The sequence below is a fragment of the Miscanthus floridulus genome, chromosome 4 (assembly GCF_019320115.1).
Source record: "Miscanthus floridulus cultivar M001 chromosome 4, ASM1932011v1, whole genome shotgun sequence".
Lineage (NCBI taxonomy): Eukaryota > Viridiplantae > Streptophyta > Magnoliopsida > Poales > Poaceae > Miscanthus > Miscanthus floridulus.
Window position 1 is genome coordinate 115943341 of NC_089583.1, and position 110258 is coordinate 116053598.

General features: G+C 47.9%; 6 protein-coding genes and 1 non-coding gene across 11 annotated transcripts; 3 read left to right on the forward strand and 4 right to left on the reverse strand.

Moving 5' to 3' along the window:
* Nucleotides 1-2908: 2908 nt before the first annotated feature.
* LOC136552774 (uncharacterized) lies at nucleotides 2909-7530 on the forward strand. 2 transcript variants are annotated; one of them, XM_066544341.1, is made up of 14 exons: nucleotides 2910-3301; nucleotides 3826-3872; nucleotides 3966-4022; nucleotides 4133-4205; nucleotides 4760-4815; nucleotides 4924-5103; nucleotides 5198-5343; nucleotides 5433-5572; nucleotides 5671-5813; nucleotides 5896-6077; nucleotides 6161-6314; nucleotides 6393-6574; nucleotides 6662-7023; nucleotides 7144-7530. In XM_066544341.1, exons 1-14 carry the CDS (start codon nucleotides 3182-3184, stop codon nucleotides 7246-7248), a joined length of 1947 nt encoding a protein of 648 aa, XP_066400438.1. In that variant the 5' UTR covers nucleotides 2910-3181; the 3' UTR covers nucleotides 7249-7530. The 2 variants fall into 2 exon arrangements, with proteins under 2 accessions (XP_066400437.1, XP_066400438.1); XM_066544340.1 differs by having other exon boundaries at nucleotides 2909-3301; nucleotides 3826-4022.
* Nucleotides 7531-8542: 1012 nt separating this feature from the next.
* LOC136549158 (uncharacterized) lies at nucleotides 8543-20489 on the forward strand. Its single transcript, XM_066540439.1, has 10 exons — nucleotides 8543-8690; nucleotides 8995-9404; nucleotides 10969-11287; nucleotides 11384-11388; nucleotides 12845-15621; nucleotides 17541-17625; nucleotides 17822-17914; nucleotides 19335-19414; nucleotides 19792-19857; nucleotides 19960-20489. The coding sequence occupies exons 1-5, from the start codon at nucleotides 8624-8626 to the stop codon at nucleotides 14969-14971; spliced, it is 2928 nt and encodes a 975-aa protein (XP_066396536.1). The 5' UTR covers nucleotides 8543-8623; the 3' UTR covers nucleotides 14972-15621; nucleotides 17541-17625; nucleotides 17822-17914; nucleotides 19335-19414; nucleotides 19792-19857; nucleotides 19960-20489.
* Nucleotides 20490-21122: 633 nt separating this feature from the next.
* Nucleotides 21123-22571, reverse strand: LOC136552775 (uncharacterized). The gene is made up of 2 exons (XM_066544342.1): nucleotides 21699-22571; nucleotides 21123-21605 (listed from the first exon to the last, which is right to left on the reverse strand). Exons 1-2 carry the CDS (start codon nucleotides 21992-21994, stop codon nucleotides 21413-21415), a joined length of 489 nt encoding a protein of 162 aa, XP_066400439.1. The 5' UTR covers nucleotides 21995-22571; the 3' UTR covers nucleotides 21123-21412.
* Nucleotides 22572-23452: 881 nt separating this feature from the next.
* Nucleotides 23453-24364, forward strand: LOC136552776 (auxin-responsive protein SAUR76-like). The gene has a single exon (XM_066544343.1). The coding sequence runs from the start codon at nucleotides 23546-23548 to the stop codon at nucleotides 24041-24043; it is 498 nt and encodes a 165-aa protein (XP_066400440.1). The 5' UTR covers nucleotides 23453-23545; the 3' UTR covers nucleotides 24044-24364.
* Nucleotides 24365-30624: 6260 nt separating this feature from the next.
* LOC136550443 (developmentally-regulated G-protein 3-like) lies at nucleotides 30625-43639 on the reverse strand. Of its 4 annotated transcripts, XM_066542018.1 has the most exons (11): nucleotides 37004-37474; nucleotides 36765-36922; nucleotides 34461-34514; nucleotides 33551-33724; nucleotides 33079-33150; nucleotides 32942-33001; nucleotides 32107-32216; nucleotides 31451-31750; nucleotides 31162-31353; nucleotides 30988-31039; nucleotides 30625-30900 (listed from the first exon to the last, which is right to left on the reverse strand). In XM_066542018.1, exons 2-11 carry the CDS (start codon nucleotides 36834-36836, stop codon nucleotides 30850-30852), a joined length of 1137 nt encoding a protein of 378 aa, XP_066398115.1. In that variant the 5' UTR covers nucleotides 36837-36922; nucleotides 37004-37474; the 3' UTR covers nucleotides 30625-30849. The 4 variants fall into 4 exon arrangements, with proteins under 4 accessions (XP_066398115.1, XP_066398116.1, XP_066398113.1 ...); XM_066542019.1 differs by lacking the exons at nucleotides 36765-36922; nucleotides 37004-37474 and adding an exon at nucleotides 43418-43639; XM_066542016.1 differs by lacking the exons at nucleotides 30625-30900; nucleotides 30988-31039; nucleotides 31162-31353; ... (5 more) ...; nucleotides 34461-34514; nucleotides 36765-36922 and adding exons at nucleotides 37947-38065; nucleotides 38340-39566; nucleotides 39667-40217; nucleotides 43418-43551 and having other exon boundaries at nucleotides 37006-37863.
* Nucleotides 43640-43779: 140 nt separating this feature from the next.
* On the reverse strand, nucleotides 43780-43851 carry TRNAW-CCA (transfer RNA tryptophan (anticodon CCA)). The gene has a single exon. It is a non-coding gene; the product is annotated as a tRNA-Trp (tRNA).
* A 2363-nt stretch (nucleotides 43852-46214) lies between these two features.
* On the reverse strand, nucleotides 46215-51704 carry LOC136552777 (4-alpha-glucanotransferase DPE1, chloroplastic/amyloplastic-like). Its single transcript, XM_066544344.1, has 16 exons — nucleotides 51240-51704; nucleotides 50187-50249; nucleotides 49994-50082; nucleotides 49815-49875; nucleotides 49414-49492; nucleotides 48924-49060; nucleotides 48676-48834; nucleotides 48501-48577; nucleotides 48270-48409; nucleotides 48124-48155; nucleotides 47956-48030; nucleotides 47304-47376; nucleotides 47129-47217; nucleotides 46974-47018; nucleotides 46740-46892; nucleotides 46215-46642 (listed from the first exon to the last, which is right to left on the reverse strand). The coding sequence occupies exons 1-16, from the start codon at nucleotides 51633-51635 to the stop codon at nucleotides 46538-46540; spliced, it is 1773 nt and encodes a 590-aa protein (XP_066400441.1). The 5' UTR covers nucleotides 51636-51704; the 3' UTR covers nucleotides 46215-46537.
* Nucleotides 51705-110258: the final 58554 nt, after the last annotated feature.

Genomic DNA, 110258 nt, shown 5'->3' on the forward strand with positions numbered 1-110258 from the left:
GACACAGTGATGGTGACCTCAGTTTCTGGATTAGCCGTTGCAGCAGCTTTTGAAATGAGCCTTGTTCAAGCTGGAAACAAATGGCTACGACGTCGCAATCACTCACGCGTATAGTGGCCGAACGTTGATTTTCACTGACAACTATGCTGGTTAGGTTAGGTTAGGTTAGGTTACCCTACTCTGCTCGATTCAAACTGCTAATCCTATTTTTCAAACCACGGCATAAAAGGTGCGTGGACAATTGGACAGCCGCCAGCCGGACGGATACGGCAGCACTTGTCGTGAGGCATCTTACGTCAACCTGTAGTGAGTGTCTAGTACGTACGCACTACTCTCGGTGTCAGTGTTCAGTGTTCATCACAGTTTGACAGCACTTCATGATCGAGGACGCCAATAATAAACAAATCAAAGACCGCCGTGTTACAATTTCTGAAATGTTAGCATTTGTTTGGCTATAAAGACTGTGAGATAAGACGAGGCGATCCTTTGTTCTTAGAACCAGAATACAGAACACAGGTTGAACGTGCAAACTGGCCGGCTGGCGCGATGTACGTAGGGGGGGGGAAAAAAGAGGATCGGAAGGCCTCTCTCCAAGCTCGAATTTCAAAATTTCAAGCAAGGCAATTCGCGAGTGTACGATTTTGTGCGCAGCGATGAATCATTTTCACAAGATTCTTATGCTAGGCATGGCCTTTCAGGCTTCAGAGAGTAATCGATCCTTCAAACTCTTGTTCAAACGTACAGGAGCGGCCTAGCAGGAGCGTGGACCATCATATGAGTCACACGAACTCACCGCTCGCATGAAGCATGCATGATGCAACTCATGAGTCCCATTCATGTTCATCGAGAGAGGTTGAGGGATGAAAACTCAAATGGAGAAATACAGTGTATTTACAAGCTAGGAGTAGGCACCTTCTTGCCCTGTTCGTTTGGCTAATAAGTCATGACTGACTAATTTATTACGAGAGAAAAATACTATTCTTTGGCTGAAAAAATATGACTTATGAGTGAAGCGAACGTGGCGGTGTCCTGTCCATCCGGGTCTCTCGCGGAGTTACGGTCGTTGGCCATACAGCACCACCCGACGCTCGTATATACAGTATACACGATGGGAGTATTACCGTATACGTATGTGGTGGTGGAAATGGTGACGTCAAATCATCTACCGTCTGTACACGCAACTACGCAAGCCAAAGCATGGGTTTAAACTGGCATATACGCCCATGTTCATGTGTTATTAGGTATGTAATTTATAGTCCTAACTCGTCAAAGAAAAAAAAAATCCCGAAAAACGTAAATGGGTGAACCATGACTAAGTTAACCAACCGAAATTTGAGGCACAGATGCGTGCGTGTGTGTCTATACATTTAGGTTGATTTGGTATACGGAGTAGATCCAGATTCCTGTAAAAATATTTTGGATTCATATTTTTTAGAAAATGTTTTTATGACAAATTAGAATTGCTTTATGAGACTATTTAGCTGGTAGTATGGACTCTGATTCACAAAAATAAGTTCCTTTTATTAAAAAAAATCATATAAATGAAAATATGTTTTTAAAAAATAATTTTTATGGACTAAGAACAACTTAAATACAACACATTTTTTTTGAGGAAAAAAATACAACACATATTGACTTGTTACACTTGATTCTTGGCAAATCAATAGAACAGGTACGCGGACTGAGAATCGAAACCGTGAGAAAACTAGGTACTAGCCGTTTCTGAGTTCTAACATAGAAAACATGAATCGTTTATGTTCTGATTCCTAGTCCAGAAATCTCGTTTGGCATTGATTCTTTTGATTTTCAAGACAAACAGATTTGTTTCAAATATCAAGACACACTCTTAATAATATAAATATTGTTATTTTTTACTATAAAGTTAGTTAAATTTAAAAAAAATTAACTTATGGTGACTCTAGGATTTATTTACTTTGGAACGGATGGAGTAGCTACTTAAGCCTAGAGAGACTATACATTATATTATACAGAGAGAAATATTATCTGAATCTATACGGCTACTACCTTCCTCTAGAAAAAAGGTTGTGATTATAGCTCTATCCCAAGTCAAAAATTTAAAGTTTGATCAAGTTTATAGAAAAATCATCAATATCTATAACACAAAATAGATGTATTATGAAAATATATCTCATACCAATTTACTCACACTTGTTATGTATCAGCAAAGCCAGAATAGATTTGATAAAGTCGAAATAATTTGACTCAATACTATTTTAGAATTGTAACTTTTTTAGACGGCGGTAGTATTACTTTATATTTTAATTTGATTTCATGGTTTCCAGAGCGGTTTTTCTCTAATCGTTCTTTGCGGCACGTGTTCCAGTGACGAGGAATAAACACTCTCCAGCCTGTGCAGTGTGCACCCTGCACTCTGCAGCAGTCCAAAGTCCAAACGCCAGGCAGTCCCACGGTTCCGTTCCGTTTTGTGCCAGCAGTCGCAGTTCAGGGTCGGTTTAGTTTCTCATTTTGATCAAATTTTTTGCTGTTTTATTATATCTTTTGGTAGAATGGATCTAAAGGCCTGTTTAGTTCTCCATTTTGATCAAAACTTTTGCTGTTTTATTCTATCTTTTAGCAAAATGAATCTAAACACTATAGGCAAAAACAACAAAATTTGGGCGGCAAAACTTTTAGCATTTGAAAGCGAAGAGGCCCAAAACTGGATAAAAAAGCGTCTTGGGAGCACGTGTTGTGTCTGTATGGCTAAAGTTTTAGCCTACATCTAAACACCAAATACCAAAAGTTTTACGTCAAAAGATTAAAGACAAAAAGTTTTGTCATTTGAAAAACAACTAAACACCGCCTCAGTTCCCAACAGTACTTTCCCTTCCATTCACGCCACCGCCCGACCTTTTAAAACCCACCACACCTGCAAAAGAAACTCCTCTCCTCAAGTTCTCACCCACCCGGCCCGGCAACCCAATCTGCCAACCATCACGTCGCGTGCCGTGCGTCACCGCCTCCCTTCGCCTCGCTTCTCCCCGCATCCGCTGCGTTGGCTGCTTCCGGCCCTCCGGACCCCGAGTTCAAAAATTCCTCCATTGGCGCCCAAACGCCAAACCCTAGCCTCGCCCCGGCCCGCCCCCTCCAGCCGGCCGGGCTCACCAGTCGCCGTCGCACGCGGCGGGGCCCGCAGGCGGAACATGCGGTGTTCCGAGCCATGGCGTCCGGGCCCGATCTGAGCTCCTCCTCCGGCGCCCCGGCGGCCGCGGTCGTACCGGACGCAGCGCCGGCGGCCGCCGCCAGGAAGGACCGCCACATCGTCAGTTGGAGCGCCGAGGTTCGTTTCTAGTACTACTGTCAGTCTAGGCGTGTTTGTGTGCTCCGCAAGTTGCTCAATTCTGCGCCGCGTGCCTTTTCTCCCCGATTTTTGGTGCCTCGGGTTTGGGATTGGACCCATGTATGCAGGAGTACGCAGCAATTATTGCGCTTCTTTTTTGCTTGAGGAGAGAAGGCGACTTTTTCGCTTTGGGGCTAATCCGTGTAGAAAGGATTTTTCTCTTTGGTTTCTAGATTCCGTACCTAATCTTGACTGTTCAAAAAACTATCCCGTTCCTGACTACCAGGACGTATGTTCAGTCTTAATCCTACTTAACTTTCTATCGGCTTGTGATATCTCGTTTTGAATTTTGCGCATTTGCTCAGTACGTATGTTCAGTCTAAATCCTACTTAACGTTCTATCGACTTGCGATAACTCGTTTTGAATTTTGAGCATTTGCTCTCTTCTGATCCTCTTGACGTTGCCTTGGGCTGTGTCTGCGGTTTCTCCTCTACGATTGAATTCTTTATCTTTCTACCTGTAGGAGGATGGCGTGCTTCGTGCTCAAATCGCGCTTCATGGCACTGATAAGTATGTATTCAGTATTCTCTGCAGACTCAAACCGCGCCTTCTCGTTGCTTTGTTTAAACTTTTAATCACTGCGATTTACTTTCCTTTTGGTAGCTGGACCATTATAGCGGCACAATTCAAGGACAAGACGGCCAGACAGTGCAGGAGAAGGTGTGCACCACTTTCTTCTAATAGAGGAAACATTGGTTAGGATTGTTGCGTTCCTAACTTTGTTTGGATGTTTGTTTGATTCCATTTTATTTGTTTGGTTGTTGCTGCAGATGGTACAATTATTTGAACTCAGAGTGCAAGAAAGGTGGGTGGTCCAGGGAAGAGGATATGCTTTTGTGTGAGGTGAGATCTTGATGTCTTCTAACTGCAGCTTAATTGCTAGATCTGGGCAGTGAATTTGCTTGAAACTAGACACTGTTGCATCAAATGCTTATGGTTTCCAATTTCCATGGAATTTAGATGCTAGGCTTCTCTGTTGTTACTTCTTTAGCGACCTTTGACAGTTCAACACAAATGATTGTGACTGGAGTTGAAAAAAATTACAGGCTGGACCGCTGGAGCCTATCCTATGCTGCATGATCGCAGGTTAATAATAGGTTTATCTTGTGCTTTACCAGGACACATGACTGATCTGCTCTTTAATAGATTAGGGAGCCTAGAAAGGATCATGTTGTAGTGTATCTTGAGATTGTGCATTATATCATGATTTGTGTGGTATCAGTTCTAATCCTTTAGTTTTTCTGCACTTGTATTTTGGTAGATTTTGTGGTGGCACATGGGAATTAGAAACCTCCTGTACAGTTTGTTTTGCCGTTATCTTCAAAATTGTTTGTTCTTGCTGTAAGCTTCTAAACTGTCCAACTGTATATTCTTATCAGCTTGTCACTGTTATGCAGGCTCAAAAAGTTCTTGGAAACAAGTGGACTGAAATTGCAAAAGTTGTCTCTGGAAGGTGTGTTTTTCTTATTGGATTGCTGTTTATTGCAAGGTGAAAAGGATAAAAATGAGATTTGTGAACTAAGGTTTATGGCTTATGTATTTTTGGGTTTGGCTACAACAGAACTGACAATGCAGTGAAGAATCGCTTTTCTACCCTGTGCAAAAGGAGGGCCAAGGATGAGGAGCTATACCAAGAAAATGGTGTGCCATGTTCCAACTCAAATGCAAAGAGGGTTCTCACAGAAACAGAAGGCCTGACACCAGGCGGAGTTGCCTCCTTGCTACATATTAAGCAGATGAGGTATATAAAACACAAGCTGAACTTACATTTTCTAACTGATAAGCATCTTAATGTCTACATATTGTTTGACCTTTTTTATCGATTCTGCTACAAGGTCTTCCAGTTCTGATTTAAAGGAGAACCTTGTACCAAATGTGAGATTATTTGAACAAGAAAAGAGCACACAAGATGCCAGGCAACCTCTTGCTACCATTTCTTCGAACAACCAAGATAACGTGGATACAGTTAAATCCCAAAACTGTGAGTCCATTATCCTTGATTCTGAACATTTTATTTTACTTGTATGTCTTGTGTCAGTGATTGAATCATTTCTGTGCTGATAATTTCAGGTGTGAAGCGGGAGGGTAATTTTCTGAACAAGGATGATCCAAAAGTTGCTACTTTATTGCAGCAAGCTGACTTGCTTTGCTCCCTTGCAACAAAAATCAAAAGTGACAATACAAGTCAAAGCTTGGATGAAGCTTGGCAGGTATGTATGGCTGCACCAACTTCCTGTTACGAAGTTCTCAGCTTAAAACTCTTGGTGCTTTATTGATAGGTAACTGTTTTTATCCCTGACATTTTCAGCAACTGCAAGATCATTTAGTGAAAAAAGAGCACAACGAAGTGCCAGAAAATAGTGGGTCTGAAATAGGTTCACTCCTAGAGGAACTTGATGATTTAATTGTAGACCCCTATGAGAGTAAAGATGAAGATGAACAAAAGTTAAGGTAATTTGTGAATAAACGCCCTTCTTTTTTTTGTCAAATATGTCGCTTCAGTTGTTGACCCATCATTATTTCCAATGCAAAGCGAGCACATTGGACAAACTGATGTGGACAATGATCAGTGTAATGGTTCTTTACAAACTAGCATAGAAGTAACATCAAATATGGTCCCAGAGGAAATGATGGAAGATTGCCCAGTAGATAACTGCAAAGAGGATAGTAGCCTTTGTAGAAACGTGCTTTCTGGAAGTACGGAACCTTGCCCAGGTAACTTATGCTATCAATCGCAACTTAGGTAGATTCTTATCTACATCAAAGAAAGGCTATCTAAATTGTTGATTATAAAACAGGTGCAAAGATACCAGCATGTGGAAATTTGAGTGAGGACCAGGTTGCTGAAGATAGCATGCTTCAACGTGTAGAATCTACATCTGCTATTACAGATATTGATGATTTAATCATAGACCTGTATGAGAGAGAAGAGGAAGATGAAGAAAAGTCAGGGTAAATGATGGATATTTTCTCATCCTTTCATTCATAATATTGCTTCAGATGTTGATGCATCATCATTCCAATTAACAGGGAGCATAATGGACAGATTGATGTTCATGACGAGCAGTGTTTTGGTTCTTCGCAAACTATCATGGAAGTGATATCAGACATGGCCCCTGATGAAGTGATGAAAACTTGTCCAGCAGATAACTGCGAAGAACATAATAGCATTTGCCAAAATGTGCTTTCTGGAAGTATGGAACCTTGCCCAGGTAACCTACACTATCTATCATTACTTATCTATATTCTATTTCATCCACATCAGAGAAAAATTATTGAAAATTTTGAGGCTCAAACAGGTGCAGAAATACCAGCATCTGAAAAATTGAGTGAGCTTGCTGAAGATAGCAGACTTCAATGTATGGAGTTTGCATCTCCTGTCCTGACAAATTTTGAGAGTAAAGACTGTGGAGAAACACCAGCACCACAAAATCTTAATGAGATTGCTGAAGATAGCAGGCTCCGATGTATTGAATTCACCTCCCCAGCTCACACAGTTCTCCAAGATAAAGCCGGTGCAGAAAACTTTGCATCCCCAAGTTTTGCTGTGGTTGCAAAAGATAGTAAGCCTCCATCTTTGGAATTCACGTCCCCTGCTCATACAGTTGCAACATTCCAACCATATGCAGACGACATGCCTACCCCAAAATTCACTGCTAGTGTAAGCTTTCGTTTTCCATGACCTGTGCCTGAAATTCATATTTGGAAATATTGTTGTACCTGAAGTAATAATAAATATGTTGTTAAAACTGCTCACATTTGTATTTTTCAATCTTTTCAGGAGAGGAATTTTCTGCTGTCTGTGATAGAGCTGACCTCACCAGGGTCAAGGCCTGAAACTTCTCAGCAGCCATCTTGCAAAAGGGCTCTTCTTAATAGCCTTTGAAATGGGTTTGCATAAAATCCCAACACCAAGCCTTCTATGCCCCTCAGCATAATTTGGCTACTCCTACATGCATGAAGTGTGCCTACCCTCAAGGGTTTCATAGTTTGTTTTGTTTGTTGTGTATATAATGATGCATTGGTGTGGTTGTATTAGCATACAGGAATGAAAGGGTGGTGGTAATATTCTTCTCTGGGTGCGAAGAATAAGTAATATTCTTTGTGTAATTAACTCTTGTAATTCTTCTCTGGGTGCGAGTTATCAGATTGCTGTGTAGTGATGTAATGGCTTTCCTTTGTTGAGCTTTTGAGTTGCAAGAACCGACATACAGGGTATGGCTGTATGCTTTATATGGTTGGAAACTTGATATTCGGTTGATAGACTGCGTTCCCTGCAGCTGATCAGACACTAAGTTTGCTGTCCATTCAGAATGAAACTCATATATATATTGTCCAGACCTCCAGATATGTTCATCTTGTCACGTGCTTTGTCAACAAAGACCACAGTAATCCGATCTGGTACACTGGCTGTATCATACTTGCCGATCTGGCAAACTGCCTGTATGGCTGTATCATACTTGCCGATCTGGCAGACTGGCTGTATCATAATACTAGTTGGCTGTTAATATTTGCTCTAGTGAATCAAAACGCCTTAGTTAATAGCTTGAAATGAACTATTTAACTAATGAAAAGTTATTAACTGGCTTTCCTTCAGCTACCAGCTAACAATTAGCTGTCTGGATCCAAACGACGACTAGCATTACCAGATTCAAGCCCAAGTGACGCATTTTGATTTGGACTGTGATGTTTCTAGCCCATGTAAAATGAAGTGCAGGCCCAACTGTCCAAGTAACTGCCAAGCCCAAGTAAAAGGAATCCGAGGAGGAGCAGCAGGGCCACGTGTCCTTGACCTGGCCTGCCTCGCTTTCCTTCGTATCCGCCTCGCTTCGTCTTCACTTCCCAAAAACTTCCCGCCCGGCCGAAGCGAACAAGCAGCCGCCACCAATGGCTGCCTGACCTTGCGGGCGAGAGCGGCGGAAAGTAGCGAGGACTGAGGAGTGAGGAGGCCTTCCAGAAGCTGCCAACGATGCAAGGTGAGCATCAGCCTCGTATCACCGTCCCAATCCCTATCATGATCTGAAGTTTGGACTTTTTTCTGTGCCTTTTCATTTATTTTTTTATGCTAATAATAATAAAACTTCTGGAGCTAGTTCAATCAATGCGCTCTTACCGAGGTTTTCTTGTGGGCAGATTCTGTCCATTTTTTGTTGTTTGTGCATGAGAGATCCAGGTTGCTCTGTTTTTTTATCCGTTCCTGGACTCGTTTGAATCCTTTACATTATTAGATCTTGATCTGCCAGTTTGTGCTGCACTGTTCAATGGTTTGGACTTCAGGAACTGCTAGCTCCTGCTGCAGTCTTTGGATGATCCGGTTTCGTAGTCCATGTATCAACTCCTTTTATTTTTTCAAAGTTTATATGATTTTTATGATTTTTTTTCGAATCCCTCGAGCCCCGCGAAAGGAATTTGCTTTTGCGAACGCAACCGCGGATTCATCGTGAGTCGTCCGCAACCCTCGTTGGCCGCGTGGGCGTTTTCGGGGGAGGATTTTTTTCTTTCCGATTCGGAGTCCCAAAATTTCGAAGGAGTCCAATTTTCTTTCAAATTTCAACCCGCATCCGCGAATCTCTCGCTTTCCCAATCTCGCCCCCTCTCCAGGCGTTAACCCTTGCGGCGATTTGGTGCGCAGCTCCGCGTGAGAGCTACGGGCTCGCGGCGATGGACTTCGAGTACGTCCCCGCGTCCCCCGGCAGCAGCAGGTGGGCTGGCGAGTCAGCGGCGCGGCGGCGGCAGCGCCGACTCTCTTCGCCGTCGTTGAGGACCTACCTCACGCCGGCCTTTGACGCCGTGGCCGGCGGGGAAGGCGGCGTGTCTGGGTACTCTTCGTCGTCGTCTTCCGGCGGTCTCGAACTCGGGTTCGACGCCTCGCTCCTCCGCTACCGCCGCTCCTGTTTCGCCGCCTCCGCGGACCTGGACAGCCGCGTCCTCTACTCCCCGCAGTCGATGCCACCGCCGCCGCCGCAGATGAGGGCTTCGTACCTGGTAGCGGATGATGGGGTTTGGGCACCTGGTGCCGGCCACTACGGCTCCAAACATGAGGTACTTGTGCTGCTCTCCAGATCTAGTTTCATTAACAATTTGGGGTCTGATTAGTCACTAGCTGAAGGGTAGTAAAGATTTGTGATTGGCCCTAGTGGTTGGATCATAGGTAAGATTAGTTTGGTTAATGCCATGGTTGCATGATTCCTATGCTTTGCTTCAAGGAATTTCCTGTTAATTATAGTGTGGAATGTAGTTGAACTGAGTCCTTGGAGTTAAGGGTTGCTCAAAGCGGTTTGCCGCAAGACATGGATTTAATCAAGCCAACTTATGTACATGTGGACCACATTTTTGCTGAGAGAGTACACATGTTCTAATGCAATATCTCAGACAATTTGCTTTTGCACAGACAGTAGCTTTTGCTGTGGTTACCTTAATTCTAGTTCTAGATATACAGATCGACGATTTATTAAGCTATTATGAGAATTAGTTCATTATCATTGACTAACGACTTCGGATTTTAGGGAATGCGTCACAGTGAACATTATTTAATTTTACTATGACGCACTCTTGTGAATAGTTATGGATTTGCTTTAATTGACGCACCCTACTTTTCAGAAAAGGACAGAGTGTTATTTGCAGTCCCGTTGTTTCTGTAGAGGAAGCCACATCCCCGAAGTGTTGCTATCCACCATTTTACAAACTGGAGATCCCATTACATTTCAGACATACATGACTTATGTGTAGACTTGCTATTTAATATTACTGTGCAAACTAGTTAATCCAGGTGTCAAAGCTCAAGTGTAAATTTCTTCTATCATTTCCTTATCAGGCCATTCATGTTAGGTAATGTCCTTTGAGGTGCATTACCAGACAGATAGGTCCGTTATGGATCCGTCCGTTACTGGCTGCTTTAGTTGGAAACAATCTATGAGGGCATGTACAACGCCGATGCTTGCTTGCAGGCGGTTACTGCCTTGCTGGTTTTATGTGCCCTGGTGGACAGCGCCTCAACTAGCTTTTGCTGTGGCATCGCTGCTTAAGGGCATTTACAACGCCGATGCCTGCTTGGTGCTTGCAGGCAGTTACTGCCTTACTGGTCTCCGTGCGCTGGTGGATGAAACATCAACGAGCTCTTGCAGTGGCATCACTGCTTGCTCAAGCACCAATGCCTGAGGCCCTTTTTCAGCAAAACAACTAACAGTTGCGGCTTGAAAAAAATTGGAGATTTATGTGAAAATATAGTTGCCATCGTAAATTAGGATTCACATGTAGGCGCTTAATTGTTCTGTCTTTAAACGTCTATTTAAACATTCTTGCATTGTACATGCCCTAAGTATGCAAGTGGCAATACAAAGAGAAGAGTATGTGGACTAGGCATTTTATAAGATCCAGTATCAGCATTTCAATGCCCTGATGTGCTGAGATATTTTCATTCTTTTAGCTGTCCTGTCTGTCTTATCCAATGGTTAGCATGTTTTTCAGAATCAGTGCATCATTGTCAATCAAAGCAACCATAAATAATGCACAGTATAGTTCACTAACATCATTCTTTTGCCCAATTCCCCTGACTTGAATTTATGTTAACATACTTTTACTTGGTTTTATAATATATGTTGCACAGGCTGGCCGGCTTACTGGCGCACCAGGTTTTCAGGATTCAGAAAACCGCATTTCTTTCGTCTCCCCGCCGCAGACAAGTAGCAATCTTCCTACTACAGTTCTTGGTGCCTCCACCTCCGTCAAGCTTCCTGCTGAACTCCAGTTGCCAGAGGGCAGCGTCGTAGCGACCAATGCAGAGCTCCCAATGCCAGGACCAGAAGCTACGCCTTCAACTCTCAAGTCATCTGCTGATCCAGAACCAGCCGTGGAGGGCGATGAAATCACTGAAGCTCTCTACGGTGACAGTGGTCGTCGCAGGCTCCCCATTTTCAGGGAGATCTGTCCAGAATGAGTGTCATCCTCAGCATTCTCAACGTTGCTGATGGATGCATTTCGGCTCTAGCTGTATATTCTGTTTATCTATCTTTTACCCATAGTCTTGGTAGCAATTGCTCTGGAGGGTCATTTCTAGTTTCCTAAAGGAGAATCTCTCTTCATTACCGTTTTGCTTGCCGTTGGTTGGAGCCTTGGAGGTGAACCTTGGCATATATTTGAATTTAGCCTTGTTTTTTTTTTGGACCTCTGTAACTGAGTTCTAGGGTTTCCATGCCCACTCGATGACTGCCTCGCATCAAACGCATGCGCATGTGAAGTGAAACAACATGCGCACATGTGAATCAGCTTACTGAACGAGGGATGACAGATGTACTAGCTGCTAGCGTAAATAAACATTCCAGCAATTGATTTTTGCCATCCAACAAGGTACACTCAAACTGTGTTTCAAGAGGTCAAACAGGAGCATGTATCAGAAATTTCAGAATAGTACGGGTTAATTTGAGCCATGTCATGATTGAAAAAAATGAACAATGTCAACAATAATAATGGTCTAAGGACCGATGCCAGAGGTCCTTTTAACAGTCGTGGCTTGAAAAAAGTAGAAAATTGATGTGAAATTTTAGTCATTGCCATTGCAAAATTAGGACCATTTTGAGTGCAAGTTTGAGGAGAGTTTCAGTCTTATTAAATAACACACTACATAGGCAAAACTGGTGATATAACATGAAATTTATGAGCAGTGGAAAGAGTTGGGTTTTATTAGGATAGAACCTGGTGTACACAGTTGGAAACTTGACTGAGAGCAATTTGTTTCATCTTCAAACCTTCTACTCTTAGCATCATGAAAAATTTAAATGCTTTGGCCTAGCATGTGAAACCGTGAAATATAAATACACATTGAGAGAAGTGACACTTTTGGAAACCGCATAACGAAACACTCGAGCTATTGAAGATGAAGTGGCACTTTTGAAAGCATAACAAAATATACTATACTGAAAATATCTTCTTCTTTTCGAGAATGTACATTAGCACGTGTTTCATTAAAAAAAAGTTTAGAAAAATACAAATCCTAGGAAGCACCCGGCACCCTAGAACGACCTAAAAACACGAAGGACAGCGCTATGTAAAAGTTTAATTATTTAACAGTCCTGCACTGAACATGTCCTAACTTTTCAAATTGCAACACGAACATTACGTGGACTTGCATTCTATAAGCCCCAGGTACTGGAATTTAAACGCACCCTGGTCAGAATCTTCATTTCATTGTCAGTCAAGGCAACGAAAGATAATGCACAATATTGCCCTGTTTAGTTGCTCTCAACTCCCAACTTTCGCACTGTCGCACAGTAAATCCGGCGGCGCCGAATCCGTCGAACTAAACGTGGCCATGGTTCACTAGCATCCTTCTTTTCTTTTGTCCAATTCCCCTGTATCTTTACCCTCCCTTCTCCACGGCACCGCCCTGCCGGTGAGCCGCGCCGGCGGGCACTCCGGCCCCGGAGGCCTCCGTACCTCCCCTACCGTCCTCTCCTCCTCCCTTCCGTCCAGGGGCAGCCTGCTAACCTCCCCGCGCACCACGGAGTTCGACATCGCCCATATCTCCGTCCGTGCACCGACCCGCACCGCCGTATCCTCCGCCGGGTGGTCCTCCTCGGCGATTCTTGCCGTCCGTCATCGACTTTCGCCGCCCTGGTTCAGTTTACCTCCTGCGCGTGTGGATGGCGCCTCGGGTGACGCGGGGGCCACGGCCACTGCCGACCTGGGGTGGACGCCGCCGCAAGGGGGCTCCAAGATGCAGTTCCATGGGCTCGCCATCGCGGGCTGCCGCCGTCGCCGGGGCCGCGGCCGCTACTGCTGCCGTCGCACCCTCTTCCTGGAAGCCCCACCGTGAGCCCTCGTCCCAATTGCCGGTTGGCCACGACGCCTCAGCCGTCGTCGCCAAGGTCGCGGTCGACCACTCTTCGGCCAGCTCCAGTTCCGGGTACTGCTCGCCGCAGGACGAGGTCTCCACCAGCTCTCTCCAGCCTCCGTGCATGTCCTCGCCGTCTGGGTGCTCTCCCCAGCAGCCTGGGTTGGCCACTTGTGTGGCTGATGCGGATGGGGCGGATGCAGTTGTCGACGCTTCTTCGGGTAACCCATCTGCTGCCCTCCAGTCCTCGTTGCCGGAGGAGGATGAGCCTCTGTCGCCTGCACTTCGAAAGGAACGTGCAATCGAGATTTTGTTTCGCTTCGATTTGGCACGTAAGAAGAGAATACTCTCCGCCGATGAGCTTGATCTGATCGATGATCTGAAGTCTCTATTACCCCGTCTTGAGGCAGAGATTGCAGAAGCCGATGGGGCGGATGCTGTTGAGGAGGAGCCCTTGTGGCCTGCACTTCAAATGGAAGCTGCATTGAAGGTTATGTTTCGTCTTGATTTGGCACGCGAGATGAGAATACTCTCCCCCGATGGGCTTGAACTTTATGATGATATGAAGTCCCTATTGCCCCATCTTGAGGCGGAGATTGGAGAGGATAATGCCGATGGGGCGGATGTTGTTGTTGAGGAGGAGGAGGAAGAGGAGGTGGTGGAGGAGGAGCCCTTGTCACCTGCACTTCAAAAGGAATGTGCAATCGAGATTTTGTTTCGCTTCGATTTGGCACGTAAGAAGAGAATACTCTCCGCCGATGAGCTTGATCTGATCGATGATTTGAAGTCCCTATTGCCTCGTCTTGAGGCGGAGATTGGAGAAGTTAATGCCGATGGGGTGGATGCTGTTGAGGAGGAGGAGGAAGAGCCCTTGTCGCCTGCACTTCAAATGGAAGCTGCGTTGAAGGTTATGTTTCGTCTTGATTTGGCACGCGAGATGAGAATACTCTCGGCCGATGAGCTTGATCTTTATGATGATATGAAGTCCCTATTGCCCCGTCTTGAGGCGGAGATTGGAGAGGATAATGCCGATGGGGCGGATGTTGTTGTTGTTGAGGAGGAGGAGGAGGAAGAGGAGGTGGAGGAGGAGGAGCCCTTGTCACCTGCACTTCAAAAGGAATGTGCAATCGAGATTTTGTTTCGCTTCGATTTGGCACGCAAGAAGAGAATACTCTCCGCCGATGAGCTTGATCTGATCGATGATCTGAAGTCCCTATTGCCCCATCTTGAGGCGGAGATTGGAGAAGTTAATGCCGATGGGGCGGATGCTGTTGAGGAGGAGGAAGAGCCCTTGTCGCCTGCACTTCAAATGGAAGTTGCGTTGAAGGTTATGTTTCGTCTTGATTTGGCACGCGAGATGAGAATACTCTCGGCCAATGAGCTTCATCTTTATGATGATATGAAATCCCTATTGCCCAGTCTTGAGGCGGAGATTGGAGAGGTCGCCACTGCTCCTAGCATCGCCTTAGAAGACCCTTCGACTCGCCAGCTGCATGCGCCATCGGTTGCTCTTGCTGGTGCGAATAAGGTGCCATCGCCTATGGTTCTCGGCGCCTCTACCTCCATCAAGCTTTCTGCTGATCTCCAATTGGTAGAGCGCAGTATCATAGCGACCAATGCAGAGCTCTCAACGCCAGGGCCAGATGCTACGCCTTCAGCTCTCAAGTCATCTGCAGAGCCAGAACCAGCCGTCGAGGACGATGAAATCACTGAAGCTCTTTATGGTCACAGTGTCCATCGTCGCAGGCTCCCAATTTTCAGGGATATCTGCCCGGAATGAACGAGTGTCACAGCCTCATCATTCCCGACGGTCGCTGATGGATGCATTTGGTTTCTCTCGGGGTCATCATATCATATCATATAAGATCCTCTTTCTGAGACAAACTTTTTACTGTTGCCCTGTTCATCCACGGTCCTACCATCCCAGCTGTCCACGTCTGCCTGCCTCGCCTATAGTCTTTCCATCCCAGCCGTCCACTTCTGCCTGCCTCCAGAAACGTCTCCGCCCCGACCCGATCACGGCTGCAGCCACCTCTTCCTCTCCACCAGGCCTGTCAAAGTGAAAAAAAGAACACGCAGCATTGCACCTCGTCACATCCGCCTCTTGTTCGTCCTCTTCCTTTGCCGCTCCATGCGCACATGCCACGCCCGGCAGCCTCGCAGGCTCCACGCCTGCTCCTCTGGTTCTCCATCGTCTCCTGCACCTCGCCCCCTCTGCTCCCGACCGTCGTCCAGCTGTCATCTTCGTCCACGAGCCCGCTCGCTCCTCCCTTTCATCACCGGATCTGCCTGCCGCGAATGGTAGTGGGCCAGCGGTGGAGAGCGTTCTCTGCTGGCGACGACTGGGCAGCCGTTGCCGCCGCCTCCGCCCTACGCCACGTGCCCAGGCCTCCATCTTCGGCGCTTCTGCCGGTGACAGCCACCAAACAGGTACGCGCACCCCTTCTCTTCCATCCGGGACTTTGGCATTTTACCCATCATTAGAAACGGGTTTCGCAGTTTTACCATCCCTCAAAGTGGTTTCGCTAGTTTGCCATTATGAAACTGGTGTCACCCGCTGAAATACATTTTGGGTAGTTTTAATTCGTGGAAAAAAAGAAGACGCCTCCTTCCATTCCTACCCCTGCCTGTTACGTTCATCAAAACGGATCGAACGTCAAAACGGATCGGCCCTCTCTCCAGTTACTCCCTCTCCTCCATCCCCAGCGGCATCAGCCGGCATAGGCCTGCCACCACGCCGCCCCCCTCCCGAGGCTCACACGGTCGCCTACGCATGCCAAGACGCCAAGACCATTGCCATCCTGGAGGTCAGGCTAGCAGCGACAAACCGGGCACAGGAAAGAGTTCGCCGTAGACGTACACGATTCAGGAGCAAGAAAAATAGCCAACTGTTCCAGTAGGCAGCTGAACCACGATGAACAAGAGGGCCGATTCAACTGTGGCTGGCGGCTCCGGCGGTTGTGAATACCGTATCAAGTGAAAGAAGTAATTTAATACTCCAAAGATTTGTACTAATTCACGGATGCAAGAACCAAGCTTTTGACCAAACAAAATCAAATCACTCAAAGACAGGCAAGGAAATCACACGCACAGCAACAGAGGGGCTGCTCTCCAACCTGCTGTTGAACGAACGCAAGCACATGAACCAAGAAGGCCACGCACGGCCAGGAGCCTAGGAACGAGCACAGCTCGGTGCAAGCACGCACGGTGCTGATGCGCTCAGTGCTGGGCTCCGGCTCCCACCGCCAGGGCTGGCGGGTGGACTGGACACCTCCGGCCGGCGGCCTCTGCCGTCACCCGGCCGAACGGGAGCTGGCGCACGGGGACGTCCTCCTCCTCGTTCCCTCCCGGCAGGAACGCCGCGCGTCGAGCCGAGCCAGCGGCCGGAATGCCCACGCAGAAGCGCCTGCTCCCGTCGTCTGCCTCGCCCGGCCCCGACGCCCAAGTCGAGGAAGCTCCTGGCGCCGACGCGGACGGCTGCGGCGGGGGCGACCGACGGTCGCCGAAGCTGCCGCTGGGGATGGAGGAGAGGGAGTAACGGGAGAGAGGGCTGATCCGTTTTGACGTTCGATCCGTTTGGATGAACATAACAGCGCAGGGGTAGGAATGGAAGGAGGCGTCTTCTTTTTTTTCCCCATGAATTAAAACTACCCAAAATGTATTTCAGCGGGTGACACCAGTTTCATAATGATAAACTAGCGAAACCACTTTGAGGGATGGTAAAACCGCGAAACCCGTTTCTGATGATGGGTGAAATGCCAAAGTCCCCTTCCATTCCTGCTGTGTGAAATTGAGCACACAAACCATAGCTATCTGTATTCGGATCTGATCTAATCTAGTTACAAGTGTGGATACATGTATTATGCCTACAAACTTTTTCATTTTCTTTTTTTGCGGAAAATATTGATTCTGACCCAGTAAAGGAGAGAGTCCAGTACAGTTTATTTGGTGATCATCAAAGTTATCCCAGCAAGTAGCAGAAACTATTTTTCTATCAGCTTCGGTTTCGTCAGATGCTGCGCGGTTTCAGGAGGACTTCAAGGACGATCATCAATGTCGACCTCCTTGATTTGTGGCTGAAAAAGTACGGCTTATAAGCCAAACAAGCCCAAGCGAACAGGGTATCATTACCCTGATCGCTTGGGCTTTTTTTGGCTTATAAGCCGTACTTTTTTAGCCAACGAACAATATTTTTCTCTCACACCAAATCAGCCAACAGTACTTTCAGCCATGGCCTATCAGTCAAACAAGTCCAAGCGAACAGGGCGAGGTCCGCCACTGCACCGCGGTGATCCAGGCCAGTCCGAGGCCTTGATTGCTGATATTGTTGCTTGTCTGCAATTTTTCAGTTCGAGGCTCTGCATTCTTATAAATCCATAGCCGAGCGCATGATGATAGAACAAGGACATCGACCTGAACATCCATCCAACCAAGGTCAAGATGCATTGTGTTTTCGACAATTCTAATTAAGCTGCATCTTCTAACTGCGGTTCTCATTGATCCAAATGTGTTGTGTGCTCCTCCACCTGCACCTTTGGTCCCTGAAAATATTACTAATTATTAACTGTGGTAACCTACTGTAAATGTTGCTATCGAGTCATTGTCTTCATAGTTTACTGTTTCTTGGCAGCCATGAAACGCCCGAGGTTTCAGGAGTCTCACGGAGACACTGTCCATCAAGGAAATGCTTTAACAGGCTACACATAACTCGGAACTTCGTGAAGTAAGTCCTTTTGGATACCGCTTTATGTGTTCATCAGTACACAGCAATGGCAAATCTGTACAGCTATGTTTCAAATTCCATCTTTATTCTGTGTAATTTCCCATGCAGAGCTATCCAAATATACAGCCATATCAACTAACCTATTCGATGCATTTTGCTTTGAGTTGCATTATTTGTATTCAGTAATTGCATTTTAGACCAAAGGTATTCACCCAGCTTTATTAGAAAGCGTATCGAACACCCTGATCCAGCACTGGGAACACCAGCTTACAATGACGAGCTTAAAAGAAGACCGACTACCTCAACCAGAACTAGAGTTTATCTCTATCTGACTACTCAGGATACCAACGCCTACCTCAACAGGTACCAGACTAAAACCAAAAGAACAAGCAACAGCGTAAGCATTACCCCCATGGGGTTACAGGATTAAAAGCAGGCTACATCGCCGACGCAGCATTAGCCGAAATCAGATTGATCATTTCCTCCGCCATGGGCTTCAGCTTTGGTTTTAGAAAGGGACGCCAGGTCTTGGTCAGCATCAGCGTTTTGTAGACAAGCGCCACCGGCGACGACAGGACCTTCTTGTTGAACACCACTTCATTCCTAGTCTTCCAGATTGACCATAGAGCTCCTGCACATTATTCAGTAATTGCATAGATGTGTTGTTCTATTCTATGCACTACCTGAGTGAAAAGCCCTTTTCGTTGCATATGTAATTTGCACTATGCGGTGCATCCAAACACATTTACAAATTCACCTTTGCACGTAGTGCCAAATAGTATTGATTATGATCCGTACTGCTAGATCAGTAACATCAGTAGTAGAAGCATAAGCAAGTGTACAGGGATGCTTGGCATGCATGCATATTTTGAATTTTTTAACAAGATGCTATTTCCTTATTGTAAATGGCTCCACTGGAGAGAGGGTGCTTTAAAAACTGCCTTGGCAGTGCTCATTGTTAATGCTTGCTTTGCTCGATATGCCTTTGATTTTTTCAGGCTACCACAGTAATATTGGAACTGCTACTACTAATATTTGACGACAGTATGATCTGCTAGATAGATCCATTGAGAAGCTTAATAACACATTATGGATAAGCTTGGATCAGTTATGTACTTACATTAATATTGACCTTTAGGTTTCCTTCATGGGTTATGAGCATGTCTCCCAAGCTAAAACAGATGTTCAAAAAAACAAAGAAAAACAATCTTGCATGGTTATGATGCCTGAAAAAATTGCCCTTATATGCTAAAGAATACTACCTCTGGATTTTTCTGCATTTTTTCTGTCGCGGGTCTATTAGGTTTCCTATATCTCTCAATCGGTTTCAATGAATGTCTGTATTGGTTCAGAGTTCCCTTTGAGGTCTTGGACCACCGGCTTGCCACATAGTATACTTATTTAAGCTACCTCCAAACAGGATCTGTGGTACTGCGTAAATGGGTTCTGCAGTTTGGCTTCCACACTTCCAAACACAGGATTTCAAGGAAAGCTGAAGAGGTAATTCAAGGAACACCATCTTCTCAGACTCTTTATTGCTCACTGTACATGTTGCCTCTAATTGATTTGCATACTCTCATGTCCCATCACTAACTTCTTTCCAGATCATTATATTTATTGGTCTGCTATCCTACGGCTAGCTTTGCATGTGATTCATTGTCATTTTATATTCTTCGGAACCATCTTAAGATTGTCTGCATGCTGAATCCATCAGTTCTCCATGTCATTCACCATCTTAGACTTCATGCTACACGATACAGAAATAATTGTTAAGAGTAATTCTTTTCTAGAATAAATGTTTCCGGCATGCTCAATCCATCAATCTTGCAGGTTTCCTTTGCTGACCAAACTAAGATTGTCTTAAACTTTAACGACAGCCCTGTAGGATATGATTTTAGTGATGCCTTACCTGGAATAACGCATCTTTACTGGGCCATATTAAGGTTTGTGCTATGTAAGCCTGTAGCTTTCCTTTCTAACCTTGCTGTACAGAGTATGAATCGATCTGAGTTATGCAGCCATTTTCTAAAATCTAAAATCTGCAGGTGCAGCTACAGTTCATGACATGGTGGCATTTGCGCGACTGCATATAGCAGTGTTAGCTGTCCTCTCCAAAAATTGCTTGGTCTATGAAATTTTAGTTGCAAACTCACATTTATACTACAGCGGGTAATACATGCCTCCTATTACCCTCTTTTCATACGAGGAATGTGTTGTTCGTTATATATCTTCGTTCACTGAGATTGTTTTCAAATGTGGATTCTTTTCGCCTGCAATGGCAACTACAGGAGAACTATTTTTTTCCAATGTACAATGCGTGCAAGTGAAGACATGTTTGGCAAATTGGAAGTGGCAAACTATAGCTTTTGATCTCACTGATTTCAGTTGTGCACAATTCGTGTCATTTTTGTACTTCTTTCACACTCAATATAGGTTTGCTTTCAAATCAAACATGAATATACATGGCGTTCAATGAGTCCATACATTCATATTTATTTATTTATTTTGCAAAGTGTGCGTGCCGCATACAAATGAACCACATCAACTTGGTCTGGGGAGGGTGTGCTTACATTCATAAATTTAGCATTGCGGCCTGCAACCTTTCCTTTTTCCGCTTTTGTTCACGGACCATGTTCAGGCTACATAAAAACCAACCACTTATTCCTAACTGTATTACAAATCATCAATCGTTTATTTTGCCACAGCTTTTAGTTACATGCATGATCTGTACACTTATCTGAAAACAAGTGCCCTGTTCGCTTGGCTTATAACTCGTACTTTTTCAGTCAACGAACAATATTTTTCTCTCACATATTTTTAACCATGCCTTATCAGCCAAACGAATATAGCACTGCTAGCTACGGATTGCCACTGTGTTTATATTCGTGTGTGGCGTTAACTGAAAACGGCGGCACGAAAGCGCAGCAAATCGTTACCCTGCCCGCAGCGAAGCGCGGGGAACCATCTAGTTTCTTTTTTTCTAGTTCCATAGGGCAGAATCTAATCTCTCTTGTCATGATCTCTTCATGAAGCGAGAAAGCTATGCTATACTACTACTTGAGTAAGCCGGCAATTGACCCGTTTTGCTTGCCGTCGGTTGAAGGTGAGCCTTCCTTGGTTTATGAGTTTGTCTCGTTTTTTGCCCCCAGTTTTACTTAAAGATAAAGAGTTTATTAAGCCGTGCGAGCTTGGCATGGTATCTCGTCAATGAGCAGTATTCCATGGTACACCGTACACTTGACATTTCATCTGCATTCTGCATGCCATGGTACAGTACTGGCTCACTGAATTTGCAAGCATCCAATCGATCTGCATCGCAATACGCTTAGATCTCACAATCGACCTGGTACAGAACACGTTTACATCGCAAAACGTTTTGGACTGACTGGTGATACAGCACGTTCTTGACAATTTTACACGCTACAGGCTAGCTAGACGCTACAGAGTACACAGCACTGAAGCTTTAGAAAAAGAAGAAATAAACAGGAAAAGTTGTGCTCAGAGGTCTCCATCAGGGCGCTGCGCCGACGGCGAGCGCGAGAGCGAGACCTTCCTCTTGACCTTCTCGGTGGTCCTCTCCAGGGCCTCCTCGGTGGCCGTGGCCGCCGACTCCGCCGAGTGCTCCACCGCCTCCATGCTCATCTCCAAGGTTTTCTTGGTCACCGACGCCGGGCTCCGCAGCAGATGGTACCTTGCCACACACACGGCAGCCGTGAGAACACACGTCTCCCGATCCAAACGCAAAGGACACAGCGCGCGCGCGCCAGTAAGCATAACCATCTACCGCGGCTCGGCCGGCCGGAGGTTGAAGCACGCGAGCTTGGCCCAGGCGCGGAGCGCCTCGAGCCAGCGCTCGTGCCCGGAGAGGCCGATCGCCAGCTCCACCGGCTCGCGGGGCGGCCCCTGCCCCGGGGTCCCCGGCGCCGGTGGCGACAGCAGGAACAGCAGAACCGACGCCGCGACGAGCAGCACGACGACGGAGACGATGGCGGCGGCCATGCAGGTCGCCACAGGTCGCGCGGCGGCGTGGGCGCCGGCGCCACCCTTGCCCTTCTTGCCGTTCCTGTTGCTGCCGCTCATTGCCGCGGGCTGCAAGCTGGTGGTGATCGAGAGACGTCGTCGCCGCGCGCGGCTGGAACCGGTGGAGCGAGCGAAGTTAGGCGCCCCCCGGACCCATGGCCATGGATGGATGGATTGGCCGGGAGCTTTCTTCGTTCGGGCGGACACGTCCAGAGACACGTGTTGGGCTCAGGAGCCCGGCGGCCCGGAGCGCGGTTACGTGCCAGCGCACGTGTCAAGCCACGTCGGCTGCTCCTCGGTAAAAAACGAGCAGAAAAGATGTATGTCATGGGAAGAAAATTCTGTGGACCCTATGTCATGACGAGGCGGGCGCGTGGCGGAGGAGTTGATTGCACGCGAGTGCCATACGTCGCCGGGCTGTCGAGTGCACGACGCAGGCCGACGGCACTGCTGCGTCGAGAGACCACGCACGGGCACGGCAGTGATACTGATTCGTGGCGGCCACTGCGCGCCGGTCGCGACGCACGACCCATCGGGACGACGAGGCCTGACCTACCACTGCCACTACCACTCTCTCTACCAGACCGATGGATCTTCTCACTCAAAGTACGTACTACGTGGAAGCAAGTACTCCTACCAAGCTTGCTGAACGACCACTGATCTGAACACACCTGGATTGGAGACCGTTCAGCAGACGTGTTTACTTACTCCTGCTGTCCTGCCCTGATGACAGGGAATAATAATCGGCGTATCGTTCCCGGCAACTTCGGCCTTGGTTCAGTTCACATGCGACTGCGAGGAACCAAACCTGGCTAACAACCACGGCCTCTGCTGTCTGCTCTGCTCGACGCTAACCATTGAGCTAATCCGAATTTATAATGGGGCAGGTTTGTTTACACACTTGCTAAAAAGACAAGGGGAGAAGGTGCGTTGTTAGTGCCGTGCCGGCGGGGGATTGGAATGTAGTGCGATCGATTAGGCTAGCTACCAGCCTCGACCCGTGTAGAATACCGAACCGTCACTGTGTGTTTAACCAACTCACTCATGGAGACACGGGTTAAGATTTGGCATTACAAACTCGTTTACATTTCTTGTTTCTTTTGTTATTAAGAAACAGTTAAATATGACTGTGGACATGTAACACTAGTTCGTTTGTCCACTGCAAGGAACACGAACAATTGTAATGTAATCAGCATGTTCGCTTGCTCGTATACGATCGTGGATTATAAGCTGGAACATTATTTTTCTCTCGCACTAAACCGGTCAGCAGTAAATAATCCACGATCGTTTACGACCTGCAGAACAGGCTGAATGTCTCGAGTTCAAAATTCAGTGGGACACCACACAATTAACTTTTGACTCACAGTCAAAACCTGGTGAATTCAAAGATGGTTTTATTTCCAGAAGAAGAAGAAAAGTACAGTAAAAAGCAGAGACACCCCCTGGCTCCACCGACCCGCGATCCGAAGCCAACACGGTAGGAAACCCGCCGGCCGCACTGTCCGACCGTTAGTTCCAAACCCTCCCCAGCTTAAAACGCGCCGATCCAAGAAAAGCACCCCCACCCAAACGCGCATACAGAAACGAGCAAACGGCTTGCACGCGCGCGCCATGCCCCACCGCCATCACGACGCCGCCAGCGGCGGCGACGAGGCCCCGTCCCCGCGGCCCTCGGCGTCCGGCTGCTACGCGTTCCTGACGCGCTCCCACCGCGCGGGCGCCTACCGCCGCCTCCACTCCGCGCCGGCGCTCGAGGCCGAGTCCGAGGCCGAGGCGGCGGCGGTGAGGGTGGAGGTCCGGACGGCGACGAAGGGGAGGGCGAAGAAGAGCGTGTTCCACGTCGACCCCGCCGTTCTGGAGGCCGGGCCGGTGCGCCGGCTGCTGGCGGCCTCGGGGCGGCGGGCCCCCGGCGGAGGCGTCGCCGTCGACGTCGACGCCTTGCTGTTCGAGCACCTGCTGTGGCTGGCCACCAATGCCCGCGACGGGGTGGCCGGCGACGGCGAGGAGGACTCCGCCGCTGCCGCTGATGACCTTTCCGAGATCGTCGAGTTCTACTCGCAGGACGACGACGACGACGACGACGACCGTGACCACGAGTTAAGCTTGTAATAATAAATTCCCAGTGGCTGGCTAAGTTAAAAGCAATCTGTATTCTTAATCCGCGTCATTTAGCTCTTGTCCTTCATGTGTATAATGCTATACATGCAGTATATAATTATGATCAAGATACTACTAATGTAGTAACAATGGGAACGAATAAGCTACGTGCTCTGGCTGTCTACAACTTAAATTTGTAAGCATGCATGCTTTATATATGAAGAAACTTCGTTTCCATGTGCCAATCAAAAATTAACTCTACAGTGTTAATCTCAGATTAACACTCTGGTTTTCCAAAAAGAAAATGTCTACAATTTGTTTTTTTTTTCATACAAGATTTTTGTGGACTTCTCCTGTTACTAGCTAGCTTATTCGGGCTATCAGTCAACATCATTTTAGTAAATAGCCTGGCGTCGCGCATGGAGAGAACCTTGTCGGCCTCGTTAAAGAGCGGTTGCTTCAAGGCTTGAGCTGACGACGATCCAGGCGACGATGCGTGTGTGCTGTGATGTGCAAGATGAAGCGGATAAGCTAGGCAGAGCACACGGGCGGGCTTGCGCGACGGAACGGACTGGACTGATTCTGATTCCCGGGAACAGCTCTCCGGTGATGAGTGATCTGACACTGACAGCGAGAGCAGACGTGGCAATGCAACAACCGGCGCGCGCGGGGACACATGCATATGCCACCCAAGGGCCGGCGTGCGTCGTCGTCCCTGTTGGTCCGGTCCGATCCGACTCCGAGCGCTGTTACCGTGAGTCGTGAGATGACAACGAGATTTGACAGGCCCGACCGTGACAGCTGAGCGCGCATGTGTATGTTTCACGGAAGGACACTGGACACGTACGTTCGTCGCTGCGAGCCGACGAGCGGAAACAAGAAAACCGAATGGGAAAGTCACGGGGCCTCCTCGGCAGTGTAGGATGGCGACTGGCAGCAAACAACGCATGGATCGATCGTGGCCAGCTCGATGAGTCGATGCCGGCCGAGTGCGAGAGCGAACCCCACGTAATGGCTAGCTGATCGGGGGCAGCACGACACACTTGACACTTGCGCATCGCAAGATTCGCAGCTCGCACCAGTGTGCCGCCGCGGCGCCGCGCACCATCCGCCCGGTTTCCTCCGAAACACCCGCGCTCCTCGAGTGATTTCGCCGCTCGCCGTACCGGGTCCTTCGACTCCTTCCTCTGCTTTGCTTCGGCGGGGGTGGGCTGAGTTCCAATCCAACGGGACCACGGCCGAGCGTGTTCGCCCATAGGTCTACAACCACAGACAACTAGTCAATTGGTCACGCGTGCTATTCTGTTCTGTGAAACAATACAGTAGTGTATGTGCTCAAGACCAGAAGCATGACCAAGCCATTTCAAAATACTGCTTGCTGAACCAAGGATGATGTATCTGCTAGCGAACCTAAACATTCCGGCATTATTTCAGGCTTTGAGCCAGGACAACAAAGTACAAACCATTTCGAAGCAGCGTACGAGTATGCGACTGATTTATGTGATATTTGTCTTCCCAAGAGCCCGGAGACAGTACTATTAAGGAGAAGAAAGAATGCTATAGACGCTTGTATTATGATAGGAGTGTGGACAACCTAAAGAAGTACATGGTGGCAAAGAAGACTGCAAAGCGAGCTGTAAGTGTGGTAAAGGGTAGAACGTATGAGGATCTTTACCAACATTTGAGATGAAGGAAGGAGAGAATGACATTTATAGGATGCCTAGGGTTCGTGAGAGAAAGATAAGAGACTTCAACCAAGTTAAGTGCATTAAGGATGAAAGGGAGCATCTCTTGATGAAGGAGAATGAGATCCGACATCGATGACAAGAGTATTTTGACAAATTGTTCAATGGTGAGAATACGGACACAACCTTTCAGTTGGATGACTCTTTTGATGACACCAATTGGCGCTTTGTGCGGAGAATCCAAGAATCTAAGGTCAGAGAGGCGTTGAAAAGGATGAAAGGAGGTAAGGCAATATGACCGGATGGTACCCTAATCGAGGTGTGGAGATGCCTCGAGGACATAGCTATAGTATAGCTAACCAAGTTGTTCAACCATATTTTTTAATCGAACAAGATGCCTGACGAGTGGAGGAGAAGTATATTGATACCGATCTACAAGAATAAAGGGGATATTCAAAATTGTACTAATTACCGGAGAATTAAGTTGATGAGCCATACTATGAAGCTATGGAAGAGAGTTATCGAGCATTGCTTGAGAGCAATAACGTGGGTCTCTGTGAACCAATTTGGTTTCATGCCCGGAAGGTCAACCATGGAAGCCATTTTCGCAATAAGACAAGTTATGAAGCGGTACAGAGAGAAGAAGAAGGACCTACACATGGTTTTTATTGACTTGGAGAAGGCTTATGATAAAATACCAAGAAATGTTATGTGGTTGGCTTTGGACAAACATAAAGTCCCAACGAAGTACGTCGGGCTCATTAAGGACATGTATAACAATGTTGTGACTAGTGTTCGAACAAGTGATGGAGACACGGATGACTTCCCGATTAGGATTGGACTACATCAAGGGTCTGCTTTGAGCCCTTATCTGTTTACCTTAGTGATGGATGAGGTCACAAGGGACATACAAGGGGACATCCCTTGGTGTATGCTTTTCGCGGACGATATAGTGCTAGTTGATGAAAACCGGACATGAGTGAATCAGAAACTGGAGTTATGGTGGGAGACTTTGGAGTCCAAAGGTTTTAGACTCAGTAGAACTAAAACTGAGTATATGAAATGTGACTTCGGCACTACTACTCGGGAGGAGGAAGATATTAGTTTGGAAGGTAAGCAGTGTCTAGGAAGGATACCTTTCGATATTTAGAATTAATACTACAGAGAGACGGAGATATTGATGAAGATGTTAGCCATAGAATCAAAGCGGGGTGGATGAAGTGGCGCCAAGCATCCGGTGTCCTATGTGACAAAAGGGTACCACAAAAGTTAAAAGGCAAGTTTTATAGGACAACGATTAGACCTGTTATGTTGTATGGTGCAAAATATTGACTTACGAAAAAACGACATGTTCAACAGATAAGTGTCGCGGAAATGCATATGTTGCGTTGGATTTGCGGTCATACAAGAAGGGATCGAGTTCAGAACGATGATATATGTGATAGATTAGGGGTAGCACCAATTGAAGAAAAGCTTATCCAACACCGGTTGAGATGGTTTTGACATATCCAACGAAGACCTCCAAAGGCACCGGTGCGCAGTGGAATCCTAAGCCAGGATAGTAACGTGAAGAGAGGCAGAGGAAGACTGAAGTTGACTTGGGTAGAGGCAATAAAAGGAGACTTGAAAGGATGGAATATACCCAAAGACTTAGCCTTAGATAAGAGTGCTTGAAAAATAGTTATTCACGTGCCTGAACCTTGATTGCTTCTGCTGGATTTCAACTCTAGCCTACCATAATTTGTTTGTGACTTAAAGTCTTTTTTTTTTTTTGTTGTTGTTGTTGGACTGAAAAGGTACTACAGCGATAGGAATGTGAGCAGGATGCACGAAAATACAGTGATTTGCTGATTCCTATTGAAGTCACAAGCTGCTGCCCATTATGTTGCAAGTAACACTGACTTCTATTAGATGGTGACTAATTTTCTTGACTACGTTTTTACCGGAAAATAGAAAGATTATGGATTGTTATTAAAGATGCAAGTGGATAACCGATGGTGTTTTGTGGGTCAGCTAGCCTAGTTCATCATCATCATCATTATCAACGACAACAACAACAAAGCATGTCAGTCCCACGCAAGTTAGGGTAGGCTAGAGTTGAAACCCACCAAGAGCCCCTAGTCACAACTCAAGCACTTTAATAGCTGCTTTCCAAGCACTCTTATTCAGCTAGCCTAGTTCATCCCTCACCTTAAATTAATTAGGTGGAAATGACATATTAGTTCATTTTAGCAAGTTTTGGGTCGACCCAAACCCCAAACATATGGGAGTTGCATCCCTAGTTGCTATCCCATCTTCAGTTAGTAAACTTCTTTCAAGGAGAAAACAAATAGCTTCACTCATTGATATTTGTTTGACATTATGAGATAACACATTCAAGGTCCAAAACCCTGATACCATGAAAACTGATGATATTTAACACATTTGACATGTCTGCCCCTCCTATCCAATTTGTTAATGCAAGATGAGCCATCACAACTAACCAGCAGCCCTCGTTCTTTTCTTTTCAAGCCTATACTACTTAATAGCCATTGCCAAATAGACTCTACATTCTGAAAGTTTCCTAACACTCTTGAGTTGCCGATCATTCACCATATGTATTCAGACATTAATGGTAGCATGCTGGCAACTATATCTATATATGGTCACTGGCTTAAATGGCAAAAGTACCTGATAATAGCAACAAGGACGGTGAACGATTTTAGCAAAATCCAGCACATACCTAATAATATCAATGCTATCTTTATAACATAGTTGATATCGACTGACTGACTCTTAACTCGGTTTTGTTTATCTCAATGGCAGTACCACTAATTGAACTGAAACTCTGGAAATTAACTAAAATGCCAATGGACCAAGGCTGACTATCTCCTTACCATGAACAAGATCATCGCGACGATGGCCTGCACGAGCTGCTGCAGGAGTAGGCCGCGGACGACGGTGGGGAGACTGACGAGGTTCTTCTCCTCCTCAGCCCGCGTGTGGAGCCTGTACCGCTCAAGCGGCCGGCGGTGAAGGATCAGCTGGTAGCCGCCGGCGTACACCCAGTAGAGAACGATGGGCGTGAAGGTGTCCATCGTCTCGTCGCTGATGTAGCCTTCCCACGGAACCATCTCCACTGGTGTTCGCCTCTTCCTACCACCACAGGAAGAAGACGATGGGGGCACTCCAGCACGGGCGCCAAGATTGGGTTTTGACGCCGGACTCCTGCGCTCCTCCCAATCAAACCGCGAACCCTTTTGCCGGATTCGGGTGTCTCGCCGCCTCTACGCAGATATAGGGAATAGGAACCGGTCGTGTTCTTGTTTTGTGAAGCCAGAGGCCACTCGGTTGGGGAGAATGGGGATTCGAGTCGGTGAGAAGAACAGAGATGGCGGAACAGCAGAGTGCATAAAAAGGGTTTCTCTTTTGCTCGGAAATACGATGAAAAGGATCAGCTGATTGCAGAAGATTAAATCGTTTAAAGAGGAATCAAGAGGAAACCAAATGGAACAGAAGAAAAGCTGGCGCCTTTAAGGGCTTCGTCTCCTCGCCCCTATTGATTTGGGAATGTGCCAGAACAGAACAGGACAGAAGATTTATTGCATGTGGATCCTTGTCTATTGATCAGGGATTTTTTCCCCTAAACAAAGTAAGAAACATGAAGCAGACCTCGCCAACGACTGCAGTGGAGAATTACAAATGGATACGTTTTTAGTTACAGGTGCACAGTTCCCAGTTCATAGAGTCCCCGCTCCACAGGACAACCGTGGTCCGTGGGATGTGTCGAATAGTGCAGGACCAACGTATACCTTTTTTTTCTCCCCCTTTTTTTTATATACATCACCAACAACTGTTGAGGAGGGACATTCAAAATTCTGTTGTTGTGTTGCTGTCAATTTTCCTCATCCATTTGGTGAAAACATTAAACATATACTGGCCATTTGCTTATTTACCCCAAGCTGTAACATCAATCCATCATCAGAAATTTGTTTAAAATGCACTTTTACGAGGCGTCCAATTTTACGAGGCCTCCAATATGGTAACTGCTCATGTACTCCAGCTTTAGACATGTTCACTTTCGGTTGTTCGGCTTACCCCATATTCGGTTTGTTCGGTTTTTTTTTAGCTGGAACAGTATTTTTCTCTCACAACAATTCAGCCATAATAGTGTTTTTTAGCCAGTTTCAGCCAAAATTCTGCGAGACGAACAGGGCCTATGGTTCAGGTTAGCGATATTTGCCCAATTGGTTCAGGTAGGACCGTAGGAGCTGGACTGCTGGAGTACCACATGATGCTTCGCTACCCTAGCAACCAAACTGAGATCTACGCACACGGTACACGACTACACCCAGGGTCGCCCGGCACGCAGAACCCAATCATTCATGGGGAACATGCTCCAACAGCTCGTTTCGCAACCTACCCGACGCCCACGCAGCTCGAGAGCTAAACCAACCGCCACCGTCACATGCCAAGGCCTCCGTACAAGCATCTATTTTGTTGCATGCTCGCAAGTCGCAACGCATTAAGCATCCTCTTCCTCTCCGATTCTCCATCGAACAGGACATGATCAGGGTCAAATGAGTTAACATTTCTTTTTTACTAGCACTGCAACGATAGCCACCAATAAGCAAAGAACAGCTCGATATAAGCTGCAATTATGACCAAATCCAATATTGTTGAGACAATCATGGCCAAGTTGTCCTCACGTTGATCGCCACCAATGATGATTAGCAATCTATAATAATAGCCGTGTTATGTCCCCATCACTAGAAACGAGCAGCCAACTAAGGCAGAACACTTGCAATACAGGAATCACCGAATCATCTTATCATCATCCTCTAAAGATATAGAGAACATCTCTCCATGTGTTCAACGGTTGGGGCAGACACTTGGTACATTGGTGACTCCAGTCCACATGGCACCAAGTTAAGAGAGAAGAATATCACAGCTACATGACTTGTTGTATAAGGAAATGTCAACTAACATTGTCTTTGGATCAAAGCAATTTTTTCTGTGAGCAGGGAACATTACATATGAGCATCACCAACAAGCAAAGGCCGAGTTCAAGCTCTTCTGACGAGGCTACTCAAAATCCTCATTGCTCCTTCCAGTTTTGCAGAAAAACAGGTTTTGTTCCACCATATGATATGCCTATATTTTCTTAATGATCTGAACAACGTCCTCATCCTCAAGCTCATGCTCCTGCACAGATGGACAATGAATCAGTGGAAGGAACCTAACACCCGGTGTGAGTGTGACAATGCAACATCATGCTGGTCTAATGCACACCTTGCCAACTCTCTGAGGCTTATGCTTGACGCTGGAACCCCATACCAGAGCGCTGGAATTTTGGTAACAGTTAGCAACGAGGGCCGAAAAAAGAGTAAAAAAGTTATCTGATAAATAGCCAATCAAAGATTCCATGCCAGTGATACGATAACAAGATAATTATCTGGCACTCACTATTTAAACTGTTTGACCATGTCCTTGTGGATTCTGTTGCAGAAATCTTCCACGGTTTTCTTCTTAGATGATACGATAACAGGATCCTCATAATCTGGGTTCAGCCCTTTAGGTTTTGTGTATATCCTAACCAAATCCAAGTATTCCCATACCTTCTCCAGAAGTCCATCAAGATTCCATTCAAGATGAGCACTGCAATATTATTTTTTATAAAGAAAATAAAGTGCTTTAGCTATTAGAGGGAAATCAAGAGAGAGAAATACAGCAGGATACTACAGTACATGCTCACCTAACTGGGCAGTAATGGGGAAGTTTGTCCAAGATTTCCAGCTCTTCAAGTGTTATCTGATCAATCTTGTTGACAACATATATGCAAGGAGTGTAAATCCTGCTTCCTTCAATAACATCTATGAGATCATCTGCTGTAGCATCAAATCTCAGGGAGACATCAGCATTATGTATCCTGTACTCGCTACAGATTGCTTTTACTGTATCAAGGTCCAAATGTGTGTTCGTAACTGTTGATGTGAAGTTGATTCCGCCCTTGTCCTTTCGTCTGAAAGTCAAATTGGGTGGTGTCTTGTTCAACCTACCAAGAACAAAAGGAGCAAAGATCTTAAAAACATTTTAAAATAAGAAGCAAAAACTCACAAAACGAATGGAACTAGTTTTAAGGAAACAAAGAAGACACAAGCCGCAAGAGAAAATAGAACATTGTATTAAAAAGAGCATGATAACATAGAGGATAGAATTCAGCATGATTTAGTATAAATAAATGAGTGCAGCATCTAGGAAATGGATCAAGCCATGTAGGTAACTGATAATAGCTAAATGATGTCTTCCAGATTGGGAGCAAAGAAAAGATCACAAGAGGACTGATGGCCAAGCTGTGTACAAGTTTCATACACTAGTGCCTGCAAAAGTATGGATGTAAACAAGACTTACCTAATGCCAAATCCTTCAAGCTCCTTCTCGATAAGACGCTTGTGAGTTATTGGTTTTATAGCATCAAGAACAATCAAAATAACATTGCATGTCCTAGCTGTGCTGATAACCTGTTAAGCCACAAAAATAGTAACTTTCAAGCCAAGAGGAAATGGTCCTGAACACAAAGAACAGGGAATAACACAAGAAATCCAAGACTGAAGTGTTACGAGCAGCTATTTGATTTGGAGAACAACTACTGGGTGTGAAGTGTGAAGACAGCTAAAAGCCTAAAGCAAGTTCGGATCATAGAATAGAACTGTTTCTTAGTGAAGCATATCAGTGTAGTATGCATAAAAGGGTAAATAAGACCAGATGATGTAGCCTTAACAATCAACAAATTAGCTTAATTTCTCATCTATGATACAAGAAAAAATTGCTTAAATTGTACAAATTAATATTCAAGGCTAAAGAAGTAAGAACTCATTTGAGCCTCCAGCACTTTGAGGAACATAGCTAGTTAGTTGCCCAGGTTCCCCTACATATTTAGTAAAGCTGTGCACTCTTAGCTACAAAGTGGAAATTTTTTATAAAGTAGACAATTTTGAAGTAAGAAGTACTGGTGCAGGTTTGTGTAAAAATTGTAGTTATGGATGATTTTACAATAGATGAGAGCTCAGAAGAGTTCCAGAATATGTGGATGGACACTGTTCATAGAATACTATGCAATGACCCAGTTATGCCCATATAAGTAAGGCAATTTTACCAGCAATGCAAAAAGAAAAGTTTTTTGTTGAAATCATGTCGATTTCAAGGAAGAAATTAGTGTCAGGAAACTTGTAGATGTTGAAATGACCTGTCTTCCTCTGCCCTTTCCATCTTTAGCACCTTCAATGATCCCTGGGAGATCTAGAAGCTGAAATGAAAGCCAGATATTACTCAAGATGAAACATGCTCAGAAAAACTTGTAGCTTTCTGAATGCAAATGGTTACCTGGATTTTAGCACCCTTATACATGATAACTCCAGGAATACATGTTAAAGTCGTAAACTCATAGGCAGCAACCTTTGAAACAGAAAAGGAACAAAAACAGCGCATTAGTAATTTAATATACAGAAATCAAAGTAATAGCGTAGGAAAATATTCAGCTGTATGAAGGTCCAAAGAGCGATCAATCTGAAAAGCCTTCTTTCTAATAATTCCATTTCAAGGACAGGCATAAAAGACTGAATTCAGAACATGCATGCATCACTGAAACCAAAATCTAACTAGGCTGCTACTCAAGCTAATATGTATGTGTAGTCCTTCGGAGCATACCATAGAATTAGACAGCGTATATCTTAAAAACATTGTGCAAGGTACGAACATGAGGTTTTCCCTAATACAATATAGATGATGAGCAGCTAAATCTGGACAAACCTTTATTAATTACTAAATTTAAACAAAGAGCATTGATGCGGCAAACCTCTGAAAATGTCCCTGTCAGCTTGTTCAATAATGTTGATTTCCCGACCGAAGGAAAGCCAACTAAACCAACACGCGCATCTCCACTCTTCGTCACATCAAATCCATCACCTGCACCACCACCACCTTTGGATGTCGGAGTGAGCAACTCCCGCCGCAATTTTGCAAGTTTAGCCTAACCAAACGAACAATTAAGAAGACATAATCTCAGTCGACATACAATAGAAAGAGTATCAGCTCAACAAAGTACAGTCTCATAATAAATATCAAATATCAACATGAAGCTTAATATGGAAACTACTTAATAGCAAAACATGGCAGCCTTAAAAAGGGCGTACCCAGTGCAGAGAGCTCCCGCTCTGTGCGGGGTCTGGGGAAGGGTGTCAGTGGCAAGCCTTACCCTCGCCTGTGCAATGCGAGGAGACCGCGACTCGAACCCGGGACCTTTCGGTCACAGGCGGTAAGACTCTACCGCTTGCACCAGGCCCGCCCTTCGCAGCCTTGATAATTCAATTGTAGAAAATAGCTTAACTGTCCAAACTTTCTTAGGAGTTACAACCTCCAACCGCAAATATAAGTCCATTTAGGTTTGCCCTCAAACATCTTTTAACTTTGGCCATCAATATCTAAAAAATCGTATAGACTGGCAACATATGGCGTTAATGGATTCATAATGAAACATAGCAGGAGCCCTGCCTTTCAATTAAGAGGAGCAAGAGAGTCTAAAGCTTTTAAAGTTACAGATTGCCAATTGCCTCTGGACCAAAGGAAAAAAAAAAACTATATGCACCGCATTAGCAAACAGACGCAAATGTCCTAATGAACTCGTATGGAGTGGGAATCTTAAGACTCTGGATGACAGAAATCAACCAAGTGTTCTGGATAAAGATAAGAGTATTGATTCAAGTTACCTTCAGAAGACCGAGATGGTGAGCAGTGGCTTTATTCTTCTGTGTCCTTGCCATCTGCATAGTCAAGAAAAGCAGGCAACATCAACACAGGGGTAAGAAACTGATCAAATATTCATGCCATCCGCTCCTTAAGTTTTCCAGTACTTTTGCAGCAATAGAAGCTCAGAAGATAAATGGGAACAAATTTCCAGTTTCAAAGTCTACAACAAGTCAACAACAACAACAACAACAACAACAACATAGCCTCCCAAGCAAGTTGGGTAGGCTAGAGTTGAAACCCACCAAGAGCCCCAAGTCACGGTTCAGGCACTTCAATAGCTGCTTTCTAAGTACTCCTATTCAAACATAGATCTCTAGGTATATCCCAAGCTTTCAAATCTCTTTTTATTCCCTTCCCCCATGTCAATTTCGGTCTTCCTCTACCTCTCCTCATATTATTAGCTTGGCTTAGGACTCCACGATGCACTGGTGCCTCTGGAGGTCTCCTTTGGACATGGCCAAACCAGCTCAACCGATGTTGGACAAGCTTTTCTTCAATTGGTGCTACCTCTAGGCGATCACGCATATCATCGTTCTGAACTCGGTCCATTTTTGTGTGACCGTAAATCCATCGCAACATACGCATTTCTGCAACACTCAGTTGTTGAACATGTCGAATCTTTATAGGCCAACATTATGCTCCATACAACATAGCCGATCTAATCACCGTTCTGTAGAACTTGCCTTTTAGCTTTTGTGATACCCTCTTGTCACAGAGAATGCCAGAAGCTTGTTGCCACTTGATCCACCCTGCTTTGATTCTATGGCTAACGTCCGCATCAATATCTCCATCCCTCTGTAGCATCGATCCCAGATACCGAAAGGTATCCCTCTTAGGCACTACTTGACCTTCCAAACTCACATCTCCCTCCTCCTGTACAACTCCGCCAAAGTCGTATCTCATATATTCGGTTTTAGTTCTGCTCAATCTAAAACCTTTAGACTCAAGGGTCTGCCATCATAACTCTAGTTTCCTATTTACTCCCACCTGACTTTCATCCACTAACACTACATCATCAGCGATCAACATACACCAAGGGATATCCCCTTGTATATTCCCGGTAACCTCATCCATTACCAAGGCAAAGAGATACGGGCTTAAGATTGACCCTTGATGAAGTCCAATTTTAATCGAGAAGTAATCTGTGTTACCATCGTTTGTTCGAACACTAGTCACAACATTGTTGTACATGTCCTTGATGAGGGTCACGTACTTTGATGGGACTTTATGTTTGTCCAAAGACCACCACATAACATTTCTTGATATCTTGTCATAAGCCTTCTCTAAGTCAATGAAAACCAAGTGGAGGTCCTTCTTCTGCTCTCTAAACCGCTCCATAATCTGTCTTATTAAGAAGATTGCTTGTGTGGTTGACCTTTCGAGCATGAAACCAAATTGGTTTGTTGATATCTGCGTCGTTCCTCGCAGGCGCTGCTCGATGACTCTATCCCATAACTTCATAGTGTGGCTTATCAACTTAATTCCCCGATACTTAGTACAACTTTGGATATCTCCCTTGTTCTTGTAGATTGGTACCAATATGCTTCTTCTCCACTCCTCAGGTATCTTGTTTGATCGAAAGATATTGTTGAACATCTTGGTTAGCCATACTATAGCTATATCCCCGAGATATCTCCACACCTTGATTGGGATACCATTAGGGCCTATCGCTTTGCCCCCTTTCATCCTTTTCAAGGCTTCTCTGACCTCCGATTCTTGAATCATCCGCACAAAGCGCCTGTTAGTGTCATCAAACGAGTCGTCCAGTTCAACGGTGGTGTTCTCGTTCTCACCATTGAACCATTTATCAAAATACTCTTGCCATCTATGTCTGATCTCATCCACCTTCACCAAGAGCTGCTCCCTCTCATCTTTTATGCACTTGACTTGGTTAAAGTCCCTTGTCTTCCTATCGTGAGCCCTAGCCATCCTATAAATGTAATTTTCTCCTTCCTTCGTACTCAAACGTCGGTAAAGGTCCTCATAGGCCCGCCCTTTGCCTCACTCACCGCTCGTTTTGCAGTCTTCTTTGCCACCTTGTACTTCTCTATGTTGTTTGCAGACCTGTCATCAATGTTTTTTTAGGCGCTAGGCGGTTTCTAGGCGGTGACCCATCGCCTAGCGCCTAGGCGCGCCTAGGCAGGCCTAGGCGTTTTCTAGGCGTTTTGACATTTTTTGTATCTCAGCATATATAGCTAAATAAATTATATAAATATAGTAGCTGAGTGAATTTTATAAAAAGAGAGAAGGTCCAATAGACATACCTTAGTTGATAGAAAAGCGATGTTCATGCTTAGTTCATAGTTGATACTGAGAAATGGTATATCATGCTGCATTGAAATTGCTTGAATGGTCAGCACGGGAAAGCAATGATCATTACTGCTGTCATTAGGATTGTAACAGTATGAAGGTGGCTTATTTCCTGGTAAGAAGATGGGACCATCAGATTTCAAGCAGAAGCAGCTATGTCTTGCAACAGATTGATTCAGTTGGAAGTACTTACCCGCCCACTTATGTGAACATATGGATCACTTTCACCAATGACAACAGTAGAAGATAAACCAACTGAAGTATGTAACATGCTATATACAAGTGGAGAACAGACCAATGTGATGTCCTGCAGGCTGCAGCAATACAAGTGGAGAACAGACCATATCAGTAGTTAAATATAAATGGACAGCAGACCATATGAAATAGGAAAGAGCAGGTTAGGTACTTATCTCAATGATCTTAGCCCTTTCCTATCCATCGGACATTATCAGCAGCAAATGATAGCCATTTGAAACCACAAACATGTAGGGATAACAGTAGCAGCAAAGAAAATTAAATGGTACAGAACAACACATAATTCAGTTCTTAAAATACAGAACACAGGCACACAGACTGCACTACTGCAGGAGTTCCAAGTTCATAAGTTAAAGATACAATTAAAAGATAAATATGACATGATAAAGCCCCACTGCCATATCTTCTTCAATAGGGTTCCATATATTCATCCTCATCTTCATCAAACTCTTCTTCTTCGGAGTCAAATTCTTCTCCTTCATAAAGCTGCCTCACTCTTGCACTTCTACGCAGCTCAAGTTGTTGGTCTGCTCCTACTGCTTCTCCAATAACAGACCAAGTTATCCCTGTACCTTCCATCTCCTCATCTTCCTCATCTCTATAGACAACTATTGCACAATCATCTCCATCCTCATACAAAAAACCTTGAGCTTCGGTTGTCTCACTAGACAAGAGAACATCAGTAGTTTTCTTTGACGCTATCCTTTCTTTCTTATTAAGCAACTTGGAATTGAATTGAATAAAGACCAATTTGTTGAGTCGGGTTGTAGTAAGCCTATTTCTCTTCTTAGTGTGTATCTACAAATTAAACATGAGAGCATATAAATATTTTCATTCCTGTAAGTTTACTGCTGAAATCTGGACAGTAGATAGGGACTAACCATTTCAAATGTACTCCAATTTCTTTCACAACCAGAAGAGCTTGATGTCAGAGATAGGATCCTTGTTGCCAACTTCTGTAAAGCGGGCGTTTCAGTTCCATACAGCCGCCACCAAGATGCTGAAATAAATGAGCAGAAACTATATAACAGCCATGCAAAATGCAATAGCACTGGATAACAAGATTATGCAGTTAGCACTGGATAACAAGATTATGCAGTTACTACTGGATAACAGCCATCAATGTACTCATCAATAGCACTGTACTGTTACTACTCTATGAAGTTACTTAGACCATGAGTGTGCTTACAGATTATGCAACTCATGTATTTAGAAGCTAGCATAGTGAGTTACTTTTTCATCGGCCACTTAAATAGTTAACAGATATGAGTTACCTGGGTTGTACTCAAATTTTTCACAAGTCTTTGCAAGCTTCTTGTTAAATGGTCCTTCTCTATTACGAAACTTGTCTAGTTCAGTGTTGACAGCCTGATCTTGCTTGTCCTCATCATGATGATAAAAAGTCTCTACACAGCTCATAAAACCTACTGTTATTGTGGCATCATCAAAGATTGATGGGTTGCCATAGCTGTAGTATGGATTCAGCAGATAGGCAGTCAAATGCAATGGAGAATCAAGTCTTCCTTTCATCTTCTTGTCAATAATAGCAATAACTTCGTTGTAGCGGGACTGAACATTGCCATAGGCTTCCTTGATCTCTCTCTTTGCCTTCAGTAGTTCTCCATATATGAAACCCATTGATGGCTTCACATCCCCATCAACCAAACGAAGAACTTTGACCAATGGCTCAAAAACACTCAAACACAGCTTCACATCCTTCCAAAAGGTTGGACTCAATATTGTTGCTGTTGCATCTTTTCCCTTTTTTGACTTCACATCCTTCAATGTGTCCCACCTATTATGAACCACCATCTTTCTTAGTTGGTCCTTCTTCTCTAGTATGCTGTTCAAAGTGAGAAAAGCTGAAGCAAACCTAGTCACTCCTGGCCTTATTATCTCTCTCCCCTCTGTGAAGTATCTCAAGCACTCCAATGTTCTTGTGTGCCCATAGACAAATATGGTTAATGCCTTTGCTTGGTCAATCACCTTCTTGAACCGTGGCATGTTGCCAACTCCTTGGAGCATTAAATTGATTGTGTGAGTTGCACAAGAGGTCCAAAAGATGTTTGGTCTCTTCTCAAGCATTAGCTTCTTTGCTCCCATATTGTTAGAAGCATTGTCTGTCACTACTTGCACCACATCATCCGGACCAATGTCTTCAATTGCTTTGTCCACTAGTTCAAATATGACTTCACTTGTGTGTGACACATCTGACATCTCTTGTGAGCTGACAAAACTAGATCCATCAGCACAGTTAGTGCACAGGTTCATTATACTTCTCCTCTTCCTATCTGACCAAGCATCAGTCATAACAGAGCACCCATTCTTCACCTTCTCAGCCTCACGTTCTTGTAGCAAACTCTTGGTTCTTGCATATTCTTCATCTAGCAAACTCTCTCGCAGATCACGCAGAGATGGAGGTTCAAGTCCAGAACCAAACTGTCCAATTGCTTCACACATTTGCTTGAACTCATCATTGTCACAAGCATTGAATGATATGGCTACATATGATACAAAAAAGTGTAATTAACTAATTAGTGTGTAGTTCAGGCATGTGTTCAAATTTGAAATGTAAAACAGAAATACATAATATTAAATTACCATGTGTATATGCCCATCTTGCAATATATTTATGCACCTCATGTGTTCTTTGTTTCCAAAGTTCCTTGTTCAGCTTCTGTTGCTTCAAAGACTCAGATTTTGTTGCTTTAGGATCAATAGCACGTGTCCACTTATCAATGGGTCCTAATTTGTGAGGCTCTGAACTTCCAACACAAGTCACTTCATCATCCTCAGTTCCAACCCGAGAAACATTCACGTCTTCTCTAAGCTCTAGTTCACGAACAGCCTGCTCCTTCCTCTTCCTTTTTGAATCTTCTAGTGATTTCTTGCACTTGTCTTTAGCCTCCTGTGTGCTCTTCTTGCATTTCTTCGCATTTGTTCCAACATTGGCCACATGTTCCTTCAACCGATGGACCCCTCCTTGGCTCCGATGACCACAGAATTTGCACTCCACCTTGTCCTTGTTGTTTGCATCCACTAGAAACCCATACTCCCATCCAACATCATCTGAATTCCTTTTCAGGACATTCACCTCCTCCCGAGATGTAACACCAGTTTCAGTTTGAGGAGCACATTGTTGGACCGACATTCTACATGAAGAGCAGTAGAGGCATGTGAAATTAGTCCTGCAGCACTACTTATAAATTTAGATAAAAAGCCACTGATAAAAAGCCACTGAGTATTTCATTCCCCTTATGAAAACTAATCCAGCAGGACTAATTTAGAAGATGCTCCTCATGTTTAGAAGATGCTCTAATCCAGCAGTTTAGAAGATAACTTGTACTCCTAAGATTGATAACCAGGTCATGGTAGCACACAAGTTCAGCTAATAGCAACCTAGTTAACTAAGAATGACTGGGCTGTGTTGAAGCAATAGCTCAGGCTGCTCAGCTCAGTTGGTAGAGCCTTGAGCGGACGCCCAACAGGGCTGCAACCCAGTTAACTAACTACGAGCACAGCACAGCCGAGAGCAGAGGAGAGAGGAGCAGGGGGCGGGCAGACCTCACGTCCTCACCTTGCCTTGGGGTTCCCGAGCGCCTGGGCCAGGGGTAGCGAGAAGGTCACCACCGGTGGCGGCCCGGCGAGGAGGGGCCGCACGGGAGCTCCAGGGGCGGCGGCGGGCCTGCGGACGGGGCGCACGGGGCGGATCCGGCGGACGGGGCGGACGGGGCGGACGGGGCGGATCCGGCGGACGGCGAGGAGGGGCCGCACGGGAGCTCCAGGGGCGGCGGGCCTGCGGACGGGGCGCACGGGTCGGATCCGGCGGACGGGGCGGATCCGGCGGACGGCGAGGAGGGGCAGCACGGGAGCTCCAGGGGCGGCGGCGAGCTCGGGTCTTTGACTCTCTCACTCTCTCTCTCTAATCCTCTCTACAACCCGCGCTCTTTTCTTCCAGCGCGGGCGCTTCCTTTCCCGCGCACCCGGCTTCTCGCGCGCGCTCCCGCCTGCTCCTGCCCGCCAAAACGCGCTCGTGCTCCCGCCGCCTAGGCGCCGCCTCCTCCGCCTACTCGACGCCCAGGCGCCGCGGAGGCGCCGCGGAACTCCGCGGAGGCGCGCCCAGCGCCTAGAGGTGCGCCTCACCCCCTAGGCCCCGCGGGAAGGCTCCGCCTTGCGCCTGGGCGCGCCTAGGCGAGCGCGGAACCTCGCCTTGTTTTTCATTGCCTGTCATGATACAAGCGCTTATAGCACTCCTTTTCCTTAATAGCCTTTTGCACATCTTCATTCCACCACCAAGTGTCTTTCGAGTCGCATCCGCTCCCTTTGGTCACTCTAAGCACCTCTGAAGCAACCTTCCGAACGCATGTTGCCATCTTCTCCCACATGCTGTTTGCATCGCCTTCATCATTCCAAGGGCCCTCTTCAATGACCTTTTCCTTAAAGACCTTTGATGCCTCCCCTTCTAATTTCCACCACTTCATTCTAGCAACCCTAGCTTGTTTGTTCCCACAAGCTTGCACCAGAAAGCGGAAGTCAGGCACCACCAGTTTGAGTTGAGCGACCACACATTCTCCAGGTATCACCTTACAATCCACGTATGTTCGTTTATCCCTCCTTCTTGTAAGGACAAAGTCGATTTGACTAGAGTACTGGCCACTACTAAAGGTCACTAAGTGGGACTGTTTCTTACGGAAGAAAGTGTTAGCTATCATCAGATCAAAAGCTATGGCGAAGTCTAAGACTTCCTCTCTCTCCTGGTTCCTACTACCATATCCGAAACCCCCATGAACCGCCTCGAAACCTGCACTTGATGTACCTACATGGCCATTAAGATCACCTCCTATAAAGAGCTTCTCGCTACTAGGGACAGCTCTAACCAAGCGATCTAAGTCTTCCCAGAAAAGCCGCTTAGAACTCTCATCATGGCCTACATGGGGGCATACGCACTAATTACGTTTAAGACCATATCACTAATGACAAGTTTAACTAAGATGATCCTATCCCCTTGCCTTCTCACCTCCACCACACCATCCTTGAGGCTCTTATCAATCAAAACTCCTACTCCATTTTTATTTGAAGTAGTCCCTGTGTACCAGAGCTTGAAGCCGGTATTGTCCACCTTCTTCGCCTTCTGCCCCTTCCATTTAGTCTCTTGAACGCATAAGATATTTACACGCCTCCTAACCGTTGTGTCCACTAACTCTCTTAACTTACATGTAAGGGACCCTACATTCAAGCTACCTAAACAGATTCTAGTTAGCTCGACTAGCTTCCTTACCCTTCGCACCCGCCGAGGTAGGTGTGAAGACCCTTGCTCATTTTGCACCACACCCGGGCACCGATGTGGCGCGCCACTAAGGATGCGACGACATGATCCTTGCTCACTTGACACTGTGTCCAGATCGCGACACGGCGTGTCACGGGGGTGACGACCCGGCCCTTGCTCATTTCACAGTCTACATATTACTCAAAAACTGTAATACCATCAATTCATCACCATGGAACACAATCAGAAGCAGTTTACATGTTAGCACTGACTTAAAACCTACAGCTATGGAAGAATGGGCCTGGAGATTCCACTTGTGACGTAGAGATCCTGGGTTCAAATCAGCCTACGAGCAGAATTCTGCAGGGGTAAGGCTGTCTAGAAATTCCCTTCCCCAGATCCAACATTGTCAACAATGGGTATTCCCTTTCTTAAGGAAATGCAAGCGAATCCAACAATGTGACCAGAGGCACAGAGCATATAGTATTGTAGATTAGCATTGAAGCCCACCAAGTCCGCACCACACAGTACACATAGTCAATTCAGGATCCCAGACATATTGATGTGATAAACTCATCAACTGACAAAACAATCCGTCTGATCCAAATAGTACAGTTTCTTCCACAGGGCTGGAAGCATTTAAACCTCTTAAGAAAGCAGGAAAACCCCATACAGACTAAATGGTCACACAAACCTCACTAGACACTTTACCATCCAACACAACAAGTACAGGACCTAGGGTTAGCATCCCATCTCTCAAATAATAACAGCTAAGACAATCCCAATCTCAGCCGCATTAACACAGCATCTCCCACGACATCAAAACACATACAGGCACGCGGCAAAACTAACAATTCGAAACCAGAACTGAAGAGGTTAAAACCCCGTAGTATTTCCGGCATCCCAACTCCCAAGCTATGAAAATCTAAGCGACTCAGCATCAAAAACCATTTCAATTCGAAGCTCCCACTAAACTACAACCCAACAGTTCGTAACAGCTGGGAGCACAAATCTACCGAAACGTCGGGACGGCTGGATGGGAACCTAGCGCGCAAACTCGCGATGCACTAGCCGGGGTTGGGTTACCTCGTCCTCGATGTCCTTGATCTTCTGCATGACGGTCGCCATGGCTGCCGCTCGAAGAGGGAGAGGAGACGCTTCGAGGTCGGGAAGGCGCGTCTGCTCCTCGCTCGCGCGGCTTCGTTCGTGCGGATGCGAAGGGGAGGGAGTGAGGTTGAGGGTGGAGAGAGGAGAAGGTTCGAGAAGCGTGGTGAGGGTTTGCCTTCCCGACACAGGTAAGGCAGGCAGGCTTATGGGCCAGTAGGCTGGGCCGTAAATGCTTCAATTTTGTGGAAGAAAAGGGAAACGAAACAAAACAAAACAAAACAAAAAAAAGGAGAAAAAAACAAGGCAAAAAGAAAAAAGAGAATCCGGTTTGATCGGGGGTTTGAACCCGACGTGAATCGAACACGCAACCTTCTGATCTGGAGTCAGACGCGCTACCATTGCGCCACGGATCCGGATGGTGACAGCGTTCATTCTATTATTTATAATAACGTACTATAAGGCCATAGTGAGCGCTGTGCCGTGGTTCAACTGGGGACGAGAAGGCAGGTGGCACGAAGTGCCAGTGCTGTGTGATGTCGTGTCTCGGATCTCGCTGTCTCGGGACTACGGGAGCCGAAGTCGGCCACGACAGGCGGCGGCCAACGGCGTGAAGACAAGTCTAATGAAACTGAATCGGTGTGCATTCAGTCTGAAGACCAGAGACTGATGAGGGGATAAGAAAAGGAATCAACTGGGCTCGACTCACCTCCTCAGTCGCACTCTTGCTTCTTGGTAAGGCCTACTTCTTGGCCTCTTGGTGTCTTGATGTCAAATTAAAATCACTCATAGTACATGTCAGTACAAGGCTGGCTTGGAGACCGGTGCTTGGCCAGCGTTTGGCGCAGGCGTCGGCGTTGCCGTGGAGCCCCGTGTGGGTGTGGCGACTGGAGAGACCCACTGCTCGTCGAACGCTGCCGGCGAGCACGCGTGCCACGTGCCCACCTGAACGCGTTCTGGACTAGGGGTGGAGGTGCTCTGTTTTCGTCACCGATACCTCGCTCCACGGCCGTCCACGTACCACGAGATGACGAGAAGATCCGGTCGTTGGACTGTGGGAACATGATCCTGACGGCGTCGCTGCCGTCGGTTATCGCGCATTGGGGATGGGGTCATCTCCTTGTCCTGGGAGGTCGACAGCATGAACGCGTAGACAAATGTAGGAGTTTGAGAGACTGATCCGAGACGATGCTGCTGCCCGAGACCACGGGCGCGCGCGGTTGTGGACCACGCCATCCCTGTTCGTGTGGTGAGGACGACTACATCGCCGTACATACCAGCGACAATGGAGGGTACCAGTTGGCGCCTTGGCGGCGCCCAACAAGATAGATCCTGCACATATTTTGAGTTGCACTACAATAGTAAATCTAACGATAATGCTACAAACAGGATGTCCGATGTCAGCGACTCGCTTCGGACGGACGCATGGCGTGACATGTTACCACAACTTTAACTCCCTCTGTCTCTTATCTCATCCGGACACCGCTGGCTCACTTCGCTCGGCCTTCTCCCCATCGCGCCCTGACACCGCGCCACTCGCTCGCTCCTCGCCCCCGCCTGTCGCGCGCTCCACCCGCACCTCGCTCGTGGCTTCAGCCCCGTGCCTCCTGCTCCCTCTCGTAGCATGCGCCGCTCACTAGGCTGAGCCAAGGCTGGTGCTGGTGGCGCTGGGTGGTGGTGGTGCTCGCGCACACCGCTGGTGCTGGTGGTGCTCGTGCGCCATCGCTCGCCGCTGGCTCCAACCCCGACAGTTGAAATCGACCGGCCCAAGCTTTTCCTCTCTTACGATGCAAATGTATGTTTTAGGTGTTTCGGTCGTTTCAAATGTATGTTGCAGTTGTTTCTTATGGATGTTGAAATAGTAGATTGGGGATGTTGCACATGTTTGCGTATGTTGCAAGTGTTTCGGAGGCATGTTGCAAGCGTTTGTTCAAAATGTTTCATCTGTTCCAGACGTACGTTGCAGGCGTTTTGATCTAGATGTTTGCATATGTTTCACACATATGTTGTAACAACATGTTCCATGTGTTTCGTATGTTTCAGGCGTATGTTGCAAGTGTTCTATTTGGATATTGCATATGTTACAATGACTATGTTGCAAGCGTATGTTACAAATATTTCATCTATTTCAATCGTATGTTGCAATTATTTCATATGAGTGTTGCAAAAGTTGATCTCAATGTGGGGCTATTTAGCGAGGAAGAGAGAGCTAGTGCGGGGAGCCCTGGCGGCGCCGACTGTAAGCTGACTGCAGCGCTCCATCGGAGGACGCGCAGGCGTCCGCGCAGGCGCACACGACCTGTCCCTTACGACATGCTGCCTCCGCTGGAGGTCAAGCAGAAGCTGGCCTGTCCCCGTACAACATGTTGCCTCCGCTGACCCCGCTGGAGGTCCTCGAGCAAAAGCTTGTGGCATCTCCCCGCGTGACGGAGATCCAGAACCTGGCTATAGAGGTGATGTGGGCGCCACGAGGTCGAGACCCCCTGCGAGCGCAGCAAGTGGGCGGGCTTCCATGTTACGCGAGGGACCGGCGGTGCGACGGAGCTGCATCCGGACGCGGGCCTAGGACCGGACATCCGGGCACTATTTATTCCCTAAATCTAAGGACCTGTTTGGCTTCTATGCAGTTAACAATTAACTGCTAAAATTAACTGGGACCCTCTACCATCTAGTTAACAAATTGTTAGCCAGTTAGCTAGTTTTTCATAGCTAAGACAGCTGGTAATAGTTTTTTTTATCTGAACACAGCTAGTAATAGTTAGTTAGGTGGATCCCAACGAGGCCTAAGTCAGCTGAAGGAAACAAATCCAAACTGGTAACGCTTGTTGACTCGTTGTGAAGAAGTGGGGAAAAACTTGTATAGACCCGCACAAGAAGGAAATGGTTAAAAAATGGGAATACACGTACAATACTTCACGGTCAGGCCTCAACCTGCAGTGCAAGACCTTCATATTCAAGCACGCAAGTTTCTAGCCAACCAGAACACAAAACGATTGCCCGGGGACGAGTACCATAGTCCATAGTCCCATAGAACTTGGCAGCCAAACCGCTCACATTTGGTTGCCTATTTTATTAAAGGAACTTCGAAGATAATAGCGGACTTCACTGCCGATTGTACAGCGCAAGCAGCTCCTTCAGCTTTGCTGCTTCAGGGCTGAGGCTGTCGAAGCCAATTGAGCTTGGTATCCTCCACCTCCAATTTCCTTTCTGTTAGGAAAGTATCAATAATAAGCTTTCACGACACTATTGTTTCAGAAGATGTGGTTTATACAAGTAGAATGTCAGAAACAGTCAAGCAGACAACCTGGGTAGCTGGAGTGTTCATTCTAGCAGAACTGTCGAGGCCAAGAATGTCCTGCATGGTTACCATGGAAGTCCTCGCAACAGAAGAGAGGGCTGTCGTAATCATTGTCCATGATATGTCAATATTCTCGGCTTCGGGAAGATACTTGATCACCTGAAATCAGTTAGAGTGAGATAAGATTACGAAGAACAGTGCTGTCAATATTCTAATTCAAGATAAACTGGAGATACTGACAATGTTCTTCTCTTCCTCTGGTAAATTTTGCCACCAGCCAAGAACCTGATAAAGAAATCATTAACTGTGTAAAGGTTCCACATCTAATTGCTTAATTAATAGTCCTCCAAATCTTTTTAAAAGAAAAGCAGTTCAAGAAAGAAGTTGGAACTAACTGTATCGTTATCATGTGTTCCAGTGTACACAACTTGATCCATTTCATGGTTATGTGGCAAGTGAGGGTTGTCAGAACCACCTCCAAAAGCTGTTCCACATATACAAATAGTATTAGAGAAACAAACATTTTATAAGGAAAAAAGTATACTCTCAGTGCTGCCCTAGCAATATTACCAAACTGGAGAACTGCCATCCCAGGGGCCCCAACGGATTTCCTTAGCTGAACGACATCTTCAGTAATTACCCCCTACAAGTAGCAATCATGCGACAATATAGACATCAGCAAAAAGGAATTTCATGTTCTATATGGCAATTCAATTAACTTAGCATCAAGATATTTGCTAGGAACTCCCAGTTCAAATCACACTTCACCATTTCACAGCTAATTCCATGTATCTGTGTTAGTAACATTATTCAGTGGAAAATGTGTAAAATTTTGCAGATTTACTTAGTTGAGGATGTTACAAATCATGAGAAAGTCCTTTTATTTTCTATCAACAACAACAACAAAGCAGTCCCAAACAAGTTGAGGTAGGCTAGAGTTGAAACCTAGCAGAAGCCATCAAGGTTCAGGCACGTGAATAGCTGTTTTCCAAGCACTCCCATCTAAGGCTAAATCTTTGGGTATATTCCATCCTTTCAAGTCTCCTTTTATTTTCTATACCCATATTATTTCTCGGATATACTCTTTTTTTCCCTTAATACAAAGATACACCAGCTCTCCAGCGTGTCCAAGAGAAAAAGCCCACCAAAAGACCTAGCATCTGATACTCGTCTCTACTCTCTAGTAGATTAAATAAAAGGACTTGGATGGTCGGATGCATACCAGGTCTTCTGCTATTATATTTATTCTACCAACAGCTTTGAAGAGCGCGTCAAAAAAGCTATTCCTTGGTCCAGCCTACTGCCAAAGAAAACAGGAAAAACATATTAGCATGGAAGATTTTGCTGAAAAAGAAAAATGTAATACCATGTTCATCAAGTCAATGCTCACCCTCCAGCTTCCAACCAGTGCTACTTTTGCATCTATACTATGCACAAATACTAAGTTAGCAAAAGGAAATCCATGTTGACATAAAGCAGATTCATTTACAGTACAAATATATGCGGGGATGGAGTGCCCCTATGTATTCTGCTTACCAGAAGGGACTGCCCAAAAACCCGCAAGCCCCCGGAAATGGTCAATACGGAACTCATCATACAAATCAAGGGCACGTTTAATCCTCTTTATCCACCATGAAAAGCCATCTGCTTCCATAGCTTTCCAGTCGTACAACGGACTGCAGAATTGTAATCGATAAGGAGATGCCCTGTGGCTGTGGTACAGGATAACACATACACAGAATATGTAGTCGGCAAAAATATTGATACCTGTTCCATAGTTGACCCGTTTCGCTAAATGCATCAGGTGGAACACCACTAACGAAAGTGGGGAAACCATTCTTGTCCTTTACAACCAGAGAGCACAGTAAAGAACCACAACATAATTATTACAAGTTTTCAAATAATAAAAGTAAGATTGCTTTGAGAAATAATTGAGGTATACCAGCAAAAATGATTTCCTGTTCGCCCAAACATCTGCACTATGGTAGCCAACATATATAGGCATGTCACCCATGATGCTGATACCCAGCTTTTGTGCATACTTACGAATCCGCTGCCATTGCCTTTGAAATAAGAACTGCTGAGCCATAAATGTCTCTATCTGCATAGCACATGAAGCTACTAAATCTACTGACACTTTTACTTTAAAGAAGTCATTACTAAGCAAGTACTATAGTTTCAAATGCTTACAAAGTCCTTCTGTTTTTGATATATATCTTCCAAGGCTCCAAGATGGCGATTTTTCAGAGGTTCAGGCCACTCGTACCAAGAGAATGCACCGATGCTTTTGTCGATAGCAGCAAAAAGAGCTGCATCTTCAAGCCAACCTGTAGGTAAAAGAGACACTAAGCCACTATACTGTATATTAATTGGGTCTTTGCTATTTCCCCTTTAAGAGGAAAAGGAATGCATCGAGGCTGTTACATAATTGATAATTAATTAGTACTTCTTTGATATCCAGCTACATATCAGTACAGCAGTTTTCTCCAAGATGCAATTTAGTAGTTATAAAAGCATCGATTTTTCTTATATACCCTTATTTTTGTGAAACCAATTTAATGGTTTATGTTGTCATTCAAAATTACCTTATGTTGACACTACGTTTATATGCTATTCACAATAAGAGAACAATATGAAAGGCCAAACATGGTTTGAAAGTTTATGCATAAAAAATTCTTGCCTGATATATTTGGATTTTTCTTGAAGCAGTCATATTGCGTTCTGAGCTCTCCATGGCTTAGTAGGAGCCTCTCTGCTGCCTAGAAGATAAAGATTTATCTATGATTTTTAATGAAGCCAATCATCAAGCAGAGGATTCATTTTCATTAAGTACTTTGTACTAATAATCTCACTACAACATAAGCTGCACCTATGCTCAGTTTTGTACCAATTTTAGCCAAAACAAACGAATACCTCAACTTTATTGCCACAAAGTGTTGGGTTACATGAATGAAGAATAGTTGTGAATCATAAGTAACTAGAAGCATGCATATCTTCCACATAACGTAGCGCTTATGAAATACTAAGCTCATACAAAACAACTTAAGCAAAGGCTTAAAAAAGGAAAGATTAATGACCAACCTTTGCAATAAGCGGTTCTTTCAGATTTGCAACGGTGTCAAATTCAACATACTTTGTATCCCTGTCATTAATAAAAAAAAAAAGTTTGAAAGTTAAACTCCATCCACAACCAACCCAAGGAGGAAAGGAACATACTTATAAATGAACATCAAAGTGATCAAGAAGGAATTTAAACTCACACAGGATCAGGAAGTTCATCTGACATCAATAGACCATCTTTTACAAGCTCCTCAAGAGATAGCAAAAGGGTATTGCCACAGTTGGCATCCTGCAAATGCAAACCAATCCAAGTTTCATAAATAGCCAATCCTAACTGCGCACAAAATTAACTCTAAAACCAAGGAAGTCAATTCGATTTGCATGCAGCATTACCTGTCCAGAATAAGGAGATCCATCCTCCCCAGCCGTCCTACCTGGAGGAACAAGAGGTAGAACCTGCAAATATGGACCGGACAAACAATTAACTTCCAGAAACTCGACTCAGTTCATCATGCATAATAACTAGGACTGTCAGTGGGGGTGAAGCAACTAAATAAATATCAATGGTCCAACTCAACTATATCCTAAAGCATCATTTCTATTATTCTTCTACATGGACCTAAACTGTGCACCATCAACACTCTTGGCAGTAAAAGATCTCGAAATAGACCACTTATCATTACAATGTGGCTTGCATTGAAGTAAGGCAAAAAAAAACAGAACATAAAGTTTTGCCTCAATGGCAAACACGCCTCAACAAGCTACAAGACAACCCCAGGTCCCTGAGAGAAACAATCCACAAAGAAACATAGACAAAATGCACACGAAGGCCTCCCAAACTAGTTTTGAAATGCAAGTTGTATTGTTCAAAGTCCTCTTTCTATGTAGCACAATCGATAGCGGCGTGGAGCAATCACTTTTTCAGCCTGTTCGCTTATTGGTTTCAGCCAGAGCTTATCAGTCAGCCAACAGTGTTTTTCTCTCGCAACGAACCAGCACCAGCTGGACTTATCAGCCCAAAAACCAACCAGCGAACAGGCTATTTAACTCTTTGCAATCCTTGGTACGAATGAACATGAAAGGCTTCCTTCCTAACATATTGACAGATGCGGACTTACCTTTCAACCAACTTGCACTACCATCCCAGAACAAAATTACAAATTTCACAGTGACTACTGACTAGGCAAAAAATGGACAACAACACTGATGTACAACATGGGCCCATATTCGTCTAGTTCCCAAGCCCACAGTCAAGGGGATGATCAGACAGCCCACCTCTGCAGGCGCCGGTGTGGCCCGCAACTGCAACGCAGAAGGGGGTCACATGATCCTAAGCCCCGCAAAATCGCGGTTAAGCTCGCTTAATAACGCTCTAATCGCAGCATAACTGGCGAGAAAAAAATCAGTGAACCGCGGGAGCAATGTGCGAGGCGCAAGTCACCTCACCTGCCAGAGCGTGCAGCCGGCATCGTGGAGCCAATGCAGGAAGGCAAGCGCCTCGTCCCCGAGGTCGCCGATGCCGTGCGGGCCCCGCAACGACGTCGGATGCAGGAGCACCCCCGCGCGCCGCCGCCGAGATGGCTCCACGGTGGGCATCATCTGATCGTACCCCTCCTGCAGCTCCTCCCCGACGCCCACGGCCGCGACCTCGGCGGGGTCCGGAGCGACCGGGGGCGGGTCCAGAGCAACGGCCGCCATGGCGTTCGCTGCGCGGCAGGCCGCGGCCCGCACGGTGAGCACACGCACCGGCGGAGGCGCCGCCTGAGGCGGGAGGAGGAAGCGGCGGTGGGGCGCGGACGACGGGGCGGGCAGCGGGAGCGTGAGGACTCGCGCGAGAACCATTTGCGACCAACGGACGGGACAGGCGCGCGGGGGCGGGGCGGAGCGGGGACGGGAAGGGGCCGAGGCGGAGAGGGAGATATGGGCGGTGGGGAATGACACGTGAGCCCCGCATGTCGGGCGAGGCGCGCGGAGTGCGGAACTGCGGACGGGTCCCGTGAGCCGAGGTGTCGTCGGATCACGAGAAGCGGTGGCCCAGCTTGCACGTGGACGGTGCCGGGCTCGGTAGGGTTCTAACTTCTAAGCATCACTTCTATTATTCTTCTACAGGGACCCAAAATTATAATAATCATTAATCTGATCCTAGACCTGCCCAGAGTCCTTATCAAGCTAATGAAGCAACTTGATGTCGTTCGTCAAGAAATTTATCGGCTATTGCAATATGGAAATCGGCTCTTCGAGGCTGCATCGGCTTAGCAAGCAAGACTTTGGGCCCTAGTCGATTCCACTTTCAGACAGCCGATCTCCATCAACAAGCTTCCATAAATATTACTTTTATACTGCTTGCCCAACGAAAAATTCCATCTAGGAGTTTCTCCAACATGTGCTTGAGCACACCATATCTGATTTGATATATATGACCAATATAGTCCCTTTCCATCTTCTTTGATCCAAATCAATGTACGATATAAGTCTTCTTTAAGCTAGTAGTCTGACCAAGCCGAGTGAATGTCTCTGTGTGCGCTCAGCCAAATAGTTCTTTGAGCGGTGGAGTACAGAAGCAGTATCTTTTGATCTTCTTGAGTTTATCACTTGGAGTGTTAACGTGTTGCCACACGTCACAACCGGCCCCATGCAGATGACACGTACAGAAGGATTGACTTGCAAGCCTCATGTGGTGGTAAATCTTGGCAATATGGATGATGTTCTTAGAACAGTCCTGAAGATTCAGCATAATGATCAATTTCTGTCCTCTAGGATACATGGATCCCAGCTAGTACGGTTCTGACCTCTAGGATACATAATGCAAGAAATGGTTTTTTATGGAAGCCGTTACAATTCGGGTATTCTGAAACATGTCATTATAATTATAGGTGTTGCTAGTGCTTGTCATTTACTACGTATGTGAACAGCTTGGGTCCACTATCAGGTCGAGGAAGGCATACGTGTCGGTGTTTCGAATAAACACCAACTAGTAAATTTGTATTTGTTGTGCGTTAGGCCCGGATGGTGTACTAAAGGACACAAGGTTTATACTGGTTCGGGCAGAATATCCCTACGTCCAGTTTGCTGCGGCTCGTGTTATTAGCATCGAAAAAGGTTCATAGTAGGGGGTACAAATGGTCGAGAGATGGATAGGTCCCAAGTCTCTGATGGAAGGGTCGAAAGGATACCAAGAGCTCAGTTGCTGCTTGGCTATTTATGTGATGTGTTGTGTGTGAAATCGATCCATCCCCTTAGTGGGGTGTCCTGCCCTCCCTTTTATAGACCAAGGGGGTGTAGGGGTTACAGATGAGAGAAAGAGGAAAAAATCAAAGGTAGAGACAGTCCTTCGAAGGTGCCGGGTCTTCCTTTTCCCTTGAGCCTGCCCTGCTAACATGGCAGACCATACCAGGGATAGTGCGTTCACTAACCCTAATAGGGTTGTGCTCTGGCTTCGTTTCAGCGAGTGGTCACGCCCCATCCTCCTCCGGCGGATGGCGCGGCGTGTCAGGGTGCCAAGCCATGACTCTACGGGGAGTAGACGGTGAAGTGACTATACGTCCATTACTGTTGATGATGTGAGTTCCCTCTTTGATTGTAGTAGTTGTCGTATGCTTATGTCAAAATCCGCGCCCGAGGGCTGATGGCGGTGCCCACAACACTGTAAGACAAAAGTCGACGCCTACAACACTATTTGGGCTCTGCCATGCCTAGAAGGGCCTAAAGCGCCCATCCCGTCGTATCCTGATAGTACTTTCCTGTAGGCGTGCAGAGCATGGTCCTCGGTACCACGGTTGACTCGAATGTCCTGTCTTACCCTATGCCCGTCATTACGAAGGAGCAGGGTGCAGTCGTCGGGTGAGGCAGAGCCAGCCCTCGAGGGTCAGGCGAGGCGAGGCCTGTCCCCGATCGTCGGGCGAGACGAGGCCAGCCCTCAGCCGTCGGGCGAGGCGGAGCCAGCCCTCAGCCGTTGGGCGAGGCGAAGTCTAGCCCTCGGGGGTCGGGCGAGGCGGAGTCTAGCCCTCGGGGGTCAGGCGAGGCGAAACCAACCCTCAATCGTCGGGCGAGGCGAAGCCAGCCCTCAGCTATCGGGCGAGGCAGAGTCCAGCCCTCGAGGGTTGGGCGAGGCGGAGCCAACCCTTAAGTGCCAGGCGAGGCGGAGCCAACCTCCGGTCATATGGACAAGAAGTGTAGTTGTGTTCTTGTCTGCTTGAAAGCATCAACGTTTGATGGTTATTAGCTCCACCTCATTGGGTACCCTAGTATTAGGTCCATGACAATACATGACTTTCGTATGGACACCGATGTCCCTGCTTACATGTTATAAGTTGCCACAGCCCTCTCTCCCGTTCATTCCATCCCCCATTCGTGCTCCTCTCTATCTTCCTGTTCCTCTGTTCACTATGAACCCTAACCCTAGACTATGGCAGAACCACCCGAAATAATGCAGTTACGGAGGCGCTCGTCTTCCACCAGACACTAAGCACCCCATAAGCAAGCTACAGCGGGCAGTATTCGTCGGGCACACCCCAAGGGACAGCCCAAAATATCCACATTTTTTTCCAAGGATCCAATAATGAGAATGAGTTACAAACTTAATCCATTTTATACATCTAGAGTTCTTAGAAATTACATTATTACATTACCAAATGTCAGAGTGCGGAATATTAAATAGCGAAATGAAAATAAACATCAATTAAACATCTATCAATAGTAAGCAAGGTGTCAGTGCAGAAAGTGACCAACACATAAATATTTGTAGTTTTGCTATACACTGTGATCGGAGGTGGCCTAGCACTCAATGACACAGGATTTATACTGGTTCAGACAACATGCCCTACGTCTAGTTTGAGTCGGTCAGTGACTTTATTCCTGAGCCTAGGTGCTCGAAGTTTGTTATGGGGTTACAAATAGAAGGGAGAAAGATGGGGGTACAAGAGGTCCGATCGAACTCTAGTTTGAAGGGCCGAGAGTGACGGAAGCCCCGCTATGTGCTAAGTCTTCGAGCGTGTGCTTGATATAACCTTAGAGTGTCTAGAGTTACAGAGGGTGAATCAATGCAAGCGAACTGATCGATCTTCGTTGGAAGAGAGCGCATCCCCTTTTATAGATGAAGGGGATGGCTTTACAAGTGAAAGGGAAAGAGTACGTATGCTGCTAAGTCTTGTTGCCCACGCTGGCGGGTACAAGATGATTATAGGTGCCCACAATACTGTTTAAAGTCAAATGCACATGGGAGGTTGCGTTGTCTTCTTCTGGTATGGCAGACGTCGGTGCCTGCCATACTGTTGATACCCAGAGGCATGTAGGGGGTTTTACCATGTTCGCCTAGTATGGTAAACGCCGGCGCCCACAACACTATTGATGCCTAGAGACATGTGGGGGAGCCTTACCGTATTTGTCTGGTATGGGAGTTGATGGCGCCTACAATACTGTAGGGGAAAATGTCGGCGCCTACAACACTGCTTGAGTTCTATCATGCCAGGGAGGTCGTAGGGTACTGTTCTATAGGTGCACAGGGTATGGTCTTTGGTATTGCGATTGACTTGAGTGCCCTGCCTTACTTTCTTTGTCCATTTCTTGGTCCTTACCGAGTGGGCGTCCCTGGTCGGTTGGTCCCAGTCGGCTTTGATTGTGCCAGTTGGAGAAGAGTAGTGAGCAGAGGTTGGGTGCATCCCCAGTCGGAGATGCGGGTCAGAGTTAGAAGTTGTGTTTGGCCAGGCCTTCTGATCAGAGAGGCCGTTTGGAGGCGGGCCGGAGTTGGAAGCGAGGCCTTCCGGTCGGAGAGCCGGGTGTTGATGCAAAAGTGGATCTGCAAACACAAAGGGCTAATACCCGAATCGATATCCAAAGCGTGCCAGTCGATTTGACCTGCTAATCGACAAGGATGAAGATACGAACACTTTGGTCCTGACAACAGCGATACGCCCGGAAGTCACGGCCAAGAGGTGCTCACGCGGAACTCGAGAATCGCCGAAGGTCGCACTGAAACGATGCAGCTCGCCGAATCAATGAGAACTCGTAAAAAAGGAAAAATATGCAAATTGACGAAGTCGCCGAAAAGTAAGTAGATGCAAATAGGAGTAAAAATTGGTTTTGATATTGATTGATATATATATTACATTGCCCCTTACTCCATATTTATACCCTGATCTAAAGAGACACAACCAAACACAACTAGGACACCAATCCCATATCTAAGGAAACACGTGACTCTTACATGAATCATACCCTAACAAATATAGAAAAGGAAATCAACTCCTATCTATTTCCCTGTCCGCCTCAATTACGATGGAAATCTCACCGTCCTCCTTCCCATCGGCATACTCCCTATTTCATCGGCAGTAGTCTTCAAGTCTTCCTTCATCGGCATACTCCCTGTTTCATCGGCAGTAGTCTTCAAGCCTCCCTTCATCGGCATACTCCATGTTTCATCGGCAGTAGTCCTCAAGCCTCCCTTCATCGGCATCGACAATAACACCTCCAACCTCATTGGCAACGCCCGAGTCCAAATCAACCTTTCCATCGACCATCACCAGCTATCGGCAACCATCTTTACAAACTGGCTTTCATCGGCTATCAAAGTATTCAATAACTTTCCCCTTGCCGATTAGTCCACTCCGATTATTTTGACACGTGCAAAAAACGGTGTCAACACATGCCCCCCAATTTCGGAGTATAAAACCATTAATGCTCCGAAATTTACTCCAGATAACGCTTGCCTTTGCCCGATTACCGTAACTCATTCTCCAAGCCAAAACTTGATTTGTTATCAAATCCAATCAAATCTAATCTTGATTCACGCACTTCAGTAAATATCGCACAATCGCCAACCATTCTTGCCTTGATTATGGTTAAGATACCGAAACAATAACCCATCGGCAAGATCTTAACATGATAATGCTGCCATTTTCAGAATTAAAATATCATGTATCGATATCCCCTCCAAGTCATGATTACTTGTCATCAACTCATCTATACAATCCCCTGATTATCGCGCGAACAGTTACCATATCCCTCTGAACCGCCTTGACCTATATGCGCGCGACATAGAGATAAGTCCAAAATACCCTTATTCTGGGCGGCTTATAAATAGATTTCTCCGGAACCCTCATTTTCTACCTTCAGCCTCCAATCCTTGGCATTCTCTCTCTCCGGCGGCGACTCCGACGAACAACCGCGCGACCTCAACCAACAAGAACCCTTCTCCGGCACTAACTTCAAGTTTCCGGCTCGTACCTCCACCTTCCTCAAGACAATGGCCATCAACTTCGACGTCCCCGCGGTTCGCTCCACTTCCATTACCTTTTACTTTGATCTTTTTGCAAATTCATTCAGTTGGTGATTTTTCCTTTCTTCTGTCTTCTGGATTCCATAACCTCAGGAACTGCGCAACAAATTAGTTATCCCAACCGATCAGCCGTACGTCCAATGCCTTGGACCAATGGGCAACCCAGATCCAACCGATCTGATCAATGTAGAGGTTAACAGAATCCCCTTTAGAGCCCAAAATTTCTCTCTGAATTTGTGGAAAGACACATTCCGATCTTGGCCCAAAACCACCAAAGGGTGGAAAGATTGGTACTTGAGGGTTAATAGATCGATGCAAGTATACTGGGCAGAACGAAGGTTAGACCAATGCATTAGGCTCTCTATTGCCGATATGCAGAAAAATGAATCAATGATAATTACAGCTGCTTATTTCTGGTCAGACACGACCAATACTTTTATGTTTGGACATGGCCCAGCTACTCCTACCCTTGCCGATATCCACATGCTTACTGGCTTGGACATCTCAACTGCCGATGAAGGCTCCATCTATGGCAGAAAGTCTGAATATAGGGTGAATACCCGCAACATCGGCGGTTGGACAGGATATATTCAAGAATACCAGAAAACCGGGACACTTAGCCAGAGGGAACATGCCACATTCCTGAATATGTGGTTAGAAAAATTTATCTTCTGTGGTCGATCAGTAGGACCAACCAACGCCTTCCTCCCTGCAGCTGAACTTTTGGCTAATGGCGTAAGGTTTCCTCTTGGCCGATACCTTCTGAGCTCCACTTACCTTCTTCATCAAGTGTCTCAGAAACTTTTGCTTGGCGAACCCATCGGCAACCTGGGAGACCCGTGGTGGTTTATCAACATGTGGCTGAATGCCCATATGCACAAACATTTGCAATGGGACTTTTTTGCTCAACAATTCCCACGAGAAATTGCTGAAGACTATGTGCTTGGGGATGATGAATCGGCAACACGCTCATCCCTCAATTTTGGTGAAGCCACAATTGTCCTTCCTGGAACAGAAGCCAACGAAGACCAAATCGGCAGATTCTTTCAAAGCTTCTACAATGGTCTTTCTCGTGATCATAGGGCCTGGGTGCCTTATATTGACGAAGAAAACAGATTCCCCCTTCTTTTCAACTTTGCCGATGACACTCTAAATCAAGATAATGAGCTCATGATGGCTATCATCACTCCCAGGGCAATTCCAGTAAACACATTCGGCAGCGGGAAAAACACCAACATTACATATGAATTTTACTACCCATCGGCAGTATCCCGCCAATTGGCTTTTGGGCAACTGCCAATCAAACTCTGCTTTGCCGATGTGATCAAACCCAGGGAAACAATCACCTGCGGAACAGATTGGAACAAGGTAGTACAACTCTCCCCCGATGCCGATACTACAGATGTTGATATATCCACCTGGACACCAATATCTTTCATCACCGAGTCATATAAGCAATGGTGGCGAGAGTGGAAAGAACAACTGTTCACAACTTCTGCTCACACATATCGGCACATGATCGACCCTGAATATGCCATCCCTGACGACGCAGTAAGTTTCCTTTAACTCCCTTCTGCTTTTCCCTTCATATATCAGTAACTGATTCTCTTGTAACAGGTTAACAACCCAGCACCATCGGTGAGCAAAAGTGGGAAACCCTTCAATCTCCGGCCTGTTTCCCCAACATCGCCGATCGGCTACAACGCTCCCACCTTAGCCGCTTTGACCCACCAGAAGATTCGTACCAAGACCATCACTTCTAAGTCCAAATTGGCTACATCCAGGGCTACTCCATCGGCTGCTGCTACAACCTTGGTCAAAGCATTTAAGGTAACAACCTTGTTTATTTTCACTTATGCCGATCACAAACTGTATTAACCTTAATCATCAGGGGGTAAGAGCTGCTACTGGATCGTCATCGGCAATTCCGCTGATATCAAGCACCACTTCTTTCGATGAACCTTCAAAGGTAGCTTATTGACTTTACATTTTATCTGTTAAATATCATATCTTACACTTGTTTTGCAGCAACAATTGGGTACATCGGCAAACGTACCAGATGTCCAAGCTTCACAACCAACAAGTGTCGATGCCCCCCAGCCAATCGTTGCCAATGCCCAAGCAAAGCGCAAAGCTTTAACAAATACTGAAGCACAGCCAAAACGACAAAGGTCTATACCGATCCCTACATCTGCCCCAATGTCATCGGTCATCATACCTCAAGAGCCCACCACCGATGAAGTCACAGAGGATATCCCATCGGCAAGCTCAGCCGATCCCCCACACGACATACTCCAGGTTGCTTCCTCCAGTCAAGCACAGGAAATTGCCTTGAAACAGGTAAACCGATCAACCTAGCTGATTTTACAATACTCATACTTATCCCTAACTGATCTCCTTTTCTCTCTCTCAGGAACAAGATTCCCCGAACAGCCTATTTTCCTTTGCCATTGACATTTCTGACGACGATGGAGAGGAGACAAGTTCTTCCCTTGCACTGGGAACAATATCGGCAGAGACTAAATCCAAGTTGGAAACCCTCCTGAACTTGCTACAGCAAGGTACCGCCCAACTGGTAGATGACTCGGACCCCGCAAAGGCAATTTTCAAAACAATTCGTGGCCAGGTCCCTACCGATGTTGAAGAAGTACTCTTCCCAGCAGCTCACTTAGAAAGTCGCCAACTGCAATATCAACGGGCTGCTCAGCGCATTGCCGATAGAGCAGCTCAAGCTCAACTCAAAGAAGAGATGCTACAACTGAAACAAATCGCTGATGAGAAGCACAAGGGCATCGTCAACTTGCAGACTTCGGGTGCTGCACTTAAGCAGAAAATCTTGGATCTATCAGCAAGGAAGATAGCTCTATTGGCTGAATTGAAAGAAATCGATGCAGCCTTAACTCATGCTCAACAAGAAGAAAGCCAGCTACCCAATGCCGTCAAAGCCCTTCAGTAAGAAAGAGATATCCAAGCTCGCAAAGCTTTAGCCATGAAGAAAAAACTCAAGCCTGTGGAGGGTGCTGCCGATGACGATATCAAAGAAATGGAGGAAGCCGACCAGATTCGCCTGCGTGCGATATTAGCTATCCAATCCTTGTTGAACGTGTAATCTTATTTATTGTATCGGCACTTTATGAGACATTGACATCCTTGCATAATTCTAGCCGATAGTACTGTTATCGGCACTTATACTTTTATGCATCTATCCAGATACTAGGGTAATATCTCTTTAAATATTTTCCATTTAACGCTCTGGGAAACACAACCCCTTCGAGGGTTTCTAAAATATATGCATTACCAGGAACAGACTGATTTATCCGATATGGACCTTCCCAATTAGGAGACCACTTTCCAAACTTTGAACTTTTAGTCCCAATCGGTAAAATCAATTTCCAGACCAGATCTCCATCGGCAAACTCTTTTACTTTCACCTTCTTGTCATACCATCTAGCTACTCTTTTCTTATTTTCTTCGATACTAACTAAAGCCCTTAACCGATGACCCGCCACATCTTCCAACTCATCCTTCATAAGAGTATTATAATCATCGGCTGTCAGCTAATTTTGAGAACGTATTCGTCTAGAGCCAACCTTAATTTCCCAAGGCAATACTGCATCGTGTCCATATACTAACTGATAAGGCGTTACTTTGGTTGCACCATGACATGACATCCGATATGACCACAAGGCTTCATTTAATACTGTATGCCACCTCCTAGGATTTTCTTCAATTTTGCGCTTAATGAGTTTGATGATCCCTTTGTTAGAAGCCTCAGCTTGACCATTAGCTTGAGCATAATATGGAGAAGAATTTAAAATTTTAATTCCCATACCTACAGCAAACTCATCAAATTCTCCTGATGCAAACATAGTGCCCTGATCGGTAGTGATAGTCTGAGGAATACCAAATCGGTAAACAATATGCTCTTTCATAAAATCAATCATATTGACCGATGTCACCTTTTTTAAAGGAATTGCCTCAACCCACTTTGTGAAATAATCGGTAGCAACCAGAATAAATTTATGTCCTTTACTCGATGGCGGATAAATCTGACCAATGAGATCAATAGCCCATCCCCGGAACGGCCATGGTTTGATTATAGGATTCATAGCCGATGCAGGCGCTCTTTGAATATTACCAAACTTTTGACACCTCTGGCATCCCTTAAAATATTTAAAACAATCTTCAAGAATAGTCGGCCAATAGTACCCATTCCTTCTGATCATCCATTTCATCTTGAAAGCCGATTGATGTGCCCCACATACTCCTTCATGAATTTCACCCATCAAGCTTTTCGATTCATCATTGCTAACACATCTAAGTAAAACTCCATCTATAGTTCGATAATATAATTCATCATCGAGGAGCACATATTTGGTAGCTTGGAACCTTATACGTCTCTCAACCTTTCTATATGGATCCTTTAAATAATCGACAATCTCTTTCCTCCAGTCATCGGTATCAACTGCCGATGTTAGCACTTCCTGAATAGGCTGATACCCTGAAGCATGCTGAGCTAGTCGATTAGCTTCCTCATTATGCAATCGAGAGATATGTTCAAGACGAAAATCTCTAAATCCTTTCAACAATTGCAAACATCTTTCATAATACGAAATCAAAGCTTCACTTCAGCATTCATAAATTCCAGCCAATTGATTTATAACTAGCATAGAATCACCAAAGATTTCAACAACATCGGCACGTATCTCCTTTAGCAATTCTAACCCTTTTATCAAGGCTTGGTATTCAGCTTGATTGTTTGTCGCTGTAGCAACAATCGGCAATGAAAACTCATACTTCCTTCCTTGAGGTGAAATTAACACAATGCCGATACCTGCTCCTTCACCACATGTGGACCCATCGAAGAAAAGTGTCCAGGGAGCAATCCCCAGAGAGTCCACTGTATTACAATGCTGAGTGACAAAATCAGCCATCACTTGCCCTTTAACTGCCTTAGTTGATTTGTAGCGTAGTTCAAATTCTGATAATGCTAAAATCCATTTGCCGATTCTACCACTTAATATCGGCATCGACAGCATATACTTGACCACATCGTCTTTGCATATGACCGTACATTCGGCAGATAACAAATAATGCCTTAATTTGACACAAGAAAAGTATAAACACAGACACAATTTTTCGATGGCCGAATACCTCGTCTCAGCATCCACTAATCTTCTGCTCAAATAATAAATAACACGTTCTTTCCCTTCAAATTCTTGAATAAGAGCTGAACCGATAACTGTATCATCAGCTGACAAATATAACCTGAAAGGCTTCCCATGTTGAGGTGGAACTAGCACTGGAGGATTTGATAAATATTTCTTAATTTCATCAAGGGCTAATTGCTGTTCAACTCCCCATACAAATTCCTGATCAGCTTTCAATTTAAGTAGTGGGCTGAAAGCCTTGATCTTACCCGACAGATTAGATATGAATCTTCTAATGAAATTAATCTTACCGATCAAAGATTGCAATTCAGTCTTATTGGCAGGAGCAATCACCTTGTTAATTGCATCAATAGACTTCCTACTGATTTCAATGCCCCGCTGATGCACCATAAAACCCAAGAATTGTCCTGCCGATACACCGAATGCACATTTATTAGGATTCATCTTCAATCCATGCTTCCTTGTGCACTCCAGTATCTTTCGCAGATCGGCTAAATGTGCTGTGATATCTCCAGACTTAATCACTACATCATCAATGTAGATCTCCACTAATGTGCCGATGTACTCATGAAAAATAAAGTTCATAGCCCTTTGATAAGTAGCACCGGCATTTTTCAAACCAAACGTCATGACTATCCACTCGAACAACCCCACATGACCTGGACATCTGAAAGCAGTCTTGGGAATATCTTCCTCAGCCATGAATATTTGATTGTAACCTGCATTACCATCCATGAAGCTGATAATTTGATGTCCAGCCGCAGCATCAATCAACAAATCAGCAATCGGCATTGGATAGCCATCCATCGGTGTGGCTTTGTTGAGATTCCTGAAATCAATACAGACACGAAGTTTTCCATTTTTCTTATAAACAGGAACCACATTAGAGATCCTACTCTGCGTATCGACATTGCCGAATAAACTTTGCTTCAATTAATTTAGTTATTTCGGCCTTAATGTCAGGAAGTACATTAGGGTTGCATCGGCGCGCTGGCTGCTGATGTGGCCGAAATCCAGATTTGATAGGTAACCGATGTTCAACTATCGATCGGTCTAATCCAGGCATCTCAGTATAATCCCAAGCAAAACAATCTTTATACTCTTTTAACAAATCTGTTATTCGCTGCTTACACTTGGAATCTAACTTAGCACTAATAAAAGTAGGTCTTGACCTATCACCATCACCGATATCTACTTCTACTAAATCATCTGCCGATGTGAACCCTTGACCTAATTTTCCATCATCGGCAAACCTATCCATTAAAACTCCTCTTCAGAACCGACTGCTTGGATCGGTGGAATTTCATAATCAGCAACTCTAAGGAACTCTTTTTCCCAAGCTTCTCCTGATATGCATTTAGTTCGCTCATAAGTATCTGATTCTGCCGATGCGATGATATAAGAAGAATCACCAGGGACGACCTCAATCTTATCCCCAATCCACTGTACGAGGCATTGATGCATTGTAGAAGGAACACAACAATTAGCATGAATCCAATCCCTCCCTAGAAGCAGATTATATGCACCCTTGCCGTTGATAACAAAGAACGTCGTTGGCAAGGTTTTGCTGCCGATGGTCAATTCAACGCACACTGCCCCTTTAGCCGGTGACACATTGCCTTCAAAATCTTTCAACATCATATCGGTTTTGGTCAAGTCTTGATCTCCCTTACCAAGTTTCCGATACATCACGTAAGGCATAATATTAATCGCAGCCCCTCCATCAATAAGTACCTTAGACACAGGCTGCCCATCAACTCTGCCCTTCACAAATAAAGCCTTAAGATGCTGTCTCTCGTCATCGGTAGGTTTCTCAAAAACAGCCATCATTGGATCTAGTGTTAACTGAGCTACTTGATCAGAGAGAACAACTTCTTCCTCATTATCAGATAGTGCCAAAAACTCCATCGGCAACATGAATACCATATTAACATCTGCCGATGGACCCTTATTTTTGTGTTTTACCTGCCACTGCTGATGACCAGGCCTTTCATTGGAGGAATTTTCCTCTTGGTATAAATCCTCCTGACGCTCACGTTGCATCCTCCTTCTCTGCGTCTTTGTCAGACCCTCTGGGCACCATCGAGGAAACTTGGTTTTCCAAACCGGCTGATAACAAGTCCTAGTTGGTTCTACACGACGTATATTAGGGTCCCTGTAGAATATTTCCTCATCGGGAACTCTTGCGTTTGCCATCTCCTCAAGCTCCTCTTGATTCCTTGGAAAATATCCAGCGCGTTTACCAAGCCTCTCATGTACACTAAGTCTGCCCCCCAGCCGATCATGCACTGATGCTCTGCCTCTGATCGGCTCATTGATAGACAAACCCTGATTACCAAGTTGAAACCTCCTTTCTGAGCGATTGACTCCGTAATAACCATTACACTCAGGGCAATTTTCAACAGTTGGCAATTTAATACCTTCTTCCCAGCAATGGATGAAAAACGGACATCTCCAATGATCTTTATGTCGATTCCATTCTTCCTGACGTCTCATTTCTTGCTGTTGTCGATATCGGTCATTACGTTGACGCCAACCCTCCTGCTGCCTTCGATGAGTAATCACAATGCCAGGTCGAGGAGGATTTTTGGAACTACTGCTTTCTCCTAGCAAACCCTTACTCTTTGCATCATCGGTAGTTATCCGATGTTGGGGGTCCACTGACGCGTTTTTCTCAGCAGCCTCTGACGTCAATACCTTGGTCTTTCCTTTGGCATCCAACATATTTGCTGGAAAAGGGTGTTGATCAATTTTCATCGGCTTCTGGGCCTTGGAAGTACCAAACTTAATTCTCCCAGATTCAATAGCCGATTGTAACTGTTGCCTGAATACCTTGCACTCATTTGTACTGTGTGAAGTTGCATTGTGCCATTTGCAGTACAAAATCTTCTTCAACTCTTCTGCCGATGGGATCACATGATTAGGTGACAGCTTAATTTGGCCCTCTTGAAGCAGAAGATCAAATATTTTATCGGCCTTGGTGATATCAAAGGTAAACTTTTCTGGCTCTTTTTGACCAAAGGGACATGATATCGGCTTTTTATTCTTAACCCACTCAGCTAAGCCGATAACTGGTTCTTCATCAGAGTCAGAATCTCCTACTTCTTCAACAAATGATACCTTTTTACTCCAGTTCTTTTTAGGTTCAAAAACCCTAGTATCTTGATCAGAGATCCTTTGCACAAGATGACTGAGGCTTTCAAACTCCTGAGAAGCATATCTGTCTTTAAGATGTGGCAATAACCCTTGGAAAGCCAGATCGGCAAGCTGCCGATCATCCAGCACCAGGCTGTAGCACTTATTTTTTACATCTCGTAGCCTTTGTACAAAGCTCTCTACCGATTCATCATTACGCTGTCTCAATTTTACTAAATCGGTAAGCTTCTTTTCATGGATTCCAGCAAAGAAATACTTATGGAATTGTTTTTCTAGATCAACCCAAGTAATAATAGAATTTGGTGGTAATGAAATGAACCATGTAAATGCTGATCCAGACAAAGATGATGAAAATAATCGAACTCTTAATTCATCTCTGTTAGCTGCCTCTCCACATTGAATAATGAAGCGATTGACATGTTCCATTGTTGATGTATCATCTTGCCCAGAGAATTTAGTGAAATCTGGTACCTTGTACCGATTTGGGAGAGGAATTAAATCGTATGCAGGAGGGTATGGAGTCCGATAAGAATAAGTATTGACCTTGGGCTTTATCCCAAACTGATCCTTCACAATTTCTGCTATCTTATCGGCCCAAAAAGCATCAGCCTCCTGCTGACGAACTGGTTGAATTTCTACAGGAGGTGCCTGCTGACATCCCTCCACATATCTTTGTGGCCCACGATCTCCAGCAATCGGCATATTTGCCGTTACTTGTGGTCCATTAGCCTGTTGGAAAGGATTCATCGGCTGGGCTGCCGATGCTTGATTCTGGAAACCAGCTTGCATATGACCTTGTTGAATCCCTGCAACCTGCTGATTTCGCTGAACTGTATGTTGAACAGGTAACTGTCCTGACCAATCATTATTAGAACTCATCGGTACAAAACTTACCGATGGCTGGTAATTTGCTGATATTGTTGGATAATTATAACTGGTTTGAGGCATGAACTGAACCCCAGTTTGACTCATAGCAGGGGCTTTCTGCTGCATCGGCAGTAAGCTCGCCGATGGACTTGAATTGAATGTTTGAACCATAGGCATCTGGAAACCTCCTGGAGTTGGTTGCACAGAAGTAGTTGCGGCATATTGAGGCACTTGAGCCATCGGCGAAACGGCCGATGGTATAGGCGCTCTTCCTACTGCATCAAACACTTGAGGTAATCTAGGATTGAAAGCAGATGACTCTGGAGGCATGCCATATCCCCACCAATTAGTAGGAATCTGGCTATTCTGAGACACAGGGCCTGACATAGCTGATGCCGATAGATCTGTATTAAGCTGAACTCGCCCTCCTGGTAGTACCTGATCTGATTGTATCGGTGTAGATTGAATATTAGGTGAGCCTGCCAATACTGGAGGGGAAGTAACTTCTGTACCCACAACGGCCGAAGGAGCCGATGGAGTTTTGACAGATGCCGGCTCTGGTTGATGATAGGCAGGCCCAACGTAATGTGGTGCCGCTTGTCCTTCTTTGAGAGTTCGAACCACAGCATTATGAACAGTATTGGACAGCACATTGGAATGATTAATCAAAGCATGATTTACTGCAGAATTAACCATCTCTTGAAGTTTACCAGGATTGGAGTCAAAGGTAACCTGCCGAGGCAACGGCAAATCTTGCTTCTGGATGACTTGTCCACTCTTGTTCAAGCTAAACGATCTCAGACAAAGCTGCTTGTATTCTTCTACAGCCTTTTCCATAGCCTGCCTCTGTTCTTCCTTGAGATCTTCTTCTGATACTGCGATAATGTTCCCTGAATCGATCTCGGGATTGAACATATTGATTGATTGGTCCCACCGAGCGTGCCAAAAGATGTGTTGATGCAAAAGTGGATCTGCAAACACAAAGGGCTAATACCCGAATCGATATCCAAAGCGTGCCAGTCGATTTGACCTGCTAATCGACAAGGATGAAGATACGAACACTTTGGTCCTGACAACAGCGATACGCCCGGAAGTCACGGCCAAGAGGTGCTCACGCGGAACTCGAGAATCGCCGAAGGTCGCACTGAAACGATGCAGCTCGCCGAATCAATGAGAACTCGTAAAAAAGGAAAAATATGCAAATTGACGAAGTCGCCGAAAAGTAAGTAGATGCAAATAGGAGTAAAAATTGGTTTTGATATTGATTGATATATATATTACATTGCCCCTTACTCCATATTTATACCCTGATCTAAAGAGACACAACCAAACACAACTAGGACACCAATCCCATATCTAAGGAAACACGTGACTCTTACATGAATCATACCCTAACAAATATAGAAAAGGAAATCAACTCCTATCTATTTCCCTGTCCGCCTCAATTACGATGGAAATCTCACCGTCCTCCTTCCCATCGGCATACTCCCTATTTCATCGGCAGTAGTCTTCAAGTCTTCCTTCATCGGCATACTCCCTGTTTCATCGGCAGTAGTCTTCAAGCCTCCCTTCATCGGCATACTCCATGTTTCATCGGCAGTAGTCCTCAAGCCTCCCTTCATCGGCATCGACAATAACACCTCTAACCTCATCGGCAACGCCCGAGTCCAAATCAACCTTTCCATCGACCATCACCAGCTATCGGCAACCATCTTTACAAACTGGCTTTCATCGGCTATCAAAGTATTCAATAACTTTCCCCTTGCCGATTAGTCCACTCCGATTATTTTGACACGTGCAAAAAACGGTGTCAACACCGGGCCAGAGTCAGAAGCGGGTGTCGTTTCTCCTCGGACAGGCCTTCCGATCGGAGACTTGGATCGCCATTCTGGCCTGTTGTTTAGGTTTTTTGGGCCAGCCTAGGAGTTGCATGTCATTTGCAATGTTGTCTGCTGGGCTAAGCCCTTGTTGGGAAGCCAGTCCATGAGGGACCCCGGTTTTATGAACCTGATAGGAGCCCCTAAGCGATTCGAGTAGAATCGTCTGGGGGATTTCTATCTTGATGGCGGGTGTAGCCCCCGAGCGATTCAGGTAGAATCATCTGGGGGGGTTTCGTGTTGCTAGTGAGGGAAGTTTTGTTTCGTTAGTGGGTGCACACGAGTGCACCCGTGGGTGTAGCCCCTGAGCCCCCGGGTGATTCGGGAAGAATCACCTAGGGGTTTTTTTGTCAGCGGGTGTGTGTGCATGTATTTTAGTCGAGATAGAGTCATCAACCAAGGTGTCGCGCGCAGCCACGGTGGTTTTTTAGGGATCGGGCGAGACGGAGCTCACGGATCCTGGCATCGGGCGCAACCGAGGGATCGGTTGAGGTGGACTTGTGGACCCATCGTGTGCAGTCAAGGCAGTTGTTTCTAGGGATCAGGAGAGATAGAGCTTGTAGATCCTGGTGTTGGGCACACACGTCGGACATAGCCGAGGTAGTTAGTTTAGGGATCGAGCAAGACGGAGCTCACGGATCCTGGTGTCGGTGCAGCCCGCATAGCCGAGGCAGTTAGTTTTAGGTGTCTTGAGCCCCTGAGCCCTGTTGAGCTTGGTAGGGGTCGGTTTAGGTTTTGTGTGTTACCCTATCCTCGGTTTCTCATAGCCGGAGGGGCTTAGCTAACGTCACTTGCCTCGATGGCTTAGGCTCGAGTGACGCGCTCGGTGAGCTCGCTAACAGGTATGATCGATTGAAGTCCAGGTCCGTCGTTCATAACGGGGTCGGCATAGCCCTCATGTGGCACTCCACTACTCCTTAACCTACAACCTGGCAGATGCCTGGATCATTCCAGAGACCGACCTGGGTAGCCCACTGGCCTCCCCTCGATGGAGATTCTATGGGTTTGGCGAGGTTTAGGATCGAATGAGAAGGTTGAGATGACCCTATTTGCTTTGGGGAAGACTGGGCGAGGGCCGCTTGAGGCTCATCTGTATTTTCTCCCCTGGCTCTAATTGATGCGAGGTGGCCTCGAGCCCTTCGTGGGCCGGCCTTCGAACTCTGGTCGGTTGTTGCTCATGTTGGACGAGGCAATTGTCGCTTTGTGACGCAACACGGAGTGTTGTGATGCGTTTAACCGCATATGCGATGCCTTAGCCCCCAAGCCCCCGGGCGATTTGGGTAGAATTATCTGGGGGGCGTGGGTGTATGGAATGAATATGTGTATGGATGTATGAATGATTATATAAAGAAATAGTTGGGGTTTGGTAATGTTACCTTGATGACTAGAGTGACGGGGTTTGAAGAGCTCCAATAAAAAATGTCCGACCGGGATCCATGCTCATTGTTCATGATGGAGTTAGCATGGCCCGCATAGGGCATCCCTCTGCTCCTTACCTATCTGTTGGTGTTCACCTAAGCCATCTGATCGACTTAGGAAGCCCGTTGGTCTCTCCTGGCGGAGATCCCATCGTTTGGGCATTTCCAAGTCCCGCCTGGGAAGGCGGAGGGCCGCCTATGTGTAGTGGTGCCTTGTTTCTTGCGCCCGACATGTGGTTGTGGTGGGCCATACCCAGGCCACATCCCATCTGACCAGGCGCTGTTCCATCGGGCAGGGTGTGACCTATCGGTCAGGGCGCGCCCCATCGTATCCCAACTGTTGTGCCTCTTTCTTTAAGTAGGGGAAGGGAAAGGGCTTTCGCCCTGTTCCTTCGCTTATTCCTCATCTGCTATCTCTTCTCTTTCTTTCTTCTCGCCAAGAGTGTTTGAGAGCCATGGTGGTTCCTAGGAGAGAAAACGGGAGAACGAGGGAGAGGAGAAAACTCACAGTTCCATCTGTGAACCCAGAGTGTAATGTCGAGCTAGAGGTCATCCATCATGAGGGAGTCGATGCTGGCTTCCTTCACTGAGAAGGGGTTCCTGCCGCCAAAGGAGGTTCCGCACTAGAGGGCTCCCGGGAGGGAGAAGTTCCCACAACCTCGGCTCAGTGTGGTGGTTTCCTTCCTCGCCTTCCATGAGCGTGGGCTAGGATACCCCATGCATTGGTTCCTATGCGGGCTCCTCAATGAGTGGAGTTTGTAGCTGCAGCACCTCAATCCAACTGGGGTGCTGCATATCGCCGGTTTTGTCATGGTGTGTGAGGCCTTCCTTGGGATGGAGCCGCATATGGATTTCTTCTGATGGATGTTCTTCGGGCGAGCTTTGTCGGTGGGGAGTCTGCCCAAGATCACGCCGGTGGGAGGCTTTACACTGCAAAAGATACTGAGCGCGGGGAGCTCATACCCTATGTATATCCCCTGCGACTCTAATCAGGGGTGGCACAGTGAATGGTTCTACATCAGGAACCCAGCAGAGGCGCCATTCCCCCCTTTCACTGGCAGGAGGCTGGAGAAGCTGGACAGCTGGTCATGGGGCCTCACCAGTCAGTAAAAGAAGAAGGTGGAGATTATCAAGGTGGAGCTTAAGAAGCTCATGCATCACGGCCATATGGGGTGCGGGTGTTCCACACCCTCTTCCATGGTCGGGTCTCTCCGCTGGCGGAGAGGATGTGACCGATGTGGAAGTACAATGGCCCGATGGACCCAGACCGTGCGTCGCCAGAGAAGTTGCCGAATGACGAGGTCTAGAGTCACCTTGACCGGGTGCTGCAGCTAAAGCCCAAGGAGGATGTTAATGGAAAGCCCGGACCTCTCAACGCCGTGATGGTGTCTAAACTGGTATGCTCCCCTTCCTTTTACTTCATGTTCTTTTCCCCTTTGCTCTCCTATTTTTTTATTTTGAGTTGCCTATTCTGTAGGGACTTAGAGTTTACAAGTCTCGGCTGCACCTTCTGAAGGGGCCTGAGGGTGTAGCTCGGTAGGCCACCCAGAAGGAGGCGGTGGATGCCAAGAAGAAGAAGAAGAAGAAGAAGAAAGCCGAGGAGGCTTGGCGAAAGCATGAGAAGGAGAAGGAGATCACCCGGCGCGTGTGGGCCGGGGAAAATAGGAGCGACGTCAAGTCAGAGCTTGAGTCGGAGGACCCCATAGAGGTGGGGGATGACATGATCTTCTCTGAGGAGGAGGAAAGCTGGGAGGTTGTCGCGACCTCGGCAGAGCGTCATGATCGTGCAGCCATGTCTGCTGGTGACGAGCAGGAGGCAGAGAGGCATGGAGATGTTCCCGCATCGAGGAAGCGTGCTGCGAGTGCGGACGCCATTGATGAACGGGAGGCAAAGCGGATGCGGTCACCGCGCCCTTCAGCGGTGTCACCGGCCTCGTCCCCACTTGTGGTGGATGCGGCGGGACAAGCCCAGCAGTGGGAGGAGCCGGCTCACACCCGTGCGTTGTTGGGGCCAGTGCTAGCGTGTGATCCATAATAGGAGGATGCCCCGCCAGCTGCTCCAGTCGGCGTGCCCCGAGTCGAAGGTCGTGGTGATTCACAGGCTAAGCAATAACCGGTTGGGTTGACTGCCCCGGTTGAAGCGAGGGGGCGCGGGTCATGGCTGTAACACCCCGGTGTTATGCAAGCATTTAGGCACTACAAATCATGCATATTATGTATCATCAAGCATCCTAATCATACATGCCTAATCATGTAAATAATAACTGAAATAATGCTTCAAAACATATGAAACAAGCTCGTAAAACATGAATGTTGCATACACTTATTTAGAGTTATTTTGCCCTAATTATGCTTGCTAGGTTAGTAAAACATGTTTGGCTATAATTGTAAATCATCTAGAATTATTTAGCATAATTTTTGGAGCAAAGTTTGTATTCAAACTTTTGACAAAAATATGCTTTTGAAATTATTATTGGAAAGGGTCAAAAATCCCCTCTATTTAGCTTTTGCTTCCCAATTCAAAATCTATGCAAAATTTTTAGTTGGTCCCTAAAGCAAAGTTGTAGAGGATTAAATTCTAAGCAACTTTAATTTTTGGGCCATTTTCAAAAGAAGTCATTTTCTTGCTCAAAAAGGTACGTGAAAATTGATATTTGAAAATTCATTGAAAATAGAATTTGAAAAAATTGTTTATCTCTTTTAACGGGCCGCCGCCTCACTTCTGGCCCGTCAGCCAAAGCCAGCCCAGCAATCCTCATGCGCCCGTGCCTTCGCCTTAGCCTAGCCCACTCCGTGCGCTGTCTTCCTTCTTCCCCCGCGTGCGCGTACGCGTCCGACGGCGTTAGGCATGCCGCGCCGCGTGGCGAGCGCATGCCGGCGACGCCGGCCGGGTGGCGTCCCGTGGCCCCCGTGAGCATGCGCCTTGCCCATTTTCAAGCCACCGTAGCTCCGCTTCTCCCTGCACTCCTCATTTTCCTCTCCCACGCTACGTCTCTACCTTGCCCGCACCGAGCTCTGCTCTCGCGCCGCCCTCACCACCGCAGCCCCGCCAGCGAAATTGGTCGTCGGTGGTCCACCTTTGCCCGCAATCAAGCACACGTCGCTCCGCCTCGCTCCTCGACACCCGATGCTCACTGCAGGGTCACCATTTGCACAAGGTACAGCTGCCCCGCGCATTTTTGCCGCCTCGGTCATGGCGCCGCCGCGCTTGACCTCGCCGTGGAAGAGCTTCCCCCATCCCTTCTCTATCCCCTTGAGTGACCTGCTTAGGTTTGCCATCTTCTTGCGGACCTAGCGCGCACGCCTGCTTGCCCGGTCATGGCTAGCAACGGCCGCCGGCCCGCCGGCAACGGCCGCCGGCCCGCTGGCAGCGGCCGCACCGCCGTGGCACTTGGAACACTGGCGCGGCGTGGCTATCTCGCCTCGGCCGAGCTGGGCCAGGTCGGCCTTGGGCCAGAGCCCCAAGCTGGGTCGTCGCCCTTCCCCTTCGCTCGGTTGCACAGGCCAAAAGCGACCGTGGGCCAGTCATTCCCATGGGCCGGCCCAGTAGTAATAGGAAAATTGTTTTCGGTTTTTCTTTTATTATTTGGGAAGAGAAATACTTTAGAAAATGTTTGTGTACTCATTTTGGCTCCAAATTTGTTGAAACAAATTTTGTTGTGTTCCTTGTCACCAGATCTACATGATAAAAATATTGCATGTCATTTTTGAGATACTTTTCTGTAGAGCTTTATTTAATTCTTGATATTGCTGATATCTTATAAAATGTGTAGTAAAACCTATATGTATCAAAAAAAATATGCTTCAAAGTTTGTTACTCTTCTCGTGTAATGTACTTCCTAGGAAAAATATATGCCATGCATGTCCTGTAGAAAAATTGTGAGATTTAGTTCAAGTGCCTTTAATGGCTAATTTTTGTTATTTTTGCTAGAGAGCAAAATTTGTATAAAACATGCATGTGATAATTTTTGTGCAATGATTATTTACTGTATAGAACATAAGAAAAATATTACATCTGTTGTTTGACACTTTTCATAACACAAAGTATTTTCATGTTCATAATTATACCATAGCTTGTCATTTTTGTGTAGGCTACTCCATTTATTCAAATGTCATAAAAATTTAATGGTAGGCTACTTAGGGTAGTACTGTGCTATGGTAATTTTCTAAGATTTTTCTAAGCTATAAAATAGATGTTGCTATTCAAACCTATTATTAATTAGGGTTTAATCAAATGTTGCCTTATGCATGATTAAGAAATTAGTGAAGCTTTGGTATATCTTTGAAGCATTTAATGAGATGTGTTGACTTAGCATATTAGTAGTAGAAGAGAATGCAGTAGATGACATGTGCTTGTAGTACATGTTCTTGGATGATGTTGACTACCTTGCATTCAAGCATATCCATTGTGTTCATTTCATCCGATGCACCTTTTGCATAAGCACTTACGCACCTGCATCATATAAGATCGCAAACCAAGAGCCCAATCATCATACCTGAGGAGCTCGAGGAGCAGCTCGAGGTGCAGCCGCAGGAAGTGACCGAAGCAGTCGAGGAGGACGTTGAGGAACTTTCGGGGTGCCCCGATCACCGCCCGAGCTCCTTCGAGAAAGGCAAGCCCCAGAGCATTTTTCTCCCTAGTTTGCAATTATTAATTAAATGTTTTACTTTAATTGACACATTATGTTCAGGAGTTGTTTGCAATTGTTGCTGCATTATACCTTGTCTACCTTTGTTATACTATATCCTTGTTACCCTGGTATTCGCAATCGAGTCAATTCTTAGCTGGCTTAGACCGGTAGAAGTCGGGTGATTTCCTGTCACCTGCGAGCTATAGGTGGTTACCTGGATCTGCTTGGATAACTATGTAGTCATGGTATAACTAAGTGTTAATTTGAAGTTGAGACCGGACGAAGACTTACAGAGTTTTGGACTGTAGTGCTTTCCGTTTGTGTCGATTAAGGACCGACCATTGTTGGGCCTCGAGTCATGTTGAACGCATGCCTTACATTTAGCTGGCCGAATAAAGTACCTTTCAACCACGAAGCTGAGAGATTATTCGGGCCTAGTAGATTGCCCGCAGCGTACTATACCGGAGCAGGTGTGGTAGGACACGGGGGCGCGATGATAAGACCAAAGGGCAGTCGGTCGGCCCCCGGGTACATGTGGTTCTTGGCAAACTCAAGATTTTCCTGGATAGTTGACTCGGTGACCGATACCTCACTTTAACGGGTGAGTGAGGTTTGTGTAAGGAATAAATCACCAGCTGGTTAGGAATCGATTCGAATCGCCATCGCTCCTGGATAGTGAGCACTTGACTTGAGTGACTTCATAGTAGTAATATTGATGGAACACTTGGATAGTTATAATGAATATGACATTATGGAAGTTGTTAATGATCATTGGTTATCATTATTTGCTTAATCACATGCTTGCTCTAGTATAGGTGCAAATGTAGTCGACAGGTTAATAATAATTAACTTGACAGTAATGCTTTTGGAAAGGTTCTTGAAATACTAAAAATGCCTCTTTTTGCAAATGAGTCAACTACCCTACTATAAAGCCCTTCATATCCTTGGTGTTATTTTATTTTCGGTTATGTCGGGTAAGTCTAGCTGAGTATCTTTTCATACTCAGGGTTTTATTCTGACTTGTTGCAGATGGGCAGATGTATTACGACTACTGTATCAACTGCCTTTATCCTACGATGGGTGATGCTTAGGACCATGGGCATGGTCATTCCTTACGTCTCGGCTGATGCTTTTGTTGGAGATGATCATAAGCTAGCACTGTATTTGAACTCCGTGTGAGTGTGTGTGGTTTTGAACAAATGGCTTCCACTACTTCTATTTGAACTTGTTTTGTAATAACTATGTTTAAACTCTGATGTATCTGAGATGTGAACTTTTATGTAATATGTGATGGTGACCGCTAAACTTATTACGATCTTGGCTGGTATGTGAGTTGGTTTGAAATCCTTCATGATTTCATGGACTACCGGGTTATACGGGCTTAAGTTTGCTAAATCGTCTGCTCTAGTGGATGATTTTCTTACTTAATTTCGTATAATTGGTCAGTTCTGTTATAATGGCCCGGGAGCGGTCCTCGCCCCGTGGGCCCGTTGACATTGGGTCGAAGCTTCAGAGTCATACCGCTTATATCCCGCTATGCCTTTCTTTGTTTCTTTTCAATCTGGCTGTTGAGCTTTTGGAGTATGACTGACCTATACTTTTTTTACAGCGGCCGATTGCTGATGGGGCTGAGCATCGCCCTAACTCCCATGTAGGAGGTTTGGAGGCCCACCTTGTAGCATGCCATCTTGAGCGACAGGGAGAGTAGGGTGGTGGCGGTGGATCCTTCCCTTCTAGGGGTGGTGCCCCTTGGATCGATCACTAGTACGGAGGCAGCGGCGGCGACGGTGTTTGCAGCGATCCTAGTGGTCATGGTGGAGGCTGCATCAGAGGTGTCCCTTGTGGCCCCTCCTCCACCGGCTATGGTGGAAGAGGAGAGGGAGACTGGGCTCCCTGCCTCACTGGGCGGAGGGTCGCACGGCTCACCCTCTCGGTCAGAGTTGAAGGTGCCAGGGGGAGATGCGGCCAGGCTAGAGTTGGAACGTCTACCGGTGTCTCGTGAAACCAAGATGGTGGAGGATCCCCTCTGACGATGAAGTAGATGACGAGGTGGAGCCGCTGGTGCTATCGCGGGAGCTGGTAGTGGTCCAATCAGAGGCTAGGCCCTCCAGCGGGCTGGAAGAGACTGACCTAGTGTGGCCCTACCCCGAGGACCCAACGAAGGTTCATTTCATCCTTTGGAATGTGTAGGAGTGTCAGCTTTGGGACATCCTTGGGGGAAAGGGCACGCCATGGTGTCTAATTTTTGCCAAATTGTCTATGAAGCTTGAGGAGGCCTAGGAGTGGGTTAAGTTCATCCAGCGGGTGGTCAAGGTTGACCTACGCCATGCCGTGATGGTGAGTTTCCTACGTTTGTCCTTGATCCCTTGGTCTTTCGTCGATTGCCTCAGCATACTTGCTTTTTGTTTTTTTTGTAGGGTCTAGAGGAGATATTGAGCCGCAAGTCTCACTTCCTCCAGATGGAGCAAGCCTAGATAGAGGAGTTTGAGCGCCAGCTAGAGTTTGCCCATTGAGAGTCCTAGGACCGGACGGTGGAGGCGACCAAGGCGTGGGGGGGGGGAAGTGCTTGCGGCGAAATGGGCCACTGCCACCGAGCAGGGGCTTGAGGTGGCCAAGGCCCACCAAGCAGAGACCGAGGCGGTGCTGCGGAAGTCCCTAGCAGATATCAAGGTGGTGCTCCAAAGATCCTTGGAGACCTTGGAGGCGGAGCGAAAGGCCCGATAGGAGGCCAACCAAGAAGTGCTTGCGCTTCGGGGCTAGGTGATAGGGATGAAGGAGGCAAATGCCCAGTTGTGTGATCAGGTGGCTCGGCAGGAGAAGGGACTCTCCATCCTCGAGAACACTCGCCTTGTACATACCTTTTCTATTTTTTGACATGTTAGTTTCTTCCTTTAGCTTGCTTCTAAGCTTGTCGTCCTTCTTCTAGAGCTGGGTGGAAAGGTGGAGTCGTTGGAGCAGGACCTGGAGACGACCAAGGCGACGTTTGGCCAAAATGCTGAGGCGCTAGCCAAGTCCCTTGAGGAGTGATGTGCTCTTGAGGGGGAACTTGACCAGATGTGCAATGTTGCCTAGCTCGTCGTCTCGGAGGTCTTCGGGTCAGCGCCAAGTTCCAGCATGCCCGCCATTCGGCTGGTGGAGGTTCTGATGAGGTTCGGGCCCTCATCACCGATGGGTTGTTCTATAGGTCGTCGGGGGTGTTGACTTTGATGGTGATGTACCTCTCAAACCTGGACTTCGCCGCCATCTACAGTGGGTATGCCAATGGCTGGAGCATGGAGGACATCCGAATGTTCAGGGAGAGCTTGTTGCCACACGCAAAGTTGGTGGCCGAGCAAGTCTCTGTGCAGTGGGTGATGGATGCTCACTGTGCGGACATGGTCGAAAGCATGAGTCAAGAGGACATTGCCTAGCCTATGGATGGCATGGAGCTTGGGTTGGAGGTGGACATCACGCCACCTCTAGCCGAGCCGAATGTTGCCTAGTCAGAGGATGAGTAGCCCCTTCCCTCACCGGTTGAGCCGATAGTCGATGTCGCCGAGGAGCTGCAGTAGAAGTTTTAGATTAGAGATACTTTAGTAGATGTAAAAGACAATGTCATGGGGAGCCCCCTGTGTAAAGTGTCTTTGTGATGGAACTACTTTGTTTAGGGAAGCTTGTCCCGTTTGTTCCTTACTTTTACCTTAGCATAACTTTGTTTGTTATTATTTCTTTTTCACACCTACCCGTTCGTCCCATATGCTACAACCTTAAGAGCTCAGGGCATGGCCTGCAAGGCTCAGCTACCTGTAACCATAGGTAGAGGCGGGGTGCGATCAGTTGGAATATTTAAAGCAAAGTTTCATAAGGTAATTAAAGGAACACACTACCCTTTCATTTGGGTAAAAAAAGTTTTACCATATGATAGTAGAAAAGAGAGGTGATATTATACCCCTGTGGAGCCCCCGAGTGACCCGAGCCGAAAGCGTTCGGGTCGGGGCACTCTATAGGAGCAAACGCTAAGTAGAAAATGATAAGACTGAATTTTAGGGGAAGAAACAACATAGCTGTTCCAAGTGTTGGTGAGAACGTTGCTGTTGTCATCCTTCAGTCAGTAGGCATCCGGTTGGATCACCTCGACCTTCAGTCATTCGGATCCTTGCCCGCTACACCCCCTTTCTTGGCCAATGCTTCTTTGCCTTTTCCTTCCTTTGGCCCGCTGGCCAGTCGCAGAAGGCGCTTGAGGAGCTCGCAATCCTTATAGAGGTGTTTGACAGGGTAGGTGTGGTTGGTGCACGGGCTCTCCATGAGCTTATTAAAGTGGTTTAGAAGGCCCTACTAGCCCTGCTTGCCCGTGTGATCAGCCATGGCGACCAACACGGAGTTGGTTGATCGGCGACGATCTTTTTTGTTCTTTTTGCCCCTCTATGTGGAGGGGCCCTCGTCCTGATCCTCATGTTTGGCCTTGCCTTTGTCCAGGCCTCCATTGAAGCACTATAGGAATGGCGCTCTCTGGATGCACCGGCTAAAGGCTCGCGGTCCTAGGCCATCTAGGCTAGCACTCTAGTCGTCTGGCTGGCGACTGCACCTGGGGTGTGTTTCACCAGTCCCCACGATGGTCCGCCTAGGGTCTGTGTCACCTGCCATCACTGCCGCTCGATGTCTGCCATCATCATGCCAGGACTAATGCTGGTTGCTAATGATGCTACGAGCATCTTGGTTTGGCCTGAGCCACTTGCGTATAGGCGGTCATTGCGGAGCAGTCGCCTAGTCAGGCCAAGGCATAGATGCGGCCTCCTATGTCGTGCTCGGCGACTGTAGTGATGAGTGAGTGGAGCGATTCATCTGGTGCGTCCCCACTCCCCTAGTAGGGAGACAGGCCATGAGTCGGTGTCGTGAAGCGAAGCTCTCTGCCTGTTGAACGGTGGCGGTTTCCACCAGTGCCTAGAGGTTCCAGTGGATCGCCTGTTCCTAGGGGTCATTTGGCTCGAGAAGGTCGTGCAGAAGCATTGCTGCAGCGGCAATGTTCTAGCCAGACCAAGCTAATTGTGGGGGATCATTCCCCCCCATCCATGATGTTGCGCTGGACCTGGAGAGTGTGACCCCGGGCGCCACTCATTGGGTTATGCGCACGAGACACCATGTGGTGCACCGAGCATGCCGGTGCAGGTGGCGGCTGGTTCTACCGTCGTTGTCGTAGCTCCTCGCTGTGCTGTCGTGTGAGCGTGAGGGTCCCCGCATGAGGGTCTAGAGGTGTGTGAGTCTACAAGGACTCCGCTACCACCGGTGGCTGTCCCGGAGCGTCCGCCATAGCACACCCCCAGGACGGAAGGTGGTTAGGTGCCACGTCGCCGATGCTGGAGCCGTCACTCTCAACATCGCCATCCATGAGGTCGAGGAAATAGGTGGGAGCAAAGCTTGCCATCCCCACGAATTCAGACATGAGAGGGGGCAGTGCCAACATCCTTCAGAGCCCCCGGGCATACGCGTCCACGAGGGACGCAAGGCTGTAGGGGAACCAGTCGCATGGCGATTGCGGCAGGGACAACAGGGTCCCTCCTAATAATCGGTGGAGGATAGTAAATAGTGAGTAAATAATAGTATGTACGTTACTCACAGCGGGGTTTAAGCAGAGCGTTTGCTTAGAATGAAGTGTAGGTGCCTCATCGTTGAAGTCGTTGGGTGTCCTGGAGCTGACAGAGGGTGTCCCTTCAACAGGCACCGAGATGGTTGCCTCCTCATGGAGGTGTAGTACGCCGAGCTAGTCGACGACGAAGTCTAGGCTTCCGAAGAGGAAGGCTTGGGACAGCTCGAAGACGGGTGGAATCTGCATCCCAATAGGTGGGAGTGTGGGAAACTCTAGTGAACCGAAGCGAGTCGTATCCCTTGAGCCCACCATGGCGAAGGTGGCGGAAAAGTGGGCCATCCAATGACCAAAAAGTGTTGAACGTACAACGTCTTCCCCATGGACGACGCCAACTATCGGTGCAGAAAGTGACAAATACGTAAATATTTATTGTTTTGCTATACATTGTGATCGAAGGTGGCCTAGCACTCAATGACATAGGGTTTAGACTGGTTTAGGCAACGTGCCCTATGTATAGTTTGAGTCGGTCGGTGACTTTATTCCTGAGCCCAGGTGCTCAAAGTTTGCTGTGGGGTTACAAACGGAAGGGAGAAAGTTGGGGGGGTACAAGAGGTCTGATCGGACTCTGGTTTGAAGGGCCGAGAGTGACAGGAGCCCCACTATGTGCTAAGTCTTTAAGCGTGTGCTTGGTATAACCTTAGAGTGTCTAGAGTTACAGAGGGTGAATCAATACAAGCGAACTGATCGATCTTTATAAGAAGAGAGTGCATCCCCTTTTATAGATGAAGGGGATGGCTTTACAACTGAGACAGAAAGAGTACATATGTTGCTAAGTCTTGTTGCCCACGTCGGCGGGTACAAGATGATTGTAGGCGCCCACAATATTGTTTAATGTCAGATGCATGTGGGAGGTTGCTTTGTCTTCTTCTGGTATGGCAGACGTCGGTGCTTGCCATACTGTTGATACCTAGTGTCGGGTACCTTAGAATGGGGTACCCCAAGCAAAACATCAAAATGGGTTGCTAAAGTCCCATCAAAAAAAAGAAAAAGCTAGAAGGTAAGTCATGGGCCCCTCACCCACCACGACCAAGCCCACCGGGTCCTCCCCCTCCTCGCCTCGAGCCTCGGCAGGAGGTCTCGGCATCCTGACGCCAACTCCGCTTCGCGCGAGCCTCCCCAGGGAAGGCCTCGGCAGGGAACGCCGTCTCCGCCCCACCCGAGGCTCTCCACGGAAGGCCTCGGCAGGAAGCGCATTCTCCGTATCGTGCGAGGCCTCTCGCGCGAGGCCTCAGCAAGGAGCTTGATCTCCGTCTCGTGTGAGGCCTCATTCTCCGTGTCGCTCGAGGCCGGCTCGTCCGTGGTCCATCGCCCCCCGCCTCGGCCGACCCTCCTGACAGCGCGTCACGTCTCATTAATACTTTCAACCACTCCCGCAATCTCAGCCGGACAGCGGCTCAACGTCACAGAATGGCCGACGCGACCCGAAGTCGCATCAGCGCCGTACCGGCTGGGACAGGGCACAGCGGGGGTTACTGGCCACTGTGTCCCAGCACTGTGTCCACGATCAGTGCCTAGGACAGGGTATGACGGGGGTTACTAGCCACTGTGTCCTAGGACTGTGTCCACGACCCGCCGCCCGCCCAAGGCCTTGGCACTGTACACCGAGGCCTCGGCAATCTCGGGGTTCGTGCCTACCGAGACCCCCCCACCGCAGTACAAGCCTCGGCACCGACCAGGCCTCAGCCTCGCGCACAATCTGTCCACCGGGGCTTGCACGTTCGCCGCCACGTCCGCTCCGAGACATTCCCGGGGCTCCCACGACGCACAGGACCTGATGGGACAACCACGCCGCTCTAGTACTCTAAGGACGGATCGCTCCTACGACCACGCCGCCACTAGAATGGGCCACAGGGTTCGGACATGCCACTCCTATTGGCACGACGTCGCATAGTGATACATATACTGCCCTCATCCTCCCTTCAACTATAAAAGGAGAGGACTTGGGCCACTTAGAAAAAAAAGAAAGACCGGATAACACATACACACACGCACACATTCCAAGCGCTTGAGAGCAACGTCTTAGACAGCCCACTCACACCCTGCTGAGACCTGGGACTAGTTCCCTCTATCCCTTAGCTTGTAACCCCCTACTATGAGCACTTTGGTGCAAGGAATACAAGTTCTATCCCTCAGACTGGACATAGGGCGCCGATTGCCCGAACCAGTATAAACCTTGTGTCTCTTTGCATCACCATCCGAAATCGGGAGCACGCAGAACAAATTCACTAGTCGGTCGAGGACCCCCTGGTCCGAAACATCGACAGTTGGCGCGCCAGGTAGGGGCCTCTACGTGTCAGTTTTGTCATCCCAGCAGGTTCCGAATGGCAGACCCGGTACGGCCATTGCGTCTCGGCACCGTAGTTTGGTTTGGGAGCCTAGAGTTTATGTCTCTAGGGCATGAGTATGACATGGTACTCCTCACTCCTCGAGCCCCGCCATCTGACGATGAAGTTACGCACCGGCAGCCTAGGCGTAGGCGGCGCCCGAGCGGCCGCTCTCGCCGCGCTCGCCAGGCACGACGCGAGCAGGGCCACCCCGATGCTACGCGAACCCGGGGCGGCACGCCACTCCCCGCCGATATCCTATGACCAGCTGTTGGTACGGGGTCCCTGGCCGGGGACCTGTCTGGCCTGAGCTTGGACAAAGGGAAATCGCCGGTGGCTTGCGATGGTGCCCAGTCGTCAAGCTCCGCTCCACCACTCCCTGAAGAACCGACCCCGGCAGAGCAGAATCTGGCAACGGCACCATCCTCATACCCCTTTGGGTTGAGAAATGCCGCCGCTTCTTACGCCTACGCATACGCTGCCACTCATGAGGATCCCTCAGAGCGCTGCCAGTGCTTCGGTCTTGACCTAAGCACCCATGCCGACTCCCCGGATGAGGACGAGGCGTGGCCCGGAGTGGATTTCTCCGGGCTCCACAACCCTGGGGCTTTGCGACAGTTCTTGGCCGCGAGCGACTACTGCTTTGGTTGCTCTGACTCCGACGATGAAGGCACTTACGACCCCACTTGTGAGTGTTTCCACATCGGGCTCGGGATGCTGAGGGCAGGTGAAGAGGATGAGGGGGTAGGTAGCCGCTCCCCACTTCGTCCAGGGGCGGGCGCCGTCACACCCCCACGCAATGTCCTGCCAACCACATGAAATGAGAATGTCGCTCTTGCACGACCTCAGCGCCTAGACCTAGAGCAGCTCCGTGAGCTCCAGGCCAAGGTCGAACAAGACCAACTCCTTCTGCAGCAGCTTCAGGACTCTCTCGAACAGGAACAGCGAGGCCGCGGCGAAGGCAGGGGAGCCCGACGAAGAGCCCGCGATGTGCATCACCGCATCCATGACGACGAAGGGAGCGAGCAACCCCCAGTCTTCAATCGCGCGAGCCAGAACATCATGGCTATGGCAATGCTGGTCTGCGCAATGCCCGAGCCTTCTACCGCGGAGGGGCGGCGGGTCCGCGGCGAGCTCCGTGATCTCCTAGAGACCGCTGCGGTTCAGTAGGCTGAGAGTTCCGCCTCCCGACGGCACGGGGGCGCCTCAAACCTTCTCACAGCACCGCCTCGGCAGGACAGGGAAGCCCCGGCTCGTCCCGAGCCCGACCGAGCGCCAATAGCCCATAGGGTCCCCGTGCTTCTGGACCGCCTCGGCAATCGACGCGAGGTGCAGGGAAACCATGAGGTGGTCAGCAGGCGATGACGCCACGACAATGAGGGGCCTGCTCGGGGCTACCACCCACACCGAGGCGGTCGCTACGATAGTGGTGAGGACCGCAGTCCTTCCCCTGAGCCACCAAGCCCTCGAGTCTTCAGCAGGGCCATCCGCGCTGCTCCTTTCCCCGCTCGGTTTCGACAGCCAGCCAATCTCGCGAAGTACAGCGGCGAGACCAACTTGGAACTCTAGCTCACCGATTACCACCTGGCCTGCCAGCTAGGTGGCGCGGACGATGACCTACTCATCATCCGCAATCTCCCTTTGCTCTTGTCGGACTCAGCACGAGCCTGGCTCGAGCATCTCCCCCCCTCGCAAATCCACGACTGGCGTGACTTGGTTAGGATCTTTGTCGGGAACTTCTAGGGCACATACATGCACCCTGGGAATTCCTGGGATCTTAAGAGCTGTCGCCAGAAGCCGAACGAGTCTCTCTGAGACTTCATCCGGTGCTTCTCTAAATAGTGCACCGAGCTACCCAGCGTCGGTGACTCGGAGATCGTCTAGGCTTTCCTCTCCGGCACCACTTGTTGGGACTTGGTCCGAGAGTTAGGTCGCAACGTCCTGCGCTCTGCTGCCATGCTCCTCGACATCGCCACTAGCTTCGCCTCAGGTGAAGAGGCTGTCGGAGCCATCTTCCCCGACGCTGACACCAAGGGTAAGCAGAGGGAAGAGGCCCCCAAGGCCTCGGCCTCCCACCTCCCTAAGAAAAAGAAAAAGGGGCGCCTGGGGAAGCAGGAGGTCCTGGAGGCTGATCTGGTCATGGCCGTAGAGCACAAGAATCCCCGAGGCTCCAAAGGCCCTAGGCCCCTCGACAACATGCTCAAGAAACCCTGCCCTTACCACCAGAGCCCGGTCAGGCATGCTCTCGAGGATTGCACCATGCTGCGGCGCTACTACGCCAGGCTCGGGCTCCCCAACGACAACACCAAGTAGAAGGGCGCCGGCGGTCGGGACGAAGACAAGGACAACGGGTTCCCCGAGGTACGCAACGCTTTCATGATCTTTGGTGGGCCCTCGGCATGCCTTACGGCGTGGCAGTGCAAGAGGGAACGTCGAGAGGTCTTCTCGGTCAAGGTGGCCAGCCCCCAGTACCTCGACTGGTCTTGAGAGGCGATCACCTTCGATCGAGATGACCACCCCGACCGTATTCCGAACCCTGGGCAGTACCCACTAGTCGTCGACCCGATCATCGGCAACACCCTACTCTCCAAGGTGTTGATGGACAGAGGCAGCGGCCTCAACATCCTTTATGCCAACACCCTAGAGCTCTTAGAGATCGACCGGTCGAGGCTCTGAGGCGACGTCGCACCCTTCCACGGCATCGTGCCAGGGAAGCACACGTGACCCCTCGGGCGTATCGACCTTCTTGTCTGCTTCGGCACCCCTTCCAACTACCACAAGGAAGTCCTCACCTTCGAGGTAGTCAGGTTCGGGGGAGCCTACCATGCCATTCTGGGATGGCCGTGCTACGCCAAGTTCATGGCAGTGCCCAACTATACCTACCTCAAGCTCAAAATGCCAGGCCCTAATGGTGTCATCACGATCGAGTCCACGTACAAACATGCATACGACTGCGACGTCAAGTGCATCGAGTATGCCAAGGCTCTTGCGGAGGCCGAGACCCTCATCGCCCACCTCGACCAACTCAGTGGCGAGGTGCCTGACTCCAAGTGTCGCGCGGGGGCGTTCGAGTCCGCTGAAACCATCAAACTCACCCCAGTCGACCCCGCCTGCCCCGACGACCGAGCGCTGAGGATCAGCGCCACCCTCGACATCAAATAGGAAGCCATGCTCGTCGACTTTCTCCGTGCGAACACCGACGTATTCGCATGGAGTCCCTCGGACATGCCGGGCATACCAAGGGAGGTCGCCGAGCATGCCCTGGACATCCGGGCTGGATCTAGACCAGCGAGGCAATGCCTGCGCCGCTTCGACGAAGAAAAGCGTAGGGCCATCGGAGAGGAGGTGCAGAAACTCTTGGCGGCCGGGTTCATCAAGGAAGTGTCCCACCTAGAGTGGTTGGCTAACCCTGTTTTAGTCAAGAAGAAAAATGGGAAATGGAGGATGTGTGTAGACTACATTGGTCTGAACAAAGCCTGTCCAAAGGTCCCCTTCCCATTACCTCGAATCGATCAAATCGTTGATTCCACCGCAGGGTGCGAGACCCTGTCTTTCCTTGATGCGTACTCTGGTTACCATCAGATCAAGATGAAAGAGTCTGACCAGCTCGCGACTTCTTTCATCACACCATTTGGCATGTACTGCTACGTGATGACGCCCTTCGGCCTCAGAAACGCGGGTGCCCTGTACCAGCGATGCATGACCCAGGTTGTTGGCGACAACATCGGGCTGACCATCGAGGCCTATGTAGACAACATCGTGGTCAAAACCAGAAAGGCTAAGAATCTCGTGAATGACTTGAGGGTAACCTTCAAATGCCTTAGAGAGAAGGGCATCAAGCTCAATCCCGAGAAGTGTGTGTTCGGGGTCCCCCGAGGCATGCTCTTGGGATTCATAGTCTCGGAACGCGTCATTGAGGCCAACCCAGAGAAGGTCTTAGCTATAACCAGCATGGGACCAATCAGAGACCTCAAGGGAGTGCAGAGGGTCATGGGATGCCTTGCGGCCCTGAGCCGCTTCATCTCGCGCCTCGGCGAAAAAGGTTTGCCTCTGTACCGACTCTTGAGAAAATCCAAGCGTTTTTCTTGGACCCCCGAGGCCGAGGAAGCCCTCGACAGACTTAAGAGCCTGCTCACCAATCCTCCTATTCTGATACCCCTGGCCATGGGCAAGGTCCTCTTACTCTACGTTGCCGCAACAACCTAAGTGGCCAGCGCCGCCATAGTAGTAGAGAGGCAGGAAGAAGGACATACTCTGCCTACCCAGTGACCTATCTATTTCATCAGCGAGGTGCTCTCCGAGACCAAAGCGCGCTACCCCCACATCTAGAAGCTAGTCTATGCCGTGGTCCTAGCCCAGCGCAAACTGCGCCACTACTTCAAGTCGCACCCAGTGACTGTGGTATCATCCTTCCCCCTGGGCGAGATAGTTCATAACCGGGAGGCCTCGGACAGGATAGCCAAGTGGGTTGTCGAGCTCATGGGGGAAACCTTGACCTTTGCGCCTCGAAAAGTGATCAAGTCTCAGGTCTTGGCCGATTTCATGGCTGAATGGACAGATACCCAACTGCCACCTGCTCAAATTCAGATGGAGTGCTGGACCCTATACTTCGACGGATCCCTGATGAAGACCGGGGCAGGTGCGGGTCTGCTCTTCATTTCACCCCTTGGAGTACACATGCGCTACATGGTGTGGCTCCACTTCGCCGCCTCCAATAACGTGGCCGAATATGAGGCCCTCGTCAATGGCTTACAAGTCGCCATCGAGCTTGGGGCACGACGCCTCGACATTCGAGGCGACTCGCGGCTCGTCATAGATCAGGTGATGAAGGAGTCAAACTGCCTCAACCCTAAAATGGAGGCTTACTGCAAAATGGTACGACGCCTAGAAGACAAGTTCGACGGTCTCGAACTAAATCACGTCACGCGAAAGTATAACGAGGCCGCCGACAAGCTGGCAAAGATGGCCTCAGCACGGGCCCTAGTCCCCCCAAACGTCTTCGCCAGAGACCTTCACAAACCTTCCATCGGCTGCACCTCGACAGCAGAGGAGGGCCTACCTGGGGAACCCATGGCAAAGCCCGACGCCCCTCCGCTGCCAAGACCCCCTCGGTCGAGCCCGAGGTCATGGAAGTCAACGCCGAACCTCCACAGACTCATCAGGACATGGATTGGCGAGTCCTGTTCCTCGATTGGCTTGATCGGGGGGAGCTTCTCGATGACCGAACTGAAGCACGACGGCTTGCGCGCCGAGCCAAGACCTACGCCCTCTACAATGGCGAATTATACAGGCGAAGTCCCTCAGGCGTCCTTCAACGATGCATCAGTTCCGAGGTGGGCCAAGCCCTGCTTTGGGACTTACACGCAGGCGCCTGCGGGCACCATGCGGCGCCTCGGACGCTCATAGGGAATGCTTTCCGCCAAGGGTTCTACTGGCCGACGGTGGTCGCCGATGCTACCCAGCTAGTATGCTCCTGCGAAGGATGCTAGTACTACGCTCGGCAGACACATCTCCTGGCCCTGGCCTTGCAAACCATCCCCATTACATGGCCGTTCGCCGTGTGGGGGCTCGACATGGTCGGGCCTCTGCAAAAGGCCCCCGGGGGCTACACCCATCTATTGGTATCAATCGACAAGTTCTCCAAATGGATCGAGACCCGTCCGATCAATCGAATCAAATCCGAGTAGGCAGTGCTGTTCTTCACTGACATTATCCACCGGTTTGGGGTCCCCAACACCATCATCACCGACAACGGGACGCAGTTCACCGGCAAAAAGTTCCTGACGTTCTGCGATGACCACCACATCCGTGTGGCCTGGTTGGCCGTAGGACACCCAAGGACCAACGGCCAAGTAGAGCATGCCAACGGCATGATCCTACAAGGCCTCAAGCCAAGAATTCACAACTGGTTGAAAAAGTTTGGCAAGAAATGGCTCGCCGAACTCCCGTCGGTCATCTGGTACCTGAGAAACACTCCAAGCCGAGCCACGGGGTTCACACCTTTCTTCCTAGTCTATGGGGCCGAAGCCATCCTCTCCACCGACCTGGAATATGGTTCCCCGAGGCTGCAAGCCTATAACGAACAAAGCAACCGCACAACCCGAGAGGACGCCCTCGATCAGCTGGAGGAAGCCCGAGACGTCGCGCTACTACACTCGGCCAAGTATCAGTAGAGCCTGCAGCGCTATCAGGCCAAACACGTCCGAGGCCGAGACCTGAAGGTAGGCGACCTGGTGTTGAGGCTAGCACAGAGCAACAAGGGTCGCCCCAAGCTGACCCCGCCATAGGAAGGACCGTACATCATCACCCAAGTCCTGAAGCCCGGGACCTACAAGCTGGCCAACGAAAAGGGCGAAATCTTCACCAACGCTTGGAACATAGAACAGCTACGTCGCTTTTATCCCTAAATTTCCAAGCATTGTATATGTCGTTTCTCGAAATACAATTAAAAAGCGCTCTTTAGTTGGTCTTTACTTTTCGAGAAACCCCCCGAGCCCACCGTAGGTCTCGGCAGTACAATAAACACAACAAGGGAGACTCGGCTCTGCCTCAGCAGAACCAAGCCTCCCTCGGGGGCTAGATGGAGGACTCCCCCTAGGTCCCATGCACCATTTTTTAGTTGCTTTTCGAAAAAATTCCTACGCCAAGTCTCTAGCAGGTTCTGACGAATCATTTGTAAAGACTCGCCGGACCAAGGTCCGTTTCCTAAGCAAGAGGCCGGTAGAGTCACGAGACAGCCTACGCCCCCAGGCTACGGCACTCCCTCACTACCTCTCGCTCAAGGGACGGCTTAGGCCCCACAGGGGTGTTTTGCAAACGAAATCTGATCAGAAGCAACAAAGGGCAAAGGCTCGGAAACATGAGAAAAACAACTAAAAAACACAAATACGTCAGAAATAAAGGCCTCGACGGCCACAAATGTTATGATACAAAAATAACCCCTATTTTATCTTTACATAGCCCCAGGGCCCAGATTAAGGCTTAGGGCCTCCAGCACCGGCAGATGACAGGGGAGGAACCACCTCATCTTCAAAGAGCGTCGCCAGCGCCGTGCTAGGGCCTTCCACCGCCTCCAGCAGCTTCGCGACCGCCACGTGGGCCTCCTTGTCATCATCAGGTAGAACGTAGCCATCACTGATGGCCGGGAGGTCGACGCTAAGGTAGTGAGAGGAGATGACGGCCATCGCCCGCTTGACACCCATGTGCAGCGCCCCTCGAAGCCGCTCGCGCATCTGGCTGCTCAGCGCAATCAAGCGGCTCCCAAGGAAGCTGCCTGACTGAACCCCCTTGACCTCCAGGGCCTCGCAGGCGGAAAGGGCAGCACGCTTTAGCGCCTCGTGCTCCCCGATCTCAGTCTCGAGCACCGTCTGCACCGCGCTGGAAGCCTCGGCGGCCTGAATGATCTCTGCCTCAGACTCTGCACCACGGAAAATGGAATAAGGTCAAGCCAGAGAAGAAACAACCTAAGTTAGGGACGGAAGCCCATGGAGCTCACCCTTGGCCTTCAGCTCCCAGCGTCGGGTCTCGGCCTGACAGGCCTCAGCTTTCTCCTTTAACCGCTGGGCCTCGACCCGAGAGGCCTCGGCCGCCCTAGAAGCTTCACTCCCCAGCTCTGTGTCATACAAGGAAGTTAGGGAGCGAACATAAGAGGAAGAAAACAAAACAAGGGGACTCAAACTCACCCTCGACCGTCCCCCTCAAAACCACAGCCTCGATTTGCGAGGCCTCAACCGCAGCAAGGGCCTCGTTCAGAGCGCCTTTGGTCAGCCGGTGCGCACTCTCCTCTGCCCCCAGCTGCCCGGCGAGGGCCTTGCCCGAGGCCGTCGCTTCTTCAGCCTAGGATCTAAAGGCATCCCGATCGCTGACGGCGTGGGTAAGCTCCTCCTCCAGCTCCTTGATCCGCGCCGCCAAGGGAGTGAGCTGCGTCTGGGCTATGGCCACCTCGACCTTCACATCGGCACAGCGAAGGCGAAGGTCCTCCACCTCCGTGCTTCGTGCCGACAGAAGCTCGTTAGCATCGGCAAGAAGGCCCCTCTGCCTCTGAAGCTGGTCCCAGATTCCCCTCTCCCACCGGAGGAAGACCGACTTCCCAAGGGACCGGGTCTCGAGCTCCTAAGGAGGCAGAGCAGAGGTCGTCGATTGCGACAAAACCAAGGAAAGAATAACATCGCGCGAGAAAGGAAAACACGAACCTGGGTGACTCCAGGCAGTTCGTCGGCCACCACGGACAGCGCCGTCCGTAGCGACCGCTCCGCCAGCTCGCGGTACTGCTCGAAGGTACTCCAGCGCCTGCCCTTGACCTTGTCCTCGAGGGCGAACAGAGGCTCCCCCTCAGGGTCATCCCAGCTCTGCCACAGTACCCGCGGGTGATCCCACCCGTGGGGCTCGGGTCGCACCCGCATGAGGGCCAAGCTTCCCTTATCTAGGAGCGGCGCCGGCTGCTCCACGGCATTGGTCTCCTCGGTGCCGACCACCTCCCACGCCCGGGAAGTGTTGTCGGAGGAGATTGGATAGACCTCCGCCTCCCGGGCACTCTCCCGCAACAACGGTGGGCCCTGAGCCAAGGGCACGGCCGAGGCCTCCGCCGCCTGCATCTCCGCCTCCTGCACAGATGGCCTCGCCACCATCATGATGGCCGCGGTGACCTTGGGGGCTCTGGCCTCTACAATCACGGCCTCGGTGGTCTTGGGGGCTCCGGCCTCCGTCATTATGGCCTCGGTAGACGCAGAAACGCCGACCATGGACACTGCGGTCTCGACGGTCATGGGCGTAGGGGCCTCTTTCGCCTCAGCCCCAGAGGCCCCAGGAGCCTCGGCAACAAAGGGTACGATGGCCCCATCCGACCATGTAGGGGCCGCCTCGGCAACCCCTCCTTGGGCGACCGGTTCCTTTGGGTCGACCCTCGCCGATGCCACGCCGCGTTGGATGGCGGCTTGTGCCTCCGCCACCCAGTGGGTAGAGGAGCCGGGGCTTGCCTTAAGCGCCTTAAGGGGCACCATGGGGAGGTCGTCCGTAGGCCATTTCTGACTAAAGAAAATTAACCTATAGGGTCAGCGTGAGACCAAAAAAGCGAACGGAAGACACCATAACCCAGCCAAAAATACACTTACTTTGAACGGGGCAGCCCCAGCTTCGCCACAGCAAACCTCATCCGCAATGGCGGAGGCGGCGGCAGTGGCGTCGCATCCTTATCCATCGGCGTCGGTCGGTCCTTAGCGGACCCCGACGCCCCTTCGGTCCTCTGTGGGGCCGGTGGCGTCACCTCCACCGCCACCGGCTCCGCCGCGACCACTGAGCTTACCAGGCTGACGGCGCGTTTGCCTAACGCCCGCGCCTCGGGCGTGTCGGCCTTAGCCCTGGAGGGGGGCACCGCCGGCCCCGGGTCCACTTCTCCTCCCCTTCCTGGGGGTGCCAGGCTGCTTGCCGATGCCCCAGGCGCCACCTCCATGATGTCAGGAAGGTGGTCTAGGGGGCCTCGCCCTACCACGCCCTTGTCGTTCCCGTCCGAGGCCTCCGTCGACAACGACGTCGATGGGGATTCCTCCAACAGGAGACCATCCTTCTGTTGCTGACGGCGGCGCTTATCCAGTGCCTCGCGCACAAGGATGTGCTTCGTGCACTTCGCCGCCTTAGCATCCTTCCGCTTCTTCTACGCGTCGGCATGAGCGCGGTTGATCGCTCGCTGCCCCGCGTCCTCGGGAACGGGCGGCGGGGAGGAGCGCACGTCCCTCATCCCCTGAAGAAACGACAAACGCTCATAAGGAAACAAGGGATAAAGGGAGATTGAGGAGGTTCAGAGGCTACAGCGGCACTCGACTTACCAGCGAAAGGAACCCCCGCGACGGTCGCATCGTGAAGGGGGTGAGGTTGCCACCCCTCAACTTCGCGTCTACCGTCTCCCCCACCCGATGATGAATTTCCTCGTCGGAGAGGGCGAAGGAAGACATCTGGGTGTTTTTGACGGGCTCACCCGACCTCATCTCAAACAGCCGCCGCCACCGAGCCATCAGTGGCAGCACCCTCCAGCGGTGGAAGGCGGCCACAACCACAGCGACGGTGAGGCCATGGCCCTACAGCCTCACCAGCCCCTCCAGGAGCGGCTCTAGCTTGGGCTAGTCAACCTTCGGGACACCCCACTTCCATTTCTCTGAGTAACTGCCCACAATCCACCCAGTATAAGGGGGAAGCCCTCCGTCATTGTTGCGGAGGTAGAACCAACTCGTGTACCATCGGCGGTTGGAGGACGCGAGTTGGGCCGGGATGTAGAGGTGCAGGCGGTCCTGATGCACTTGGAGAGTGTAGCCTCCGGCCCTCGATGCCTTCCTCTTGCCCGACGTGCCCGTCGGCTTGGTAGTATGCCCCGCCCGGAACAGGTGGAGCCACAAATCCCAATGGGGAGCGATCCCCAAATACCCCTCGTAGACGGCAACAAAGATAGCCGCCTGAGCGATGGAGTTGGGATTAAAATTGTGGAGCTCCACGCCGTAGTAGTGTGGGAGCGCCCGCATGAATCGGTCCACCGGAACACTGAGGCCACGCTCGTGGAAGGAGATGAAGCTCACGACGTAGCCATCGCGGGGCCTCGGCTCCAGCTCGCCGTACGGAGCAATCCACTTCGGCCTACTAGGGTCGGTCACCGAGCGGAGGAGTCCACCATCGACAAGCGACTGGAGCATCTCCTCGGTGACGTCCGATGGATCCCAAGGGTCCGCCTCGACAACGACAACGTTGCCGGCCATGAGTGCGTTGGAGGAATCGGGCGCGGCGGTGAGTTTTTCTCTCTCCCTCCATGCTCTCGCTTTTTTCTCGCTTTCTCCCTAGGCTCGCTCTTCTCTCCTCTTCTTCCTGGCACCTGCTGCTCTGGTGACGGCTCGACAGAGGTGGCAGGCAAGGTAAGACAAGGAGGGGCAAGACTCTTCGGGTATTTATGCAGGGAGGAGGCAAAACGAACGAGCGATGAAATCGGGGAGGTTTTCCCCGTCCGGCGCGGTTAACCACGAGCCGATTTCGGTGGCCCACGCGCCCACGTCTCCTGCATTAAATGCGAGGATAGTTACGTCCCATCCATCGCGTCGTGCTCGGCCACTACGGCAGCAGGCGTCGTTTCGCCTCCCCATGAAACCGCCTCAAAAGACGCGCCACCCACGGCCAAGCCGATAGGGAAGATATTTCCCGTGGCCTGTTCCTTTCATAAGAAGGAACCGGGCTCTGAGCCTATTATGATCCAGGGGTTCGAAGGCTAGACCCCAAAGGGTTTTGACAGCCGCCCCAGGATAACAGAGTCAGGGGTGACTACGGGCGAGCCTGTATGGGGCCGAGACCCAAGCGAGCGAAATGCTTGGGACGCCCAAAGTCATGTCCGAGACCGGCAGGAAAGTATCTGAATGGGATCCCACCGTAGGGAGGCACCGAGCCATCGAGGCCCAACAAACGGCCTCGGCACCCACTAGAGAAATCCTCTAGTACTCTTGGAGTGTGTCTTTGGACCGCTAGCCGTCCCCTAATGAGTGGGGATCGGACCTCCACTCGGACTACCCGATAACAGCTCACCGAAAGTGCCACCGCTCGTGCCCATCGAGGGTAGCGAGGCACATTCCACCCCTCCTTCTGAGCGAAAAGGAAGCGCGAGGGTCGCATAAAAAGTCAGGGGAACCCCTGACGGCCCTCTCGCCCTATGCAGAGGCTAGGGGCTCCTCCTGCAAATATGCTGAGACCCCATGTTCTAGGCTCGCACCCAAAGGGGCCTCAGCAAACAAACCCTCATGCGTGAGGGGCGTATAAAAAGTCAGGAGAATTCTCGACGGCCCTCTCACATAGAGGCTAGGGGCTCTTCCTGCAACCTCGCCGAGACCAGAATGGGCTCGGCAAACTAACCCTCCGTTCGAACGAAAAGGACATGTGAAGATCAGATGAAAGGGCTAGAACACCCAAGACAAAGATAAACAGCCCAAAACCGCGCTAGAGGTTTCGCTACAAACACGATAAAAGGGCGCCGAGCCCGTTACGGTCCAGGGGTTCGAAGGTTGGGCCTCCAAAAGGCTTCGACAGCCACCCCAGGGCAACAGAGTCAGGGACGACCTCGGGACGAGCCTACGAATGGCCTAGGCCCGAGCGAACTGTCGCTCGGGGCGTCCTAAGTCGTGTCTGAGACCGGCGGGGAAGTATTTGAATGGGATCCCACCGTAGGGAGGCACCAAGCCACTGAGGCCCGCGAACGGCCTCGGCACCCACTAGAGAAACCCCCTGGTACTCTTGGAGTGCGTCTCTGGACCACTAGCCATCCCCTAGCGAACGGGGCTCGGGCCTCCACTCGGACTACCCGCTAATAGCTCACCGGAAGTGTCCACGCTCGTGCCCATCGTAGGTAGCCTGGCACATTCCACCCCTCCTCCTGAGCAAAAGGAAGCATGAGGGTCATACCCAAAGTCAGGGGCCCCCTGATGAACCTCTCGCCCCACGTGGAGGCTAGAGGGCTTTTCTTCTGCAGCCTCGCCGAGACCCCTACAACCCGAACTTGCGCTTGGTGGCTCAGCAAATGCAATAAGAACTACTCGTTCAGACACGGAAATGAAGAAAGCCCCTGGGGAGTAACTCCACTCCCCCAGGGGCTCGGGGGCTACACCCGGCGGGTGCGCTCGCGCGCACCCACCAAAACCTCAAAAAAAATAAACCCCAGTTCTTACGGGGCAGGTATGAACCAAGCCTCGGCAAACCCTCAGGGGGAGTGCACGCACTCCCCCTGAGGCTCGGGGGCTACTGTCGGGTACCTTAGAATAGGGTACCCCAAGCAAAACATCAAAATGGGTTGCTAAAGTCCCATCAAAAAAAGAAAAAGCTAGAAGGTAAGTCGTGGGCCCCTCACCCGCCACGACCAAGCCCACCGGGTCCTCCCCCTCCTCGCCTCGAGCCTCGAGCAGGAGGTCTCGACATCCTGACGCCAACTCCGCTTCGCGTGAGCCTCCCTAGGGAAGGCCTCGGTAGGGAACGCCGTCTCCGCCCCGCCCGAGGCTCTCCACGGAAGGCCTCGGCAGGAAGCGCATTCTCCATATCGCGCAAGGAGCTTGATCTCCATCTCACGCGAGGCCTCATTCTCCATGTCGCTCGAGGCCGGCTCATCCGCGGTCCGTCGCCCCCCGCCTCGGCCGACCCTCCCGACAGCGCATCACGTCTCATTAATACTTTCAACCACTCCCGCAATCTCAGTCGGACAGCGGCTCAATGTCACAGAATGGCCGACGTGACCCGAAGTCGCATCAGCGCCGTACCGGCTGGGACAGGGCACAGCGGGGGTTACCGGCCACTGTGTCCCAGCACTGTGTCCACGATCAGCGCCTGGGACAGGGTATGATGGGGGTTACCGGCCACTGTGTCCCAGGACTGTGTCCATGACCCGCCGCCCACCCAAGGCCTCGGCACTATACACCGGGGCCTCGGCAATCTCGGGGTTCGAGCCTGCCGAGACCCCCCACCGCAGTACAAGCCTTGGCACCGACCAGGCCTCAGCCTCGCGCACAATCTGTCCACCGAGGCTTGCATGTTCGCCGCCATGTCCGCTCCGAGACATTCCCGGGGCTCCCACGACGCATAGGACCTAATGGGACAACCATGCCGCTCCAGTACTCCAAGGACGGATCGCTCCTACGACCACGCCGCCACCGGAATGGGCCACAGGGTTCGGACGTGCCACTCCTATTGGCACGACGTCGCATAGTGATACATGTACTGCCCTCGTCCTCCCTTCAACTATAAAAGGAGAGGACTTGGGCCACTTAGAAAAAAAGAAAGACCAGATAACACATACACACACGCACACATTCCAGGCGCTTGAGAGCAACGTCTTAGACGGCCCACTCACACCCTGCCGAGACCTGGGACTAGTTCCCTCTATCCCTTAGCTTGTAACCCCCTACTATGAGCACTTCGGTGCAAGGAATACAAGTTCTATCCCTCAGACTGGACATAGGGCGCCGATTGCCCGAACCAGTATAAACTTTGTGTCTCTTTGCATCACCATCCGAAATCAGGAGCACGTAGAACAAATTCACTAGTCGGTCGAGGACCCCCCGGTCCGAAACACCGACACCTAGAGGCACGTAGGGGGTTGAAAGGTCCTAATGGCTAGAGGGGGGGTGAATAGCCTAATAAAAATTTCTACAACAACACTTAACAAAAGGTTAGACAATTATGAGGTGAAGCAAGAGTTGCGCTAGCCTACTCAAAATGCAAGCCACCTACCACAATTCTAGTTTAAATAGTATCTATTCACACAATAGCTATGACACTACCCTATGTTAGTGTGCTCTCAAAGGCTAACTAAAGAGCCACACCAACCAACCAAGCAAGCTCTCACAACTAGCTACACTAAAGAGCTTGACATCTAGTTTGTGGTAATGTAAAGAGAGTGATTAAGAAAGTTATACTGCCGTGTAGATGAAGGAACCAATCAATCACAAGGATGAATAACAATGAAGACCAGTCACCTTGGAATCAATGATGAACACGATAATTTTTTTTACCGAGGTTCACTTGCTTGCCGGCAAGCTAGTCCTTGTTGTGGCGATTCACTCACTTGGAGGTTCATGCACTAATTGGCTTCACACGCCAAACCCTCAATAGGGTGCCACACAACCAACATAAGATGAGGATCACACAAGCCATGAGCAATCCACTAGAGTACCTTTTGGCTCTCCATAGGGGAAAGGTCAAGAACCCCTCACAATCATCACGATCGGAGCCAGAGACAATCACCAACCTCCGCTCGACGATCCTCGCTGCTCCAAGCCATCTAGGTGGCAGCAACCACCAAGAGTAACAAGCGAATCCTGCAGTGAAACACGAACACCAAGTGCCTCTAGATGTAAACACTCAAGCAATGCACTTGGATTCTCTCCCAATCTCACAAAGATGATGAATCAATGATGGAGATGAGTGGGAGGGCTTTGGCTAAGCTCACAAGGTTGCTATGTCAATGTAAATGGCCAAGAGAGTGAGCTTGAGCCGGCCATGGGGCTTAAATAGAAGCCCCCATGAAATAGAGCCATTGTACCCCTTCACTGGGCACAGCGTGGGGTGACCGGACACTCCGGTCCGATCGACCGGACACTGGCCCTCAGCGTCCGGTCACGTGATACATGCCACGTGTCCCCTGCTTCAAATAATGTTCGTTAGATTTCAACATTCGTCTATTGACCGGACACAGTGCACAAACTGACTGGACGTCAGCCTCCAGTGTCTGGTCGTTTCTAGTAAGGTTCCAGAAATGAATTTTTTCGACCGAACACGTCCGATCATGCTTGACTGGACCCTGCCAGCGTCCGGTCAGTTACCCTGACCACTGTGCTTCCACATCAGCTAGGACCGGACGCATCCTTTCAGCATCTGGTTGGTCTGAGACCTAGCATCCGGTCGTTTGACCGAAGCTGGTGTCTACGCTGTCATGTTTGACTGGACGCGTCAATCCTTCTAAGATCAGCATCCGGTCACCTTGTGACCAGCATGACTAACTGCTTTTCACTTCTATCTTCTTTACCCTTGCTCAAATGTGCCAACCACCAAGTGTATCACCTTGTGCACATGTGTTAGCATATTTTCACAAACATTTTCAAGGGTGTTAGCACTCCACTAGATCCTAAATGCATATGCAATGAGTTGGAGCATCTAGTGGCACTTTGATAACCGCATTTCAATATGAGTTTCACCCCTCTTAATAGTACAAATATCAAACCTAAATGTGATCACACTCACTAAGTGTCTCGATCACCAAAACAAAATAGCTCCTACAATATACCTTTGCCTTGGGCCTTTTGTTTTTCTCTTTCTTCTTTTCAAGTCTAAACACTTGATCATCACCATGGCATCACCATTGTCATGTCATGATCTTCATTTGCTTCTCCATTTAGAATGTGCTACCTATCTCATGATCACTTGATAAACTAGGTTAGCACTTAGGGTTTCATCAATTCACCAAAACTAAACTAGAGCTTTCAATCTTCCCCTTTTTGGTAATTGATGACAACCCTTTCACAAAGATATGAATTGAAATTCAATTGAATCCATGTTGCTTGTCCAAGCATATTTACCATGTGTAAAAGGATATGGACAAGTTTCATGAACTCCATATGGTAGCAATTACTCCTCCTACATATGTGCTAAGAGTTTGGATTGTAGCTTGCACATATGCTTAGATAGAAAATATAGGAGACAATGTCTACCAAGTGATGCTAAGGTATAAAAGATGGACCTTTGAAGCATGATACCAATCGGAGTGCACCAATATACCATCCTTAGCATCAAGGTTAGCTTGATACCACTTGGAAACAACACTTGAAAAGAAATCACTAGATAACATATGCATGCTAGTTTTTTATTTCATCATTCAAACCTACAACTATCATACACCACACAAGCATGGATATCGAAATTTAAAACTTGTGCCATGCAAGCAAACATATGAAATGCACATTCAAATGTACCATATAAGTTCATGAGCTTGCTCCCCCTACTTGTGTGCTCAAAATTTTAATTGATTCCTTTCCTTTGTCATATCTCTCCCCCTATGTCAAATTCTCCCCCTATCACTTGTATCTTTGTTTCTATCCCCCTTTGTCATCAATGACCACAAAGACTTAAATTATAGATAGGTTAGGATTATCAATGTCAATCAATGGGGTGAGGATCATTTTTCCAAATTTGGTCCAATCTAGATCATTTGCCAAAGATATTTAACTCAGTTTGATCCAAGGACAAGCTTCTTCACACCTCTAAATAAGGGTTATCTTGTACCATGTTGAGTTAAACACTTGAGCTCATTTTCTAGATTAAACACTAGGTTTACAAGCCCACAAACATGTCATATGCTACCACTAGATCAAAATAAGCATAGAAGCAATAGTGGTACCATACAATCATCAAATTTATTTGATTTTCATGAATGAGCCTAATAAAATGGAGAGATGACTAGATGCACTAAACATGTCCTTAGCAAGGATGTATGCCATGCCAATCAACTTTTACCTTGGATTGCTCGAAGGAGAGGCATGCCATATAAGTGGGGGGTTCATCAACACATATATGAGAAATCCAATATGTTTAACTCATTCCTTAGCTTGCAAAACCTTTTCTCATCCAATAGCTTGGTGAATATATCGGCAAGTTGATCTTCGGTGCCTACGCTCTCAATGCAAATATCCCCTTTTTGTTGGTGATCTCTTATGAAATGGTGGCGGACATCAATGTGCTTTGTTCTTGCATGTTGAACCAGATTGTTGGTTAACTTGATTGCACTCTCATTGTCACATAGCAATGGCACTTTCTTGAACTTGATTCCAAAGTCACTCAAAGTGGCCTTCATCCAAAGTATTTGTGCACAACAACTACCAGTAGATATGTATTTGGCTTCGGCGGTTGATAATGCAACACTATTTTGCTTCTTTGATAACCATGAAAAAAGTGATCTTCCTAACAATTGACATGTGCCCAAGGTGCTCTTCCTTTCAACCTTACATCCTGCATAATCTGAGTCGGAGTAACCAACTAGCTCAAACTTTACTCCTTTGGGATACCACAAACCAACATTTGGTGTATGTTTCAAGTACCTCAATATTCTCTTTGTAGCCTTCAAATGACTTTCTCTTGGTGAGGCTTGAAATCTTGCACACATGCATACACTAAACATGACATCCAGCCTTGATGCGGTCACATAGAGTAGGTTTCCAATCATAGATCGATACAATTTTTGATCCACCATATTTCCACTTGCATCATTATCCAAGTTGCCATTTATTCCCATTGGTGTGCTAATGGCTTTACTATCACTCATGCTAAACTTCTTGATTATGTCCTTGATATACTTGCCTTGACTCATAAATGTACCATTCTTCAATTGCTTGATTTGAAGACCAAGGAAGTAACTTAACTCTCCAATCATGGACATTTCAAACTCATTAGCCATCATCTTTCCAAATTCATCACAAAAATCTTGATTGGTTGATCCAAATATGATATCATCAACATAGATTTGCAACACAAATAGATCTTTTCCAATCTTCTTGATGAAAAGAGTGGTGTCAACCTTGCCCATCATGAACCCCTTAGAGAGTAGGAAGTCCCTCAATCTCTCATACCATGCTCTAGGTGCTTGCTTCAAGCCATACAATGCCTTCTTCAACTTGTACACATGGTCGGGCTTCTTATCATCTTCAAAACCAGGAGGTTGCTCAACATATACTTCTTCATTGATGTAACCATTTAGAAATACACTCTTAACATCCATTTGATAGAGCTTGATGTTGTGGGCACAAGCATAGGCTAGCAACATTCTAATTGCTTCCAATCTAGCAGCTGGGGCATATGTTTCTCCAAAGTCAAGACCCTCAACTTATGTATAGCCTTGTGCTACCAATATTGCTTTGTTCCTTACTACTATCCCATCTTGATCTTGCTTGTTTCTAAAGACCCATTTAGTTCTAATCATATTGTGTCCCTTTGGTCTCTCTACTAATTCCCATACTTGATTTCTTGTGAAGTTATTCAATTCTTCATGCATAGCATTCACCCAATCAACATCCTTTAATGCTTCATCTATCTTCTTTGGTTCAATGGATGGCACAAATGAGAAATGCTCACAAAATGATGCCAATTTTGATCTAGTTTGCACACCTCTTGAAATATCACCAATTATAGTGTCCAATGGATGATCCCTTGCAACATTGGTTGGTTGGAGGATTGGTACTTGATTGCTTGCACTTGCTTGATCATTGGGTTGAGATGATGTACTAGCCACTTGATCTTGTTCATTATCATGAGAGCCACTTGTACTAGCTTGATTTGTATCATCTTACATATTTGAATTAGAGAGCACTTGCACTTGATCATCTTCATCATCATTCACTTGCCTAGGCCTCAGTTCACCAATATCCATGTTCTTCATGGCATTTGAAAGTTGAATGCCTCTAACATCTTCCAAGTTCTCATTCTCTACTTGTGAACCCTTGGTTTCATCAAATTCAACATCATGAACTTCCTCAAGAGTACCACTATCCAAATTCCAAACTCTATATGCTTTGCTTGTAGTGGAGTAACCAAGTAGGAATCCTTCATCACATTTCAGCGTCCGATTGGTCTGAGACCCAGCGTCCGGTCGTTTGACCGAAGCTGGTGTCTATGCTATCATGTTTGACTGGACGCGTCGATCCTTTTGAGATAAGCATCCGGTCACCTTGTGACTAGCGTGACTAACTGCTTTTCACTTCTATCTTCTTCACCCTTGCTCAAATGTGCCAACCACCAAGTGTATCACCCTGTGCACATGTGTTAGCATATTTTCACAAACATTTTCAAGGGTGTTAGCACTCCACTAGATCCTAAATGCATATGCAATGAGTTGGAGCATCTAGTGGCACTTTGATAACCGCATTTCAATATGAGTTTCACCCCTCTTAATAGTATGGTTATCAAACCTAAATGTGATCACACTCACTAAGTGTCTCGATCACCAAAACAAAATAGCTCCTACAATATACCTTTGCCTTGAGCCTTTTGTTTTTCTCTTTCTTCTTTTCAAGTCCAAACACTTGATCATCACCATGGCATCACCATTGTCATGTCATGATCTTCATTTGCTTCTCCACTTGAAATGTGCTACCTATCTCATGATCACTTGATAAACTAGGTTGGCACTTAGGATTTCATCAATTCACCAAAACCAAACTAGAGCTTTCAGGGGTTTTACCATGTTCGCCTGGTATGGTAAACACCGGCGCCCACAACATTGTTGATGCCTAGAGGCATGTAGGGGGAGCCTTACTGTATTTGTCTGGTATGGGAGTTGATGGCACCCACAATACTATAGGGGAAAATGTCGGCGCCTACAACGCTGCTTGAGTTCTGTCATGCCAAGGAGGTCACAGGGTACTATCCTATAGGTGCACAGGGTACGGTCCTTGGTATTGTGGTTGACTTGAGTGCCCTGTCTTACTTTCTCCATCTGTTTCCTGGTCCTTACCGAGCGGGCGTCCTCGATCGGTTGGTCCCAGTCGGCTCTAATTGCGCCAGTTGGAGAAGAGCACTGAGCAGGGGTTGGGCGCATCCCTAATCGGAGACATAGGTCAGAGTCGGAAGTGGTGTTTGGCTAGGCCTTCCAGTCAGAGAGGCCGTCTGGAGGTGGGCCGGAGTTAGAAGCGAGGCCTTCCAGTCGGATAGCTGGGCCAGAGTCGGAAGCGGGCGTCGTTCCTCCTCGGCCAGGCCTTCCGGTCGGAGACTTGGATCGCCCTTCTGGCCCATTGTTTAGGTTTTTTGGGCCAGCCTAGGAGTTGCGCATCGTTTGCAATGTTGTCTGCTGGGCCAAGCCCTTGTTAGGAAGCCAGTCCATAAGGGACCCCATGTTTATGAACCCGACACAAGGATTTTGTTTGTGTCCACTAGAAGAATCCTTCACACAATGGGAACGTCTCAAGTAGTACCTACAATAGGGGGTAAATAAACCCTGAGTACACAATGTACTCACAAGACTTATCCGGCTAGTGGGAATAATTTCCCGACTCCAAGGGATATGATAAGCTTTATGGTTTCCTAGGTTTCCTTTTTGTAAAAAGCAATACTAATAGTAAGTCCTTATTTATGTTATTGTTAATAGCCATATTAATTTATTATCTAGCCAGTCTATGTAAGCACCTGTTCTACTTTTAAGCAAGAGTTGAACAATCAGTTTCATTTCATCACCTTCTAGCTTTCAGTTCTTACTACGGAGCTAGACCCAAAATAAGCCGTACCAGATTGACCGGTGATTCGCGAATCAATGCCCTAGCTGGGTACCCCAAAAACACATGTCCCGCTTGTACCCCAGGCACAAGCAGGACTAACCCATTACCCTCCTATCACGGGGTCCAGGTCCCCGTCCAAACTTGGACCCTAAGCCCTCGCTTCTAAGTCCTAGACTTAGTGCGGCGCAAGGACCTCCACCATCCCCGCCTCCAATCAGTCGGTTTAAAAAGAGCTGGAACCCATGACAAGAGAGCAATAAGTCTTCCCTACGCCCATACGACCATACCCAAGTATGTGCTCGGGATAATAAATCTATGACTTGCCTCGAGACTTATGCAATGGTCGGTCCTTAACCGACACAGTCAGGAAAAAGTGTAACCAAGCTATGCCCTGTTGGTCGCAGGACACAACCTCTTACACCCACCAATACCCAAACTATATCCCTGCCTGGTCACCATTTCTCCTTTCCACCATTTTATCATGAGTGATCATAATTATCACCAATTGTGAGTAATGACAGGTTACTCATGCTACCAAAATCCTGAGCATAGCAGCTACTCGACCTATACTAGTAGCACTCATAGGTAGATATATTTATGCATGTAGTTTTCATAAAATACCTATAACGTAAATGCACATCATATATATTCAGTGATCATAAAATATGGATTATGCACTGGGGCTTGCCTTGGGCAGGCGGTGGGTCAACAAAGTCAACGCCGAACGGCTCTAGGGCTCTCTCCTGTACGAGAATTTCCTCCTCGTACTCCTCAATGACCTCCTCATAGTCCTATTCGTCCGTAGGCACGAACTCTACCAACTCGTGATCTATATGCATGAAATGATGATGCACACTTAGTAATACAGCAACAACAACTCTTAAAATAAAAATACATCTATCAAACTACTAAGCTAGCGCTACGGACCAAGGTACTAAGTTACCTACTGTTACCACTAACAAGTATAAAACATGACATGTATTATCTTAGCAACTAATGGCATTCTTACTCCTAATACTGATTTACTCTATATACGATAAAAGGGAGTAATAGCTACTCTACTTATCAACTTACTCTAGGGCTACAAATTTTATAGCGAGTACATAATAATCTAATGAACCTACTGTAAAAATTTCATGGCTAAATCTATCATCAATTTGTCACAAAAAGTCCTACAAATATTAAGCTAAATAATACTAAGCTTTCTAAATTAAATTTATGAACCTATCACTATCACAGCAAACTGTAAACTAACTACACTAACAGATAGATAGCATTTTTGTGAACCTAACAATTTTTGTTTCACTATTTTTAGATACCTACAACATTTACTATTATTTTTCAAAGTTCAGCTCAAAACTAAATTGAATAAATCTTTAATAACTCGCTGTAAAAATGAAAACTGAATTCCTCCTCGTGCGGCCCGTGAGCGAGCGGCGCAGCCTAGTTCCGCGCACGCGCAGCACCCCGGCGCGGCCCACGCTCACGGCCCACCAATGCGATAGAGGCCCAACGCGGGGAGACCCACACGCGCGCTGGCTCTTTTGTAAAAGAGCCCCCGTTCTCTATCATATTTGCGAAGCTTACTCAAACACTATTTGACTGAGTCACGTCCTTTGCATCTAGCACCCTTTACTTAATCTAATTCCTGTTTTACGAAGTCCCTGGCCAAAACTAAACAAGGCCGCGGCATCGCTGGCCAAACACCGGTGAGCATGGACTTCTCCAGCCTCAACCAACACCTCCCTAGCACTCTACGAGTGAAGCGCAACCGATCGAGGTATCACACGCCACAAATGGTGCAGCACGAACACGTGGCCATGTGCCGCGGTGGGGTCTGGCCACGCCAACACTGGCGTCGATGAATTTACCTAGCCCAACGCCTCTATCGCTACCTTGTATCCATCTACCAACTACGAGCAACAATATAGAAGTCCTATTTGAATCACTACTACACCCAATCGCGCTGGCCACAGGAACAGCATCTACACCACATCCGTCGGAGACGACCACGCGCTCCGGTGAGCCTCGGCCCTAACAACGAGTCAACTAGCTACCCTAGGAGTAGGAGGGCCTCACCAGACACGTGACGGATGGACTGGATGAAGACACAAGGCTTGGCAAGGTGGTTGGCCACGTGCGAGGGGCCGCTCTGGTTCACGGCAAGCGCGGCGACGGCGTACCCGGTGACCTACTGCTCTATCGGCAAAACTGCTGCACGGGCGAGGCAAACAAGTCAAGGAGACACAAAAGCCCTGCTCAATTGAAACAAAGGAGCAAGGAGCAACGCCCTGGCTGAGCACCCGCCTCGATGGCCATGGCAGACCACCGCGGGGAAAACACCACGCATTACCTCACTGGAGTACAGAAGCTCGTTAGGTCAACTCAAATCACGAGCTAACTACCAAGGCTAGTTGAGTGCACTGTTAATTGGATGAAGGTGGACTATGCAATGCTAATCGAATGGACGACGACGTTTGGACTTAAGGGTCGACGGCGGGGGAAACCTCCAATTGAAGCCCCGACACCGTACGGCTGCAACAGTAGCAAGCTTGGCACGAAGCTGGACTCCAACTCGACCTCTAGACATGTGCAATTATAAGGATGGGGCCAGGCTCTGTGGGTTTTGCCTTGGCGCGGCTCGGTTGGCCGGCGCGATGCCATTCAAGGCGACACGACGGGGAGCGTGGTGTGGTGCAGCCTCTAAATGGGAGAAGACAACATCGCAATGGATGATGGCTCCATGTATGCGTACTAGGCTAGCACAACAACGTGCGACCATAGTGCATTGACGCACAAACGATGGCGGCCATGACAGAGTGGCCAGGCGAACACGACGGTGGCCGGTGGAGCAGGGCCGGCAATGACGCGATGTGAGCGGGCAGGCACACATGGGTGAGCCAGAGATCACGACCGTGACTAGCAGCAGTGCATTGACATGACATAATGTAGAGCAGGCAATGACATGGCGACGGGTCGATGGCGTAGCGATGCAGGTGGGCGCAACGCTGGCGGTGAGAGTGTACGCGGCTACCCAGCGCCCGTGACCGAGGCTAGCAGCTACGTGAGGACCCCGCGAGGCAGACGGCCACGGCTAAGCAAAGCGGCTAGGCCTAGCCAACACGTCGAGCTGAGGTGACAGTGACCGTGACCATACGCTAACATCGGCTGGAACGTGCCATGCACGGTTTTTAAAGTGTCCTAAACATCCAACTCAATGATCTGATTGCTAAGCCACCTATTTTATGCTCGAGATGGTATATCAAGCTACTAAAACCAACCATGAAATTACACTGCTTCTTAATCCAATTTGCCTACAAAAATTCCCAAACCTAGCTTCGTCGAAGCGTCATCCAACTTAGGAATTTCGACTATCTCAAATGGTTACGCGTCGAATTCCATTTCTAAGCTATTAAGTAAGCTAGCTAGTGAATCCCGTCCTCGACCGCATGTATTTCACCATCACCTACGAAGTTCATGCTACAAACTTTACTAAAGTTTCGCATATGCGTTCTATAACATTTTTGTTCAATAAAAATTCGTTTAGAACCCTAAGTGATAAAACGCGACATGAAATATAACATTCGTTTCGTGTTTCCGATGAACGTTTCAAGTTTCGTATATTGCTTTGCACCCTATATTACACATATTTACACATAAGTATGATGCTCATGCAATGTTTTAGCAAAAAGCTATACAGTGTAACACCGAGGGTGTTACATAGACTGTAGCTGCTGCCGAAGACCTATGGAGATGCAACGGAGAGCTGTGGAGGTGCAACGGTGGTGGCAGCGGCTCGTGGTGTCGCGTCTGTGGCCAGCACATCCACCGGAGGAGATGCAGGACCCATGAAGATGGCGGGTGGGGTCTTCCTACGTTTACGCCATAGTGTTACGGCGGAGATGGAGGACTACAATAGCAGGTAATGTGTGCGCGTCCTCTGTTATCAGTTTGAGCACATAGTGTAGTTGACTTGTGCTTGCCTATTTACACTTTGATCTGGGACTCGATTTGATTGTTGGTAGGAATGGTATGTTCATGGTAGAGGTTAAATTCCACGGTTTCGCTATGAAAGACTCAGATGGTAGGAAATCATACACTAAAGGCACTGTGATTAAGTGGGATGTGGAGTTTGGGTCTTTAACGCTTGAACTATTGGTGTCAAGTATTGCAAATGAATTGAATGTGCCCTCTAACCAGTTACCCATAGTGTGGTTCTTTGATAAAAGACTGCATGAGGATGTTAGATTAATTAGTGAAATTTAGATGGTTGATGTCTTTGAAATGTACAAAGAAGAGATGGGTTGTCAGCTTGTAGTGGGATTATTTGATAATGATGCTGAGTTTGATGACCTACAGCCTTTGTGTGCAATTCCTGCTGAGGTTAGATTTGAGATACCCAACAATGATTTTTTCATTGCCGATGAACCAAATAGTGCTGCTGCTAACAATCTAGAGGCTCCTGAACCTAGTACTGCTGCTACTAATAATCTAGAGGCGGCTACTGATTTAGAGCCTAAACAAGGTGATAATGTTGATGTAGAGCCTGAGAGGGAGCCTGATATCTTTGATAATCCTGAAGAATATGTTGGAGTTGATGATGAACAAATCTATATTTCAGTTGCTAATGCACAGCCAGTTAACAATGCTTATGATTCTGTTGATGCTCACCCATATGATGAAAATGCTTTTGCTATTGATGATGAAGTTGATGATGTAGACCCTCTTGAGGTGCATATACTCCATGATCCTCAGAATCCAAACATAGTGAAGGGGGCACATTTTCCTGATATCATTGCATTCAGGAAAGCAATTAGGCATCATGCAGTGAAGACTGGTTTTGAGTTTGCTGGGCTCAAAATAGACAAGACCAGGTTCTTAGCTCACTATGCTGCAGAGGGTTGTCCATTGCACATACATGCATCCACTATTTATGATAAAAAAACAATAAAGGTAATGTGTTGAACTGCTGCTGTTTATGACCTATTTGTGACCTTTTTGACATGCTAATGACTTGTTTGACATGTTTGTGTAGATAAAAGTGCTTCCTGCATAGCACAATTGTCCTACCACCAAGCTTCGAAAAGGAAGGATGGCAAGTCAGGGTTGGTCTACAGATAGGCTAGCAGACTGGGTGAAAAAGAATCAAATAAGGGTCCAACGGATGCCAAAGACAAATTGGAGGGTGACTATGGAATTAAGTTGAAGTACTCCAAAGCTTGGTCAAGTTTACAGGTTGCTCTAGACCAGATTCATGGGTCTTATGAGGAAAGTTTTCAACTTTTATTCAATTGGGCTGCACAGATTAAAATAAGTTCTCCTGGTAGCATTGTAGAAATAGAATTAGAGATAGTAGGTGAACAAAAAAGGTTCAAAAGGATATTTGTTGCTCTAAAGCCATGCATTGATGGGTTCTTAGTTGGTTGCAGACCATTTATTGGTTTAGATGCTTCTAGTATGAATGGGAGGTATCTTGGGCAGTTGGTTTTAGCTACTAGGGTTGATGGCCATAATTGGTTGTACCATATTGCCTATGGTGTTTTTGACATAGATACTGAAGATAACTGAAAGTGGTTCATATAGAATTTGCACAGAGCTATGGGAGACCCTCCAGGATTGGTGGTTTGTTCAAATGCTTGTAAAGGCCTAGAAAAAATTGTGGGAGCTATCTTCCCACATGCTGAGAATAGGGAGTGCATGAGGCACTTGTACCAAAACTTCATGAAGCACTACTCAGGTGATGTGTTCACTGACCATTTGTATCCTGCTACAAGAAGCTACACAGAAGGCATGTTCAGGTGGCACATGAAGAAATTTTTTGAGTTTGCTCTTGATGCAATTGAGTACCTTGAGGAACACCATTCTAGGATTTGGTACAGATGTGCCTTCTCAGAGCTTAGCAAGTGTGATTACCTAACTAACAATGTGTTAGAGAGTTTCAATGCATAGATTAAAAAGCTGAAGGGACTTCACCTCCATGAGTTGGTTGACATGTTGAGCGAGCTCATAATGGAGAAGAGGTACATTAGGAAGAAGATTGCAAGGCAGTGGGAGGATGGCATCTTCCCAGGTGTAGTCAAGGATCTCAATGCCATTAGCAAAAATTTGAAAGTAGTCAAGGTTGCAGCCTGTGATGATGGCATTGCAGAGGTCACAATATTAGATAACTAGAACAACCAGAAAAGGCACACAGTGGATCTTGAAAACCACAAGTGCTCCTGCAGGGAATGGCAAATAACTGGTAAGTCTTGCAAGCACGCCCTGGCATGGATTTGCTCTAACAGAGGAGTCCAAATCTATGACTATGTCCATGAGTATTACTCTGTTGCAAAGTTTAGAGCTGCATATGAATAGAGAGTGGAACCTATACCAGACAAGTCCCAGTGGCCTCATTTTGAGCTGGGATTTAAAGTTTTCCTACCATTACTTGGAAGAAGACTAGGCAGGCCTAAAATAGTAAGGATAAGAGGTTGCTTGGAAAAAAACAGTACAAAGAAGAAAGTGAAATGTCACAGGTGTGGAGGTTTTGGACACTTTGCCAAGACATGCAAGGAACCTGAAATGGGACCGGATGGCCAGCCTACTGCTGCTCTGAATAAAAGGTATGAAAATAAGTACAGAAAAATATTTTTGATCTGTTCACTACATAATGGTATAAAAAATAAATAATTTTGAACTTATTTTGTAGGAAGATGCCCGTTGAAGAAGAAGCTGGACCATCTCAAGTAAACAAGAAGAAGAAGACACCAGTTAAGAATAAATTAAAGAAAAATGTAGCAGTTCCACTTGCACAGGTTGCTAGAAGCCTGTTTGATATGATAAATGATGGGCAGTAATGAAGCTACATCTTATTTTATGTGTAATGGCAAATGGCCTTCACGTCCTGTGAACCTAATATGTAATGGCCGTAATCCAATTGCAGCTTATTTTGTGACTTAGGATATGTGGCCTATATGGCCCGGGAACCTGAACCTGTTATGTGATGGCCTAAATGGCAACTTGGTTGTGTGAATGACCTATATGGCCTTTGAACCTGAACGTGATCTGTAATGGCCTAAATGGTATTTGAACCTACGGTTTGTGAACTTGGCTGTGTCAATGAAGTTGCAGATTTGGTCTTTTTTTTCTTAACTTGTGATGGCCTAAATGGCATATACATGGTACATGTGTTGTATTTCAAGTTCAGATGGCCTATATGGGATATATTTGTGTTACATTCTTATTGCCTTGACTAGTGATGGCTTTAATGGCATACATATGATACATGTGTTCTAGGAACAATTCCTGGAACAGTTCTGTTATATTTTAGATGGCCTATATGGCATAACACAATTCTGGGAACATTCATTCATTCAATCAGAACCAT

Bases quoted from the DNA above. Each gene is read 5' to 3' on its own strand.
- LOC136552775 (XM_066544342.1), bottom strand. From the start codon at position 21,994: ATGAGCGGCAGCAACAGGAACGGCAAGAAGGGCAAGGGTGGCGCCGGC. The intron at 21,606-21,698 runs GTAGATGGTTAT...GTGTGTGGCAAG, and splicing joins CTCCGGCCGGCCGAGCCGCG to GTACCATCTGCTGCGGAGCC.
- LOC136552774 (XM_066544340.1), top strand. From the start codon at position 3,182: ATGGCGTCCGGGCCCGATCTGAGCTCCTCCTCCGGCGCCCCGGCGGCC. The intron at 6,078-6,160 runs GTAACTTATGCT...ATTATAAAACAG, and splicing joins AAGTACGGAACCTTGCCCAG to GTGCAAAGATACCAGCATGT. The intron at 6,575-6,661 runs GTAACCTACACT...AGGCTCAAACAG, and splicing joins AAGTATGGAACCTTGCCCAG to GTGCAGAAATACCAGCATCT.
- LOC136552776 (XM_066544343.1), top strand. From the start codon at position 23,546: ATGCCCCACCGCCATCACGACGCCGCCAGCGGCGGCGACGAGGCCCCG.
- LOC136550443 (XM_066542016.1), bottom strand. From the start codon at position 40,216: ATGTCGGTCCAACAATGTGCTCCTCAAACTGAAACTGGTGTTACATCT. The intron at 38,066-38,339 runs GTAACTCATATC...CATTTATTTCAG, and splicing joins AAAATTTGAGTACAACCCAG to CATCTTGGTGGCGGCTGTAT. The intron at 37,864-37,946 runs GTTAGTCCCTAT...TTTAATTTGTAG, and splicing joins ATTGGAGTACATTTGAAATG to ATACACACTAAGAAGAGAAA.
- LOC136552777 (XM_066544344.1), bottom strand. From the start codon at position 51,635: ATGGTTCTCGCGCGAGTCCTCACGCTCCCGCTGCCCGCCCCGTCGTCC. The intron at 49,876-49,993 runs GTGAGTTTAAAT...TATTAATGACAG, and splicing joins GATGAACTTCCTGATCCTGT to GGATACAAAGTATGTTGAAT. The intron at 47,218-47,303 runs GTAATATTGCTA...TATGTGGAACAG, and splicing joins GATGGCAGTTCTCCAGTTTG to CTTTTGGAGGTGGTTCTGAC.
- LOC136549158 (XM_066540439.1), top strand. From the start codon at position 8,624: ATGGTTTGGACTTCAGGAACTGCTAGCTCCTGCTGCAGTCTTTGGATG. The intron at 8,691-8,994 runs GTATCAACTCCT...TTTGGTGCGCAG, and splicing joins GATCCGGTTTCGTAGTCCAT to CTCCGCGTGAGAGCTACGGG. The intron at 9,405-10,968 runs GTACTTGTGCTG...TATGTTGCACAG, and splicing joins ACTACGGCTCCAAACATGAG to GCTGGCCGGCTTACTGGCGC.